Here is a 127,459-nt window from a genome sequence, read left to right as displayed (position 1 = left end):
CGCCTTCATCCTGGATGAAACAACGTAATGCTCATCTCTCCATAAGGGGCCGTCCATAAATGACGTCACGCACCTAGGAGGGTGGGGTCAGACATTTGTGACGATGTGTGACGAGGGGGGGGGGTTGAGAAATATGACGTCACATCAAAATGCGCAACTTTAAATAAATATAGATAACACGTTCTACTTAATTAAATAAACTTTTAATAAATGTTTTCTCCTACAACATCAGAGTGCAGCGACACATTAAATACGCACTACAATGACAATCCTGTAGTTTAAAGCAATTTGAAGCATGTTTTATTTTGGGGGGGGCGGGCGCAGAGCTTTGTGACGTCATATTTGAAGGGGGGGTCTGACGTTTTGTGACGCCGTGTGACGAGCTGGGGGGGGGGGGGTGTAAAAAATCGTCCAAAATCGCGTGACGTCATTTATAAACGGCCCCTAAGAGTTTTTTTATTAGATCTTGTAAATATATAAATGTGCCGTTAAACCCGCCACCACCCGACACAGCCAATAAGTAAAGGTTTGTCACGTAAACAGAACGTGGCAATTCGTTACTAGTTCAGCACACCGGTGTGTTGGAGAATAAAACTACAACGTTTACAATTCAAGTACGACGTTTCGCCAGTAATTGCAACCGACTTCATCAGGCAACAGCCAGCGTTGTGGAGAAATCCTCCTCCTATTCCGTTCTTAAATAGTCGGAGGGGGGGTACATGTGACGTCATCACCTGTGAGCCAATCAGGTGCGAGGGCCAGAGGGGGAGGCGTGGTTAATCAATTAATATAAATCACAATGGGTATACATTACCGGTTGGGTTATTCATAGGGTACATACTCTTAGGTTTTTTCGGTAAAGTCACGTAGGTAAAATAATAATAATAAAATAATAATAATAAATGAAAATAACTCAATTAAATCACGACGTTTCGGAGGCAACACAAGTCTCCCCCTTGATACAGTCAATTTTGGCTGTGACGGTCCCACCTGAAGACGGAGACTTGTGTTGCCTCCGAAACGTCGTGAATTAATTGAGTTATTTTCATTTATTATTATTATTTTATTATTATTATTATTATTTTACCTACGTGACTTTACCGAAAAAAATCTAAGAGTATGAATCCTTCCAGTCACGAAAGCTTCAAATCTCGAAGTATTCATAGGGTAACCAACACGCATTGTGCAAGCAACGTTCTTAAGCCTACGAGTTAAACGGGCACGTGCACGTCTGTCCACAGAACAGACGTGCACGTGCAACCTTCTCTCCCTATGTTCTACGTCGACATCCAACAACGTCGAGCCGTGAACGTCTGCAGGCCGCCGTGAGAGCAGCGTGAGTGGTCGAAACACCTTTGAACGTGTTTTATTTTTAGATAAATAAATAAAACGCACCAAGCGATCGAATGCATTAATAATGCAGCTGTTTCCATCGAGCCCAGATCCGAATGGGTGCGACCACAGTTGGTCGATCGGTAAGGTCACGTGTGTGCCAACTTGCACGCACGTGGCACTGGACACCAAGGCCGTAACCTCCATATATATACGGCAAAGTTGTGAATATGTGTGTCTGTTCAAAATGTTTAGCGTACTTCCCGACATGCAACAAACTTGGAATTTGCCATGTGGGTACTTTCCAGACTGTACACCATACAAACATTTTAAAAATACACTTTTTGGTGGGGGGGGGGCTCAATAATGCATATATTTTTTGCACGGCAAGTGAGCTGTGACGTTAAATATGTCACGTGACCCGCGCATGTGGACGCGTAACGCATTGTAGTGTAGTGGTTAGCGCGTCGCGCTACGAACCCGGCGACCCGAGTTGGATTCCCACTCATGTGCATGAATGACGATGGAAATGTCCTTCGAGCCGCGGGAAGTTTGTAGAGAATTTTAACATTTATAAGAATCACGGCTTTCCAAACGACGACGAACGGGGGGCCGTGAACACTGTGCAAACTCTTTGTTTTTAATAATAAATCACAATTTATTATTTTTGAAGCTTTCGTGACTGCAAGGATTCATACTCTTAGGTTTTGTTCGGTAAAGTCACGTAGGTAAAAACAAATAATAAAAATAATACAAATAATGCTAGAAATAAAATAATAAATCTTAATTTATTACTTATAATAAAAATAAAAATAATAATAGAAATAAAAGAAGAAATCACAATTTTTCTTCTTATTGGTTCTTTCGGTAAAGTCACGTAGAAGGGAAATAATAAAATTATAAAAAAATAAAACATAATAAAAATACAATTCTCACGAAAAACCTAAGAGTATTAAAAAAAATCACAATTTATTATGTTATTTCTATTATTATTTTTATTATTTTTATTTTTTACCTACGCGACTTTACCGAAAAACCTAAGAGTATGAATCCCTGCAGTCACGAAAGCTTTAAATCAAAATTTGTGCCTAACATGTGAATACATTGTCTTGAGTGGCGTATTCATGGATTCATTTCCAACTCGATATTTTATAGTAGGGATTATTTGCACAAGGCACTACGATTTGAGTACAAAGTACACCTATGCATAATCCCAAATCACTGTGCCCTATATTTTTTATACTGCTTTGAACCGGTTTATATATCAAAACAATACGTATAGGTTTCGATTTAAAGTTTTTGTGACTGCAGGGATTCATCTTCTTGGTTCTTTCGGTAAAGTCACGTAGAAGGGACTTGAAAGGGAAATAATAAAATAATAAAAATAAAACATTGTAAAAATAATTATTTTATTAAAATAATAATTAAAGAACCAAGAAGATGAATACGTATAGAGGTCGACTCAACATTTCTGCAGTATTATGAGGACAAAATGAGGCGAAGTGGATGTGACGCACCAAAATAACTCCTGGAACGGCCTCACGGTCTGCCCCAGCTTGAGATGAACTCGCCGGGTGCACGTTAGCACAACTGGAAAGTAACCGCGACGGCGGCTGTCCGAGAAAAACATACAGATTTGGCTAAAGTGAGGACGATCTTGGGCAAAAAACTTGGGCAGGTGTGCGAGGCCACTCGTTTAACGCTGTCGCGACTCCCCAGATGTTATTGGGCAAGCCACGGTGGGCCCTTCAGCAACGTCTCAGCAAATAAAGCCGCGGAATGAAATAGGGCTGATGGACATTTACAAGATGTGAAGATACATTTTGATTCATATGACTGCGGGTCAGCGAGGCGGAAAAGTTTATATAGAATATGCATTAGGCGCACGGGACTAGCATCATTCTTGCAGATATGACATTGTCACGCATTAATAAATCATCCCTTGGTGTATTGCCTCGCCCGTGAGCTGATTTCAAAACCGTGAGAAAGGAGCAGCTTCGGGTTTCCTTGCTGGGTGCAGGGCACGAATTGGGAGACATGCTTGATCAGAATCTGTATTTAGACTGGAGGAATTCGGTGAGCAATGAGGCTCTTTTTCACAGATGTTCCAGATGTCCATGCGGTGGGTTTGGAAAAGAGGTGTGGTGGTGGTGGTGGTGGTGGAAAAAAGGGTTGCCACCTCTTCCTCTGTAGACCGAACCCGGACGTGTTTTTAAGTGGAGTTTAGGTCCATCTAAAACTGTGCAGCGTCCTCCAATATAGTTCAAAAACACACAGTACCGGGAGCAGATCTCGGTACTCGTCAATTCCTGCCACCCTAACACAGATGCCAATTCCTGGACTGGGCAGGTCAAACCTGATTTAGGTTCGTGTGCGATCAGCAGTGAAATACACGCACTCCGATAGTCGTAGTCTTTCATTGCTATTGACAACGGTGGCAGTCTGTGCATAAAACATCGACAGGTGATGGTAACGTCTTTCATGAAAAATACACGTTATGTACCACGTAATGCATGCTAGTGCATATAATATACACTATATATTACACAACGGTATCATAGTGCATTTAATGTAGCCTAAACATGGTGCGCAACTCAAAAAATGCAACTCAATTTGGTAGGAAGTGATCTCGTGTAGTGCAAATTTTTTTTTTCCTCTGTTGCTTGTGCATAACGGTGCATATCGCCTAAATTTAAACACTGCTCAAACCTGAATACAGATTAGGATGACTCAGAAATGACGTTCAACCGTGAAGGTTGCTTAAAGGCTATCTCGGTAGTCTGGTAAAATTGAAATAGCAGCAAAGGAAGGCAGTGTTCTATTTACATTTACTAATCATGTGACTAAATCAGGAATGCATTATACATTTGGTAAAGATGGACAGGAGGGGTGCGTGGGATAATATTATGGAGCTAAAGTGCTGGTGGAAACAAAATTGCAAGAAGACCTCTGAGTTTTAGAAAAAAAAAACTGATTAGCGCTTGAAGAGCTGTGTGGGAGGACGGAAAACTTGAGTGAGAAAGTGAATTGAAAGAGGGAGAGTGTGTGAACGTGGTGATGTGGATTGGTGTGAGAACACTTGGGGAATATCGGGGTCCGACACACCTTGAGACAGTGATTGGAGTCATGAGTTGTACGACATCAGCTCTCCGGCGTGTGTCTCCACAGAAATGATGTCCAATGTTTATGTACACATTTGCAGGGACCTTTTTCAGGAACTCATTTGGACATGGTGCAAAACAAAAATGAATCATTATGCTTACCCAAGAATACGTTGGAGAGCGATTCGGCACAACCGCGAACACATACACAGTAGGGTTGCACAACATTGTTAATGTTAATAAAATAAATGTTCCATTGTTGTGGATATTGTTTTATGGGGTCTGCAAAAACTTGAAGCTCTACACAGCCACAACTTCGCAAAGAAAGAACTAAGCTATCAGGCACGCGCACAAACATGTAATAATTAAAATCACGTATGAAATAAGAAACCCAATACAATTTTAATTAATTTAGTGAACTCACCAAACGTATCATTAAATATATAAATGGATATATCGCACTACTCACAGCCATGCATATTATTTTTACATAATTTAACTCTAGGCTCACCGTTCGAAGTTTGTGGACATTTTGATCATATTATTCCTTATTTGTAATTTTTTGACATTTAGATTTAATTACGGTACGTGGCTGAGGTTTTAGCGCACTTGACATTGAACACGTTTCTATTTGATGCTGGTGGCTGGTACATCACGTCTTCAGCATCACAGTTGGCTTGTGCTCGAGGCTGTGATATCCACCAAAGCCTGGTGCGAATGAACCAGACGCATAGCTGTTGAACACACGAGTTTAAGGAACCATATTTGTCACATAAAGCGGCAACATCGAATCAATGCCCCTTGTCTGTACAGCAATGCAGAAATAAGACAAATTTAACATTGGAATTAGAAATACTGTAAAGGCATTCGAAAGGAAAATCCTCACTGAGTCTCACGCCACTCCACCTCTATGTACCCAAACGTATAAATGGGCTCACCGGTGAGTGGACCGGCAGGATAAGATAATATGTCGGTATCTTCACCTCTTCCAAGACGTCTGGACAGCGTGCAAGAGTAGGCCAAGATATGAACTAAGATGGGCTCTTCAGAGCTCCCTCTGGTGGAGGCTTTTCCGCCAACAATTCCGTGAGCCAGAAATTGCAGGGCGTCACCTTTACCTTTTATCACTTTAGTCATTACATCTGTCAGGGTTTACAGAAGCCAAGAGCTGCCGGTTGATGTGACGGCGCAAGCGACATCTGTGCAGTGCCACACGCGTGCCATTCTCTCACGTGCAGATGCCAAATATAGCACGGCCTGTAAAATAATACTGCAATGTTTTTTTTATAAGTAATGGCTCTTGTGTCACTGAGATGACCAATACCATGACAAAGACACTCGTACTTGTCAGAATCGTGTTTTAAAAAAATATACACTGATCCCACTTTATCACCTGTCCTGTTTTAGTAATCATAGTTGTAAAATAGAACTCCTCTTACCCGCCATTCTTATTATTTGCCAAACCTGTAGGGCCTGCAGAAACTTCAATTGTTTGAGCTCCTACTTCCTATTATCCGCGATCATATGCAGTTTTTTTTCCCATCTCGCATTGCGGAACGGCTTCGCCATAAATATTCTACTTATCCACAAGTATTTTGTGGATTAGTTAAATAAATGTACAGATAACATCACGGATCATAGAATTCATGAGTTTCAACCTTCGACTGAAGTCCTCCATTGTCTGATGGAGTATTTTGGGTTTAGTTCTCCATACTCTTGCCCTTATATTATGTTATATTATGTATGACCTACCGCTGTCCAATGGGTAGCCTCAGATAAGAAACACCGGGATATTTATCCATGAAATGGGATGGAGTTAAATGAGAGTCATTCTCTTGCATGTTTTTGCATGGGCCTGTGAACAATGCTACTTAAATATCTTAATGCTAAATGCATTTTAACACGTAGGCTTTCGCGACCAGTATTATTCATAATAAGATAGGTTTTTGGGTTAGATCGCGTTATTTATAAATGCTGGATGTAATTTACAACGAAAGTCGTACTCAAATTTTAAATGTTGTGGCTCCAATCTTCAACACACTGGTGGGCTAAAGTAGTGAACTAATTTGTCTTTCGTCAACGTGACACATTTTTTACTGATTGGCCGTGTCGGGTGGTGGAGGGTTGCGACACATTTATAAATAACGTTATCTAACCCAAAAACCTTTATTATCTTAAATACATGCTCTTCATTCCAGGCGACTCCATAGTATTAACAACATTGTAATTGCAAAAACACACGTGCATTGCCAACCCATTTAAACCATTAGCATAGTGGAATTGATCTTAGGTCATAATTACTTACACCAAAAAGTAATCACATTTATTTTCATTATTCTTAAACTGCTAATCTGTTTTTTTATTAAATAAAAAAAGTTTCATACTTTACAGGCAACAACTTTAAGTGAAAATCTTCAATGGTTTCCCAATTAATTTGCAATTTAATCTTTCATCTCAGTCAATATAGTTGATATTTATTACGATATGAAGAATATTAAAATAACCAATGAGTAGACACCATGACAAATGCAGGGACATCTATTTAAAAAAAACATACTGGATCATATATGTAGTGACATTGAATGATTCACCGTAGCGCGTGGCGCTGGGAGATTGGTATACAATGGGATTGGGGGTAGCAGCCCGTTCTACCAGTTGGACACGTGGGCGAAACATGGAGCCTTCTGGGGGATCCAGAGGGGTGCGGGCCGAGGGCGGAGCCTGGCCACGCTGGGGAGGATAAAAGGCGAGCTCCGACTCACAGTCGGGGCTGCTGCCATATGGAGTGGAACTCGTCATGCTGCCGTCGTCGTGGTCTTCGCCTCTTCAAGCTGTGGGTCTGGAAGCATGTTGGCTGTCCTGACCCGGTGTGTAGTTATCCCCTATGGTTGTGAAGGCCGGAATAAACAAGAGAGAGTGCCTCCTACCAGTGTCTCTGAATTAGTACACTCCACATATATAGGCAAAGGCCTAGGGCCCCAATAAGCTCAAGGGGTCCTGGATTCATGACAATTATCGGGGTGAACAAAATATCAACTGGAATTTAAACCATAATAAACAAAGAGCTATTGACATGAAACACGAATTAATCTCTCTCATCCCCACCTTGTTTGTATCTCTCCTCTCACTCTATCTTTGTATTTAGTCCGCATCATTTGGATACGTCTCTCATCTGCATCTCTTTTTTCCCCATCTCACTTCATCTCTTTTTTCTGTTCGTATCTTCTGTCGTGTCACTCGGATTTGATTTGACAGCGGAGGCCCAAAAAATAATTTCTGCTTTTCATGCCGAGGGGCGACCGCCACCACTGATTAAATATGTCTGGCATTCGGCTCTTGATAGAGCATGATGCTGTCGATGATTGGACGCAAATTGTATTTTGTTACCATTTCTCATTCATCATCCTAAACACCCCACACATCTATGAGACGCCCGCTTGTCAAGGAACAGCAACAGAATGAACAGATGCATGCAAATATGAAGGCTGCATGAGCAATTTGGATAATAGTCACATGCTGGAGTGTCCACAGATATTTTCAGCCAAGAGCCAGAACTAAATATTCAAATAAGATTACGGTCCAACTGATGGGTTTTGCACTTACCAGGGTCCATTGTCTGAACAGTGAGTCATATTAAAACTGCCAGCAATTGCTGTGCATAATAGAGCAATTTGATTGTGTGCTGTAACTAAAAACAAGGAATAATTTTTAGATGGTATAATTCACTGCTGTCGAGATGTGTACAATGTATCACAGTAAATATTTGTATTAGCTACACGATTATTGGAATTCATTCATCAACTGGCATCAACAAATGTGGTGAAGTATGATCAAACCACCCCCCCACTTCTTGACCGATGTAGCGTGGGAAGGCCTTCACCCAGCAGTGGATGGACAAATTGCTACAAAAATGATTTTATTTCTATAACATTTCGTTGTCGATCATTTGTTATTGAGAGTTGTGCTTGTGTAGTGATTTTCCCACACAATCCCTGGGACAGAGCAATCAAGAATGCTGTGGAGCAAACACTCCACGCTCTGATTGGTTAGGGCACGGGGAGCAAGAGGATAGGCCGTAACGTTGTAAAGGGGAGAGAGCTGGAGGGTTGGGTGAGTGTCAGGTGGGACGGTTAGGCCAAGTGAGGGTAAGAGAGGATGCATAATATAGGTTTTGTTTTGGGTTAGATCGCGTAAATATATAAATGTGCCGTTTAAACCCGCCAACACCAGAAATGGTCAATTAGTCAGGTTTGTCACGGAAACAGAACATGCCAATTCGTCACTAGTACAGCAACACCGGTGTGTTGGAGAGCCAAGCCACAACATTAACAATCGGAGTACGACGTTTTGCCAGTAATTACAACTAGCTTCATCATAATTACAAATGGCTTCATCAAAATTACTGGCGAAACGTCGTACTCAGATTGTAAATATTATGGCTTGGCTCTCTAACACACCGGTGTGATGTGCTAGTAACGAATTGGCATGTTCTGTTTATGTGACGAACCTTACTTACCAATTGGCTGTGTCGGATGGTGGCGGCTTTAACGATGCATGTGTATATATTTACGCGATCTAACCTAAAAAAACACTGTACTATGGACATGGCCGGATTAAGGCACGGGGGCTTTAGGGACTGCAAGCCCATGCGCCTCCGCCAGCTGGATGGCCTCCAGAGATGAAGTGAAAAGTGATTTCATTTGTGAATGCTGAATTTTATGTTTGTTAGCTTTGTAAAAATAAATTATATATTTAACACGTAGGCTTTCGCGACCAATATTATTCATAATATAGGTTTTTGGGTCAGATCGCGTTATTTATAAATGTGTCGTAACCCTCCACCACCCGACACGGCCAAACAGTAAAAAATGTCACGTTTTTCAAAGGACAAAATAATTCACTTCTTTAGCCCACCGGTGTGTTGAAGAGAGAAGCAACAACATTTTAAAATGGAAGCGTATTATTAAATAAATACAATTACAATTCCTTATAAGGGAAACAAATACCAATGAATAACAATTGAATGATTGATTAATTGTTTTTTTACCCTTTTATCTGGCAACAAAACTGACACCTTTTTTACAAGGAGTCATGTTTGCATTGACCACAATACCTGCAGTCGAAATGCAAACAAAAAGCATAACTCTGATAATGTATGCACTGTCCTTGAAATTGATTGGTCCACACCCGAGACAGCTTTCTTTAGAGCCTAGTCTCTCATGGTGTTGGACCAGATGACGCCAAAAGGCGCACAACTCAAGGACAATTGTTGCCAGATAAAAGGGTAAAAAACCAATTATCATATTTTGCTACTGGCAAATGAGTTCCAATGGTGAATTGAATGATTACCAATCTATATAATTACAATACCCTCTCCCCTCTTTGCCTCGAATCACTGCACCAGATTGAATTAAATGATGACGTCACCCTGCTGCTGCTCTATTTAAGACCGGAAGCAACAGGAGAGCTTCACCATTCATGCCCGATGAAGCTGATTGTAATTATCAGCGAAACGTCCTACTCAAATTTTAAAATGCTGTTGATTCTCTCTTCAACACACCGGTGGGCTACAAAAGTGAATTAGTTTGTCCTTTGAAAAACGTGACACATTTTTTACTGTTTGGCCGTGTCTGGTGGTGGAGGGTTACGACACATTTCTAAATAACGCGATCTGACCCAAAAACCTATATTATGAAATTATATATTTTTTTTACTTTCTTTTCCGTTTGAAAATATTTTCTGGGGGACCTCACAGTACCTGTCGCCCAGGGGCCTACAAAATCTTAACCCGGCCCTGACTATGGACGATGATTAGTGGAGACGGAAGAGGTGAAAGAGGGAGCGGTGAGGCTGAGTTTTGGGACCTTGCGGGAGAGAGCGCGGTTGAAAGTGTGGACCCGTGCCGTAAAACAAAGGGCCTTAAACCCTTTGGTGGCGAAGAAAAGGGCCCCCACCCAGAGGAGTCATTTACTCGTAAGCACGCTGGCGAACATCGGCAATGTTGAGCTCTGCAGTCTCTGATGACATCTCGTGGCCTTGTAGGGTACAATCCCAAAACGGAGTTGCTCAACATTAACACCGTCGCCGTGTATGCATCGAGCACCCCAATAAATAACACCACTATATTATTATTGAACATGGTTAAAATTTTCTTGGTTCTTTCGGTAAAGTCACGTAGAAGGGAAATAATAAAATAATAAAAGTATTTTTCATTTTATTATTTCCCTTCTACGTGACTTTACCGAAAGAACCAAGAAGATTAATCCCTGCAGTCACGAAAGCTTTAAATCGCAATTTATGGTTTTAATTTTATATGAAGCATGAATGAACCGCGTGTCGATCATAATCATCCTAAATCACCGGCTGTTAGTATTTACAGAGCAACGTTACTGAGCACGCCTCTGACCAACTCAACTAAAAGTGAAAGCAGGCTTGAACGTGGGACCGGCGCTTTCGTAGCGGGTGACAGCAAATGCCTGGCGGGTCGTGACTAGGCTGCTGCGGTGACGAGCGGTGAGCAGCAGAGGGCAGGGCAGCACGATGCGTCTGTTGTACTGCGCTCTCGTTTCTATGCTGCAACGTCTACGATCCCTGGCGCCACCGACACGCACTGACCAACGTGAAGTACGGTCAATGTCAAATCCCCAACAAACCGCACGGCGTGGAGAGGACATCATCCAACAGCAGATTGACGGAATGGCTGTACGTGTACATCACACCGGTTTACAGGTGTCCCCCGATGTGCGAGCGTTCGGCTTACGACATTTTCGCGTGAACGCAACTGACAAATTGTGGGCACTTTTCGATGAACGAAATCGAATTTTCCGCGTGAGCGAAATTTTCACGAACGGCACGCGCCACGGGATCGTCGAACGAGAAGCTCGTCCAGGGAGACTGCGTCGTCCATCCGCGATGGAGTCGCGGTGTCCCTGCAGTGCTTGCAACAGGAACGCCTCCACACCAACTTGCCCAGTCATTTCAACGTGCAGGTCTTTTGGTGAGCTACCACGAAAAGGTTAATTTTTTTAAATTAATACAAACGTTTTATATTCGTGTTTTTCGTTTTGTTTTATGAAACGTGATTTAGGTGTATATTTGTTGGGAGTAGAGTTTGAATGACTGTCCGAAACACATCCCTAGTTTTTCGTTTTCAATTAATGGGAAAAGCCATTCCGATTTACCAAATTCCGTTTTACGCGTGTGTGTTTTTTAAAGAACGCATCCCTTTCGTAAATCGAGGGATACCCTGTACACCATGCACACTCATGCCTTCCGGTGGATGTCACCGGGCTCTAAGATCTAGCAGAAAGCAATGACCGACCTTACCACTGGTGATGCAATGTTAACGTATATACTTTATTTAAGGGGTACCACGGTGGTTAGATGTTATCTTCCTCGCCTGGTATGCAGGAGGTCTGGGGTTCGATCCCAACCCTGACGTCTGCTGTATATTTTGAGTTTGCACTTTTTGCCCGTGGTCGTGTGGAATTTTCCTCCACATTTAAAAACATGCTTTTGGACTATTTAGATTATTTTGCTGCTATAAATGTCCATGTGATAATCCACCATGTTGAGCGATCATTTGTGGCCAGGTCGCTTTTGAAAAATAACTAAATAACTCAGTGGCCTTTGGTAGGGGGGCTGTTTAGATGTATGTGTATGTGTTTAGGTGATTTCTTTACCTTTCTTGTACTTTGAACTCCTATCATGTTTTTTTATATCCTTTGTTGTTGTTACGTTCTTACCCGCCCCGACTGGACATCCGTGAAAAAGAGGTTTACAGCTCAGAGGATTCTTCCAGTGTAAATAAATATTCAGATTCTGAGTAGACACATAACGTCCTAACGCCATCTATTGGTAGAAGATATATTTCTTTTCCGTGTATGAATTCTTCTCTGGCGGATTGCTATTTACCATCAGCCGCAATGAAAACTGCCATTTTCTTGTTGGGGGTTCTTATTTGTGGATCACGATCCATATGTTGACTACCACCGTTGATCTACATGCCAGTCAACACGTTGACTTTGTTACTTATATTTAAAATACAATATACACTTTTACTTATTCTAAACACAGTAAAATGTATACAGTGCCTAAAGCGGCAACTGATAAGTTAATGTGTTTATAGACCTATACGCTAAGAGAGATACGGCCATTCATTTATTGAGCAAATGACATTAAGCCATTTGCCAACTGGGCGAAGGCCTCCTCTAGCGCATTGATCACGTGTGTTATATTTGGCAATCCTTGACCACGCCGGCCAACGTGGGTTGGTGAAGGTGAGATTGGAGGGGGGGGAGGGCAAGACCGATTCAGATCTCACCTGCCACCAATGTTAGCCGGAGCTTGGAATCGATCGCAGATGGTCGTGTTCACAACGCAGTGTACTAACCACTTCGCCCACCGGCTCCCCACCCGTTATTGATCAAATGCGCTATTATATAGTTATATATTTGGAACCAATCGGTTACAACTTTCCCCTGTAAGGGTAAATGGGGTAAATAATCAAGCCTCTGCCACCACAATCCCACCAGAATTGTTTGTCCAATCTGGATGAAGTGCCCAGCGATTGTGCTGTCCTGACACTTTCTCACATCCGATTGATTTTCCAGGTGAAAAGGTCAAATATCACGGTTGCAGCATTACAAAAAAGACCTGCATGTCACTCCGGGTTCTATTGTGTGTGGCCCTTGTCTTTGAATGCAAGAACACAATGCATGTCACACGGAGCACAAGGCACATACCAAGAACAAAATGTACAGCCACGCTATAGTAAATCAGGATTTTGTTGTGCTATTATTTATGCTCGAGTGCATTATAACAGGATCACAAGTCGACAATTGGTAGGTCGACTGGGACAATTGCCGGCACGTGTGTAATACTATGATACATGATTTATAAATTACGATATATATATATATTTGCAATTTGGTTAAAATGAATGAATGTATATATATCCTCTTGACATTATTGCACAGTAACAATATTGAGCAAACCGATATAACCAGTGTGATGAAGTATGGTAAACAAAAACTCATGACCGATATGGAACGGTGAGGCCTTCATCCATTGATGGATTGAGAATGGCTGGAATTTATTCTATATTTTACAACAGTGAAAACTGCATCATGTAACAAATTCACAATTATTACATCATATGAGCACTACTCTCAGCAATATCCACAGTGAAGTGATATCAATTGCGTGTATTTCACAGTGGACGCCTTTTGAATAGGCTGTTGTGCGTAATGTATTTAGAAAACGAATTAACTGGGAGCGCAAAGTGCACAGCAAAGTCAAAAGCATCCTGTTTCTAGCACTGCCCAACATAGTCCGTGAGGCCCAGACGAGATATTTGACGTCCCGGTACAACCTGGAGTGGCACAACTTTAGCCCTTCCATAGTCTTCTTTACGTGGCCAATAGCAGTGAGTTTCGTGATAACCGGTTGAACGGAGTGGCTTTTCAAATAATTCACTCTCATTAGCCGTGCAAATAAATCGATGCTGCTAAACTGTTGCTACCTTAGTTGGTACCGATTTCTGCCATGGCCCATGGACTATAAAAGCAGCACGTAAATTGAGACAAAATTCTAACGGTGGCACGCAGCACTTAGAGGGAATAGCTCACATTTATATCGTGCCAGTGGCTCACACTGATTACATCTGTTGAGGTTCTGCTGAAATACATCACGGGCAAACTGCTCACGGTGGTTGTATAAAAGTAGAAACATTTTTTTTCCCCACACACACACACAAGAAAAGTCAACTTGAATTAGCATTGAGGTGGTGATCATCTCCAATAACAGCCCTGAGCCAGTGGTGGAAATTCCCCATTCCTATGGTGAGGGCGCGTATATCCATTGGACCACGGTTGGCTGCCCCCCTGCCCACCCCGGAAGTATTGTTGTGTTGATGGGGTTCAACCTTAACCAGGATGTGAAGTTACAACCTTCCGATTGCAAGCCGCTGAGCTACCTGGTTGGACATTTATTTGACATACATTTTTACTTAGGCACATATCTTTTTACACACACGTGTATGAAAAAAATTCACATCTCGTGTGTCCGATCTCATCAGATCTCAGACGCTAAGCAGGCCTGAGCCTGTATAGTGCTAGGATGGATGATCAAAATGCAAAGACCACCATGTGGGTATTACAGACACATAGCGACCAGCATGGTGAAATGAAGTCAGATAACCCTCACACTGCTGTTTTAGAGACCCTCATACATCAATGGATTGACAAACGGGCCGGACATGTGCGGACAGTACAGCACATTATTTATAAACAGCGTGCATTATGCTTCATTGGGCAACTAAATATGCACAGGCAAAGAAGGTCCCCGACTTCAAATGGCAACATTTTGCTTTGTGGTTTGCAATGGCAGCCGCAAGGCACCGGTTTGAACCGGCAAACCTGCGCACGGGAGTGTCTTTCAGCTTGTCCTACAACAAGTCTGGAGAAGAAAAAAGAAATGCAACTCCGCGGTTCATAAATTGGCTGAAAAATAACCGGCGCCAGGACCGTGACCTTTTCCTTTTTAGGTATCGCCAGGCTCAGATTGGTGACGTGCCGAGCCTTTCAAATGGTCAGAGAAAGATCACTTTTTTTCGTCTCTAATGGCCTCAAAGTCTGCGTCCCCCTATTAAAGGCCTCTCTTCCTCGAGAAGGGGGTGGGGGAGGCACTGTCAAGAGAGAGTGTGGCCCAATCACTGGGTTTTTGTTGGTGACGCGAGGGGTGCGGTTGATGCTTCGTTCCCTCGGTTTGGGAGGGTCACGCGCACGTCTTCACCACAATTGCCTCGTCTACACACGAAAATTAAATTAAATAACGGCGGTACTGAGACATTCTTCAAATGTAATCCGCCGAAAAGGATAATGCCGTAACGCAGTGCAAACGTAACTGCGAAGTAGTGTTCGGACGATGTTATTGTATCACTAGCTTGTTTGCCCGTCCTAGGACGCAAGCTGTAATATTTACGAAAAAATTGAGCAGAGTATAATGGTATCTTGTGTAAATTTAATGGCAGTGAATCTTGCACGAAACTATGTCATAAAACACTTCACTTCATGTCACTGTCACGCTGTATATAACTGACCTTCAATTTGTTCAAATTCACTGCTCTGATACTTTATTCTCTTCTGCTTTCGGTCGCTGGGGTTTGAAATAAAATTGAATTCGATACAATATCTGGAAAATCACCGAGAAATGTCTATTTTACCATAATGTAGAAGCATGAATTACATTTACCTTTTTTCTCAAGTGCTGAATAAATAAATAAAGATACCAAATCCACTTTGTTGCTGCGTAGAATTATTTACTAAATTCACTTTCAATAAAGAAACGTCAAACTTAAAGCGAATTTGCGTAAAAAAATATTTCCGCTCGACCTTCTGCGTGAATGTAAAAATCCACCCGCTCATGAAAATGTATTACGGGGGGGGCTTGTAGAGTGACGTCACGTGCGTTACACACAAACATACATTCTTGGCTCATTGTATCATGTGCATGGATTGCATTACTTGTGTTATATATAATACTGTGTATACAAGCATGGTATAACTGTGTCATACACACTCGAGTGTGAAAACACAGCCCTACAATTATTTACAATTATAGGTGCAGTTAATTTTCGACTTCTAATAGTTTTCAATTCCTCATTCGATACAGTTTTTTTTGTATTATATTTGTTCTCATTTCTGTACCTCGTTGCTGTACGTTGTTTTGTTTGGTGCTGATTTTGTCATTGATGTGACCCAGATCACTGTTGCAAATAAGACTCCTCCTAAATCTCTTAGAGTCCTCATCTGGTTTATCGAAATACACTTGAAACATTTGGTTTAGCGTGCTGCGTAAAAAAACATCAGTCGCAAGTGAACCGGTTCTTGATCGCCCCTTCTTTTACTAACCCACACTGACGGGCGTGGTGAAGTAAGGTCAAACAACCCCCATGGCCAATATGGCACGTGAATGCTTTCATCATCCAGCAGTGAAGTAACAAACACATTCCTGCGGAGGGAGCTGGTAGGAACGTTGGGTTGCTCGGTCAATGGCCAGGGTCAACGGCGGCGTGGTGTATTCCGCAAATATGGCTGACTGTGAGGGCGGGCACAAGCTAGCGTGAGTAGGTTAAACGTTGAGTTTTATAAGGGCACCACGGGGTGACCAGCCCCTCCCCACCCAGCCCCACCCCTCCCACTCCCCACCCAGCCCCACCATCTCCACCCAGCCCCTCCCCGCCCACCCCCACCCAGTCCCTCCCCACCCTCCCCACCCAGCCCATCCCCACCCTCCCCTCCCCACCCAGCCCCACCCCTCCCACCCAGCCCCTCTCCACCCTCCCCACCCAGCCCCTCCCCACCCTCCCCTCTCCACCCAGCCCCACCCCACCCATTTTTGGATGCACGACGGACGGACACAATAATCCCCTGTGGGCTGGTAGAACCAGGTGGTTCCTACCAGTATTCGTATTTACTCGAACGGAACAGTTGTTTTTAAACCTTCGCAAATGACACTGCCCAGTCTCACTGGTGCACAACCAGTAAAATACTTTGCGATGGGTAACAGATAGGCGTTGCCTACGAAATAAATTTCCATAATCCCTATATGCCTGGCTAATTAGTAATTAGCAAGCATGCAATCTTATCTCACAGGGTATCACATAAATTACTCTTTATAATTTTGTGATTTTCCTGCCTTTAATTATTTCACCCTGAAGGCTACTACTGTACGAGAAGAGAATTAGGATTTGAGGCATCTTCATTGGGGCCATTTCTGAGAGCACCATTTATATGATACATATCGTTAGTTGCTGCTTTACTGTCTCCTCATACATTAAAAATTAGCACCATTTAGGAAATTCATTACCATAACGCCTAATCAGATACATCCAAAAAATTTTTGATAAATTGTCTGATTTTTAAAATGTTTTATTGCATTTTTTAATTTCACATTTTAGATATTGGATTTTCAGATTTTTAGCCCCAATTTTGCATTTTTTGGTAATTTTGGTCTATTTATAAAATATGTAACTTTCATTGTTTATCCACTGAATTTTATAATTTCCATAGTTTTAAATGTTGACAGAAATTTACATGAATGATACAGTAATTGTTTCGTATATTTTAATAATCTAAGCAAAAGTGATTCCGCGTTTAAAAAAAGACACCAAACAGTACCTTTGGCAGAAAAAAGCACGGACGTGACATTCATTCCTTGATGTCACATCCTTGCAACGATCCCAAAAATTGTTTTGCCCAATTGTTCCGAAATTTCACATATTTAACCATTTTTTATTAATAAAAAAAAACATACGCTACTCACTATAGATAGATCAATCTTCTATTGCAATATTGTTAAGTGATGCATGTGTAACAGGTGGGGGTCTCTTTTCTGCAATGCAATGGGGAGCGGTAGTGTAGCGGTTAGCGCGCTGCGATATGACCCCGATGTCCGAGTTCGATTTCCGCTCACGGTCAACACCAGTGACGATTATCTGAACCGGTCCAGGACCTCCCCTGGGTCGACTCAGCCTCAAATAAGTACCTGTTGCGGTGTGTAACCATCGCCACTAGGTAGACAAAGGCGGTCGGGCGTGGTGCTGGCCACCCACCCCCTCGTGTACCGTTCCGGCCTTCATAGGTGCTCGCTAACAGCACTTGTCCCTACAGTCTGTAGCCTATACGGGGGATCTTTGTCTTTGTTTTCTTTGTCTCCCTTCTGCCGTGCGTTGCTGTAAAATGTCAGGTTTTCTGCAAACCTGACACCTATGGCACTCGTTAAAGAGTGCAATGTTTTAAAGCTTGGTTGCAATTGGGAACGACGGGAGGGCGGGCAGTGGGGTAAGAGAGGGGGGGGGGAAGCAAAGTTAATTCAGTAAATGTGTTAAGGGTCTTTCTCTGCGGGAGAATGCAGAGGCTGCGGGCGCGGCTAAATTGATGGGCTTGGGGTGGAGGTAAAATCCTATCTCGCTCATCAATCGCGACGCATGCCTGACCAGATGCGTATCTCTTGGGGGGCCAACATGACGTGATGCTCAGCGTCAACACGGCGATTACCGAAGCCGGCGGTGTCGGAACACTAATGCGCTTAATGAGCGACGATCGGAGCGACATCAAAGCCTGCAGTCGGAGTGCAATTACAGCCTTGTAATTATGCACATTGTCTGTGTGTGTATATATTGGAGATTTGTTTTGTTTAGGCCAATGCGAATTGCTAGACAATATGTGACTTGATGAGATGCATTAATGTTATATTTATATTGCACGATAACGCAATTGGGGCAGTTTTGAAAATGTTGACGTAAATTGGCTAATGACTTCAAAATGGAATTGTTTTGCCTGCAGGCAAACCGCATTTATTTTAACTATTGCTGGATTAGAGGGTTGTAAATTCTTTGTAATGCCATAGAAGGACTTTCGTAGCGAGAGTTCAAGATTTGTTGTGTAACATTACAACATATATCTACATGCCCACAGGCAACAGGCTTTAACTTACAAAAACCGAGCAAAACACTGACAACTTTTCTTTCACAATGTCTCTTCCATTTTGCAAAAAAAATGCAATTCGTAAATACAAGACGCAGAAATGGGTGGTAATTTTTTTTTATCCATTTTTTTGTCTTGTACATATATATTTGGATGCCAACAACACTTCCTATTGCGAAGGTTAAAACCATACAAATACAAATATGTTATGAAATGGCGTCTTCGAAAATATATTTTTTTAAATGAATATGGCTCTCTGCTGAAATATACTTGGGATAGCATTAACGTCATGATTACAGCTCTGAGCCAATGGTGGACCTTCCACTTGACTTTTGTACAAAGTGGTTACTTATTTGATCAAGCCTGGAAAGGACGAAAAGCGCGAGTTGACCCCCCCCCCCCTCCCCACCATGAGATTTTAATGCTCAAACTTAAATTGGAAGCTACACACTTCCCTACAGTGTCACCCAGGCAAATTACACATAGATAATGAGTTGTTGGTATTTGTTGCTTTAATTAAAGTGGTGAATCCTAAAAGTAAAACTAAAATAACAATATACATGTCATTAAATATTGTGGGCTGCACGCTGGCACAGCGAGTAACACGTGTGCCTCACAGCAAAAATGCCTCGGTTCAATCTTTTCTGTGTGGAGTTTGTTTGTTCTCACCCTGTTCTGCATGGGTTTCCTTCAGGTTCTCTGACCCCCCCCCCCCCCCATCATAGCAAAAAATTACCCAATGTAACAGCTATTGTCCATCTTCCTGGTTATTTCGGTAAAGTCACGTAGAAGAGAAATAATAAAATAATGAAAATAAAACATAATTATTATGATTTCCCTTCTACGTGACTTTACCAAAAGAACCAAGAAGATGAATCCCTGCAGTCACGAAAGCTTTAAATCGAAAGCTATTGGCCACATATCCCTATATATACTAATATAAGCGCACAACTTTATCTGTGATGAACGCTGCACTTTCCGTCGTTTTCATGCAGGGGGCGCTGCAAACCTACGCGCCCCCTGCATGAACGACGGAGGCGCAGGGACAGACGTTCGATTACGTTGGAATCGATCTGCAGACGGCGGTCTTCTCGCACGGCCAGCAGCTCTGTGTTGCCTTATCTCGATCCCGCAATCCCAACCAGGTGAAAGTCCGCATCGAACCAAACACCCAGCAAGGCCATCAACTTAACAACGAGAGAAAATTCACACGAAATGTCCTTTTCAATGAAGTCTTCCAGATGTAAAATGATATAAGCTTTTAATTAAGAAATACAATGATATAATTCAAAACATAATACAATTCAAAGATGTGCCATTTTAAAACTTCAAAACGGAGCATCGGGTGCTTGCGTGAATGCGTCGTTCGTGTGCATCGTTGACACTACACATGTGTATCGTTTACAGTACACATGTGTATAATGCTCTTGCAAGCGATGTTGAGCTGTTTATTAATGATGCAGAATAGTTTTCAGCTGAGGCTTTTTCCCAGTCGGCCTCTTTTTTGGTATGGTGTTTTAAAACCACTCTATTTCTGCTCCCCCATTGTTTAAAAGCTAAACAGACACCTTGTGGATGTAGTAATACGAATTTTGTTTTCCCAATCGCTTGGGCTGCATTATTACCAATGTGACCCAGATGATATAAACAATGATTTGTGGTTGCCTCTTAAAAACAAGCACACTTAAAGATGACTCCACATTCAAATTGTCCTCCTATATATTTTTGTATTACTGTGTATTGGAATAGGCAACCACTCACCCAGGCAAACATTTGTTTCACAAGACTGAGTCTGGTGATGAAACTCAAAGCGTTGATACAAGTCCAGAGTTTATCTGCTGTGACAAATGCCGCTGTAATCCATTGGTCCAGATAACTAACAGGCTGACGGACTACAATATACGTGTAATGACGACTTTACACACTTCTCTTGTGGATGGCACTTTATTGAAGACACGCTCACTTGACATCAGACGGAGACCCCCACTGCAACAGCCCCGAGTCTCCCGCGCATCTCCCCCTTATATACCAACCGAGGCCATGGCCCCCTTCTCGATCCTTCTCGCTGACTCTGGACGCTCGCTCCACCAGCAGACTCCACCGTCCTCTTCCGTCACCTGACCACGCTCCCTTCTCGAACATTTCCGTAGCCACCAGTCCCTTCGCACTCAGAGCTGACTCCTTTGTCATTACCTCCCGTGGCCACCAGTCCCTTCGCACTCACAACTGACTCCCCTGTCATTACCTCTCGTGGCCACCAGTCCCTTCGCACTCACAACTGACTCCCCTGTCATTACCTCCCGTGGCCACCACTCCCTTCACACTCACAACTAACTCCCCTGTCATTACTTCCCGTGGCCACTCATGCACTCGTATTGTCGACTGACTTCCCTGTCATTACCTCCCGTGGCCACCGGTCTCTTCGCACTCACAGCTGACTCCCCTGTTATTACCTCTCGTGGCCACCAGTCCCTTCGCACTCACAACTGACTCCCCTGTAATTACTTCCCGTGGCCACTCGTGCACTCGTATTGTCGGCTGACTCCCCTGTCATTACCTCTCGTGGCCACTCGTCCCCTCACACCGCATGCAGGCTCTACTGTCATTACATATGTAATATAAGGTGGAAGTATTTTTTAATGTTTATTATGTGTGCATGTACATGTGTAGGGCTGTTACGGGAGGGCTGTAAGTGCATACGATCCAATGGGTAACAAACACAGTGGGCGGAGTTACGGGAGTACACGGGGGGGGTGCCCGCAGCGACGTCCGCATCAGGCAGCCTGGGGGGTTGTGATCCTGATGGGGGGTATAAAGGGGGAGGACAAAGAGAGCTCGGGGCTCAGTCTGGGAACGAAGGAGGAAGAGTGAAGATCCTCTAGCTAGAGCCCTGGACTCCCCTCGACGCCGCCCTTGTCAGGGCTGCAGAGGAGCGAGCCAGAGGCGTGGTTCCGTGAACCAGGGTTAGACCCTGGGACTCCGGAGACCGTAGCCCGACTCACCAGTGTCGGGCCAGTTAGCCTCCCCTAGCTCGTTAGAGGAGGACTTGGGGATAGGTGAGGTTAGCTAGGGGGTATCCCCAGTTATCCGGGTGAGGGGGCCGCTACCCCCTCTAGTGTTGTCCTGTACCGATAAGCTGAAATAAATATACGTGTGCCTCAACCTGGGTGTCCAGCGTCTTCACCGGTACTTCATCTGGTGTCAGAAGTACTACGGACATGGAAACACGTCAGACAGCTCGAGCCAGAGTACCGGAGGAGGACACTGCTGAAGTCGTTGAGCCCGAGGCGGCTCACCAAGACATGGCGCAGCCGGGGGCCGACGCGTTCCTACCGGGGCATCGGCATGAAGAGGGGCCGCAGCCAGACGCGCTACGGCTGGCTCACGAGAGACTGGCGGAGCTACTGTACGCCGCTGCCGCCACGCTGGAAAACATCACGCGGCTGGGGGCTGGTGGTCCACCACGGGGCGAGGGGAGTCGTCAACCTGAGCGCCTTCCCGCCATTTCTGAAAACTCAAACTTTGAATTTCCCGCCATCGTCACGGCAGCTGCGGTGGGCGTGGCCGGGCTCAACCTTGGGTCCGACACCGCTCTCGCTGGGACAGCTGCGTCATCTCCAGCGGAGGGAGCGTCATCACATCCGCGACAGGCGATTCCATCTGCCATTCGCGCCGACGCACAGCCGAGTCCCGGGGATAGCAGCCTACAGACGTCCAAGGCGAACGCTGCGCTACAACAACGGCTGCCTCCGCTGAAAGAATTTGTTGGTGCAGAGGGCGACTGGGGCGGCTTCCAGCGACGCTTCATCGCCCACCAAGAAATGGCAAGGTGGTCCGACGATGAAGCCCTCTGCGCGCTGCCGGCGCTCCTCGACGCAGACGCGCTCGCCGCCCTCACATCGGCGCCGAAAGAGAAGCGGTCTACTCTGCCGAAGGCACTACAGCTGCTGGCCGGGGTCTATGGACCTTCAGCGGAATGCAGAGAGCGGTTCTACGAGCGCAAGCGGGGTGAGAAGGAGTCGCCCCTGGCATACAGGACGAGCCTCCTAGCGCTGGCTAAGACGGCTTTTCCCCGTATGGACGACGATGGCGTGGACGCGATGGTCACGGAGAAAATACTCCTCCTGGCAGACGACCTGGACATCGCTGTCGTCGCACAGGAGGACGCCGAGATGACCTCTCTTCAGGCGGCGCGCCTCCTTCACGCCAACCTTCTGTCCCTGCGGCGGAAAGCCAGCAGGGCATCGGCAGGGCGTGCGGTGGCTGCAGCCACCCTTCCGACGGAGGAGCTCTTCGCCGTCGACCATCGACGGCAACAGGCGCAAGAAGTACGGTCGGCCCGGGACGGGTCAAGCCGTTTCAACCGCCCGTCGTCTCCACCGGGGCTCCCGCGGTGTTTCAACTGCGGCGTCCGGGGCCACGTCGCCTCGGGGTGCCGCTCTCCTCGACAGCGCGGGACGACGGCTCGACGGGACGCCGGGCCTCCTCCTCCCAAGCTCCAGCAACATGACCCGGCGAGTCGCGGCACCACACATGTTTGGCCAAAGCACCTACCCGTTGCACGCTCTCGCACCACAACAAACGGGGGGCCGATGTCGCGTTGCGAGGGGCCAACGCGGATCACTGCGGGGACTCAAATCGAGCCCAAACAGTGGTCCGTGTTGGCCCATCGCGTGGTAGCCGCGTCGTCAGGGTCGTCGGCCGTAGTCGGACACATTGACGGGGTAGAAGTACGCATCTTGGTCGATACGGGGGCATCGGCGACAATCATTTCGGAATTAATTTACAATATTCTGCCCGTACAAAGCCGGCCTTTACTGCCGGTTAACGTCCCATTCTATGCCGCTAACGGGGGCTCTCTCGGCATCATGGGACAGATTCGAGCGCAAATTTCTATTGGGGACATCAAATTGTCGGGGCCGATTTTCGTTTCCTCCTCGCTGGCGGTTCCGTGCCTGCTGGGGACGGATTTCTTAGGTAAAATGCCCATTCGTATTTTGATCGACCAAGGATGCATTGAGCTTCCATCGGGGCGGCGCATGGCGTTCCTGCCATCCCCTGCGGCGGCTCGGTCGGCGTTCGCGACGGTACCGGCGTTCGTCGTTGAAACTGTTCGTGTGCCGCCGGGAGCTCAAATGCTAGTGCCTCTGAAACTTCGTAAGCCCTTCGCTAAGGGCATAGGGGATCAGGGTGTTTTGCTGGGACCGTCTAGGGCCGGGGTTAATGGGCCTCATTTGATTCCGGCCCAGACCGTCGTAAGAGGGGACGGGGACCCTTTCATCGCGGTCCTAAATGTGGGATCGCAGACGGTGGTGGTTCCTCAAGGGACGGTGCTCGCTCACGCGACGCCAATGCCCTGCGAGGAACCTGTCGCGAACCACGTTGGCACTGCTTCCCGGATGCTCCCACATTCGGACAGCGATGAAGGGTGGATCGACGCGCTTTGTGCGGGATCGACGGACCTGACAAATTCAGAGCGCCAACAGCTTAGAACGCTACTGAGGGAATTTTCCGACGTTTTCAGTCGTGATAAATATGATTTGGGTTGCACTCACCTGCTGCGTCACCATATTGACACGGGTGACAGCGCGCCAATTCGCCAAAATCCGTTTCGGTTAAGTCCCGCCGAAAAGGACCATGTCAAATCGGCTGTTGATGACATGTTAGCCGCCGACATCATTTCTCCCTCCACCAGCCCGTGGGGAGCGCCGATCGTCCTGGTTAAAAAGCAGGACGGCTCGTTGCGGTTTTGCGTGGATTTTCGGCGCCTTAATAAAATTTCGGTTGCCGACGCATACCCGCTCCCACGGATGGACGAATCGCTGGACGCTTTGGCGGGAGCGCGATTCTTCTCCACACTAGATTTACTTTCGGGATTCTGGCAGCTTCCTCTGGACGATGATTCTAAGCCTAAAACTGCTTTCCGTACACCGCACGGCCTGTTCCAATTCAACCGGTTGCCGATGGGCTTACACTCAGCGCCGGCAACTTTCCAGCGATTGATGGAATTGGTTTTGGCTGGATTGCAATGGGAATCGTGCCTGATTTATTTGGATGACGTTATTGTCTTTGGTAAAACTTTTGATGAACATCTCCAGAGGTTGCGGGCGGTTTTCCTAAAGATGCGGGCTGCTAATTTGAAATTTAAGCCCCAAAAATGCCATTTGTTACGCGAGTCGGTGCGTTATTTGGGGCACATCGTAGGGCGCTCGGGTATTGCTACCGATCCCGCCAAAACGCAGTGTGTCAGCTCCTGGCCGACTCCCACCTCGGTGGGAGAGGTCAGGAGTTTTATTGGCTTCGCATCATATTACCGACGCTTCGTCGCTAATTTTGCAACAATTGCCAAACCCCTACACGCGTTAACATCTAAAGGGGTTCGGTTCCACTGGGGTCAGGATGAGGAAGCTGCTTTCTGCTCCCTTCGGGACGCGCTGGTGAAGGCTCCTCCCTTGATTTACCCAGATTTTTCTAGGCCGTTTTTGCTCGACACCGACGCGAGCAACACGGGTATTGGAGGCGTGCTTTCCCAGGTGGTTGACGGCGTGGAACGGGTGGTCGCGTACGGCAGTCGGGTGTTGTCTCCAACGGAGCAAAGATATTGTGTCACCCGTAGGGAACTGTTGGCAATTGTCTATTTCATCCAACAGTATCGCCCATATCTGTACGGTCGGCATTTCACCGTCCGCACAGATCATGCGGCACTGCAGTACGCCCTGAAGGTTCAACAGCCATCGGGACAATTGTCCCGATGGCTGGAGGTCCTCCAGGATTTCAGTTTTGAAACCACTTATCGTAAGGGCGTTCGCCACACCAACGCTGACGCTCTGTCACGGATGCCAACCGCCTCCGAATGCGCATGTCTCCTGGGGTCGGGGCGTTGCAAGCCAGTGGGGGACGTGATGGTTCCGGTCCTGGCGGCGGCCGCCGACGATGAAACGGTAGTCCCCATTGATATCGCCGAACAGGGGAGAGATTCCCTGCTTGGATTGCCCGTTGATGAATGGGGGCGCCTCCAGTTGGAGGATGCCTCCCTCCTCGCGTTGCGTCGTCGCGCCGGGGAGAGGGGGCGTGTGACGGGTCATGCCGACGCATGGGAAACCCATGCGGGCTTGCTTATGCATTGGGACGGGAAATCCCAGCGTCACCGGCTGGTGGTCCCTTCTGGCCTACGAGGTAAGGTGGTGTGGGCTGCTCATGAGCGCCTCCTCCACCTAGGTACCCAGAAAACACTCGCCTTGCTTCAGCTGAATTTTTTTTGGCCGGGTATGACAAGGGATGTTGCTGATCTGTTGGCGGCATGCCCTCAGTGTGCGCAGCGCAAACCACCGGCACGGGAGTCGAACCCGCCCTTACAATCCATCCAGGTCTCCAGAATAAATGAACTGGTCGCACTGGATATTCTGGGGCCATTCCCCGCCACCTCCAGGGGAAATAAATATTTGCTTACTGGGGTCGAATATTTTACGCGCTGGCCTATGGCCTGGCCCCTGGCGAATCAGTCGGCAGCAGCCATCGTCGACGCCTTTGTCCAAGGTTATGTCATGGACAAAGGTGCCCCGGAGCGGTTGTTGACCGACCAGGGTAGAAATTTTTCGGGGAAACTCCTAAAACAAGTCTGTGATCTCCTGGGAACGAAAAAAATTCGAACCTCCCCCTATCACCCGCAAACGGACGGGATGGTCGAGCGTCTGCATCGCACCATCACGTCTATGTTGTCGCAGCAAGTTTCGGACTCACAGGCTGATTGGGACTTACAAATTCAAGGGGTTCTAGCGGCATACAGATTGGCTCCCCATGCTGCGACGGGGTTTTCACCTTTCTTTCTTATGTATGGCCGCGAACCCGACCCACCTGTTCGGGCACAGTTGCAGATCCACGTGCCGCTGGGCAAATCTAAATTGGACGATCACGTTAAATTTAACCTTGACAAACTGACTGAGGCGCGGGATGCGGCGAGGCTAAATTCTGACAGGCGTCAGAAGGCGAACGAGCGCCTCAGACTGGCTCGCGCGCACGTGCTGCAGTGGAAGCCGGGGGACAGGGCATGGCTGCACTGTCCCCAGGTACCACTCGCGACCTCCTCTAAACTCGTACGCCCGTGGCGGGGCCCCGTCGAGGTTATTGAGGTTTTGAGGCCTCAGTGCGTTCGAATCCAATGGGGGAGGCGCCGGTGGTTTGTACACCCCTCTAGGCTGAAGCCGTTTGTTGCGGTGCGGGGGCCCACGCCACGCACGCGAGGCCAAGCATGTGGGGGGTCGACCGACTCGGAGGGTCCGTCGCTGCTCTCGCCTGATGTGTTGCCGGCTGTCCCACCCACAGGTGTACCGGGAATGACGGGCTCACGCCCTGGAACCCCCACAGGTGATGCCGACAGTCGCGCGACTTCAATCGCGACCTCACCTCGAATGGGACAGCCGCCACCGGATGGTCCGCCGTCCGGGGTTGCCCCGTGTGACGGGCCTGCGGCAAGGACGCGCGCTAAAATGCGCAGACTCTTATAATATACAGCAGGAAGAAAAAGAAAAAAAAAAAACTTTTCTTATTTATTTTCCTTCACATGTCATGGTTACTGTATGCTGCGTCGGTGGTGTGCTCCTTGCACACTGAGTGTGTTGTGTTGTGTGGGCGCGGTGTGTGTGTTGTGGGTGCGTTGTGTGTCGTGGGTGTGCTGTGTGTGATGGGGGAGTTCCTGGCTAGTTGTACATACGTGCTTACGGATTTCGTATTTATGCGGGGGGGGGGGGTGCGTCGGACATTCCCTTCGGGGGTATGGTTGTTGTTCTTGTTGTTGTTCTGCTATTTGCATTTTGTTGAAAAAATGAGGCACACACGGGGTCGAGGGGTAATTGTTCCTTTATTTGGAATTGTTGCAGCCGGGACGGCTGCGAGCTGTAATGGGGGGGGTGATGTAGGGCTGTTACGGGAGGGCTGTAAGTGCATACGATCCAATGGGTAACAAACACAGTGGGCGGAGTTACGGGAGTACACGGGGGGGGTGCCCGCAGCGACGTCCGCATCAGGCAGCCTGGGGGGTTGTGATCCTGATGGGGGGTATAAAGGGGGAGGACAAAGAGAGCTCGGGGCTCAGTCTGGGAACGAAGGAGGAAGAGTGAAGATCCTCTAGCTAGAGCCCTGGACTCCCCTCGACGCCGCCCTTGTCAGGGCTGCAGAGGAGCGAGCCAGAGGCGTGGTTCCGTGAACCAGGGTTAGACCCTGGGACTCCGGAGACCGTAGCCCGACTCACCAGTGTCGGGCCAGTTAGCCTCCCCTAGCTCGTTAGAGGAGGACTTGGGGATAGGTGAGGTTAGCTAGGGGGTATCCCCAGTTATCCGGGTGAGGGGGCCGCTACCCCCTCTAGTGTTGTCCTGTACCGATAAGCTGAAATAAATATACGTGTGCCTCAACCTGGGTGTCCAGCGTCTTCACCGGTACTTCACATGCAACAGCCCTTTAGTCAATTCACTGCTGGATGAGTTCAAAGATAAGCATATGCGTGGCTCAATATGAATCGGTGTAAATTGATATAGATAATAAAAGGAAATTAGATGCATTTTACAAACTGCAAATTGTAACAGTGCACATGTGAAATGATTTTTAAAAAGTCGAATTTCGTTCGGTCAGCTTTTCATCCACGGTTGATGTGGATTCGATTGTAAAGTATTGGAACCAAATCCACATCGTGTCGCTTTGTGGACGGTCAAGTAGGGTTGTGCAGTTCACCACTCCTGTAAGTCAAACAATGATTACAATTGCGAGATGGTAATTTCCATTTGATAAGGCGTTATATTGTTTTACATTACAGTTCAGTGATTGATAGCTCCTCTAGAAGCTGCACGGGTGGTGTTAATTTAAAGAAATCGACAAACGCGGATTCTTACACATGCAATGAGAATGTACGCATTACTGTATAAGCTTAAGATGCAATGTTAATCGATGCACCCATGCATTGTTATATCATCCCTATGGTAGACATACATTCTTGGTACAGCATAACTCCAAACTATAAATGTTTTGTAAGCCTGACATTTTAAAGACATACTTCACCACGAAAAGACTAATCTTCATAAAAGTTTACAGCCGTTTGTCCATCCACTGTTTTTGGATGAAATGTATTTGTATCGATTTAAAAGTGCATAACCCACGCAACCGTTTGCATTTGAATTCCGCTCTTGTTGCTGGGGTGTGATCATTGTCATATTAGAACAGCGTTTCTCATGCGCCTCAGACTCATTATATAATTATAGAGACGTTACGTATATGAATAACCTTATTTTGTCACCATGCCTAAAACCCTAAACAAAAGCCACGTGTTCTGTATGGAAACACTAAACTCTGCAGCGCATGCTTGATGCTGGGCTGTTTGTCTAAAAAATGTCAGCATGTTACCACAGGTAGAATATGTACTGATGCAAGTATTAAACACACGTTCGTTTATACAGCGTCATTTATGCCAACAGCTGTACGTTCATTATATATAAGGACCAAATCCCATATACGCGGTTGGCTCCGCACAGCGCGAAAGAAGCCCAACCACAGACACACGGACATGCTAAGCAAATGAAAATCCTACTACCAAAGCGAAATAAAGATTGAATAAACAAATTAAGAAATGTCTTCTTGGTTTTTTCGGTAAAGTCACGTAGAAGGGAAGTAATAAAATAATAAAAATTAAACATAATAAAACAATTCTCACGACGTTTCGGCCACAACGCAAGCAGCCGTCTTCAGGTAAGAAGACAGCTGCTTGCGTTGTGGCCGAAACGTCGTGAGAATTGTTTTATTATGTTTTATTTTTATTATTTTATTACTTCCCTTCTACGTGACTTTACCGAAAAAACCAAGAAGATGAATTCCTGCAGTCACGAAAGCTTTAAATCGAAAATTAAGAAATGGTTCCTTTTGGACCACAAATGTGGAGGTGTCATGTCAAGTACAAGTTGTTGCTTGATTTGCAACACAAACCAATTTTCTGAAGAAGAAAAAAACGAATACATTTTAACATTTGTCCCACGTGACAACTTCATTTGTTTGGCTGTGTCGGGTGGTGGAGGGTTATAGCTCTAAATTACATCATACCTACGCAATCTAGCCCAAACACAACCAATTTAGAATCAGCCCTGCAATTGCGTATTCATGCCAATGCATGCCAATGCATTGGAATGAATAAGCCCGTCAAGAAGATATGTATAACTATTCCGCACTAGAGGTGTGAGTACCCACACTTTACCCCACCACATCTTAAAACGTGTAACCATAATTTAACTAATTGTAATTCTAAAACAATTCCATTTTTATATGAACATTTTTATAAATAATACCGTATGTGCAAAAATGTATCGTTGACTCTTCCTTGGGTTTTTACATAAACATAAACTTGGCTGAACTGCAGTGAAACGAGGCTCATCATTGGTCTGCACGTACAGCATGCTTATTATTCTCATCCTTGCTATTGGTGTTGAGTGCTGAAAAGGTATTGCCTTACCCATCAAAAATGTGCAATAGCAACTTTACAAATGATCAAAGAATGCACCTCTGACACCAACCAAAGCCTCTGCCCTCCAGACTGCACACTCAGCAAATATTTATTGCTCAGCGTGCAAGCGGAAGAAATCGTCTTTTGAACAAAAAAAAATCATAAAACGTACGAAACTAAGATAAAGGATTCAATTTGTAAAGTACAGTATGCCTGGCATGTGTAATTCCAATGCTGGCAAAAGTCCCATTTCTTTTGTTGTAAAGTGTGTGGCTGATTTATTTAGCAGCGCTAATGCGACTGGCACAATACTATTATTCACCGTAAAACTTGAAATGTTATGATACGTAAAAAGGGCTTTTTATTCAAATGTCCAGTATATAAAGAAATACAAAATTTAAATACACTCTAAGTAATTAACTTTTATGGTAAAAATAAAACTCCATTAGTGTATATGTGGCAATACCACGTACTTTTCTGCGTATTTTTATGACTTTTAAATGTTTATAATAGCTAGAGAGAGCTGAGAGAATGGTGGTGGGAAAATTAGTGTGGGGTTTTACGAATATTTGTTATGTGCAGTGCATAGAAGTATTTAACACTTAAAATCATACTTTTCGTTTGCAGTAAATTTGACTGCTGGGTAAAAATTTGATTAAAAAAGATATAGGGAGCCTATTACAAAATGTTGTATTTCAAGGGAAATTTAAATATAACGTCAGCTGTAATGTCGATTATAACATGAATAAATGTTATGCTTTAACACACCTATTTATAGTTCAGCAAATATATGCATCACACTAACATTTAACAAGAATGCTAAATTAGCTAATTTTGTAACGATTGTTTGATGTTTATTTCTAAATTTGTATTGATTAACCATTTTTATACCTGGGAGTTTTATTCATAGGTTTTAGTTAAGGTGTATTGGTTGGTATTATTATTATTGATATCATTATCGCCTCGTATTTGTGTGATTTTTCCAGGATTGCTGCTTTCCTCCCACAAGATATAATGATTGTTATTTCTTAAAGACGTGGAGATTAACACACAAACGAAGCAGTATAACAGGGCGAATGTTGTATATGTATTTCAATTGCAATGTCATTTATATATATCCACTGCTGGACATATTACCACACCCCACTGTGTTGGCCACACTTGGCTGGCAGTATTAACATTTGAAAGTTTTTGTCAGTTATCAAATGTAAAAATTTGAATCAAATGTTACACTCAATATCCAAGTTTGCAGGCACATTCAATGAAATTGAGATGGAAGATAAATACGTTTTTTATCAGCTGCAGAAACACTCTTCAGCATCGCCACTGGAAAAAATAGTTGCTATATGCAGCTAACATTTTGATTGAATAATTTGTCTGTTGGAAATGGACACTGGAAGAATGTGACCATGAGTTTGAGAGCTCCGCGGTTCTAGGCATTTGCCATTGCTAGTGGTTTCTATAGGAGGTCTGGCTTGCTAGCATTGTTGAAGTGTATGGCAGGTGGCTTCGCATGCACTTAAAAATGCGTAAAGGTGGATGGCCTTATTGATATTGTTCTATTTTTCAAATACATTGTGTGGAATCAAATGGGCCATCTAATGTAAAAGCAGTGCATTAGGGTTATGGCTTTAACACAATTCAATATCAGAACAAAAGTGTGCACTTATAAGTAATATTTCAGAAAACATTGTCTTTTATCGCTGAATAGTTTTTCTCGCGAATGCCTTTCGCTCACGCGCACAAAGTATTGAAATGTCTCACCTTTATAAAGCTGAGCTATGTATCACATTCTATGCAATTTCAAAATGTGTAAGGCATGTTTACGGTTCTGTCATTCAATACATTTTTGACCATGATTGACCACGCATGAGGACAGGCTGCACACGAGTTACAATATCAAATCATAAAATATTATGATGACGGTATACCTTTACACCGCAGGTCTGCTGAAGCCATAACATGAATTTGTGAGCCAATTGCAGTGTCCTCAGCTAAGCTTTAGAATCGTGCCGTGCCCTCGTCATAAAAGCCTGAGGCCACTCTTATTGTATTTAAAAGAGGCTTGATGAGTACACAAGGAAGCAGGTGCAATGGCCATCTTCAAAGTCTTCCCTTTTTACTAACTTACCTGACTTTACGAGAATCCGAACGTGCGGGCTACCGAGTTGTAAGGGTTTGTTTGAAAAGAGGCATGTGGCTTTGATGACTGAGCAGTTTAGTGCTGTTTGTCGCTAGTCGCTCGGCATGTTGTGCCTTTGAGCCTCTCCCTGTGCTTGGAAACCGTGGTAAAAAAAGCAGCCATTTTCACGAGGCACTGAACCCCAATTTAATCAATGACACACCGAGTATTGAATGCATACGCCCGAACGTCAAGCGACTCCATGAACTATTTCCACGTTGGCAGTTGGCTGAGATACTGACCTCTTGACATACGCGCCAGCTCTTGTGAAAGTCCGAGTTGCACGTTGCTAACCATTAGTTTACTTAAAAGTGTTTATCCAGGCATTACCCCGTGAGTTGAATAAAAGCTTCTGATGTGAGGGTCCTGGGGCAATTGTTAATGCACGCACACAACATTGAGACGTGACATCATGTTTGTGCATTCTCCTCATGTGTATCTTCAAAACGGTTCATACTTTTTCGATTTAAAGCTTTCGTGACTGCAGGGATTCATCTTCTTGGTTCTTTCGGTAAAGTCACGTAGAAGGGAAGTAATAAAATAAAAAAAGCATGATAAAATATGTTTTATTTTTATTATTTTATTACTTCCCTTCTACGTGACTTTACCGAAGGAACCAAGAAAACGGTTCATACTATTACACAGTACTGTATTTTAAATAATGATTTTGATGAATATCTAGGTGAACAACCTATATAGTGTATGTTCAGGAGGCACAAGAGACACAATGTTTGGTTCCAGAGGTCATCCAAACATGGCTTGAAACTCAGTGCCATGATATGTCAGAGCCAGTGCGTAAATCATCGTTTCTCAAATACCTGACCAAACGGAGGATGTAAATAAAAGCGAATTAAATGTTTTACAAATAATAAGCCACGATATGAACACATTTCACACATTGTAAGATACAATGTACTATTAATATTTATGAATATTACCATTGGCTATGACAATTTCCTTAAACGTACCGCTCACCGAATTCCACTTGGATGGGTGGTCCACCAGCATTGTCAAAATGTTGCAGGCACAGAGCTGTGAGGTGGCCAAGAGATGGCAGTAGTGAGTGTCACCCCTAGTTATTTGTGCCTATTCTCGTGAGCTATTTAACTTGGACCTCGTGAGATCAAATGCAGGAACCTCGATGAATATATATAATGATGAGACTCGATGACATTTCACTGGTTAAATACGGTCGCTGGCATTTCAAAAATGTTACATGCGACGATTCCAATTGATTGCTTTAAAAGTTCGTGATGACCCAGACGTACACATAGTAAATAGCTACCTTGACCGTGAGACAAATTGTGAATTTTGCAGATCTATAATCATGTCCCTTTGTCTTGTGCTTTGTCTTAGATAGCAACATTCTTTGTTGATTTTTTTGTTCTCTCAACGTGAAGTTGGAGCTGCAAGGTATGTCTGTTGAATACCGTACACGAACATTCACAGCCCTTTGTCAATCCGCTTCTCAATAGGGTCCCTCCCCCCATGAGTTGAGGGTTATTGGACCACAATTCACCATGCTGGTCAGTAGGGGTTGATGATGGTGGAGAGCCCAGACTGGGGGAGAGGGAAGGGTGCAAAGCGGTAAATGATCAGAAATGTTTCGATGTAAAGCTTCCGTGACTGCAGGGATTCATCTTCTTGGTTCTTTCGGTAAAGTCACGTAGAAGGGAAATAATAAAATAATAAAAATAAAACATAATAAAATAAAATTATCCAATGAACACTGGTGTTCACTGGTGTTCATTGGAGCGCTGTCTTCCAGACAGCTCTGTCTTCACCTGAGGACGGCTGCTTGTGTTGTGGCCGAAACGTCGTGAGAATTTTATTTGATTATGTTTTATTATTTCCCTTCTACGTGACTTTACCGAAAGAACCAAGAAGATGATCAGAAATGGTTTGCACTGCCGTCTGCTGTTCACCACGCTGCCTAAGACAACGTGTGGTCACCCATCCAAGGACTAGCCAGGCTGCAACCTGCTTAGCTTCCGTGATCTGCACATTCCAGGTGATTTAGTAGCAAAATCGCTTTCACCCATCAAACATTCTAATATGTACACAAGAGGATGTTCAAATAAAAAAATGCAACAATTTAGAAATGATTACGGCATTGAAAACGGTTCAAGTATTATCTTTGTGTATTGCCACGGTAAATTGACAACTAAATGATCTGCAGTGCTACCACTACATATACCCCGCTTCTTTCTTATGGTCTGTCAACCAGCCCGAACATGAGCGTTTGTGATTTGGTTGCTGCAAGCAATAAACTTCATGTAATTTTGACCTGGCTATGTATTTGGATTTACAGCACCATGTCAATCTACTGCTGAATGAAGGCCTCCCCGTGACTGTGTCGGTCATGCAGATTGTTTTGGCACACTTCTCTACCTTGGCCATTAAGGAATGGGGAAGGTGAGACCCAGAAAACCGGTTCAGCGATCACTCGTCACTGATGAGAGCCGTGGCTGCAGCTGGGTGGTATCAGGTGTGCACGTGGTGCAACTGAGGCAGGCAGGCTGGAGGGGCCAAGTTGCTGGGATTCAAAGAGAGGGAAAATTGGACAGGGTGCCCCATTTTTGCAATAGGGGCCAATGCTAAACGTGATATGCCAGGGTGTCTAGGAATCAAACTCAGGTGACTGGGTTTATAGAGCAGACCGCTCCACCCCAAAGATGTCCTATATACAGTACCGTATTACAGAGGAGGCTAAGCAATAATCTGAGCCATCACACTTTTAATAAAAACAAGTGCACAGGATCAGTGACATATAACCACAAAGGACAATAAGGCGTGACAAAAACAGTGATTGAAAGGCAGTAAAGAGAGGGACAGTGCATGGGGAAAAGCGCCAAAGGGGAGACATGGTGATTAAATCAAGGCACGTGAGAGAGAGATTACAGCTGCACAGCAAGCGCAAATAACCGTAGGCGTGAGCATCAGCAATGGGTAGGGCCATCAAACAGTCGTGGTTAAATTAATAATATCTTTTATTCAAAGCCAGGTGAGAAACCAATTATAATGGAAGCTATGCATCTTTACGAGGCAGATCCGCAACGTAACAAGGTGACAGTGAATGTGAACTTTTCCACCCTAATCGTTGTGAACGCAAGGCATTGTTTTCTGCTCGAATGATGTGTCAACCAGCCCACGGATTTCAGGCTCAATATATTGGAGAGAAGCCGCGTGCAAAGAATGCAATGGTCAGTTTCAGTTTCATTTATTTGGTATAGCCCTGTGAGCCATTCGGCTCTTGAATCGGGTGCAACCGCAACAAACAAAAACATGAACAATAAAACATCTTAAAGTAAATTTCGATTTGAAGCTTTAGTGACTGCAGGGATTCATCTTCTTGGTTCTTTCGGTAAAGTCACGTAGAAACGTTCTACGTGAATACCTTAAAGTAACTATGTGACTTTGTGCAAACAGAAAATCCAAGAAAAGACAGCAAAATATTGCAGAAAAAGCACCGTACACCAACGCTGTGTGCAAAAATCACAGTGGGATGAAATCCCCGTGGGATGAAATCCCAGTGGGTCAACTGTGTGAAGAGATTTCGAGGAATCGTTCAAGACAGCAAAACAGATGCATCCTTGCTTGTTACGGAGGGGCATAAAGCCATGCTGTAAGTTGAGAAAAGTTTTCTGAAATGTAACTACAGTTCTAGTTGCCACATCTAAGGTACAAAAACTGGGACATGAGGGAGGGGAGGGGATCACAAGACCAAAAGAGGGGGTGACTGCACGTACGTCTATTGTCTTGAGTGGCGTATTATTACGCAAAGGACAAAAAACCGGGATGTTTAAGGTCCCTGGAGGGCTTACAGATTTGCCAAGATTGTTGCCTCAAAGGGGGCATTCTGGGAAAAAGTCAGGGCAGGTGATAACCCTGGTGTAGTACAGTATTTCCTCATTGTTTATTTTATTAGTGTCTCCAATATTGTCACTTTACATTTATTTACTTTGATTTATAGCCACAGGACGACACACAACGATGTTTTTTGCAAGGGAGAGCCGAGGTGAAATGTAAGTCAAGCAGAATCACCACAGGGGGGGGGGGGCAAAACAGCAGAGGCAAACGTGGGTTTACAAAACATGTGCAAAGTGCTACTCCAAAGTAGAAAAAAACTATACTGTAAGTTGAAACCATTATATCCCGAATACAATGGTGTGTACTGGATTATCTGGCTCGTGATTTGATGTGTCTATGAATAGCACGCCAAAGTATAAACTGTCTCTCTCATGTTTTGTTGAATAATAATTATACTTATTAAAACATATCCTTCTGACCAAAAAAACACACGACCACTGCTGTCAGGCCACATGTCCCCTTGTTCTCAGCGCCCTGAGTCCGACACTCCCCACGCATGCGCACAGAGAGTTCCCCCCCACCCACCTTGTTTTAGGCTACGCCCACTCCCCTAACTCGGCACCGCCCACAACCCCCACCCGTAGCCCTCACCCACCCACAGCCCCCACCCACAGCCCCCACCGACCTACAGCCCCCACCGACCCACAGCCCCCACCCACCGACCCACAGCTCCCACCGCACCCACCCCTAACCCCCCTACTAGTGGGGTTGTCTTCACAAGGCATGATGGGAGAAACCCACTGGTTTATTTTCCTCTACATGCCCTCTGTTGGGCTGTAAACGCATAGCATTATGACCACTTGTCTTGCAGATGAAACAAGACGGAAAGTTCGTTTAAGCTGTAAAATATATACTTTTAAATGTGACAGTCAAACAATATTTGCAGGATTGTGATATATGGATGGTGACGCTTCGGGAGGCCTTCAGCCAGGAAGTGCGATTTATTGGTGGGGGTGGTGGTTGATGATGATGATGATGGTGAACACATGATTAGGGATCAGCAGCAAAAAAATCTGTAACCCCCACTACATCGCGGCAGTGCTTGGTTAATGGGACTAGATTTTCATACATGCTGCGGGACCTCGAGTAAAAAAAATGGCATAACCTCATGGAAATAAAACAGATTAGGGACAGGCTTGATGATAAGTGGGGAAAGGGATACAATTACTGTAATCCTAAGCTCAGGGGGAACCCCAAAAAATTACCAGATATTTATTAAAACATTTACACGAGAAGAGATGGGAGCCCCTCAAGCAGTATTAAGTACGCGGGCCCCAAATGTCTCTTGCCTGGCCTGATTAAGGGTTTATTCAACAGCAACTTACATCAATCGGGCTAAGGATGGGAGTCTGTTGGGAGGAATGTTCACAATAACATTCCAGATGCAACTTATGACACAGTCGAAAAAAGATGCACGAGTATAATTTCCAAATTGATTTTTCCCTGAATAAAAAACCAAGGCCACAATTGAACATATTTTAATGTCTCCGGAATTAGACTGTGATTCGTATTCAATTGGAGGCAGCATTGGCATAGTGCTGCGCTATGAACCCAAGCCAACTGAGTTCAATTCCCGGGCAAGCTATCATCAGTCGGGAGTGATATCTGAACAGGTCCAGGACCCTTGTTGCAAACCAGCAGTGGCCAGCATGGTGAAACATAAACTAGAAACTACAATGTTTTTTTTATTTTATGATGTAAGACCCGCTGAGCTATACTGTATAGATCTTGTTGAGAAGCGACCTGGCAAACATAATATCTCAACAAAGTGGCTTATCATGAAATAATAAATTAAAATAAAATAACATATTACGACGTTTCGATTGCAACACAATCGAAACGTCGTAATATGTTATTTTATTTTAATTTATTATTTTATTTTTAGACGTGACTTAACCGAAAAGAACCAAAGAATAATTCCTGCAGTCACGAAAGCTCCTAAATTAAGATTGGCTTATCATGGTCAAACTACCCACAGGTCTGACACGGTGTGGTGAGGCCTTCATCCAACAGTGCACTGATTATTTGATATCCTTATAAGGTACATGTTCTGAAACGTATTTGTATATGAAACAGTATAACATACCATTATTTGAATCTCTATTCAAGAAACGTAATCATTATATATTTTTAAGAAAATTGTTTTGGTGGAGCGGTGGTTAGCACACTGCGCTCTAAACCCTGCGATAGAGTTTGATTCCCCGCCATGGCTAAGATCAGTGGCTAGTGATATCTGAACTGGCCCTGAGCATCTCAAGATACACTGACCAGCACGATAAAGTATGGTGAAATAACCCCCTGACTGACAGTGTGGTGAGGCCTTCATGCAGAACCAGACTGACAAAAGGTTGTAAACTTTTTTTTATTTTAGATTTATTGCTATGTAGATTTTTAAATGCAACTTAATAAAACATATACCTTTTGAAATAGTAATTGTAATCAAGTATGATACTACACTATAGGTAAACACGGTATTCAATCAGGCTAAATACGTCGTTAAAATGGGGGTAAAATAAAATCAGATCAAATGGGATATTTCGATGGATCATTCAAGATATATTTAACCAGATGAGAGGATATTGAAATTCACTCCACTTGCAGTGGAGACCAAGCAAATGCAGTATAAGGACAACGACACAGGGTACACAATCGAGAACCAAACAGTAGAATGTAAGCATAACTCAAAATGTGCAAAACAAACAAATAAGGAAACACTTTGGAGCAATTAAACCACACAACAAAACACACAGACGTAAAAAAACAACGATTGCGATTACAGGAGTAATAAAAAAGAACACGTCATCAGCTATAGCCAATCCATTGCTGAATGAAAGCCTTCCTAAGCCACCACCATCTCTCATGATCCATTCCTATAATAATCCACCTAGTAACTGCACATTAGCTGATTTTTCACTCTATCATATTCAAATAAAAATGTATTCCTCTCATTTGGGAAACGTATCTTCCGATACGATGGGTTTTACCTATAACAGCCACTAATGGCAGTGTGATGAAAGTATTGTTTTTCAGTATGTTAATGTCTGTCACTGGATAGAATCCATCCATTCAACAATATAAAACGGTCATATGTTTTATATACAGTACTACTTTTAATCATGTGTGAAAGACATTTCCACTCAAGAATGGAATTGGCCAAACATTCCACTACCCGGACCCTCTAGAAAGATACCGTACAAAAACGCATATTTTTGGTTTTCATGCATTTTGCCCGGGCAAATGTTTTTGTTGTTTTTGTGGTGCATTTCGGACAACAAAAATATACTTCCATTTTCATGTCGAGATAAGAAATACAATAAAAGTATGTTTTTTATGCCTCACCAATAGACTTCCAAACCAATTCGGAAAAAAATTGTTGAAAATTGTTGGCACTGGTTTGGACCGTTGGGTTCTCATCAGCCACAAGTGCATTCAATAGAAAGCGATCCAGACTTTGTCTAAACAAATGCTGCTAGATAATATGGGGTCTACATAGCCCTGCTGGATTGCAATATGTATTATTGGGAAACAAATAGTGGTTTATTTCTTTATTTCATTCAGAGAAAAATTTTGAGACTCTGTGAGGCTTTTCTGGGGAAATAAGGGGAATTGTTATCTTATGTATCAACTTGTATTCATTATGCTTTGCGAAAACATTTTTGTCGAATAACTGTGACTTTGTTGAACGTAAAAACATTTTGTAACCACAAATGTATAAATCAGTCCTGTTATTATTTTCATTGCTAACTTTTGTTGTACGAATGCTCTTTGCTTATCTAGCAAAGCCTGAGTCTCGTGACTTTATCGCAAGAGGTTCCTGCACTGGGACGTTTGCCAAATTCAATAAAATAGTTATTTTGGCAGAGCGGGTGCTAGAGTCCATCGGCCCATTGCACGAAAACGTTTGTATTTATATGTGGAGACTTAGAAACGGAGTTTTTCTCATATTACGGCTGTTAAACGATAACCATTTTCAGAATTGATTACCAGTTTCGCAAGTCAGGAAACGTTAACTGTTTCCAGTCGAATGTGGAAAAACAAATGCATCCATTGGCACAGTGCGTGAATGTACTAAAAAGAAAACTACGTTTGAAAGTTGCGCTCCTTTCTCATTGAATAAGTTAAGATGCACACCTGCAATTGCGTGTTTGTTTATGCCACTGCTGGTGGAAGAGCCTACTAAAGAGAGCTCTGTATTTGGTCTACTCTTTCACGCTGACCAGATGCGTCGGGAAATGGAAGGGATACAGCAACCTCTGGATTGCAAGTACCACTCGTATCATACATTTTGTTTGCAAAGCCACACACTTCATATGTGCGGAAAACCAGCAACCGATTTTTTAATCTGATTACGGGCAATGTAATTAAAACACTTTCAATGACCTGATTACACGTAATACCTCACTACAACGTATACATGTGCGGCAATGAGTTTGTGGACCAGAGGTCATTTGAAGGTATGTCTGGGGTAGGTCTGTGACATACACTTCCGCGGGCCGAACTCAAACAACGTCAGCGGTCTGTGATGAGATCGGAATGACTCACGGTATAAACGCCGACCCCCCCCCCCAACAATCTGGATTAAAAAAATGTGTGGGGAGAATGACAACAACTTTAAAAGAGTTAGACCAGTAAACTACTGTAACTGCAAGCCAGGTATATATATAAAAATAAAACCAGGGCTGGCCAATCAACAACTGACCCTGGCCATGACAAGGCGAGAGAGAGGAGGACACGGTGGGGTGGGGTGGAGGATGTGGAGAGAGAAGGGGGGATGGGTGGGGTGGGTTTGGTTGGGTGGGTGAGTGAGTGGGGTGGGTGGGGTGGGGTGAGTGGGGTGGATGAGTGGGGTGGGTGGATGAGTGAGTGGGGTGAGTGGGGTGGGTGAGTGGGGTGGATGAGTGGGGTGGGGTGAGTGGGGTGGGTGAGTGGGGTGAGTGGGGGGGGGGGTGAGTGGGGTGAGTGGGGTGGGCGGGTGAGATGGGTGAGTGGGGTGGGTGGGTGAGTGGGGTGAGTGGGTGGGTGAGTGGGGTGAGTGGGGTGGGTGGGTGAGTGGGGTGAGTGGGGGGGGGTGAGTGGGGTGAGTGGGGGTGAGTGGGGGGGTGAGTGGGGTGAGTGGGGGGGGGGTGAGTGGGGTGGGTGAGTGGGGTGAGTGGGGGGGGTGAGTGGGGTGAGTGGGGGTGTGAGTGAGGGGGGGTGTGAGTGGGGTGGATGAGTGGGGTGAGTGGGGTGAGTGGGGGGGGTGAGTGGGGTGGGGGGTGAGTGGGATGGGTGGATGGGAGGGAGGGTGTTTCGCAGTCCGGGTCCCGCCTCTCGCCCCTCCTCTGTCTCCGCCCAGGGGCGCTCCGTCTCGCTCTCTCGCTGTCGCGGCGTTCATATCATTCCTTTTCTCATTCCTAGCATTCCTCGCGCCGCTCTATCATTTACAGCAAAAAAAAGAGAGAAAAAGAACCCCCTCGCCATAAAAAAACGATAAAAACAGAAAATTTAAAAGCGGAAGACAATAGCAGCAACCAAATTAACATTTTTTTTTTGCCCTTCCAAACAATTTTTTTTGTTTTAACTTACACATTTTTTACTCCGGTGTTTAAGTTCGGTGCCGGTGTTGTTAGTGGTGCTGGTGGTCGCTTGTTGGGGGGGGTTGTGTTTTTTTTAAATTTGACTTTGACTACACCAAATATTTTTTTTTGCTCAGTTCTTGGTGGCAAGAGAGAGAGAGAGAGCGAGAGAGATAAAAGAGTGTTGTTGGTGGTGGTGTTGGTGGTGGGGGGCACCCCCCCACGTGCAAGCCCCGTGGTTCCAGCGCATTGAAGAGCCAAAAGGTGAGTAAAGTGGAGCCCGTGAGTGGAGCCAAAGCCGCTCACGATGCGAGAGGCGGCGGCGGCGGTGTTGGAGGAGGGATGAGTGAGTGGCGTGGTGGTTGTTGTTGTGGCCTCGTGTTGTTACCGAATGATTCTCTTGCGAGAGTTGAGAAGACTGCTAGCTAGCGAGTGAGTGAGCGTGTGATGTGTGTGTGTGAGAAGAAGTGGAAGATGAAGAGAGATGATAGAGAGATGAGGCTTGTCGATGTGTTCTGGCTGCCGCTTCGCCGCTGCTCTCTCTCATAGAGAGAGAGGCGACATTTTTCGGATTTTTCCAAAGGCGAACTTCCGGATGGTTGTGGAGGGGGGAGAGAAAAAAACAGAGGAGAGAGAAGCGAGAGAAGAGAGAAAAAAGGGGGCACATGAACGATGGAGTTTGGCTCGAACGGCAGCAAAGAACGATTTTGATTAAAACTTCAATTTTTTTCTAAAAATAATAATTCCAGTTGCGCTTTGCTTCTTTGGCCCGATGTTTCTCTCTCGTCTCTGTGTGTCTGTGTGTGTCTCTGTGTGTGTCTCTGTGTCTGTGTGTCTCTGTGTGTATGTGTCTGTGTCTCTGTATGTGTCTGTGTGTGTGTGTCTCTGTGTGTGTGTCTCTGTGTGTGCCTGTCTGTGTGTGTGTCTCTGTGTCTCTGTGTGTGTCTCTGTGTCTCTGTGTGTATGTGTCTGTGTGTGTCTCTGTGTGTCTGTGTGTGTGTCTGTGTGTGTCTCTGTGTGTCTGTGTGTGTCTGTCTCTGTGTGTGTCTGTGTGTCTGTGTGTGTCTTGTGTGTGTCTCTGTGTGTCTTGTGTGTGTCTCTTGTGTGTGTCTGTGTGTGTGTCTCTGTGTCTCTCTGTGTCTGTGTGTCTCTGTGTGTCTGTGTGTGTCTCTGTGTGTCTCTCTGTGTCTGTCTGTGTGTGTGTCTCTCTGTGTGTGTCTATGTCTCTCTGTGTCTGTGTGTGTCTCTCTCTGTGTGTCTCTGTGTGTGTCATCTGTGTGTGTCTCTCGTGCTTAGCGGGAGTTGCCGTTGTGGGTTTCGCGCTGTTGTTGCGGGATGGATGTTCTTCTTTGTGGCTGTTCTTGATGTCGAGCATGTTGCTACTTTGTGTGAGTGTGTTGTGTGTGTGTATTACCTGCTGTTGTACTCCGGTACGAATGTGTTGTGGAGTAGTAAGTACTGTAGTTGGAGGCTCGCTAACAACAAAACTTCACCAGGAGGTGACGAAGCTTAGCTGGTAGAGATATCTCCTTTGTCTTTTCAACGCGCCTTAGTCTATTACGGTACAAGTACATGTGTGTGTGTGCGAACTATTACCGTCTTATTTGCTCAGTAGATACACCATTCGCATGGGTATGAGTTGCTTGTGTATATCATCTCGATACCAGTCCGCATCTACGTGAGCTTTGTGAGCTTTCCCCGTTGTTTAATCGGCTATGTCCGTCTAAAAAGTCGGAGGTGTGTGTGTGTGTTGTACGGTAACTCTCGCAAAGACGTATATGATTAAAATCACTCTAATGTCATTATTTATTATACGTAGCGGTGATCACCGCCCAAACGTGCCCGTTCGCAGGCCACGTGCGTTTGGAGTCACCCCGTGGGGGGCTCACACAGAGACAGCTGCCAATAGGGGTGCCCCCCTCGATGTGTGCGCAAAAGCTCCTGAACACCACCACCACGGGTGCATAAATAGAGCGGCTGTTATAACACAAACACAATCTTATGATTGTCCAACGTGAACCAAGATGTCAGTATATACAGTACTGTATTTACATATCAGTTTTCGTATTTTGTTGAGACTTTGGAAAGCCGGGAAAAATTGAGCGATAGTTTTGCCGGGTGAGCTTCGAGGTATGTAACTTATGCAGTTGTTGTGTGTGTATATGTGTGTGTATGTGTGTGCATGTTGTGTGTATAGAGAGTCGTGGTGGTGCCACGTGTTAAACTCGCTTAGCTTAGCAAGCAGAAGGGGGGTCACGCCTTCGCTGGACTGGGACTAAGGAGAAGGTTTTTTTTGGGGGGGGGGGGTTCTTTCTCTACTGCTAGATTATATCATTGTGCCCCCCCTTCTATTACTACTACTCCACGAGTGCTGGGGCATGGCAGAGCTGCACAACTTTACGCGAGAGCGGAGGGAGATGAGAAGGAGGAGAAGTATGTTGCGGGCCTTCTAGCAGCTTCAACAAAGAAAGGCAGGCGCTGGGCTTTGTGTGTTTGTGTGTGTGGTGTTTATGTTTTTATTGTTATTTGGTTAGTTTCTTAAGAACCTCTCTCTGTCTCTTTCTCTCCTATACCACCACCCCCACCCACCACTACCACCAAACCCCCCCACGTCTTCCCCAAGCCCCCTGGTCTTGTACGAATGCCACTTTGGTGACAATGTCGTGACCAGCAGTCGGAACTACGACGAGGTGTGTGTGTGTTGGTTTCATCGGGGAGTTTGCGCCCTGTGTTCCGATGTGATTGATGGTGAGTTGTTGTTGTTGTGATTGTACGTTTATGGACGGGGATTATTAGACTATTACTACGGCTTGTTAGTTCATTCAAAAGCTTCTTCTACAGCCCCACTTCTGGGCTGATGTGCAGCATCAAGCAGGGAAATCGAGTGTTGTTGTTCCAACTCGTACGGTGTCCGATGATGGTGATGATGGTGGCAAGTTGCGTGTAACGTGGCGTTTCGTTGATCTCTCACCGATTATAAGACGAACTCTGTGTGTTGTTGTTAAAGCAAAGAAGTTGCGAGCGCGTCTTACAATCCCACGTTCGTGTGTTTGTCTTCGTGGTTACAAGTTGGACACGTTTGGTTGGGTACGTCTTTCTTTTCGTCTTATAATCGTGGAGGGTTAGTTGGGGTATGATCATTTGGTTGTTGGTTTCTTTAAAGCCCTGTTCTGCCAGCTTCTCTCCATCTCTCTCCCATCACCAGCGTAGAAGCGGCTTGGTTAACAATGTGCAGCAGAACCCCGGAGATGTTTTTTGTTTCGTTTGTGTGTGGCGTCTTCACGAGTTGTTTGTGTGTGTTGTGTGACTTGTGTGCGAGCCGTATTATTCACAGTAATTCATATTCGGTCGTTAATTAAATCGTCATCAACATCGACTTTCTCGAAAGCGACTTTGGTTAACAAATTGCGCCTTGTGTCAGATGGGATGTGATGGTGGTGGTGGTGTTGACGAGTCGATACATGCAAGTGACAGATTTGGGATGTATCCGTTTTGATTTGAGCTATATGGATGGAATTTGTTATTTTTAGATATCTTTTTTAGTCGTGATAAATACGTTGTGTATTTATAACAACAAAAAATTTAACTGTATAAAGTAGCATTTATCGCAGCCGTAGGATTATATTACAGTAGTCGTATTACCAAGCTCCACGAAAGTGCAATTACACTATTATACAGTACAATCTAGTGGCTTACTATCATCTCCAGACTTTAAAGTCGTTTGTTTATTGGGTCGTGATTAATTACCTAATTTTGTTGACAATTACATTCACTCGTATTTGAAGATTTCGATGGACTTGATAGGTTGTAGCTACGATATTTCATAGTGTGATCAATGGTGATGTGAGTTGAGTGCTTGCAATGCTCGTCTGTGTCTTTGTCCACGTTACAATGATAGGCAGAGAGTCTTTCTATTACCGCCTTGAGTTGGACTTTTAAGGGGTGTTTTGCAATCTCTTTGAAGCCACATTTGCTATATTGCTTCCTTATAAAGTTGGTTAGACCGAGGATGTGGCTAAGCATGGGGAAGTAATCAATTCCCCAACATTTGATTCAAATCACTCGAGCATTACGTTTTCTCAAGTGTTCGGTGATCCGTTTACCGTCATTAATGGGAAAGTAACCTGCAGATGTACACATACATCAAGGGTGTGTGTACTGTGTATATATATGCATTTTAAGCATTTGTAGAAATAGGTCAATTGTGTGTGGTTTTTTTTATTTCTTAACAATATTTGGGCAATGGTGGGTGTCTGTGATTTAAATGAGAGAAAAACAATATGCAACAAGTCCTCTTGTGTATTTAAACATTGTAACAAAAAAACTTTCCGCTCGGAAATTTGACAATTTGTGTAAAAAAAAGGGGGTTGACATCGCCTTTGTTGCAAACCGACTTGATTTTCCTGAGTGTATCAATTTGCGTGTGGATTATAAGGTAAAAGTATACATTTGTTGACAATGAATTGCAACATTGTTGTTTGTGTAGTGTGATTGCATCCAAATGTGTGATCGTTTGTGGCACAGCAAGCATTGGTTTACAATCACCGGCAATTCAGTGTTTTCTTCTAAGCTAAACGCATACATTCTTGGGCCTCTTTGTTAAGTGGATTTCAATGTACACACGTGCTATTTTACGCGACAAACATATTCTCGGCAGTTGCCCGCTCGGATTTTTACAAGGTTTATTTTGTCGAAGCTAAACATGTCAGTATGTGCTGTCTTTTTTTTTAACACAGCATCTGTTTCCCTACGCACAATGGCCACCTGTTGCTGTTTACACTGTTGAGATTAATTTCTGTACAGCCAAGCCATTAACCGGGCCCTGTCTGGCTTTTATGGCTTTTGCCTCTGCGTGGTATATCAGTGGTGGACTTTGGGGGTAAAACGACTTGGTATAGGCATATTGCACATTAGAGGTAGTACGGCCAAATGTCTTTGTGATGGCATACACAACAAGTGGCAATTATGTTGGCAGGTCATTATGTCCAATAGGAAAGGGTTTGATATAAGGCTGCGTGGAATATTTCCTGGTAGTCCAAATTTGCCTTCGTATGGCATGGGCTTGCTGGAGATTTGTCATTGAAATTTTGCCCAAATCTACTGTACACAGTATATGTGGCTGTGTTTCTACATTTTACAGGTCAGAATAGGGCCCAAGGCTTTATTGGATGACAGTTCTTATCGTATTTTTTTACTCCTTTTAATGGACTGCAAGTGAAGCTGCATACTTTCATGGGCACTTTGTAAGTTTCATGCAACGTTATATCAAATGTCACTTGAGATAAGTGCAGCCTTATATGTGGGTCATTTTGTTTTAAGGTAGCTTAGCATATTCTATGAAACATTTCATTGGGGAACCAGCGCGTGTGTTGACATAATGGCGCAGAAATGTTAGGAAAAATGTATCGCGTAAAAATTAATGACCTTTGCAAGATTCAACAAAACGATGACAACATGACACTTTGACAGGCACAATTTCACGTTATGAAATGAACATAACATAACGCAGGGGACACTTGAATACATTTCGTCCGGTTTTTAACGTCTGTAGTGATGCTTTTCTCTCCTACCAAATTGATTTGTTTTGGCGTAGAGAATGATTATACACAGATTGTATCGTTACTGCTTCTTTCACTTCCCCGCTTTGGAAAGTCGAGCCAACTCATTGTCATGTTATCAGGAAAGGCAGGCAGTTTAGCCACCACCCTTATCCTTCCACCCTCTTGCCTTCTTCTCTTTGGAACAAGTTATTTATTTTCACCTCCCCCCCTCCCATTTCTGTGCTCCGAACCTCCTGTTGGCTCTTGTCAGCCGGGGGCTCCAGCTGCTCCCAATCTGAGCCGCCTGTGTACGAGACTTTTCCCTCCTAATCCGTTCAGAGAGCGGCTCGTTCCTCCCATTAGACAAACAGCTGCATAGGGCCAAACCAACGCTGCCTTTCACATAATGCTTTAAGCAAAAAAATGTTTTAAAGAAGAAATCAAGAACACACACACCAAACAGGGCTACAAACAAGTTTGGAAAAGGTTCGGTGTCTTTTTTAAATGGCAAAGTTTGTACGTGTATCTGAAACTCACCCACAATCACGTGTGCAGTCAATACATCTAGCTAATAAGTTGGTGTGCTCGGTTTGCAAAAGGCTCAGCAACGGCTCGATCAGTTTTGGCGACATTCCCAAACTACGGTGGATATTAATGACTAATTATGCCAAACTAATGTTTTAATCATTTATGATCTATCAACCTTTTTGGAAGAGAACCTCCCCAAGCCTTCGCCATCTCTCGCGATGCAGCAATCCATTTGGCTCCTACACACGAGTTGATTTCACCGCTCCATATTCACAGCGGACGTCCTCATATAAATTACGAAAAGGCTCTTTAAACACAAAAGCATCCCAGATGTGTCTTAAAGAGTTTTTTTCCCTTCCCTTCCCAAGTCACCTTGCTCTGAATGAAAGAAAATGAATGTGTGTTCCTATATCCCCCCCCCACCACCACCTTGTGCCGAAGTTTATATTATTCTCATACTGCAAGGAAGGGTGGACGTGACGTTAATGGATTTCGCTGTTGAATGGCTATACACACCACTCCAGCGTTGGCTTCTTCATGTGTTGTGTGAATAACGTTTCTGAATGACCCCGGAAGCCACGTGATAGGGTTATACCCCCCCCACACACACACCATGCCTTATCGCCATTGCGTCAAGTTCTGTAAAGCCTGTCATTTTCTCAAGGAGACACTGCATTTTTTCGTTATGGGTGATGAAAGTAAAAATTCAAGCCCGTCACGAATTTTTGTTGTTGCCGGTCACATTGCGGACAAATTAAACTTTGCTCTTTTTTTTTTTGGAAACAACTTTGCAAACTACTCTTCCCAATTTGGCCGGTTTGTATTTCATTTAAATTGTCGTTGTTGAGCAAGCAAAAGGGTAATTGTTTGCCGAGCACAGTTATACCAGAGCCAGTAATAATTTGGTTTGATAGCGCAAATTATTGTACGAATTATCCTGCAACTAACCTTGAATGTATGAAACTTGTTGCCATTAAAAGTGTATTAACAATTTAAACACAAAGATCACCATGTTCTTTCATATGTTTTAGCTGTTCCTTGATTAAAGATTAATACACTCACAATTAGTGTTTCATATGCTTCAACGCCCTGCTGCTTAGATTCCACGTGAAGTTGCGTTATTAATACCCCTTAGGCTTTTTCGTTGCATGCAGACTGCACGCTTTATTTTACGTCGGTACTAATATTAGACGTGCTTTAAATAAGCATTTCCCACCGCACTTGCTTTACTTTGTGTGTTGAATATGTGAAGAGGTATTGCACAAAGTGCACCTTTAAACATTAACTCACCTGCTTTTTTTAAATGGGTACAGTGTGCCCTATGCAGCTCATGGACATGGTGGACAGCATTTCCCTTGGCCATGTAACAAACAATTCACCCACTTCCCTCGTCATTTGAGAATGGTCACAATTATTGGTCTCAATTCTGTTTGAAACAATTACAACATTTTCAACATTGTCAACTTACCTATTATCATTTTGGTTTTCATATCTCTTTGTTTGCATTGCTCCGTTAGCCTAAAATGTAACATATATTTGGGTGTGGAATTTAAATATATCCTAACATTGATTTGGACGCATATTTTTATTTGGTACATATATTGAGGGAAGTGAAAGCCAAATGTTACTGATGAATCTCATGGATGCTCACCAGTAGGCCAGTTTGCAAGAAGTTGATTCTTCGAGTACAGCACCTATCAGGTAACAATGCAGGTAATCATCACAGTGTTGCAGTGTGCTGTAGATAGTGGGATTTAAAGATAGCCGTGCCGTTATCAAGAGCCAAGCTATTGTGTGCAGGTGCCATTAGCCAAAAAGCTAAATTGTAAATTATCTCAACTGGTATCAGAATAATACCACTTGCATTTCGCCATGTCCTCTTAACAAGATACATTATGCCTAAATGGGATCTCAACTTGGTTCTAAATAAAAGTTGAATGTGTGACATGGTGTTTATTTGCAAGGACTATTATTTTCTGTGGGCTTTTTTGTCTCTTGAACATGATGAGGTGTGGTAAGGCACATGCAGGACTTGTATAAATTTTTTTTACAAGGCCGAAAGTCTGCTAAAAAAAAATCTGTGCAGCCAATGGTAATGCAGAAAGAAAGGTCTTCTCTCCGGCCTGACCATATTTGGCCAAAAGTGTGTGGGGTTGTATTACCCGGCCTTCTTGCTGTTGGGGTTATTTCCACTGGCTGAGCCTCGGGGGCCCCACGAAGTTGTCTGACGGGCTTTTCTCGTTTCCGTGATGAATCGTTTTTGAAACAACATGGCCAATGCACAGATTTTGTTTCTGTGGGGTGGGGAAGGGGGGGTCAGTTTTTAGACAGTCGCATGGACAGCCTTCGCTGGTGAAAAATGCACAATCGTCACCTGCTATAGTTAGTTGCACATGACCTTTTTTTTCCATGGCATTGCACCAACTTGTTAGGGTGCCTTCTTCCCCCCACCCTTACCAAGGATACAGTGCTGTCGTTTTCTTTGTAGAGCAATCTAAGAGTTGATGTTAGGAAGAAGGCCTGCTTTGCAAATTTCCTGTTTTCTTACCATTGTTCATTTCGCTTACAGTATGGCTTTGAAGTGTGGGTTTTTTCTCTCTTAAAGGTAAAGCTATTTTGCCTGTGTTTTCACGGTTGTGGCTGTGTGTATAGCTGTCTCCCAAGTGTTCTCGGGATGGTAAATCTCGTGGCTGTACAGGATTCTGTCTGACGGTTTCATTTCGCTTACTGAGAGCTTCTTCAGGAACTGAAACTAAACGCAATGTCACCTGAAAAAAACACATCGGAGAGCCATAAAGCTATTGGCCATGGTATTGGCCTCGATTTTGCGGCAAGCTTTAACGTTGTCCAATGATTCACCGGCCGCTATTAATAAACGAACCCCTTTTTTTGCTCGTGTGTCCATTCTTCACCGCTCCTGCCCTCGTTGCAAGCGAGAATCTCATTCCAAAACAATGTTTCATTTATCTTCTTGGTTCTTTCGGTAAAGTTCAGACGCTGTCGCCTCGACAGACCTGGTTTTCACCTGATGACGGTTACTTGCGTTGTGGCCGAAACGTCGTGAGAATAATTTTATTATGTTTTATTTTTATTCTTTTATTACTTCCCTTCTACGTGACTTTACCGAAAGAACCAAGAAGATGAATCCCTGCAGTCACGAAAGCTTTAAATCGAAAAAATGTTTAATTTGTTTCGAAATTTGTCAAAATTCCCGCAAACCCCCCCCCCCCCCCATTTACGAACGAACGGCGGCGTGAACGAAGTCACACTTGCACAATTCTCAACTTGAAATGTGGGTGTTGTGATCATCAAGCGGGGTGGCGGGGGGGTGCTAAGGGGAGGGGGGGCAAAGTTATCCGGTTACTACCGCCAACCTCCATCCCCTCCCCTTCCTTGCCCTGCAAAAAAAAAGTCTTTTGTCAGAAATATAAAAAAACTCCCGGCTCGCGCAGCAGAGCGAGCAGCTGTTTCCCCCCCCCTCGTGCCGCGCTCGCTCGCAGTCAATAGCCCATTGTGTGTGTGGGTCGCGCGTAGACAGAACGAACACGCAGTCACTGCACGTGGAGACCCCCCCCCCACCTTTTACTCCCCCCCCCCTTCTTTTACTCCCCCCCCCCCCTTTTTACTCCCCCCCCCCCCTTATTTTACTCCCCCCCCCCTTCTTTTACTTCCCCCCCTTTTACTCCCCCCCTTTTACTCCCCCCCCCCTTTTTTACTCCCCCCCCCCCCCCACTTCTTTTACTCCCCCCCATTTTTTTACTCCCCCCCCCCCACTTCTTTTACTCCCCCCCCTTTTTTTACTCCCCCCCCCCCTTTACTCCCCCCCCTTCTTTTACTCCCCCCCTTTACTCCCCCCCCTTCTTTTACTCCCCCCCCCCTTTAACTCTCCCCCCCCCCCTTTTACTCCCCCCCCCTTTTACTCCCCCCCCCTTTTTTTACTCCCCTCCCCCTTTTTTACTCCCCCCCCCTATTACTCCCCCCCTTCTTTTACACCCCTTTTTACTCCCCCCCCCCTTATTTTACTCCCCCCCCCCTTCTTTTACTCCCCCCCCCCTTTTACTCCCCCCCCCTTTTTTTACTCCCCTCCCCCTTTTTTACTCCCCCCCCCTATTACTCCCCCCCTTCTTTTACACCCCTTTTTACTCCCCCCCCCCTTATTTTACTCCCCCCCCCCTTCTTTTACTCCCCCCCCCCCTTTTACTCTCCCTTTATTTTACCCCACCCCCTTCTTTTACCCCCATTTTACCCCCCCCTCCTTCTTCAGCTGTGTGTGTGTGTGCCCTCAATGTGCGAGTCCGTGTACAGTACTGGATTTCCTCGGCGCAGTTTATAACTCTGGAGATTAACCCACGGGGATAATAAATTCTGACTCAGTTTGAAATCCTAAAATGGGTGCAATTTTAGTTTAGGAGTGGGGGTGGAGGCGTAGGAAGGGGGGTATTCCCCCCCCTACCCCCCCATATGTAGCTCTATATTTGTTGGCTATAGAGCCCTGTTAACGTAATTAACTTGTGATAAATTGGCCTTGTGGAAGGAGCAAGTGCTTTGCAGTGAGCGCCGTAATAAATATTGATGTTGCTTGTTTAATAATTGTTCTTTATAGAGTTAAGTATACATCGGAGACCACTGGTTGATTATAAACATAAACTAATTGTCTCTTTACCGGGTGGCAACTTTTAGGCAGGGCAGCAGTTGAACTCGCATGTGACATGAAGGTAGAAAGTTAAAAACCAGATTTTAAGGTCAGAAAATATCGTGAGAAATGTAGTTTTGTTATTTTTTAAAAATAATATTAACAATACATAATTTAGAAGCTTTTATCATAATTAGTTTTTATATGTTTTCTCCGTTCCTTAGCATATATTTAATCCAGTGTACACCAGTATTATTTTAAAAGTGCCTTATTCTGAAGTATTTCACAGTTTATTAAAATGCTGTATATGTTAAGCTTCGGATTAATGCGTCTTAACCGAGCAAAACAATGTTTTATTGTTAACGAAAAATATTGAATTTTACGAGTTTTTTTAATATTTGATTTTAGTTAATATTCCATCAATACGTGAGTTCGACAATTCGTTATAATTATCCACAGTACTGCTTGTCCTAATGCACACACAACCTATATCTTACAATATATTGAAATGGGTCGCATTCACAAGTCTGATTCGTGTTGCCGGCACTTTACAACAAATGTGTGTACACACAGCATCGTATTTTAAAGGAATAGCAAAACGTGTGCATGCTGCATCTGGTGTGTGATGCCGGATATATTTTTTTAAAGGTTAAACATCCACACGGACATTTAGCACACTCCTGAAGATTATTCAAGTCAAATTGCCTAACAGCCCTAATAAAACTACACGCTACTTGTGTGGTGCTTTCTGTAGTGAAATTGAACGGTGAAATGGCTTTCCAATTATGAATGTAAAATAATGATAAGAATTGCATTTTCCGTGCCTGAGTTGATGAGCAAATTGATGTGAGAAAATATGGGACAGACTTTGGTTAGTTTCTGTGTCGGCATGGGTGGGGGTCCATACAAAGTATATTTAACAATAGGAATCAATTGTTCAACAAGTTGATTTATTCCAACACCATCTGGAATAGATTTCACACAAACGCTCATGTTTAGACCAATAGGCCTTGCTCACGTCTTGCCGTGAGCCAGATTGTTGACTTACTAATGGGCTCCTAATAAGAGTTCATCATTGATGATGAAGGGCTTTTGACCTTGGCATGTCTTTTCCGATGTGAGTGCGTGTGGTCGTAAATCGTATACGCATTTTTTTTGTTATTTAATAGCAACTATCATCATTGAACGAGCTAAAAAAAATGGCATTATTTTCAGGGTAGGTATTTTTCAAAAAATGTTTATATCTATATGTATATGTATGTATATAATGTGGGGAGCACATTGTATACGTTAGCGCGCTGCGCTACGAACCCGGCGGCCAGAGTTCGATTCCCGCTCACGGCCTAAATTAGTGACGATTATTTAAATCGGTCCTGGGCCCTCCCCTAGGTCGACTCGGCCTCAAATGAGTACCTGCTGCGATGTGAAATCATCACCACTGGGGAGACAAAGGAGGCCGAGCATGGTGCTAGCCACTCACCCCCTCGTGTGCCAGGCTGGCATTCATAGGTACTCGGGTAGCAGCACTTGCTCCTACTGTCTGTTGAAGCTATACGGGGGAATTTTGTCTTTGTATATAATGTGTACACACGCGCACGGAGTTGAACACGGCACAAACCCAAGCCCCCCCACTTTCACGAGAACCCACACCCCATCACAGGGCCCCTCTCAAGCCATGGGACCTTGTGCCCTACAACTGGTGACCTGTGACCTGACTGGTTGCCACGTGACCAGCAAGCCACGATTGTCTCATGTTCATGTCACTTTATCGCCTTCCCTGCCGCACATGCTCGCATAAACAGCACTCGCATGCCTTGCATGTCACTGCACGTTACTGTATTGACCAGAGCTCGCCACTGCCATCTAGATATCGAGTGTTCAGTAAATATGGTACAGTGCAAGCAGCAGTTTGGCCGATATTAAACTTGGAATTTTCACTGTAAGCATGCTTGAACTCTCCGTTAAGTAAATAATTATCTTGAGTCCGTACCAATTCGCCATTCACCACCCCGCACCCCAGTGACTCGTGTATTTCCACCGTTCAAGATCACTATTTGACTCGAGAACTACATGTTTTAAATGTTGCGAACTTAGCGCCTTCCAGTGGCTGCAGCGGTGGCATGAGGCCGTCACATGCGATAGGTGTGAATTTAAAATCGATTATGGCTCACGCGCCAATGTTCAACTTCTTTCGCACCGTACTTAGCCACCCATGCTAATCGGAGGTGCGGGACACCGCTGCTCACTGGGCCAGGCGCGGTGTTGGAAAATTATCTGTTTCTATATCAGTGGTTCTTAACCTTTACTGCAGCTTTGCACCCATTTGGTTCTCAATGTATTTTTTTATAATGTTAATGAATACAAATGTTTGAAACTTGGTTTGGCGCTTTCGTGACTGCAGGAATTACTCTTTGGTTCTTTCGGTAAAGTCACGTACAAAGAGAAAATAACAAGTTAAATAATAGCATACGACGTTTCGATTGCAACACAAGCAATCATCAGGTACAAATGAAAGAGAAAACAAAACCTAGTAAACTTAGAAATATAATGTAATACAACACAGATAGTCGGCTATCATAACAGTCAACACCCTACCTGGTTGATTACGTTCTTCCAAGATTGCTAAATTTAAGAGAGAGATTAAACACAGAACAGGAGACACATAGACAGACACGTAAGCAGAGAGAGATAACACAGAGACACACAATGATTTACCTTCTAAAAAAATCTGGCATATTTTGCACCCCCAGAAAGGGCATCTTGCACCCCCAGGGGGGGTGTGTGCACCCCAGGTTAAGAACCACTGTTCTATATGAATTTTTTTTAGAAGTATTTGTTGATTTTCGCATTCTGCTGAACGTAACAGAGTCAAAATAGGTGGTTTGCTTACTTTTTCGGATTGTCCTTGAGAGTCTGGGTTTTAAGAAGCGGTGCGCCCTGAACAAAGGATATAATTTTATGTGCTTAAAAACATAATAGTCTAATTGTTTCATGGATGTTCTCCACATCCTGTGTTCATGTTGCGTTGCATGTAAGCAAATGTGCACTTAGGATATCAACTGGAAATCTCACTTGGCCACATGTTTGCTTCTCACGTATTTCCGTAGTTCCCCCTCTTTATCTTTGGGGGTGGTGGGTGGGGTGGTTGGTGAACCTTGCTTGCTGTGAAATCATCGTCCAGAGCCGAATGTTGAAGAGTGCAAGTCTGTCCGTTACAATGAAGAGTGTCGGTGCAACTGCCACACAGTGACAAACATTACTCTGCCACGAGCGTTGTAATGGAATACTACTGCGTCAGGTTTTTTTTGCGGTTTGTGCTCGACAGCTCTTTCTCCCCATGTGTTTTCGGGTTGGACCCCGATGTATTGTTCGGCACGATGTCCGATGTTTCACTCGACGTGCCGGAAGCTTCTTCTGGAACTGAATACACAGTATTGAGTTCCTGAAGGACATGGTGATGTCAGAAACCATGCTGAAGAACACACAGGTACATCCTGAAAACACATCGGATAGTTGTAATGGATTGTTCAGATGTTTCTCTTGTGAGCACATTAACAGCCTGAGCCACTGGACACACTCCACCTTTCAGGAGGAAGAATTACAATAGGGAACAGCGGTGTGGTCAGGAACGATGGAGTAGGCATGTGAAGTTACTTATAACAAGGGGTGTAATGATAATCCCCTCCTTCGCGATGGAATGAAATGTCAGAAGTCCTGGATTTTTCTGTTTGCGCATAGTCACTTTAAGATGTTTTCTTGTTCATGTTTTTGTTTGTTGCAGTTGCACCCCATTCAAGAGCCGAATGGCTCACAGGGCTATACCAAATACATGAAACTGAAAACTGAAAAAGTCAGGATCGTGTCTCAAGATTTGATTCTTATTTTGAGCATTGTGATTGTGGTGACTCGTAGTCGGTGTAGGGGTCACATCGTGAACCTATTACATGCAACATATACAACATATACAAATGTAAAGGAAAAACACTGACAATTACACAATTCAAGCCATTGTTCTGAGCATAAGGATGCATGTTAATAAATGCATTCACACCGATCACCAGCTGGTTTCAGGAACTTGAACAAACACATCCCTAACTCCACAACTCCTCCATCCGACCAGTTGAAGGGCACAGTTGCTGGCAGCACGGCATCCGTGATCTGTTAATTAGATCCGAAACGCGACGAGGAGGTGGGGAAGTGGGCGCCTTTTTAGCAACTCGTGTGTGGATGTCGTGGGGGGCCCAGCCCTTTCCTTGTTTGTTGTGATAGTTGTCCAGTACAGCGAGGAGAGAACAATGGCCAATTTATTTCCAGCGGAAATGAAACACAAAAAAAAGCTTTTTGGCCGCCGAAATGGTATGACGTCGCCTTTGCGCGGCGAGACGTTGCTCCCGTTCTCACACTGCGCCGGCTTTGGCGTGCCGCTGCGCAGGCTGCCAGGTGATCGGGCCGCGCAGGTGTCGCCGGCGCTGCCAGCATGTCGGACTCGGTGGACAAGCCGATGGATAACGACGCCGAGGGGGTGTGGAGCCCCGACATCGAGCAGAGCTTCCAGGAGGCACTGGCCATCTACCCTCCCTGCGGACGACGGAAAATCATCCTGTCCGACGAGGGCAAGATGTATGGTGAGTGCCGAGCTGCGCGCGCACGCGCTACCGCTTTTCAGGTGCCTTGCCAAGAGTTAGCAGGGGACGGGGGAGGGGGGTGTGGGACGGACACTGGATCCCGGTGTCAACGGTGGGCACGCTCGACTTGCAATCCAGAGGTCCGCCGGTTGAGTTTGGCGCGGCAGTTGTGAAAAAGTGAAATCCTCTTGTCTCTGTCCACCCACAGTTACAGAGTAACCGAGTGTTCCAAAGTTCGTCGATTGGCAGGTCGCGTGCGGTAGGGTGCAGTGTGGGTACTCTGACCTCTCCTGAAAGGTCTGGCTAGTGTGGGAAAGTTTGCCCCCATGATATATCCTCCTTGGGGGCTCTGGAGAGCTCTCTTCTGGCGAGGCTCTTCCGTCGGCAGTTGAGCAAGCAATTGTAGGGCTGCGCCTTTAACTTTTTGCCAAGACTAGGCCAGAGCTGGAAGCAATCTTGCTCAGAAAGCTCTTGGCGATGTGAAATTTTCGGGTAACAGCACCAAAATGGCGCCTTCTGGGATAGCATTTGCTGCTCTATCAAGGCCGTTGATATAAAGGTCAAGTCGAGAGTACTTGTTTTCTGTTCAATGGGAGTGAGCTGTATTGCCATGTCGATTCCAAAAAATTGCGTGCAGGTTTAAAACAAACTACGCTTGCACAGATATATTCTGCATAATCTATGTACACACACTTAGAAACGGAGCCGTATGAAAAGGGACATTTTCGATAGACGTCCAGTAGTTTTGCTTTTACATTTGCTCTTGGTTGGCAATTTCAAGCTTTGTGTGGGTAGATACTCTACCGATAGCAGAATGCGTCATAAGCATTTTAATACATCATTACATCGTGTTTTATGTACGGCGTATATTAAAACACCTATACTTTCTAGGCCAGATTAATAATTTGACAGTTTGATGATAGGTATTGCTTTGCTGCTCATAACGAATATGACATTTTCACCATGACACACGCTTGCCATTTATGTTCTGATGTTGAAGATGATATATGTAGCCCATTGTTAATCCACCGCTGGATTAAAGCCTCCCCGACGCTGTGTAGGTCATGGCGACCTGAGTTTGATTCCTGGCCAGGGACTTTCAGCAGCCCCATGCCATGTCCGTCATTGGAGGGAGTGGTATGGGGGGCAGTGGAAGGGGGGGTTTGACCATACTTAACCACCCTGGTCAGTTCGAATTGGTATAGGATGCCCCAGGACGATTTTAGATATCAATTTGGCACTGATATTAGCCGTTGCTTGGAATAACATCGTCAGGTTCATTGCGCAGGGCACTACCCACTGTTCTGTCCCCCCCGCCATCCCCTCCGTTCCCCCCTATCTCGTGTCTCTTGTCATAAACGCAATTGATGTTTGTAATATGTGTAGGCATTGCGGACATTTGTATGTTTTTTACTGTGTGGCAGATTTCGGTCCACAGGAATCCATCTCAGCCGAGTTAGGGTCATCTAGTTCCAGCAAAGCATGCGGGAGATGACAGACTGATAATTTAGTGAGTGCAGGTGATTTTTTTTCAGATCTGCCAATGACACCACTACACAATGCCCCCCCCCTCACTCTTGTGAACTGTGCTTTTGGATCTTTTATTTTCTTACAAAACACAAATTGGTATGTGGAACATTAATCGGCGCTCTCTCCGCGGCACATATTATCACGGCGCAAGGCTTTATTTATAGCCAAAAAATAACCTTGGAAATGGGTCAATGGGCTGACCGCCATGCCAACTGTATTAGTCTGGTGACATCGCTGGTTATGTGCACACGCATTAAGAAGACCTTTGTGTTTGTGTGTGTGTTATATATAGATGAGTGTTGCCTTTACAGGTTTCCACCACTTCTTAAGTGAGGGTCCAGTCAAAGTGCCCACACGTGGCTTTGCATTTAAACGGACGTGTCTGCACGCTTAATTTACGTGTATGTGTTCAGTTTGACATGCCCTCCCCCTCTTTATCACATGGAAGTCATGCAGGTTTCAATGAGAGAACTAGCCCATAGTTGTGGTGTGTAGGTGTAAATCACTCGTGGCTTAATCTAGTTGATACTTCCAAAATGTATTATTAATGAGCAGCTAAAAGTGTTTTTTAAATATTCCCTATTCAACGACTGATTACAAACATATCCCATTATTTTATGATTAGTACTGCACGCACGATGATCAAAGTTATTGAATATTCCGCGTATTATGGGCTCTGTTAGATTCATGCTATGCTCGGGTAATGTGAAGTGCCGTTATGCACGTGGGCTCACAAAAGCAACGGGGGTTTTAATGCAATACTTTCAGAGCATTACGATGTATTGAACAGTCAGGTGCTTTAATTGATTTGCACATACATGTCGACCCTTAACATCAAACACGACTGCAGCTTGGCGTCGCTTTAGATCAAATTAATAATCTGTAATGTGCCACGTGATTTCATTTCCAGCCCTGCAAATATTCAGAAATGTTCATGTGTTGGTATAATGCATGTTCTAGTATTATTGTGTTTGTGTATATTTGCACGTGTGAGTTAGTCGGTAGTGATTGTGCGCATGCACTACAGTATGTGATATGCAAAGAGTTGATGTCCTACACAGCCATCACCATGCTAGCTTTGTAGAGACCCGAGTTAATTTGCAATTAATGCATAGCCATGATTCTTCTGGGTTGATTTGGCCTGAAAGAAATAATACCCGTACACGTTACGAGCGATGTTGTGCGGAGTATATAACAATTAGTACACTGGACTTCATGGGTCGCTGGTTAAATCCATAAGGTCGCTGGTTAAATTCAATGTCCTACTGCAGCAGTTGAAACAATGGTGTACATTTAATTAAATACCCTTCTCCACCTATGGCCTAAACTAACTAAACTAAACTTTTCATTTCACCAGGTAAGGCCCACTCAGCCATAGATCTCTCTTTCAGAAGCGACCTTTGTCACAAATGATAGCTGAACAAAGTTGGCTTATGTGGAAATTTATAGCAGCCAAATCCTGAAAACCCATGTTTCTAAATGTGGAGGGAAAAATCAGAGAACCCAGAGAAAAATCCACGCGAGCACGGGGAGAACATTCAAACTCCAAATAATACAAGCGTCAGGGTTGGGATCGTAAACCCATGATCTCCTCCATACCAGGCGAGGTAGTTAACATCTCGCCACCGCAGCACCTTATAAATGGGTTCACCAGATCTTCTTGGTTCTTTCGGTAAAGTCACGTAGAAGGGAAATAATAAAACAGTCAGTCTATTGGCATGTTTAAGATCTTTGGCCGTTGTGAGAAGATTAGGCTAAAATACCCTCAAGAAGGGCATCCTAGAGCTGTCTAGTGCAGACCCTTTGGCCAGCAGTTGCCTGAGCAAGCAATTGCAGTGCTGCACCTTTAGCTTGCCTCTTTTATAGTTAACCAGTGTAAACAATAGGAGGACATCACATTTGTGGTGGCTGGTCATAGTAGTAGGTGCACATAAGCAAAATAAATTTCGATTTAAAGCTTTCGTGACTGCAGGGATTCATCTTATTGGTTCTTTCGGTAAAGTCACGTAGAATGGAAATAATAAAATAAAACATAATAAAATAATTCTCACGACGTTTCGGCCACAACGCAAGCAGCCATCCTCAGGTGAAGACCAGGTCTGTCGGGGAGACAGCGTCTGACCTGGTCTTCACCTGAGGATGGCTGCTTGCGTTGTGGCCGAAACGTCGTGAGAATTATTTTATTATGTTTTATTTTATTATTTTATTATTTCCATTCTACGTGACTTTACCGAAAGAACCAAGAAGATAAGCAAAATATCCAAAAACAGTTTATCCATGGATCAGTAGCGAGAGATTGTTTGCGCATATATATAATCCGTATAACCTCATTTGAAATTTAGAATTTAGTTTACTGTGAAGTAATTCACAAGTCGTGATGGGCAATGTCCAGTTCATGTTTAGTGTTAACTATAAGGCAAAAGCAGGTAATGTTATAGTGTGAATTATATGGTAAATGTAATGTGTAAAAGACCTTAAAAAATATATAAAAAGGGCATGTTTCAGAAACTATCAATGCCAAATAAGACCTTGCAAATAATAAAGCCATGGCACTGATAAAATAATTAAATTCCTTTCAGCCTTTGTTGAAAATGTGAAAGTCCTTGTGCTTTCTAGGCAAATGAAGAATGCTGGCACAAAAAAGTCTAATCTTCCGTGATGTCATCCCTGCTCCAACACCCCTCCCCATTTTTGCCACCTCACCTCTCCGTTCCGTTTGCCAGGAGCCGCAGTGCAACCCACAATTTTAATTATGGCTTCGATATTCTTGAGTGGCTCAAATCCTGGATCCACACAGTTAAAAATCCCATCCGAATCTGTGTGAGAGACCATTTGTTTCGGGTATCTTGCATTCTATCTTGTGCTTTCTGCCAGGATACCCCTCATCAAATGAACGTGTGTATGTACGTTGACCTTCTTTCGCACCGTACGTAACCAACCGTGCTAATCGGAGGTGCGGGGGAAGGACAACAAACGAAACACAGAAAGCAGTTCTAAAGAAATAAGTTTTCAATCTAGATTTAAGTAAAACATTTTTAGAGGCATCGTCAATTTCATTCGAAATGTGTTGCTTATGCATAGCTATAGGGTTAACTTTGTCTCCTCCGATGAGCATGGTTGGCTAGGTACGGTGCGAAAGAAGTTCAACATACATCGGGTAATGAGCTGAAAAACTAAAGTATATTTTAACGTGTAATTGTAGATTGAAGTAAAACATTTTTAGAGGCATCGTCAATTTCATTCGAAATGTGTTGCTTATGCATAGCTATAGGGTTAACTTTGTCTCCTCCGATGAGCATGGTTGGCTACGTACGGTGCGAAAGAAGTTCAACATACATCGGGTAATGAGCTGAAAAACTAAATTATATTTTAACGGCGTGTAATTGTTGCTCAAACGTTCATACTTGGCAAAATTAACGTTTCAGTTAACTTAAACTGAAGGGTTTCTGAGCGAATACAATGATCCGTGTTTGTTTTTTGGTGGGGCCAAATGTTGGACTTATTCCAAAATCTTGTCATTAACGCCCCAAGATTGTCACGTTTACAAATATATTATTTATATGTGCCAATGAAGCTCGCCGGTGGCTTAAGATTTTCATGACTGAATTTCAGTGATTTTCATGAAGCCCTTGAAAAATGTATAAACTCTTTGCTTTAGGAGGTGTAGAATGGATTTATTTAGATGTCATATTGATTCATGGCCTTGGATAACTCGAGACCTATGGCAGTAAAGACCAAAAAAATTAAACCTGGCAGCAACAACAACAACAAAACATTTGCCCCTGAGAATTTTTATATTTAATTTCGCTTGCGAGCAAGATGCAGCCTTTGGGCTGCGGCACGAAATGTGCGGAGGCCTGCCTCAAAGATGGTGTACATGTGGCCTGACCGACCGGCCTACTGTGCGTGTGAAAAACAGATGGCAAAGGAAGTGGGACTTGAGGCAGAGGAGGCGGCGAAGGTGGGGGGAGCGTGAGTTGGATAAGGGAACTGGGGGGGAGGGCAAGCGGCTGAGTCATCTCAAAGATTTACAAAGAATGGATTGGTGTGCGGAGACCCAATGAAAACGCGTTGACACAGACAGATGTAGGCGTTCCTTAGACGTAAGTTTTGTTAGTTTGTTAAAAAAATGGTTACTCAACTTTTATCCCCCCCGCCCGCCCTTCAAACCCAGAAAGGAGGGTTGCAAGTTAAGTCATGCATTCCGAGAAACAGAAATGCTATCGCAGGGAAAGTAAAATGTTTAACTTGAGCTTGGCCATTTGTGTCCGGAGCGGTGGAGTGCCATGAGATGTGAGTAGTTGATGACGTTAGGTTAAAGGAATGTGTGATAAGTATACGTACGACATGCCACTGTCTCACCCACAGAGGAGTCTTGCTTCTGGCATTTTTATGATCTAATACCTTTACTGACTGACTATAGTAGTGCCACTGTATTTTGGTTGTCTAATTCGTTTTACGGTTTACCTTTGTCCCCCCCAATTTTTGTAATGCCGAATGGTTTATCGTGCCTTTTTCATATTTGAAATGGACCACAGCCACCCTTTTTTCACGTAGATCGTTGGTATCATTACACAGTGCCTACATCGCCCATTAAATGTGCTGCGATCTTATCAGATCGCGTAAGCCAAGCAAGGGGTGAGCCTGATGAATAGTGCTTGGATGAGGGAACCACCATGCTCGACAGGGTTGGCTGTAGTCTGCGGGGCAACGTGCACGGTTCTCGTATCCCTATCTATACTTCCACGTTTATGCTCGCTGCTTTAATTGACCCGCACTGACCAGAGTGGTGAAGCGTGATCGTGTAACCCTCACAACCCGCATGGCAAGAGGCTTAACAAAAGGGCTGCACCGGTACATATTGTTAGTTTGTGGAAGAGACGACCCAATATAAATGCCGTAGCAGGGCGAATGAAGTTAGTGGGAATGATGAATCGCCTTCAATTTCGCGGGGAGGCTTTGACATTTATCCGCTACAATCTTCATGGGGAATTTCAAGGAACAAAAATAATAGCCGCTTCACGTTTGGCATGGAGTAAAAAAAAATAGGACACAAAAGAGCACGGTCCCACTAAATATGTGCTCGTGAGAATAAGATGAATTACAGCCGTGTATGGCCCGAGGCGATGGGGCCCCCAGTGTCTGGCCGGCTCTCCTGCAGACATGGCAAAAGTGAGTGATAAATGTTAGTTTTAATCTTGGCCACCTCGACAGCGTGGATATATTAAAGGGCAAAAGGAAGCATCGCAAAGATCGGATGTCCTACACAGTGGGTCATGAGGGGCCGACTATTGAATGACTTTGTGCAGTCTGGCGTCCTTGCTTGTTTGTTAGTAATGAACAAAGATATAGACAGTTTTTGTTTGGTCTTTGTAGTCCAATTTGGTCGGCATTTTGGAGAATTTAACGTAATCTGGACGAAACATAGATCTCTCATATTTTAATTATCGGACATATTCAACAAGTTTTCCTTTTCGCCAACTATCACATTTAATACATTTGAAATTGATGTCGAAAGCACTTAAATAATGATTGCCAATCATCGTTAAATGTAAATGTTGTTAGTCATTAGCATTACTCTCATATTATCATCTGATTACTTTTTTTATACCACTGTACTACCAATAACCATAATAATTTACAGCTTTGTGTTTTTTTTCAATGAACTCCACGAGGAAAGCCTTCCCATGTGGTGTGAGTAAGTGAGGTCGGTTGACCATAACTGCAGGTTAGTGAATGGGACTGCCCCAGGACCCATTCAGATATCACTCACCACTGGCATTGGCCATGGTCAGGAATCAAAACTCGAGTCACTGAGTTGTGTAACGCAGTGAGCTTACAACCCCACCTTCCCACCCGTCCAGACCTCCAGATGTTTGTTCGGGGCCAGTAAAGATTGGTGCATAGCCATGCTGATCGAAACTGCCAGGTAATAATGGTTCGCATTGTGTAAAGTAAGCGGTCTTATTAAACGTGTGCCGGAGTTTGCACGTCTTTCTATTAAGTGCCCTTAACAGACGTATATGGAATTTGAATTCAAATGCTGCATACTGTTGACCTCTAACATGTGTGACTAATGGCTGAAAATAATTGCAACTTGTCTAAGGACAAAGGAGTCCCTGCTGGCACTTGGGTTTTCAACGATAATAAAAATGTCTTCATCTGTGGTTAAACTTGCCATCATCGGAACCACCTCTCTCATGCGTATGTAATTGATTCTAAACACGTGTTATGTGTCATGGCCCCTTTCAATAATGCCTCACTCGCTTCAAAAGGCACTAAGTTGGCAGACTTCGTTCACTCTGTTATTTGTGCTTTTCGGGAGATTAAACAGATTCTAGGCGAAAGAGGAAGCAGCCGTGTTCTTGGCAGAGCAGCAAATCAAACGTGTGTTTTTTCATCCGCTTAAAGTATACTTTTATCGTCGTGTTCGATTGACGGTTCAATAAACCATCAGTATGTTTTAGCTTGCTGTTGTACGTGGATTGGTACGAAAATCGCAGCATTTTATAGGTAAAAATCTTGAACTCCCATTGTGTTTTTTTTTAATTCAGAAGTTTGTGTTTTGATATTTTCACCAGAATGTTATACTGTATGTTTTAATCCTCCCTCGATAATGGCATCCTTAGAATGTGTGTCATTTACCATTTCTAAGAAGCACGGTGTTTCTTAGAGATGCCATGCCCACCTTAATGTATGCCCCCCTCCCTCCCCGCAGCAACTCCATAGCCGCCACCCAGATGGCACCTCGCTCCGACCCTCCCATTGTGTTACATATTCAACTTTGTCTCGGTGCATATTTACGCATATTTACGCATATATATATCCCGTCTTACGCATTTCCACCGCTATGGCCAGAGACGTTAGTAGAAGGACACAAAAAGCGAAGTAGGGGATTGTGACCCTGGCTTGCCATCTGCAAGGCTTTGTTGCCACAGGAGGGCATATGGACTGTTAACAGCTTGCGGTTTTGAGGTTGCCTTGAGCATCGCTGAATGGAAACAAGAGGCGAGAAGCGGAGCCACGGCTTTTGTTTCTGCCACAGTTGGGGTGGCGTCTGCTAATGAACACCGAGGAAGTGTTAGCCAGTCCACCTTCCGTCGGAAAGGGGAGAAAAAAAACACAGAAAGGAAGCGAGAGAGAGAAAAAAAGGCACGCCGATAAATAAATAAGTAAATTATAACCCAGGCAACTGAGCCCCGCTGTAGCTATAGTGATTGTACGTGCGTGCGAGCCTTTGTATTGTGCATTCCGCTGGTCCACGTGATATCTTTTGAGCCTGTTGAGTCGCTCTCTTTGGATGTTGGGGAGCGGAGGCGGTGGTGGTGGTGGGGGGAGCAAGAGATGAGGAGCCGGGGCCTCCCGGTTCGTAGGGTGGGACCCAGAAGAGAGGAGTGGTGGTGGGTGGGGGGAGAGAGTCCAGGAAAAAAAGGAAAACCCTCCCTCGCAGCAGCCCACGACAGAAGGCGAATGCACGCCAGGTATGAGAGGCATCTCGGGCAGCATTGAGGCTGCGAGCAGTGGTGGTGGCTTGTGAATAGCCACCCATGGCAGCTGGAGGCGTCTGTTGTGAAGGGGGGGGGGTGTTGGGTTGTGGGATGGGAGGGATGGGAGGGAGGGACCCCCCCCCTTCCTCATTCATTGACTCAAAGGGAAGGAAGCGATGGGCTGGCTGGCAGGGGGGGGGGGCTTTGGGGATGGGAGGGAGGGGGGCAGTGAGGGAAGAAGGGGTGGGTGGAGCTCGGTTGGGAGAGGCTGTTGAGTTGTGGATTTTGTGGAAGGTGGTTGTGGGGTTCGGGGAGTTGAGAGGGGAGGGAGAGAGGCAGGAGTGAGTGCAACACAGCAGATTAATGGGCGTTACCAGGGGGATCCGTCTGAGGTCGAACAATGCCCGCTTCAGGCCTCATTTATTTCTGTCTGGCTCCTTCCATTTGCCAGGGCTCCCACCCCACCACCACCCCCCCTCCCGACTCTGCCGTCCCTACCATCCCCCACACCCCCTGTTCCTCACCACCACCACCAGCAAGCACCCTCCCTCGTCCACCCCAAGCACTGCTGCTGCACCTTGTGTGCTGACGCTCGGTGTTGTGTTGCCTGGGAAACAGGGCGTTTGGGAGATAACAAAGGCAGGCTGAGAGCGTTGGGAGCGCCAAGGGTCAGTGCACCCTAAAGGGGATTTTGGTTTTGCTTTAAAGCCGCGAGACCACGCCCCCCCCATGGCTCTGTTTTTTGCACCCCCCCCTCCCACATCTTTTGTGGCTGCTTTTCCTCCTAAACAAAAAAAATCGTCCCCTTCTTAAGTTGCTGCCAGTGTTGTCTATAAATTAAGAAACTTGTTTACATAACACCTGTGTGTGCAAGCTTTTTTTTCTTCTCCCTTTTATATTTGTTTTTTGTTTTCTCGTCCACCGTACAACACCACCAACTGGCTTTAACAACCAGAAACTTTTAGTTGTGGAGGCTGCAGCAGGGGTGTGGGATCGTGTGCGGGTTAAACGTCGCCTTGCTCCACTTCCACACAGATCTCGTTACTCGCACACGTTTTTGGATGGAACTTATTAAGTTAAACTTGATTTTTCCCCTCCCCCCACACCGCCTTCCAGCAAATAAGGATGCATAGTGTCAGCCGCCGACTGTGTCACAATGTCCCTGGGTCCTTACAAATAACTACGTACCCTGCGTTACTTCACTTCGGGTGCAATTACGTAGTCAACATTGTCTCCGCCGGATAACCGTCGGGTGTCGAGTTCGTCACCGAGCCTCCTCTGCAATGGAAATTTTAATTCTCAGGATAATGCCGGTGACGCTGCGTGACATCACTGCCCAGGAGCCCCACTACATATAAAGCATCTGGTTTCGGCCGGAGCCATCCGAGGCGGAGTTGGCCAGGCCTGGAAAAACAAAACTCATTGTGGTGATTATTATGGGCCGGAATGCACCTGGGTACGACAGCCGGGGAAGAATCTGGAGCGTGCTTTTTTTTGAGGCCCTGTTTCCAGTGGCCTCCCGCTTAAGGCCGTCACTGTCACATATTTGAATTGTTCCATTGATTATAGAATCTTTTGTTGTGTTTGGGTCAATTGAAACATGTTTGTGCGTATGTGTGGCTTGTGTCCTTCAACACGGAAGACCTGGCTTTGTGCTCATTGTACTTAAGCGCATGGCTTCGTGATCCGCACGCAGTGGATTGATTGAATTATACTAAATTAATGTGCACTGCGTTCTCATGGACTGTTTGCGTTCTCCGCAACTAACTACATTTTTAGGGGAGAATATTAATGAAGCTGCGTTGTAAACAAAAAAAAATGCGTTTATAACACGTGATTTTTGTGGGATATTTTTTTTAAAAGAAACAATTCCTTTACTTTTATAAATTACATTTCGATTTAAAACTTTCGTGACTGCAGGAATCAAGTTTCTTGGTTATTTCGGTAAATTCACCTAGCTATAAAATTCAATTTTAATAAAAAAAAAGCATTTTATTAGAAAAGCAAATAAACATTTCTTTTTTTTATTTTAGTTTCATTTTCTATCTACATGACTTTACCGAAAGAACCAAGAATATTTTAAATATATTATATGCATGTGTCTGGATTTTTAAGTTCAGGACAGATTTTTTTGATGGGGGCTTGCCCCCCCCCCACCTCATGAACATTTTATAATTTAGCTTCTTGGCCACAATTGTATAACTTGTTGAAATAAAGAAATAATTGCATTCAAAGATGACAATAAACGAGCGTACAAATACATTTCGCCGTCTATGAAAACGTCCTTGGACTGCCTCGCCGTCTGCCAGCTCACAAATGAATGGAGGAAGGTAACAATGTAATAAATTAGTTTTGTCTGTCAACTTGGTGAATCATACGATGGAAAGAAAGAGCCAGGAGGAGGGTAGAGGATGATGGGGTATGGGAGAGAGAGGGGGGCTTGCGGGGTAGTGGTTTAAAAAAAAAATCTTGCTGTAAAAATACAGCCATCCATCTTGCACGCGGTTTGGGCAGTGCCGGTAGCTAAAAGCAGCTGGAAGCACTCTATTGGAAGCGGGCAGCGTTGGGTTACACCCGCCTTCTGTAAGAGGATAGGGCCCAGATTAGCTAAAACAGTCGCACGCAGCTGTCCCCACGGTCCGTGGGCTGTGCCTGCGATGATGGGGGCACGCTGTTGCGTAAACTTGGCGTGCTTCTACACCTGTCGAATGGCTAGCGGCGCTTGAGCGTGGCCTCCTTTTTTTTCTCTTAGCCACGCTCCGTGATGCCGCCACGTCGAACGCGTTGAGACGACCCCCCCCCCCCTCTGCAGGTGCGGGCGATTTTTTTTTCTTCCCCGCAATCCGCGAAAAGTTTTTGGCGGACCTTACCGTCATCGTCAGCCTTGATCAATCTACTGCGCGGATGAAGGTTTTTCCAAGCCCGTCGCCGTCTGTCATGTTCATGGGATACACCGGTGCGCCGAGCGCCTGCTTACGCATGTGCCGATTTCATCGTTCCGTCTTCTTGGTTAGAGGCATTGTTGGATGTTGTTCCATTCCTCGCCTTCTCTTGGTCACTATTCTTGGAGCAACGCTATTATGGCTGCTATTAATCCCGATTAAACAATGTACAGTTCAATTTGAACTCCAGAAATGATCTGAGTGTAAGAAAAAAGTGCTAAATCTCGTGTGTTTTGTATTCAAATATGAAGCCAATTTGAGACTGGAGCAATTTGAAATACAGCAATGGCAAAGTTCCATCGGATAGAAAAATGCACAAATCCACGTTAATTATTTATAAGCATATATATAATCATATGCATATACATGTGTGCTTGTGCAAAGTTAAACCTGTCCAGTCTGCCAAGACCGTATTGTTTGGAGACTCTTTGCCAAAATATGCCCAAAATTTTGATTTTAAACTTTCACATACGAAAACCAGTGTTTGTACTCTCGCGTAGGTTTTTCTTTCTTTTCGGCGATGCTGTTACAGCTCTCCAATGTGTTTTCGGGTCATATCACGCGCCGTTAAACACCGTGCCCAACGTTTCATATCCTGGAGAAGCTCCTGGCACGCAGAGTGAAATGTCGGACGTGATGCCGAAACAACGCATGATGGTCCAACCCAAAAACGCAACGGAGAGCTAAACCAGTGGTTTTTTTTGACTGTGCGAAACATAAATGCCAAATCACCACTTTTATCGGACCCATTGGTAGGAACAAAAAAAAACGCGTGCTTTTGTTCTTTTCTCAGCATGTTTTTTTTCTCCAATGCTCGTGGAGTATTGTACAATTTTTGTTGGTTCATGAATGTGGCATGGGAGGAGTGTGCATGCCTTAAAGGCATGCTGTACAAAACAAACAAACGAAAGTGACTCCATGTCATTTTCAGCAGGGGAGTTCTTTTCCATTAAAGTTTGCCGTTCTATGTGACTAATGTACGGTCGACTTCTCACGGTGAATTATATGACACGCGTGCTTTTGCAAGGTCTCTCACCTGTTCCCTTTCACTGCTTCACAATGCTTCCTGTACATTGCCTTCGTGTTGAATGCGTCCCTGATTTATTGACTGTGTGCACAAGAGGAGACCCAAATCCTCGTTTTTGGTTCCAACACAACCCAAATGTGGGAAGGATGTCTTGAAACAAACCAGCTCGGTTTTACCGGGCACGCCTTGATGACGTTCAGTGCTAAGGGCCCTTGCGTGGAAATACAGTAGATGTCCCATGGGAAATTAATTTGGCACATGAAAAAAAATGGAACAAAAACTGAAAAGTGCACAGACGAAGCATGGAGAGATGCATGCTTGGAATTGTATTGAGTGACAGAGGCATCACATGGGTGAGAGAAAGTAAGCAGGTTAATGATATTATTAAAACTATGAAAATAAAAGTAAAGTGGGCTTGGGCAGGACACGTCGCCTGGAAAGTATGGTGACCGATGGTCAAGAATAATGAGGGAGTGGCAGCCAAGGCACAGGAGCACATCTAAATGGTGGTTCACCAAGGAGGTTGAGCGATTAAACCAGCTTACGTGCAGAGCTGGGTGGATTTCTCCATCGCAGGATTGCGAAGGATGTTGGGGGGGGTAGACCTTGATCCAGCAGTGGATTGACCGAGGCCAAAGGTGATGGATGATGAATGGCATAATCTTTCTAAATCCGTGGAGCGATCTCGCTGCCCACAGGTGGACGTGACGGCAGCGGCTAGCGCCCAGGCAACAGAAAATGCGTGCCACATGCCGCTACGCTGACCACATGACACGGTGGAGGGGGGCTAGGGTTACGGTAGTTGGCTTCAGATTTATGATGTACAATGCATTCATATTAGCACTCTTGGTGTCTTTGCACCTATTCGGCATTCATATTAAGGAACCTTGAGCCTCTTCGTTGTTGCAATTATCATGATTTACAGCTTTATGTCAATGCACTGCTGGATATAAAGCCTCTCCATGGCCTATCGGTCTTGGGGGTTGTTTGACCATACTTCATCATGCTGTTTGAAGAAGGCCAGAACTGGTTCCGATGTTGCCCGTGGCTGAGAATGGAAACTCTCGTCCGCCGCTGTGCCGCCACTTCTTGACTAACGTTAAAACATTTGTAGCAGTAGGGCTTTTGTTGTTTTTGACTTTATCTGTATAAGTAATACATTTTTATTGAAAATAAAGATTGAACATTCACGGAATAGTTTTTGCAAGAATTTCAAGAATGTTGTCCGCACTTTACATTTCCAAGTAGTGATGTGTTTTTATTTCCATATTCAGTATTTAAAATTAATTTACATTCCAATTGCTTTGTGCTATTGCAAAGTATGTAATATCGAAGTGGCTTTTAGAGCATGGTGTTTGCAGTTACTCTGAATCAAAACGTATTTTAAAAGCATGTGTGCTTACAATAATCAAAATGCCATATTTTCATAAGTACTATGTTTATAAATGACAAGGTCACCGGAGTGCTTTTAATGGAAGTGCAGGTGTAGATCGTGTTTACCCCCCCACGTTCCCCCACTACCCATCCCCTCTCCACCATCATTTTTCCCTCGTCCCCCCCCCCTCCCGCTCCCCCATCCCCTTTCATTTCAATTTGTTTTAACTCCCGCATCTGGGGATTGAACGCGTCTGCTTTGCATGGCTCTGCTTTTGAGCGGAGTATACAACCAGATTAGTGCAGATCACTTGGGCTGATTTTAGAACCGCCAGGAGCCAATGCTTTGCAGGCACCAGGGGCAGATCTGAGAGGAGGAAGAGAGCGGGCGGGCGGGTGGAGGGCGGCTTGGTAAAGCCTGGATGGCTGGTAATACCAGCCCTAGAGGCAGTAACCAGATCTGGGCGAGAACTCTGGCCAGAGAAACGGGGTTAAGCACTAAAGGAGCCATTCAATGTCTCGCAGATCTTCAGACTCATATTTTTGCGCACACTCCCTGAACGCACGCGCGCACGCGCCCGTGCCGTTTTCTCACGCGTTTTCTTCCGACGTGGGATCGCCTTTGAAAATAACCGCGGCTTTTGATTTTTGCCAACTAAGCGCGTGGGTGGCTAACGTGTGCGGCAGTGGCGTCGGGTGTCAGGCCGCCAGCCACGGATGCGAGCGCTGTGCACAATATCATCGCGCTCTTTGTCGCCGGGCTGCTGCCACGTGTGCGACGTGGCGGTTGTGTTCCGTGTGCCGCGCGCGTTATGAATCGACGTCCGAACAAATCGCCCGGCAGCTCGCCCGAGTTCGTCGGGTCTCGGGAAGCTAAGCGAGCTTTGGGCCTGTTGCGGTGTTTGGAATGTGCGACCAACGCGCATTTAAGCAGGTCGTTATAGGCTGCTGATGAGTGGGGCAATGCAGCGAAATTCGCTGGATTGACGGTGCTGGCTGCATGCCATGAATCAGACATTGATCGCCCTCTGTTTTTCCGACATTGTCTCGGGATGTGGTCACATTTAGACGCTGCATCAACCCAGAATTGTTTTGTGTTTTATCGCCATTGCCTATGCTCTGTGGCACTTTGCGGAGTCTGCGTCTGTCGATACATGTCACGGCATGTTGGGTCCTGTTCCAGAACTGTTGTTGCCAGATGTTTTCAATTTTGCGTTGATTTCGAATGGTTTAGTCTGTTTTTTTGCTGTATGTGTTATTTTGAAAATCTGCCAAGACTAAAAGACGAGTGATAAATTACAAAGCTGACCACTTGCAACAGATGGTGAATGTGCGATTGGAACAATGCCTGTCCACTCCATATTAATACTATTTCTTGCAAAATAGGGCGAACATACTTTATTAGTACCGTATTTTGTAAGACCTGCCACACTTTTTTGCCGGTGGTCACGTAACCTAAAAATGTCTATATTCTATTTGATATGGTGTAACATATTACTTGATATGATCTCAAATGTTAAGGTCTGGCTAGACGTTCATCTCCTGAATTCTGCCTGATAAAAAATAATTACGTGGATTTAAAGTTAGTGCTGTCGATAAAACTGCTATTCTTATTATAGTATTTCTTTTGAAGTAATATAGGAATGCACTTTTAGGTTTGTACATTTTACACAGTGACTAGGTAGCTTTAAGTAAGGAATACTGGATTGAGAATATGTTTTCCCCTTTTTTCTGGTAACAAAACAGGTGTTAAGATTTTTATTTAAAGCTGTCGTGACTGCAGGGATTCATATTCTTGGTTCTTTCTGTAAAGTCACGTAGAAGGGAAACAATAAAAGAATAAAAATATAAAACAATAAAATATCACACCTGATGACGATTGCTTGTGTTGCAGTCATCATCAGGTGTGATGATGATTGCTTCTGTTGCAGTCGAAACGTCGTGAGAATTTTATTGTTTTATATTTTTATTATTTTATTGTTTCCCTTCTACGTGACTTTACCGAAAGAACCAAGAATAGGTGTTAAGATGTTAAAACACCAAACTGAAACCTTTTACAAGGAATCATGTCTGCATTAACCACAATACTTGTGGTCAGAATGCAAACAAAAACATACTCTGATAGCATATCCATTGTCTTTGAAACTGATTGGTCCACACCAGAGACAGCTTTCTTTGGAGCCCTAGTCTCAAACGGTGTTAGACCAGAGGATGCCAAAAGGCGTACTATATTATTTTATTATCTTCATAATAATTATTCTCAGCCTCTGGCAATGACTCTGTGGTTGGTTGACCATACTTTGCTATGCTGGTGAGTGCAGGTTGGTGAACGGGGGAATGGATTCGTCCGTATCTCTCTCGCCACTAATTGTATCTCTTGCTGAGAATCAAACTGGTCTCCAGGCTTGTAGCGCAGTGCACTAATAACTGCGCCACCACTCCATCCCATTTTACTCTCTTGCACTATATTCCCCATATCTCCGATTAGCACGGTTGGCTATGTACTGTGCGAAAGCAGTTCTACATACATAGTTTCACAGTACAGTTGCTTTTTCCCTCCCACCCATTGTGATATGTCGTGAGGCAGACTCCATTTCGAACTCGCAGAGTAGTGCTACCCTTCCATGGAAGTAGATTTCACAGAATTACCACAGAAAGACCCCCTTCAACTGATCTCTGGTCTGGCAGTAGGGGGGGGGGGGGCAGCGCTTTCCCATAATTTTCGTAGCTTTACAGGCAAACCAAATACTTATAATTGCCTTTGCTGGATTATTCGCCAAATAAAGTGCAGAAGCAATTTAAAAATGAGCACCCGTTGCGTTTGATCGTTTTCAGGCGTGGTATTCCTGTGTTGTCTGATCGTTTCCAGTGTCCTCTGTTCGCGTTCTGATTCCGCCTTCGATTCCGTCACCCAATTCCCCGCGTTGCGCCCATTTACACGTTTCCTGTGCTCGTGCGCAATGTGTCTCTTCGCAGGTTGTGCCGCAACACGCATGACATCTTTGCAAAGGGCAGGTGCTTTCCACGCCCCCCCCCTCCCACCTCCTTCCCCGTTAATATCTGTGCTGTGGCACGAGCTGTGGCATTAGCGGCAAAGCACTCTTACTTCCTCCCCCTTCACAAATTCCCCAGTCCCATAGGAACACTAACACACATGTACACAACACACACACACGTGGGCACCCGGGTTTAAGGAGTAAGCACACCACCGGCATAGGTTAAACTTTTCAAGGTGCATCTAAAATGGGTTTTAACATTTAGTTTTTTTGTTGGTATTTTTTTTATTTTGCTGACCGCAAGCACAAGTGATAATTAGTGTCAGTAGTGTCTGAAACATTCAAAGCTTGCGTGTCCTTAATCTTGTTGGCCTTTGGTCTGGTTTAAGTTTCTGATTGTGCACTTGTTTTACATGTTTAGTTAAGTTGTAAAGATATAGCTTGGAATCAAGGTCACGACTGACATGTATTGGCATAGGCGACATGAATGAACAATGGTGATGAGAAATGATGTGCTGTGTGTACATTTGGCTGCAGTTATTATATAAATAGTGCTTATGAAACGTGGTGGATGCCAAGATGTAAGTAATGTTTGCAGTGTGGTGAAGATGGTGGCACACTGCAGATAAGGTTATGAAAGATGACAAATTATATTTCAGTCTGAACACAACCGACTTTAATGTTTAAACAGTCCAAACAAAAGCTGCCAAAGTCGTTTTAAGAGGAGAACTTGGGACATTACCAGTTTCAGCCGCTGTTGCATTTCAAAGGCCTTTGCACTGCAAGTTTAAACATCGAAAAAATCACGAAAGCATTTTTTTAAAGCAGCGGAAATTAAATAATGGCCAATATTTACAGCGATTCAACATTTCATTTATTTTTGTCCCAAGTCTGGGAAATCTGAGCCGTTTCTGGACAACCAATTTTTCTTTAAAAAAATAATTTTGCTCACTTTTTTCTGGGCTACTTGCCCAAGCATTAAAAAAAATTTAACCCGTAAAAACAAAGTTTTTCACTCTAAATCCTTTATATGCGTGGCAGCTCGAGTCCTCTCGTCCTCTGGCTTGAGATGGCTGCCACCTATGGGTCAGATGATTGTCTGCCAGCATTAAGCAACTGGTAATTAAATATTGAAAACATTTTCCCTAAACAGTGTAAAATTTTGGAAAAATTTTTTCACAAAAAGTAATTGTCACGCACAACGAGTCTGTGGAAAATGTCAGCTCGATTGGATCACGGGAAGTGGGTTAAAAAACGACTGAAAGATTTGCACGGTCCTAAGCAAGCAAGCAAGCACGCAAACTTAATATAAAGGATTTAAAAAGTACATTCATGATGCATTACATTTAAAAGGCATAACATAGACAATAGCGCTTTGGAGAGGCCGGAGAGTAGGAAAGGCGGGGAGGGATGGATGCAGTGCATAAGACGCGCAGAGCCATATTTTTAGTTAAATTGTAAACAAGAAAAAAGTTTGCTCGCCACAAGAGACCTACATGGTGTAATTGAAGCGACAGTAAATTTCACCCCCCCCCTTCTCGGTTTGTCGAGAATATATTTTTTTCTATTGAGGCGTGCAGCGTGTCCCCTGGCCTTGGACTAAATCAATGAATGCACATGAAGGCAGTGATTAGCTGTCTCTGCATGTAGACGCATTGGGTGCTCCAGGTTTGTGAATCTTAATTGGTCTCAGGTGCGGCAGCTCGGTGACTCCCTACGGACGCGTTTATCACATCAATGCCAGGTGATTATTGTCCTGCATCGACTTGCTATTGATCGTCGGCAACCCATGCCAGCAGCGTTACGAGAGAGACGGAGGATTTTTTTCTTGTGTGTGGAGTTGTTTTTTTCTTAGGCCGTCCGCCCGCCCTCCCGCCCGCCCTTGTGCAGAGGGAAGAAATCAAATAAAATAGAAAAAATATTAGGGCCGGGGATATTATTTTTCCCTTCAAAAGAAACTTTCCTTTCAACAAGTCGTTTAGCGACTCTACATCATTTAACATCGCCTTACAGATGTATCTTCGGAAGTGGGCGGGCGGGCGGGGTGGGGTGAGAAAGAGAAAAATAAATTAACGGCAAATTTCGACTTGGCTATTCATATGTGAAATACATTGTCAAAGGCAATTTGCAAGTGATGGATACGCCTTTGGCTGCTTAATAGGCGCACAAGAAGTCATGTTCATGAAAGGCAGAGCCTTCACAGCCACCGCGTGCTCTATTTTGCATGACTGCGGCGTGCAGGCTGCTAACAGACCGGGTGGGATTGCTATAGAAACCTCTGCAGGTAGCATTACAGCACAAAAGCGGGTCCGTACCCATGCGCGCTTTTTTCCATTGCCCAGAAAAAACAAACAGAAAAAGATTGTGCAGCTTAATTCATTGTGCAAAGATGGAATATTGCACTGAGAGTAAAAAGTAAATTAGTAGCCCATTGTGGAGCGTTAAAAGCCTCACTGACTGCCGCAACAATAGCTATGCTGCGCTTAAAGCTGTTGGTTTTATCTTTTGAAAATGTCGCTCTTAAAAAAAAATTTGCACACCAACCGGTAGTGCACTTTGCTCTGCTTGCAACCAATGCAATGCACCTTTCCAATAAGGCATGCTGGGATATATTTTATTGTTGTCGTAATCTTCATGGAAAAGAACGCGAATGCAAACCACGGGGCTTGAGTCCTCCAATTAAACTTTCTATTGCGGCGTTGCCGAGGCTGGTTACAGGTTTACCTGAAAAGCATAATCATGTGCGGGCATGAGTCCCTCCGTGTGCCAGAATGCGCCAGGTATGCAGATGCTAGCAGTCGCGCGCCTTGATTGCTCCTAAAGCACTGAGCTGGCATAACTTCGTCGTCTGTCGACGTATATTGCACATCTGTCGGCATTTCGAGACACGCAGAAAGCGCGCGTCGATATGATCGTTTAATAGATCATCAGCATTGGCGTTGAGTTGCTCAAACATGTACTCAATACCACTGCGAGTGCTGCTAGGGCGGCGAAGACATTCCTTGTTCGGTACGAGATGATGAAAATGCACTCCTCCAAATCATATAACACATTTATGTCAGCGTGCGAATATTGGCCATTTTTTTTTATCACCGATCAACTTTTCTGGCCAGGCAGTGTGTCATCTCTGTGTGGCTTTAGCTTTCTCAGAAGTTCTATCGGATTCCTCTGTTTTGTTCCGTCTGAATGGCTGGCCGTGCTTGAATCCTATCACTCGGCAAGACTTGTTAAAAGAGCTTCGTCTGCCCAGTGTTTGCCGCACTTGGTCCATCACTTTAAGACTCTCTACCAGCATCTGGCAACCTATTGCAGGGGGCTGTGGAGGGATTATTTGATGTCGTGAAGCAAATGAATGAATAAGCCAACCATCATAAAACCTTGGGTGCTCTTTCATACTTCCCTCGAAAGCTGTTGCTGCGCCATTACTCGCATTGAGGTTTTGTTTCACAAGCAGTACACTAAAATAATATATGTGGAACGGTGGGTTTACGGTGGTTAGCCGACCACGCGATAAACCCAGCGACGCGAGTTTGATTTCCGACCACGGCTAACATCAGTGCCACGTGATGTCTGTACCACTCCTGGTCCCCCACCTCTCCCCCTCCCCGCTTCCTCATCAACCCGCTGCACTGGCCACCATGGTGAAGTATGGGGGAGGACAACCCCCCCCCCCCCCCGTGGCTCCCCATACACACAGCATAGGGGCAGGCCTTCATCCAGCAGTAGATTGACTGGAGTCTGTAAATGATGTGTATTATTATTTTTATTATTTAATCTTCACAGCACGGGTATATACGTGTTTGCTGTGGGGTATACATTCCTAACATTTTTTTGGCCATGGTGAACCAAGCACGTGTGTGTGTGTTATTGTGTATGTCCGAGCATCAATTCCGCCGCACACATTTTTAACAAATACATTTTTTTTGTTGAAAACAAAACGCAAACGCCCCTCGCAGTGACCTGTCCATCTTGAATGGAATCTGTTGTGCCGTGGCTTTTCATGTTGAGTGGACGCATCCTGAGCTGGACGGCCAATCGATGCGTTCCTTTTGAAGCTCAATTCTGTGTTCTAAGCATTGGGAAAATGCACACTGGATTATGCAGCATTTGATGTTGTGCATGTTTTGTTCTACGTATTAAATTGCTTCCACTAGGTCTTGTTTTCAAGTACCTCATTAGATTTCGGGGATTGAGTGGTAATTGTTGCATAGTGATGTTCTAAGCAACTCAAACGTGTTGATGGATTCTGTTTAATATTGGTATTATACAACCCCCAGGCATTATCAAACCAAATATGCCATTGGGATTACCGGTATAATATATAAAGGATCGTGATCCGATTACTTTGCACTTTAAAATGGGGTAGATTTGAAGAGCCATTTTTATGTAACGGCAGAAAAGCATTATAAGTGGCTTAAAGTCTCTGATTTTAAAGCAGCTCGTTGCCTTCCGTGTTCTGGCAGGTTTGCTTTGTTGCTGTGGATACAAATGATGAAAGCAAGGCTGCGTATTTTTTTCAGCAGCAGCAGCAGGCGAGATAAAAGTGAAGGAACATTTGCGCCTATTCACTTGCGTAATTAAACAACATGTGTTTCTTTGAAAAGGTGCTTTGCAGCGCTGCCCTCCGTTATTGTTTTTCATTTGGTCCCTACGGGGGCACCCGATTACAAATGGGCGCACACGACACGCATTCGGAATGTCTCCACCGAAATAATTACATGTGTGGCGGGGACAATGTTATCAAGGAATTTTCAGCGGGCGTGCTTATGTCAGTCACCATAACAAAATAACAATTTGAATTGGTGATTTTCATTTGCTGTCACATTCCCATTCTACATCGTCGGCAAGTCGAGGCGGCAGGAGGATCGGTGATTACCCTCGAACAAAAATGCTTTTTTGAGAACTTCCCGAATTTTCTGCACGCGGTCTCGTACGAAAGTTACTGCAATGCCCGGGCCACATTTGTAGCCGTGTCTTTAACTTTTTTAAATCCTTTATATTAAGTTCACTTGCTTGCTTGCTTGCGCGCTTACGACCGTGCAAATCTTTCGGTCGTTTTTTAACCCACTTCCCGTGATCTAATCGAGCTGACATTTTGCACACAGACTCGTTGTGCGTGACAATTTATTCTCGTGAAAATTTTTTCCCAAAATTTTCCATTTTTAGGAAAAAAAAAAATTCATATTTAATTTAAAATACCAATGTGATAAAAATGAAACTCTTACTCAAGAAAAATAGAAATGAACAATAAAATAAAACCGATGCCACGCATATAAAGGATTTATAGTGAAAAACTTTGTTTTTATGGGTTAATTTTTTGCAATTATTGTGTTAATATGTGAAGAATACGATGTGTTAGGCTGCACGACTCGTGTGTAATTTGGACGTAGGTCCCCTATACACGACCGGCGAGAGTTAGCCAAATAAATTACCGTACAGCGAACAGTGCAATGTAGCAGTGTGTCAATCTCTTGAAATCACCAAAGCTTGCTGCCCCGTGGATTATTGTCACACGGCGCACAAAAATGACCTCTCGGCATGTGACACTTTGGGTAAGCAACTTTTTTTTTAAATGTTGACTTTGAATGCCGTCCATTTTTTAAATTCCATGTGGGTGACGGGTTTAGCCAGCTTTGCACTGTAAAGCGCAGAGAGAGAGAGGCTTGCAACACAACCCACCAAGTTTGCATTGTGGCAAAACAAAAAATAACAGAAACATAGTGCGGGCACTTAGCAAACCGCTTGCGCATGCAATGCGGATAGTCGTGGACCTGCGCACCGCGTTTCCTGCGACGGGAAGGAGAAACAGGCGCTGGATTTTGCCCCGGTGGAGGCTACTACCTCGCCCTTCTCTTCATGGCTTGGCAGAGACTCCGCCAGTCAAAGCGTTGTTTGTTCAGACCAGGTCACATGATTCCCAGCCACAGTTGTTTCCTTGTGTCGTTGCTAGGCTCAGATAGCCCCCCCGCATAAGGAATAAACGGCAGGCCTCAATTTTAACACGCGGGCCAATTAGCAGATGGCCGCCTGCAATCTGACGCTTATTTGTAGCTGACGCGCGGGTTATTGTGGTATGAAATTGAGTGTTGTTCCTTATTGAAATTTTCGGATTTTGTGAAAATAATTTATAGCACATCATGCGGGACAGTGCTTCATGTTATCACGATACTGTATGCGTACAGCATCTATAATGGAGAATTTACTGGCTGGTATGCTAAACGGAACCAGGTGGCTCGGCAGTAGAGCGAGCGGCGAGCAAGTGGAAGGTTACGAGTTCTAATCCCAGTTGAAAGGTTGACTCATCCCATCATTTCTCCTGGGCCGCTAAAGTGAATACCACTCTGCGGGGAAGGCAGCAGTGGTTGTCGCCCCGTGGAGAGGCCTCGCCCAGGCCACAGAAGTGGGGAATTTCCACCGTCGGACGGGAGTTTGTAGCAAACCACTTCAGTGCTCGTGTGACAAGAAAACCACTTCGATTCTCGTATGTAACGTGGGTGAAATCTAAGCTTGCTGGCCAAAAACCCGAAACGTCGAGAAACAAAGACCCCAAAAAAAAATGCGCCTTTTTTTTTACGGTCAAGTTGGGTTACAGTTCCGCTCCGTAATGAAAAGCAATCCCGAGTGGGCTGAAGAAAAACACATGACAATTCGGCAAACGCTCTATTTCCGCGCGGGGACATTTGCCAACATTTTCGACTTTAATCATCCTTTGATTGTAATTTCTTATTATTTTAATATCAGCAAGTTCCCTTTGTGGTGGTGGTTGTTGTTGTTGTTGCTGCTGTTACAGCACTTAATCAAGAGCAACTTGATGAAGGGCTGTAACAAGTAATTTATTTGTTTTCGCCCACGCTGCCAACACCCAAAATCGCGCCACTCTCCACCACCCTGCCCGCCCGGCCCCAACTCGCCACCTCCCGCACCCAACACAAGCCCTCCCCGTGGCCAAAGTGTCGGGGGGGGAGCACACACAAGGAAGTGATGAAATCACGTGGGTGTTTCTGCCAGGTCCGTCCGTCGGCTGATCTGTGTGACAGCTGGCTGGCTGGCTGTCTTAGCCAGCAGGGTTAATGTTTAACGTGCTGGCAAATTCTGATCCTGCCAAATAACCAAGGGTTTGGGAAGGGGTTGGGCAGTGGGGGGGGTGTAGCTCAGGGCTGCTGTATCTGTGGGGCCAGAATTGGGAGGGTGGGGTGGTGGTGGTGGGGAGGAGGATAAGAGTTGGGAGTTTGGTGGTTTTGCTTGCAAGGGAGGGGGGAAAGAGGGGAGAGAAAAACAAGTTTAAGCCAGGTGGTAAGCAGGGGGAAGGCCTTTGTTCATTCAACAAGCAGCTTGCCGCAGCAGCGTTTATTGCACAACTGTTCCGCCCCGAGATTTTTTGCGTTGCGCGTGGCGTGGATGGGAACGGGGTTGCTTTACATAATCTTCGAGTAACACATTGAATGTTAATTGTTATTTTTTATTACAGCATTGCTGGCAATTTCCTTGTAATGTCATGCACGTGCGTTCGTATGTGTGTACACGTCGGTAACGCCATGGTAACGTCTGAGCATTAGACATAACAGATTTGGCAAGTGATGGGCACAAACCAGTTTGATTTCTTCTTCAAATCGTTGCCTGTGGTAATCTGATAGCATTTATGTAATGCTTTAAATGTTAAACTGCATCAGTGCGATGTGATCACGGGCGCGTAGTTTTTAACGCTGCTACAGTATTTAGTTACCAAGAAATTGTTCAAATAAACACCGCTGCACTGTATCTTCGTCCATTGCATGTAAACCACACGGATTGCTGCGGAGGTGCGCCAAGGTTTTTTGCATCGGGCCCATATCTACCCGATACATATTTAGTATTTTAGACTTCTATCCGCACGCACAGAAGCGGCTTTAAGCGAGAGGACACCAACACAAAAACATGTTTAGCTCCTGCCCCAGCGTGTATCCCTGTCTGCCCGGCCGCCTTTCCCCGCGCTCCCCCCTCTTCCAAAAGGGGAGCAGGCGCACGTGGGTGTGTGGTAATGGCCTGAATCGGGGGATGACCCAAGCGGTTGTTGCTGCTGCTGCCGCTGCCTGTGCCGCTGCCGCATCCCGTTTGGGCGTGGAATGCGCGGCACTCCGATCCTGCAGCGTGCACGCCAGCCGGGTCCGTGCTCTCGTATTTTAGACGCGCGGATCATCGGCCAGGAATGGCACGCCGGCGCATGCCAAGAGCTTGCGCTGGACACGCCATCCATCCATCGCTAGCCTGCCCGCCCGCCCTCCAACCCAGTGTCGTCCCTACACAAGGAGGGTTTTTTTTTAATAACTAGCAGGCGCTGTATTAATAGCCAGCGCGCTTGTCGGTCGCGTGGGGATGCTGCCGTGGGTGGAAGGGTTAGTGCGTCGGACTCACAATCCGGAGGGCAACCAGTTCGTTTTGGTTCGATCTTGTGATGCAGGAGGTTAAAGCAATGACGCACATTTCTTAGGCTCTCCCCTTGCTCCTCTGTCCAACACGGCAGTTTGAACGGGTGCAACCCACAGCTTGTAGCAGATCGGCGGGGTCACTTGTGGTGAGCCACGGTTGCGAGTTGTTAACAAACCTCGCCTGGTATACAGGAGGACGTGGGTTTGATCCCCACCCTGATGCCTGCTGCTGTATATTTGGAGTTTGCATGTTCAACCCGTGGTTGTGTGGATTTTTCTCCGGGCCCTCCGGTTTTTCCCTCCACATTTTAGAAACATTTCGGCTGCTATAAATTTCCACATGATCAGCCACTTTGTGGATATTATCATTTGTGGCCAGGTCGCTCCTGAAAAAAGACCTATACAGCTCAATTGGGCCTTACCCTGGTAAAAAAAAAATTGTAAATAGTGGCGGAGTGAAGTTACCGTAGCTCGCACTTCTTCCAATGGTGTGTGGCCAGCGTGGAGGGGTCGGCCAAAATATTATCTTCGAAGAGCTCACTGCCACCGTCCAATCGGAGGCCCTTCTCTTCTGTCAGCATTGGCGTGAGCACGGATTTGCAGAACTGTCCGTTTTCACTTGGTCTCAGAATCTGAATATTTTTTTTCGTTGGCAAATGTGCATGAATGGGCCAATACCTGAACATAAACACAAGTAGAACCATCCGTTGGGATTGCAAGACCTCAAGTCAAATTGTGATATGTATTTTTTTGGTCCTGTTCCTGATTACATTTCCGGCCCGCGTATTGGCATCCGCGTCGGGAGACAACAAATACATTCGGGAATATCATGGAGCAGCGCGGACCCCCACGTGTCGGAGATTGGCTACCCAAGAGACTTTCACAGAGCTACTTCTGAAAATCACAGTCCCGGCGGGGATGCACTTTCCTACACACTGCTACCAGACTGTATTTTCAGAATCAGAATGTTTATTTATACTGGAGGAATCCGATGCGCTATAATGCTCTTTTTTCACAAATGTCCAGTCAGGGCTGATAAGAACTTTACAACAACAAACAATACAAAAACACGATCGGCGTGCAGAGTACAAGATAGATAAACAAATCGTCCAAACACATACAAATAAAACTAAACCATCCCCATCTGACCAGTCATCGATGGTGTGCAGCGGCAGTCGGACACAAATCGGCCTTTAATGATTTAATCGGCCTTGGGTCAATCCAATGCTGGATTAAAGCCCTCACCATGCCGTGGGTGATAATCGGGGTTGTTTGTCCATACATCACCGCGCTGGGCAATGCAGGTCGGGGTATGTGTACGACGTTAGCCGTGGCCAGGAAACAAATTGGGGTTAGCGGATTCTTAGCTAACCACTGGGCTAATGCTGCCCCCCAGTTTAATGGAACGCCATGCCCTGAAATTTAAAAGTACGCGTGCGTTTATTAAAGCGCAATGTCATTTTTAGCTACGTGATTTTATATCCATTCTTTTTTTTTGTATATTTGGTCACCCACCCCTCTTACAACTATCCAGTCCGACTTGAGAGTTATGGATGTCCTTCATAGCTTTTTTTTACTAGTACAGCAGGATTCCCTTCATTTTTCCCCGTTACGCTTCTTTTGTCTGAAAGGGCTCATTATTGTCTCCCTTTCCCCTCCCATCTGTCTCGTTGGCCAAGCCAAGCGATAGACGACATCCCGAGACCATGGGAAGGGAATTGCGATATCGATCGCCGAGGGTTAGCTTCAGAGAAATGTAATAAACTCGTGGTGGCAGAGTGATGATTGATGCGGGCTGTAGCAAAGCGCCTCTAAGTGACCGAGATCCTTGCCTTTCACACATCTAATTGTAGTCCACAGGAAACTTGTAGCCATGGCGACTTTTTGCACCTGTATCATGGCAGGCACGTGTGTGTGTGCCGAAGGAATCATTTTCAGCTTCAAAGTGGTCCGTGTTGTTTGCTCGCGCTCACTGAAAGCGCCCTTTCTCTGTAAGTTCTATAAGTTATGCCTCAAGGTTACCTGCTGAAACTCTATGCCGTTGCAAGGCAAATACAACACGCTCGCATGTTTAGAATGCGAATTGATGAAGCATTCGGGTAGCTGGTTAGCTTTCCGAACCATGAACCCAGCTAGCCGAGTTCAAATCCTGGCCATGGCTTACACTGGTGGCGATTTGATATCTCAACCGGTCCTGGCCCCCCTGCATTTACCAACCCGCACTGACCAGCAGAGTGAAGTATGGTTACACAAGCCACGTGGCCGATTCGACAGTGGATTGGCTCAGTAAAATGATAGGCTGTATTTTACTCCTAATATTTACAATGTAAAATGTATAGTTTCATACTTCAGGCACCAAATATCAAACCGGGACCGAAATCTATAGTACTGTGCGAGTGACAGAAGTTCATTGTGTAGCGGTGGTGTGTGCCTTTGTTTAAATAATCTATTAAAATATGGCAGGTGCCAGATGTCCCGGGGACAAAACGTATAGCACGGTAAGTGTGCCAACTTTAATTTTCTCACTGGGTTCAATGGATACGTCTGCTGTGCACACACACCAACACTGTGTACAGCTTACTTTAACCCAGCTGAGTGAGTTCCTTGTATGGGTGTCCTCAGCGAGGCAACCGGCACAATTGTGGAATTAAATCGGCCGCGCGCTTTCTTAATGTTGATCGAGTTGGGCTTTTCTTTTTGCCGTTGTTGCTTTTTATATATTTAATAACGGTCTGATTGCTTCCAGAACAATTTTTTTTAGCACAAGGGTTGCCATGGCTGTCTCTTGCTTGAGCTTTCAGATAAGGGCCGGCAAATTGCTGCTCTGGGATTTGTCAGGATAAAAAAGGCACGATAATTCCAATAAAAACTGCCCACCTGTCAAGATAGAGAGTGCCATTTGATGCAAGCTCCCGTGTGTTTTTTTTTTTACAAGTAACTTACTTTGAAATGACAGAAGACTGGAGCAATTTTGAGGATCCGCATTCACGTCCGTACCGTTTTGGAAATGTTTACGGAGAGTCGAAAATATTTATCGTCAAATGCAAACGTGTTCCTTGGTTTTGGGATATAATACGGTCAAAAGGTAAAGGTGCAGCCCTGAAATTGCTTGCTCACTCCACTGCTGGCGAAAGGGCCTCCACTAGAGGGAGCTCTAGAGAGGCCCCCCCCCAATCGGGGGTCATTGGTCTACTCTTCCACGCTATCCAAATGCATCGGAAGGGATGGGAGTACCCACACCATACCCCCCACCACACACGATCTGCCGATTGACTAACTCTGATGTAGCCATGTCTGCTGCTGGGTGGGCAGAGGTGGTGTTGTGGTGGGGGGGGTACAGGTAGTCTCAGAGTTACGATGGTCTGACTTACGATATTTCGATCTTACGATGGCGATAGCGATACGACAAAATTGTTAAATATTTTAAATTTCGCGCGGCAGGCAAACGCAGCAGCGTACGAATCTCGGTGAGTACATCACAATATGATACGTTACGATACGCTCAATGCATGTATGATACGTAGCTTTAGCGATTTCATTTTAGGGTTACCACGATACGATAAGTTCAATGCATGTTAAAAGTTTTTATAGCAGATAGGATTGTTTCCTGAAAAAACTTTCTATTAAATTGCAGTTCATATAGGTAGGCTAAGAATTGACCTTATTTTTTTTACTTTACATTTTACTGTGCAATACAGTATTGTAATTAATAAATACATACAGTATATCGTTTATACAGTACGGTACTGTAAATTGCTCTGTTTTGCTAAATTATCACCATTCTTTAAGACTCCTGGGTAGGCTAGGCCATCTTGGACTTACGATATTTTTGACTTACGATGCGGTCGTCGTAACGCATCTCCATCGTAAGTAGAGGACTGCCTGTATTTAATAAACTGCCACCATTGTTTTAACTTGCTGCGCTCAGAGATCGATCGAACTGGGAAAACTCTGGACTGCAAATCCAGCGTGCAAACCGCTACACCATGGCAGCATTCGGCTATAATAAGCGTCATTAAATATAACTGACTTGCAAAATGCTGACAGAACACCGTTATGAAATAAAGCATTAGCCCCGTTCTTTTTTGTGAATAGGGTATGTAAAGCATTAATTTGAGAGGTTTTATATTTCCAGCGCATTACTGTGTCGTAGACCTGCATATATTATTCATTGTCATATCAAGGTCGCTCTGAAATTGAAATATAGCATTTGATCAAACGTATGACCAACATTGTGGAGGTGTTTTCTTTTTCATTGTCGTAATTTTAAAAAGGGTTCATGGCAATGTCCACGTTGCTTAGCTTCGTGCAATAGTTGTGTAGTGGTTAACTTGCTGTTGTGTCATTACGAGTGGTGCATATGTACGGTCTTAACGTAGAATCTAATTCACAGTAACTGAGCTGTCGAATGTATCCTGAGACCCATGATTAATCATGGCATTATTATACGTGCTTGCATGTATTTGGCACGTTATTGACACACACGACTGTGTAGGCTTTCGCGGATGTGCTGTGTAGCTTCCAATGTGTTTTTGAGCTGGTACCGTGCGTCCTTTGGCACGATGTCTTGACGTTTCGCTCCGTGCCCTGGGAGATTCTTCAGGTATCTGAATGTCTTCGGATGTTACTGTGGGACCACACGCGGTATAACCCGAGTGACGTTACCAATATGGTACCCTTGGCAAAGAGATGAATTCCAAATTTACAGCAAAACCTTGCCACACCTGCCATGATAAAACACAATATTTGTTGTAGTCGCCACTGGATCCAGGAACTGATTCTTAATCAAGTATTTCAGTCTCCCGCAGAAAACCAAAAGACAAAAGTTGAAAAGAAAGGCGCAGCAGCCCTGTTATCGCTTGGTCACGCTACTACTGACAGAAAGGCCTCCACTGGAGACAGCTTTAGAGAGGCCCCTCTGGAGGGGAGGGTTGTTTGGTTCGACTCTTCCACGCTGACCCAGAGGTCTTGGAAAAAGGGGTTATGGGACCATTGACACTTTATACCACCACCACCACACGCGATCCTACGATCGACTAATTACAGAGTGCTCATTCATTCTGCCGGGTGAACGAGGACAGAGGCAGAGGGGGGCGGTTTCTGTTTTTAAATCGAAATGTTACAGAAATGGAGCAACTTGTTCTCTCGTGATTATGGTGGCTCACGCATTTGTCGTCGTTTTTTTTTGTCTTGCAGGGCGGAATGAATTGATTGCACGCTACATTAAGTTGCGCACGGGAAAGACTCGTACCAGGAAACAGGTATGTTGGGTTAGGGACCAGCAGCTTTTTGGCGCAAAGTTGGAAATGAGCCATTGTGCCTTGATCCAGTGTCAGGTTTGGCCACCGTGACAATATGTGAAAGCTGCATGCCAAATAGCCACGAGTGATTGGGATATCACCGAATGTATACAGATACCATTAGAGCCCACTTTCAGCCCACCGCCAGTTAAAGGCATCCCCTCAACGTGCACATTTGGGGAGTGTTTATTTGACCATATGTCACCACCCTGGTCAGTGTGGGTTGGTGAAAGTGGGGCACATAGAGATATAGTGCAACAATGGGTTTTGCTGCACCGCCCTGCGCTAGCCCTGAAGTGGCCCGGATAAACATGTTTTTTTATGAAGAGTGTTCACCCATCCAAGCACTATCCAGGCTCAACCCTGCTGAGACCGGTGCGTTCTGGGTGAGGTGATCACTCTTATGCAAAGTGATATACAACCCTACATCAGTCGACTGCTGGATAATGACTTCCCCACGCTGTGTGGGTTGTTCGACCGTATTTCGCCACGCTGGTCAGTGCAGGTTGGTTGGAATCTTACATGCCAGTGGTTTTAGCTGTGGCTGGAAGTCGAAGTCAGTTGTCGGGTTGATATCACGGCGAGCGCACTAACCACTCCACTCCTCCACGCTGCCTTTATATATGAGAATTGTTGTACCCTGACATGCCACTTTTTCAATTTTTTGCTTCGATGTGAAGGCTTCCCTTTATTTGTGCCTTTGTTTTCAGTTCATTAAAGCCTCGTTGAATTGCAGTTTAATCGGTGGGATAGTGAACAACATAACACATTAAATCTTGACTTAAAGCTTTCGTGACTGCAGGAATTCATATTCTTTGGGTCTTTCAGTAAAGCCACGTAGATGACGATTGCTTGTGTTGCGAGCGAAACGTCGTGATATTTTTATTGTTTTTTATTCACTTTATTTTCATTTTTATTATTTTATTGTTATTATTTTTTCTATCTATGTGACTTTATCGAAAAACCCAAAGAATATAAACACAACACCTTATTAGACTTTTCAAGTATGATGAAAAACAAACTCTGTAATGAATGCTTTTGCTAGAAATGTCATGCTTTTTGTTTTGTAGAATTCCATAGGACACAACAGTTGACTGAAAGGGCCATTTTACCTTCAAACGATCGATCCTGCAAATTAAAAGTTCCAAATCGAGAATGTAATTTGGTAGCATTGTTCTTTCTACAGATAAATGAAATGATAAATGGCTGAATTCCAAATTGATGGTGTTGCATTGCATTTTTTTATCATATATATTTTTTTAAGCTTGAGCACACTCAAAGCATATGTCATTTCTTCCCACGACTTAAGGACGTGGCTGAGAGCGACTGTATCATGACGTGCCATTTTGCTTACTTTATGTTTTGGATAAATGCCCCTAACTCAGGGGTCGGCAACCTACGGCTCCGGAGCCGCATGCGGCTCTTTACGGGCTGCTTCTTGACAATATGTACGTATGTACAGTATGTACTCAGATGCATTGCGGCTCTTGAAATACTGAATTTTGTACCGAATTGGAAAGAAATGGCTCTTCTTGTTATTTTGGTTGCCGACCCCTGCCCTAACTCAACCGTGGTGCTTAATAAATCTGACGTGCCATAAAGATCTAGTTTTATATTTGCCCGTGAATAACAATGTTTGTGTTTTTCTTAATTAATTAATTAATTAATATATCTGTGCACTTGTTTTTAAAGTTCAATAACCTCGCCCTTTGGCAGGCCTGAAATGTAGCCCTGCGCGAGCATGTGTGTGTGACAGAAAATGCTGGATGTTTCTTTGTTTTTCACCATGTTACCACTGCAGGTATCTAGTCACATACAAGTGTTAGCCAGGAAGAAAATGCGCGAGTTTCAGACTTCCATCAAGGTACGTGCGTTCGGTCTTTTCGGCACTAAGCAATTCCAGGGTTGCACTCACCTCCAGGGTCCTGTCTCTTTCCTGCTCTCCCTCCATCTCTCCGGCAGGTGTCTAGTCACATACAGGTTCTGGCCCGGCGGAAATCTCGCGAGTTTCAGGCCAAGCTGAAGGTATGCGCTGCTGGTGGCTGCTCGGGATTTCCCTCTACCCTCCTCCGCCACTTCCTTGCCCCCCTACCCTTGCCCCGTCCCCGACCTCTCCCTGGAACTGCGCCTGGCTTCACCTGCTCGCTGCATGGCGCAGGGCTTCTGCTCAGGGGTTGCAAGTTTCTTATGGCCTGGCTCGCGAGATTGGACACCTTGCAGGACAACCTGCACCCGGGAGGGCAACCTGTAAACAAAACAACTGGAACAAAAACACATGGTGCATTCCTTTCCCAAGCAGGGGGGGAGGGGCGAGGCGCGTTGTGTGTGTCTGTTCCTACCACGAGACTGATTTTCTGTTTCCTTAACGTCAGCGCTATTAGCTGATGCCCACGGACGTTTGGTTAATGTAAAGCCCCGTGTGTGTTGGTAATATCTGTACGCGTGGGCTGTTATATTGTTCTCTGATGGCAGCGGCGTGCAAACGGCGTCTAATTCACCGACATTGGTGAAGGTCCTCACGCAATCCGTTTTGTTCTGTGGCTCATAAAGCAAGTTTATTGTATGCATGTATATGAAAAAGCATATGGCAATAATAACTTTTATTTTAGCGATTTGCTTTAAACGTGTTCTTCTAAATTCCAAGTGTTCACTGGACATTTTTTCACGATACAAAGACTTTTTGCTAGACACGAGGTTCATCTCTGCTTCTGTTTCTTTGGCATGAATTTGCTTTGCATGTTCAGGCTACAGACTAAACAACGCAGACTTGGCCGCTTGTTTGATTAACCCTGTAGAGGCGAAATAGATAGAGAGGGAGGGAGAGAGAGCAGCAAACTCGTCAGATCCTTCCACGCAGAGAGATGGTTTACCTCGTGAAACGAGGGCATTCCCACACAACTTTTTTTGGAGTCTTGCATTTCTTTCCCGAAACAAAAGGGGGTGGGAGGGGGAGGAAATGACACTGGTTTGTCGATCACTTACAAAACATTTCTTGAACGTAATAATATTGAAAACAAATATTATTTGGTTGATTGTAAGTACGAGACGAAAACCATCCCACGGAGATGCAATACTATTCAAAGCGGATAAGTGATAACTTTGGTAATGAGTCAAGACGGTGATTGTTGCAGCTCTAGGTAATGTTTTGTTTATTAAATTCAATCAGTTGCTGGTCGCTATGGCATGCATTGGGTGATTGGCTGATTAGCTGCTAGTATGTGCAGCAGGCTTTTAAAATCTTCCTTTGGCTGTTTCATTAACCAACAGCTTCAATTGACCTATTTACCGCTCACTCTTAGCTCACTCTTACCGTGACACCATCCTCATTCCTTTCAATTTCTAAACTCTAAAAACACATTTTTTTGTCAATCTTGTACAGTTATAAAGTAAAAAAAAAAATCGTCTTTTTTGCCTCCTAAAACATTTCAAACGTACACATATAACTTTTATCGTATAATAATTGCTGTTTGTCTTATGATCTTTTTTTATGTTTCTTTTCAAATGTTATGCATGCTTACCGATAATCAAGTCGTGATATATTTAATTAGGGGAAAATAATCCCACGAAGCTGAGATCTCCAGTCTTGTGAACACAATGCTGTATTTAAAACAAGAGCAGCCATTTCAGTTTTCTTAAATGTACAATGTTGTTGAGACAAAAGCCTACTGCATGCCTGCAATTGAGCAATGATTACGCATATTCTAAGCTAATTTATTCCTCTTGGTTATCACAACAATGGGTATTTTGCATCTTCTCATTATTAGTATTAATTGTGAATTGCAGTCGCTAAATGTTTGCCTGTAGCAGGAAATTGTTTTGTAAGTGAAGGGATGGAAATAAAAAGGCTTTATCCTCCTCTTTTTTTTCACTTCTTCTGGATGGATACATTAACACGTCTTCTGTTGTTGTGCCCAGGGAATGAACATGGTAAGTTTATGTATCGCCATGCCCAACATCTCGCTAATGCCATTGTGCAATAATGCATTGTGGTGGAACCCTCGTGAAATGTTGTGCCAGCTTTGACGATTAAAAAAAAACTCCAACCCACACACGTACAGCCAAGCGCGTCACTTGGATGGCATTTCAACCCAAATTCTTGAACGGTGACGTGGCAATAGCAAAGTAAATAAACTGCCCTCGCGCGGGTTTTGTGCTGCACGCACACGTATGCCGCCAAAATACACGCGAGTGAAAATGAGATTACAGGAAGGCAGAGAATGCCGGTTTGTATTCCAGTAGCCTTGCTTTGGGTCGTGAAAACCTGTTAACAAGCTGACCACGTGGTGACGGTGAGATTTGGGTTATACTCGGCAAATCACTCATTATTAAATTATTTAACACAGCGATCCAGCTTGACCACATGTAGAAAATTACCATATTGCCCCCCCCCCCCTCTTGAATTCCTGAATGCCTCGTGGCTGAACCTCCCCGTGCCGAGCCGGGAGGTCTCCCAGTGGGCCAAACTATTCCAAGACAACACTTCACAACGTATAATTACGAATACGGCAATATTAACGTGGGTTCTATTGCATTTTGCCTGTTGCACTTTCAGCCCGTCATGTTTTAATATTCCTTGCCGTTGCCGATTGTTGTTACGATGCAGATGTTTTACGCGAAGTAGTTCAAGATGAAGTGCGTACGCTTGTGCCCCGTTAGCGCTACCAAAGTTGGAGGCGGCAGTGCAAACGGGCACGCTGACCTTTGCCTACTGATTAAAGCCGCTTAATGTCATGTGACTGCCCCCCAGTGACCTCCCGTGGGTGGGGGGGGGTTACACAAACCGCCCTGTCCGTGCCTCTTAGCGTCAGGCTGTAAGGAGGGCCGCTCCTCCTACCCCCCCCTCACTTCGCCTGGCACACACACGCACTATATTAGCTGCTTAGTGGCAGTTCGCACCAAACTGCGAGAAATCGGTGGCTTCCATCATTTTGTGGCCGCCCGTGAATGCTGATTTTGTGCCCCGTGGAACCTCTGAAACGGAGGTTTGTTAAGGGCCCCGGGACAGTGCCGCCCGTTAAAGTTCAGAAGGCGCTCCTCCGAGCACACAGGCACTTTGTGGCACAACTTGTTTTGTGTTAAACAATTAAGGCCGTGCCTTATGTCTCCCAGTTTTTTTTTTCTTGATCAAAATTGTTGGACTGTAAAATGTAATAATGTTTAACGTAATTCCTGCTAATGCCCGGGGCAAGCCTTCAGATTTACAGAAGCATTTAATCCTATTGGCATTATCTGGCTTTCTGGTCCACTGAATCTGTTTAACCTAATGAGGGAATGGCCAAATTGGCACTTAGTGTGAACCGGTGACCCTGTTTTGAGCCCAAATGTACAGTGTGAGAATGACCCTGACTGCAGGTGAATGCAGACGAGCCAGTTTGTGATTGTGGTGGAAGTTGTTGTCGTTGCGTAATCCATGCTTTGTGCTGTTATTTTTTTCTTATTATCTGATATGACTTTTCAAATGTTTTGATTCATTTTTTTGATTCATTTTTTTGTTTGCCATGACAACTGATAAGTGATGCGTTTAATAATTTTGGATGTCAGAGTTATGATTGGTCAATATGTTTCTCACGTGTGGTGTGTGGTTTTTTTCTTGAATGCACCGTTTGTTAACGTAACCAAAAATGTTCAATGAAAATGTGTTATCTTTGTCCATTGCCTCGTTTAACTTCATGATATAAGAACTGTTTATTCACTAAATAAATGCATCCTAACGAGTACTGTACATGTGTGCATAAAAGTCCACGTAAGATGTGGACAAAAGGTTTAGTGTTTATAAAATGTTTACACAAGCGACAGGATCTTAAGTGTCACTTTATCACTTGAAAAGATCGTCACCAAATCTTTGAGAGTTTGACTGCTATAACATTTCCACGTGAGCCACTTTGTTGAGCTATCATTTGTGATAGCCAGGTCGCATCTGAAAGAGTGCTACATAGCTCAGTGGGCTTTACCTGGTAAACAAAAAAACGTGTAGTTGAAATCCTGATGTCGTTTGAATTTCAGATATACATTTTCTGAATATGAAAACACAATCTCAGAAATGTTGCCCCTATTGCTCTGCCTTTCCCTCAATAGTCTTTTCGTCCTTGTGCCTCCTCTGAAGTGTAAACATATCAACAGTTCCGTGCTCATACAGTGGAGGCCTCGTTAAAGCAGCGGGCCTACAAACCTAAAATGTCACGACTCTGGAGCTTTACAGCACATCGGGACTTCACCCCGCTAAATAAATAAATAACAACATTTGTTCCACATTCACGATATATAATGGATTTTACTGTCTGCAGTGGAATGGGAGAATTTTGCATGATACGAGGAAATGCAGGGAATTTGAATATCTCTTGATTTATGTATTACATGTTTTTTTATTAATAGTGGGGAAATGGATTACAACATTGTACAATGGCCTGACAATCGGCTGTGTGACAAGCCCGGGCTTGTCTGTGTGTGATCCACTGCCATCGGCGTCCCACTGCTGTGAACGCTCACAGACATTGGTGCTGACACAAGTGACCCTATCAACAAGTGGGCCCTAGCACGTGCCTCGGGTCCAAGGTGTCGTGCCCAAGTCTTAGACATCGCCAATTTAAACCTGCGCTTTTTGTAGATGGCAAAGAGACTGCAAAAAGTTGCACCCAAACAAAGCAACCAGTTTTTTGCCGTAATGAGACTAGGCTATAACTGACCGTCAGCCAGCCAGCCAGCCAAATGCATTGCACCTGTGTCAGGCTTAATTTATCCGGCGGTAGGCGCTGAAGGTGGCACGGTGGAGTGACGCCTGCGTTTGTGACATTCCCAGGATCAGACGACGAAGGAAAAAGCGATGCAGAGCATTGCCAACATGTCATCGGCACAGATCGTGTCAGCCACCGCAATCCACAACAAGGTGATGGGGCTCACGGCTCTGCCGCAGCCTTCCTACCCGACAGCAACCGGGGTGAGAAACACTCGGCACACGTACATTCGTTATCCACGAGCCGAAAATTACCTTGTGCCCGCAGAGGAATAATTGCATATGAGCTTCGCCGCTCCTTAAGCCACCCAGCGCCGTCGACACAGAACTCCGCTCGCCTCATAATTTTCTGAATTCTCAATTAAGGGTCGTCCCCCCCCCCCTACTCGTCTCTAGAGTAAAGTTGACGTGGCTGTCCTTTAAGTTAAAACCCATGCCCTGCAGGTCATTCCTGATGGCGACCACGCCACAACGGCCCCTAAACCACGCCCCGCATGATAGAAAGACAGCTTTGTAAATTCAAATTGTATTGTAGTAAAGTTTACGAAGCTTTTGTGAGATCCGAGTTGTGTAATGATTCTCCCACCCCTGCTGTGATTCAATGGATTGTTATTCAGGGTAGCAGCTTGATTAGGGAATTGATGGAGCTGCCTCTTAGTGCTGTCACAAACCCATTTCATATAACGTTTACTAATAAGAGAAACGCACATTCTTAGACGATTTGATGCATGTATTGGGAGGTTAGCAATGTAAATTAATGCAACACTACCTCTCATATGTAGTTAAAATTTGAAATATTGTTCAAATCTTAATCATATATACACGAAAAAGCATTAAGCTACATGTCTAAACATAAATATTGCATCCAAATGTATTCATATTTCACATTCTGGTGAGGGCTAAAGCTGAATCTGATAGGTGAGATGTGCCGTATTTATGGAGGTTTTAGACATACACTTTAGTAGATATGCACCGATACAAATTCTGATAAAAACAAATAACGTGGTCCGCACATAAAAAATTGAAATGTAAGTAATTTTAAAGCCAATCACTTAATAGTTACAACAAATATTTTGTCGGGCTTTGTTACATTCACGTTTTTCAGTGACCAACGTTGCGTTACTGCGCGGTGTCAAAAGCAAGATTGCGTTACATTTGTACGCGGGTTGCCATACGCAAGTTAATACCCACTCATGATCATGTAATCCACAAGGGATATTTATTTCAAGTACTCAAAATAAACTCGTTATAAGCAATGAAAGACGCTCCTCATCAGTTGAACGTGATACTTTAATTGTCAGTGTTGCTGGAGTTTATTTTGTTGTTGAGAAAAACAAACATTGATTACTTGAAATAAAAATATTGTTTTTAAATGACAAAGATAAACTGTACTTTGCTGGTACAGTTTACAGTAAGTGCTGGTGGCAAGATGTTCATTCCCTTTCCTGGTATACAGGAAGTCGTGGGTTCAACCCCCGACCCTCTATTTGGAGTTTGCATGTTCTCCCCGTGGTCGCTTGGATTTTTCTCCGGGTCCTCTGGTTTTTCCCTCCGAATTTAGGAACGTGCTTTTAGAGTATTTGGCTGCTATCAATTTCCACGCGATAAGCCACTTTGTTGAGCTATCATTTGTGGCCAGATCTCTTCTGAGAAAGAGCTATATAGCTCAGTGGGCCTTACCTGGTAAAGTAAAAATTGATTATAGTTTACTATTTTTGTTGGCCCTGGCCTTGATATATGGAATTTATTTTTTCAGTTTGGTTGGTAGAGATGGAATGTGAGCCATGCCATTCTCCGAGAGATGTGCTCCTGATGATTGGGTTAATCTAGGAAAATCTGAAAATTATGGGAAGATATTTCTTATGAACGGGCTGATTTTTTTGTAATTGGAAATGACATCGCAAACTGTCACTCCCTGTTTGTCCCGCCAAAAGTGGTGTCACGTGGCATTGGGTGATGTGGAGAGGCGTTAAATTATTCCATTCATGTAAACTATCTAGAAAATCCAGAAATCTGACGAGATCTCCGAATAGCACGACTGGCTACGTACGGTGCAAAAGAAGTTATACGTACGTCTGAAATTGTGCTAAACTCCAAAAATACTTGTATTTTTACATCTGAAACTCATCTCTCCAAAATACAACGAGGGTCGACCAGAAACAAACATCATGGAGATCTCCTGAAAGTTGCTGCAACGTACAGAATAGTAGAAACAACCACCACCACACCAATGACGCTTCACTAAGGCATATGACGTATTTCGAAACGATAAATAATGGAAATTACTGATGCAGTTGCTCTTGTTATTCTAAAAGCCTGATTGGTTGGTTGGACGGGGCTGGGGGGGGTGTTTGTATTCCCATTAAAAATATCAAACCTGTTCGCCAATGCACCTGTGAAGAGGCAAGTTGAGCGTTTGCGTTATGAGAAAGGTATGCACGCCCCAAACGTCCCTTGCGTTTGGTGTACATACCGCTTGTTGTGTGTGTTTTTTGTTTTGCCGATGTTGGTGTTATTAACGTAAGCCTCTGAAACCCCCCCCTCCTCCTCCTCTCTCTTCTTGTAGTTCTGGCCAGGTGCTCTGCCAGGGCAGCCGGGCTCCTCACAAGAGTAAGTAATAATCCTCACTTCTGAATGCCGAAAAGCCAGATTTTCTGGTCACTTGATACTTATCAGGGGTGCCCGAGGCTTGTTACAACTCGCTCCACCTGTTTAAATTATAAATAACAATAAAAAAGACAGTTAAAAAAAATCTGCTCGGGCTGACATTTTCAAAAATGTCAGAAGTATATAAATGTCATTCTTTGATTTGTTTGCCATTTAAAATGTTGAGGGGGTGGGTGGGTGGGGAGTGTAGATGCGAGTTTAAGAGGCTAAACTTTTATCAAAATTGTATAATATCGTAGGACTTGTGTGTGTCGCCCCAACATCTGTTGACAAGTCTTGAGTTGATGACGTGCACAATTCCGACTGCTTGCAGTACCATTCGAGGCTGGCTCTTTTGTCATTGGTTAGCATCAGAGCAAGATTCCATTCAAACAAAGAAAAACCAAAAGAGCATAAGGTCATGCAGCTTTCAGCACATGGCTAAGATGCATTCAAGCATGCCGTTATATACACATACACCTTTTACAAAGTCTGTGTATACTGTATGCGAGTGTGTGTATGTATATATATGGGGAGCGGTAGTCTAGCGGTTAGCGCGCTGCACTACGTGGGGGCGCCTGGTGCTGGCCACCCACCCCCTCAAGTGCCGTGCCGGCTTTCATAGGTGCTCGCTAACAGCACTTGCCCCAACAGTCTTTAAAGGCTATACGGGGGATAATTGTCTTTTTTTTAGATATAGCATGGAGCGATGACGAAATGGTTCATGTTTCGCGCTACAAAACCAACAGCCCAAGTTAAGTTCCTGGCAACAGCTAACAGCAGTGGCGAGTGAGATACATGAACCGATTATGGCCTTGAAACGAGCACTCGATGCTGCTGTGTGTGAACATCAACACTGGGGAGACAAAGGTGGCTGGGCGTGGTGTCGGACACACCCCACTCCCCTAATGTGCCAATCCAGGCCTTAATAGCTACTCACCAGCAGCACTTGCCCCGAAGGTACATTATGCAATTCGGGGATTTTCAGTGTGTATATATTTATATATATAAATATCCTTTTGCCCTTTTCGATGTGTGGAAATACTGAAGCACTGTTGTAAACAATTGTGCACTGCAGGGATTCATCTTCTTGGTTCTTTCGGTAAAGTCACGTAGAAGGGAAGTAATAAAATAATAAAAATAAAACATCATATGTTTTATTAAAATAATAAAAATAAAACATAATATGTTTTATTTTTATTATTTTATTACTTCCCTTCTACGTGACTTTACCGAAAGAACCAAAAAGATGAATTGTGCACTTTTATCGCCTTTTGCAGCATCAAGCCCTTCGTGCAGCAGCCGTATCCTCTGCAGGCAGTCGCCGCCATTCCAGGTGTGTTACACATGCGCCGTGTTTGTCATGGGGGAGCTGAAATCCGGGCTGGGTAGACTCAGTTGGTGTCATACAGGCAACAGCCAAAGTTACTTCCTGCTCAAATGAGCATTGATGCGCTGGTCATCTCCTGTTTTTACAGCTTTGAGACAGTGTCAGAAATTCCACATTCCTATGGCGGGGGAAAATCTATACAAGGGACAACCACCGTTGATTTCACCACAAAGTGGTATTCATTTTATCGACCGCAGAGGGGGAGGGATGATGGCCCAAGTCAATCCCCGTCTAGGATTTGAACTCACAACTTTCCTTTTGCGTCTCGTTCACTGGGCCACGTGGCTCGGTAATCGTTTTTTTTTCTCGGCATAAGTGTTGCACTTGACATCACAATGTGGCTTTGGTTCAAGCGCATTTTGGGAACAAAAATGGCATTCAATTACTTCTTTGAATTTCTGGAATACAATGCTTAAAAACATACACATTGGACAATTTTAATAATTCTGGAATACTGTTTCTTGTACCTCTGTCTCTGTGGCATTAAAACTTCTCCCCCCCCCCCACACAAGAGGTTTGGATTGTTACAATTGTTTTGAGTGGCTGCCAGGGAATGTGCACCTTGAGAAAAAAGAGACGTTTGATTCTTTGCATCTGATGGACTATAAAGAGAATAAAAGGCACCGACTTGAAACATACACGAGTCTTTCGACAGAACATGTCTACGCTTTTATTGGTTTTATTTCTATACATAGTACCCATATGGTCGAATGTTTCATAAGGGCTAGCTTTAAATGGGACCGTTGTCTAGTTTTTTTTTATATGTCTGATAAATGTTTCAGTTTAGTAAAGAAATATTGATGTATTCGAGTTTGTCATGTTTTGGTGTATGAGATGGGTTTTTTTTTGCATGTTGTTGCACTTAGTCATAGCGTTTTGGCAGGTTATTGGCTTTTTTGTGTGCACAGCTTCAGAGGTTGCGTGACTGCACGAGTTGGGTTGGTATTTTGAAAGTGCCTTCAGGCTTAGTGCGAGTCTTACCTTGAGCAGACGAATGTAAACCTTCTCTCAGCGCTCAACTGTCCAGCAGGGCTTACAGAGAAATCGACAGAGCCGGTTACTTCCTTTTAACAAACTTGTTTAAAAAAAACATTTATTTACAAAGGCTGCCTTGCCAAGCTTGGGGTTCAGTTCCAACCCGTGTTCATGTCAAAAACAACTGTACGCTTTCCTGTATGTCCACCACTGCATACCTATTGGTTATGTTCAATCAGTACGGTGTATCACTGTGAAAGAAAACAAAAAACCCATAATACTCAAATGGATTCTGATAATTCAGGATATCATGTTTCTATCATATTCCATTTAATTTTTTTTTTACAATGGAGACCTCGCTACAATACAACCCCGCCCGTGTAGTTATGTGCATCTGTGGAACCACAAATGTCCATTTCATCTCAGGCATTAGCAATCAATTATTTAATCAGTCTAAGCTACCAATCGCACTGAAAGGCTCCCCTGAGCAGTTGAGCTTTAGAGTGTGTACCGAAGTGGCACTATTTGGGGAGAGAAGATGCCTCTGCAGTGTGACGAGAAACAGAGTGTGAAAGTCAGACGCTATCTCAAATGCCCCTTTTGTCCTGCTTAACGTCAACAATGACTCCAAACACAAGCTGAAACTAAACTTGTCGCTGTCATTAACGTACATGGTCTTATCATGGAAAACATGACCACGTTGACAATTCTGGAACGTATTCTTGGTTCTTTCGGTAAAGTCACGTAGAAGGGAAATAATAAAATAATAATAAGAAAAATAATAAAATAATATTTTTTTCTTCTCATTTTCTTATTTCCCTTCTACGTGACTTTACCGAAAGAACCAAGAAGATGAATCCCTGCAGTCACGAAAGCTTTAAATCGAAATTCTGGAACGGTCCCTTCTTTTTCTCTCACGAACGTTGGATATATTCTTCAGTCAAGAGGCTTTGCTTATGAATGAGTTACGGTGGTAAATACATATTTTCAACCTGCGCTTCCACACTCCTTCGGTTGCAAGCATTCTTGAGGTGTACTTGAATTACTCAAAACACTTGCCCAGTTCATTTCCACATGATTACATTGATGAGTTGATCCTGGCTGATTCCAGTTATATAGAAAAAAAATCTAATCGTTTTTAAGAAAACAAGACGACTTACTTTAGACTAGTCACTGCGACATTAAAATCCCCAGCCTTCTTGCTTTTATATAGTATAATACATAACCTGATGTTCCAAAAATACAACTGGAGCCTTTACTATAGATGGGTATTATTCCATTGCATGGGCTCCTGTTTCGTTTCCAAAATCAGATTGTCACGTGGCATGCCACTTTGCATGACATTGAAACATTGCAGAATTGAGTCTACCCCTCCAGCCTCGCCATGTGCCGTGAAGGAAGGGCTGTTTCCAGAAACGTTCACCTATTCACTTTCTTCTCTTTCTTATCTTTTTAAGGCCACCGACGGTGTTGTTGAGTTAATTTTTTTGACTGTGCTTGAGCACCACTGCCGATGCAGTATCACCAAATAATTTGTTTCGTTTAGCATTGAGGTGTAGCTCTTTGAGCGACCATTGGGCTTATGTGCTTTTCATAGATATTTGCGCTGGGTTTACAGCAAAGTGGGACAAACTCCATCGACTACTTATAAATCGAAGATAATGCTGTTATGTTGTTGTTGTCAATGTATTTGTTTTAAAAAAAACCTCTATAGTCCACCAAGTACAGTAATTGGCATTGTAATAATAGGGTTTTTCCCATTTTTTTTGGCAGAAAAACTGAAACCTTTTTACGAGGAATCATGTCTGCATTAACCACAATTACTTGCAGTCAAAATGTCAACAAAAAAATACACTGATAATATATGCATTGTCCTTGAAACTCATTGGTCCACACCAGGGACAGCTTTCTTTTGAGCCTCGACTCAATTGGTGCTCGACCAGAGGACGCCAAAAGGCGTACAGCTCAAAGACAATGCACTATCAAAGTAATGAGGGCTCGGGGTGAGCATCTACATCATTAGACCTCCTTTGCCATTACCAAAATATAATAATAGGATAATGAAATTGGCATTGTGTTTACATAAGTCTGCTAAGCCCTGATTCACATCATGAGGCAGACTACAAACACCCATCCGCAATCGTTGGAATAAAGCCAGTGTTTAAACAACACCTTTTGCTGGTTGTCAGTGCCATCATTGTGGGATTTAAAAAACAAGAATCATGTATTTGTTCTCTCTCCCTGTGTTTGTATAAATAATAAGCAGCAAGGGGTCGTGCATTAATGATGTAGGTGTGCCGTTGATTATTTGGAACTTGTTTGAGCATTCTCTACTGTGCTGGTTAGAGCGGTGTAGTGAATGAGCACATTTTGTCTCGCCTGTTGCCGAGCGACGGTGATGATCTGGGGATGCCTTCATCTGGCAGTGGATTGCTCACGGCAAATGATGGTGATAATGGTGACGTTAATCCGTGGTGATCGGTGTTAATTCGATGCATCGTTGACCTCCTGAGGTTGTGGGTGTGTGTATGTAATGAAGCAACCAAACATGGTTGGTGTGTAATGAAAAGATTGCTTGTGTGATGCCCATAGGCATATGCAGCCAGATGCTTGTAGGAGGCAGTACTGAGGGTAGGTTACTTAGGCTATCTTGTCCATCTTCGTCTTGCGCGTGTGGGTTTTCTCTACACGTAGCAGTTTATTTTGCGTACGTAAGAAATGCTGAAATTTAAAAAACAATGTCGAATATTAGTTTATTGGGCAACTGCTGAAAAGAGATTTCATTGATTAATAATCAAAGATGAACATGTGTTAATAATTCCAGATTTGAAGCTTTCGTGACTGCAAGGATTCATACTCTTAGTTCTTTCGGTAAAGTCACGTAGGTAAAATTCAGATTCCAGAAAACGGAAGCTTGTGTTGCCTCCGAAACGTCGTGATTTTTATTGTTTTATTTTTATTAATTTTACCTACGTGACTTTACCGAAAGAACTAAGAGTATGAATATGTTAATAACCAAAGACTAACACATCGTGTATTAATCGTGGATGATGATGATGCTAATATGCTGACATTTGAAATCGTTAACTTGTAACAGGCATATATGAATTTGACTGAGTCGACAATGTAAAATCAAATACTTTTATAGTTAGGCTAGAATGGTGGAAAATAGCACAATTGATCATCAAACTTTTAAAATTAAGTTCTTCAATCATTTCCTGTAGTTAATTACCACATTCCCATTGGTTTTTATTATAAATGTCATCAGCAATTCTGAGAGGGTTAATATTGTCACCATTTATCTCCAATCCTTTATTTCGGAAATATTTTCTCGTGTGGCTGCGAAATAACCTTGGGGATAGTGCTGTCCTTGCTTCAACCTCTTTGCTGATGTGTATATGACATACTTAATGTCATCTCAATACAGCTGTTTGTTCCAAAAGCTCAAATTATTTTGATATTTTTTTAAACATTGTTATGAAAGCCTAATATGTGAGAGCTCTTATGAGTGCATTAGTTTCCCAACGCACTCATAGCTTGCAAAAGCCAGGCACAATGGTATTGGATATTCATTTGTCTTTTCTGTAATCTGATTGATGGAATTTGGTAAATGGTAGAACCATCCTATCCATAATCGGTGGTTTGGTGGTCTCTACATTGACCACTATTCAGTTGTATGTGATCTTAATGAATAGTTTTGCATGTGATCTGTAATTTTTCTGGTCAGTTTTGACTGATTTCTTTGCTTAGTAAAGATTAGTAAGCTGTCGATATATACACAGAAGTATAACTCTTGTTATTTGTCTCCATATATACATTTAAAGAAGCATTTATATTTGTAGTTCAGCCTATTGGTCCTCTTTAAGGATGAGATTTCTGGGTTGTAGTTCAGCTGGGATGTCAAATGTTATTGTAAAGAGCACTCCATCTAAACGATGGGGCCCTTTTCAACGCAAAAAGCAATGATGTATACAAACTCTTACATTGTTTGAAACATTTTGGGTGAAAACATACATATGCAGAACTCCATTCTGTGTCTCCACATCACAAAAAACGATGTCCTGGACCTCCCCTATGTCAACTCAGCCTTGATATGAGTATCCGGTATAACGTGTGAACATCATCACTGGGGAGACAAAGGCAACTGGCTGGCTGTGGTGCTAACTCCACCACCTCCTTGTGGGCTGTGCCAGCCTTACTGCAGATGCAGAACACATGTCCAAAGGCCAATAATGGCAAATGGCCAGAAAAAAACAGCACATTGATGGTACAATAGAAAAGAGTTTATAATTGTATTTGTTTTGTCTTGAGCAAGATTATAACAACGTGAGAAAAGAGATGACGCGAGGCAATCCAAAGTCGAGCGGCGTTACCGTTGTGTCCCCAACAGTCTGTTCAAGACCACGCACACACACGGTGGATCTCTGTCTTTGTCAGGATACGAGAGCGCGGCCGGTCTTAACCCTCCTCCTGGTGCGGGCCCCGCGTGGCAAGGCCGTGCCATCGGGACGTCAAAACTCCGCCTCGTGGAATTCTCCGCCTTCCTGGAGCAGGCGCGAGACCCAGACACGGTGAGTGACCTCCCTCCCACCCATCACCACCACCGCACACTCTCAGATGCGATGGCTGGCCATCGAACAAAGACGGTCACCGCATTGCGCGCTTTCAGATGCGCTTCCGCGGCCGTCTGGAACGCTCTTCCTTCCGATATTATGAAGCCACTGGAGCTTTGCACGTTTAAATAATCCAGATTGACAAACTCATTTCTTTAGCTCTGGCTTTTGCGTTTAGTTTCTTGTCCTTCCACCCCCACACCTCCGATTAGCACGGTTGGGTACCTTTTGTGCGAAAGAAGTTCAACATGCGTACCCCCCCCCCTAATTCCCAGTCCCCAAATCCTCACAATGGTGCAGGATGTTCCGTGATAGAGGAGCGACGCTGGTCCACTTGGGATGGGTTGCGCCATGGCCTTTCCATGCACCAGCATGTAAGCTGTGGTTACCTCTATCATATGGGTCACACACAGTTAAGGCTAAATACTACGATGCATAGGTTAAATTATGTCCTTTATTTAACCATGTACATGTGCAGCCCTTTCTGTCAATCCACTGCTGGATGAGGGCCTCCCCATGTATCGTGGGTTGCGGGGGTCATTTGACCATGCTTTTCCACGATGGTCATTGTGGGCGACGAAGGAGAGGAGCATAAGTGTACAGTCCAACAAGTACTGTTTTGTGCTGCACTCTTGACTACATTGTAGACCTGCAATTGCTTTATTATGCATGGTGGTCATTCATCTAGACATATCCAGGCTCATCCTTGCTTAGCTTGTGAGGTTTGATGAAATTTGCTGAATTTTGGTATACTGACTTATATGACATTGTTTTTGTGGTTGTGAGAGAGGCCAGGATGACCATAGCTACATACATAAGGTTTGCTTTTTTTGTTAGAATTTAGGTGTGAATTTTCCAATGTGGGATTTTGCCTGAATGGAGAAAAGTGCCCATCTCTTGCAAATTATTATAATACAGGGTCAAATGATATTGCCCATGATTACAGTCACCCTGAATGTGCCCGGCCTCATCAGAGCTCGATAGCTAAGCAGGGTTGAGTCATGTTAGCAATTGGATGGGGATACTACCGGCTGGCATTACCAGGAATTAATGTAGGCTTTGGCTGCGAGTTGCCCAGCAAGGTAGCATTACGGCAAAATCTCTGTGTGGAGAATTTCAGTGTTGTGCTCTTGTGAGCATGTGTTTTCTATGGGTGTTCTAGTTTACTCCCACAAGCCACGCATTAAAGGAATTGCTCAAACAACCCCAAAGCAAATCCCTCGTGAAACTGAGTCTTAAGACTCAGGGGGGGAGTCTTTGATGGATGTATAAAGGGCATTATTTGATGGATTCTAATACTTGATAACATATGTGTATATGCTGTGTATATTTACACATGTATGCGTGCACATTCATTCCTCCTTTGACAGTTTCCAATGCAATGCAAGCAGCTTTAGAAATCACAGCTGCTCCAGTCATGTGCTTGGCACAGGCCAGCATGTACCGTGTGTATTAAGTGGCCTTCACAAAGCTGCGAGATCTGTAACTTTAGCCAGATGCCCTGTAGGAAAAGGTGACAAATCAATTCATCTGAGCAGGTGGCCGCTGCCTAATACACTGCTAAACATAACCGTGTTTATTTAGGATGCTCGGTCTTTAAAGTTGAATCCTCCAGAGTTAGGTCTGGGCACATTAAACAAACAACCTTAAAGTTATTTCCATTTTGTAGACAGTGAATCAATAAAGTTGGAACTCTGCGTAACAGCCTCTCTCTTAGCCGAGTAGCTCGACACAAAATGAGCATCCTTGTTCACAAAGTAATAAAACTTTCGGCTGTTATTAGGTGGCATTCAATATACACTGTCTCATCACCTAACTTTAGAACCTGACAAGAGAATGCCACGGGCTTCATTACAGCAGTCACGTAAGCTTGAAATAACGGGAAAGTTGGCAGCTTGTTGCTACAGGTCACCCAAAGTTCATGTTTTCTCGCTGGAATGTATGCAGCTCACTCAGCCTTTTGTGAATTCTGTATTAAAAATCGCAAAGACTGAAAGCCTATATCCTGCAATGAATACTTTGCAAGAGTTAATTGATGTTGTATTGTTACTCTGCTTTAATGTGTTTCATTTTATCTTTTCACCTCCCGTAAAGAATATTCCTGGAATATACAGTCACCACTTTGCTTTGTAGAATTTAAGTGCAAAATACACTTGAAAAAAAATATTTTTTGTTATTTTTTGTTGATGGTCAAAATAAAAATATTCTACTTGTGGGTTTTAATCTAAATCGCGTGTGTATTTAGAAAAAAATAAGTTTTTTTTACAGACATGAGTAGTTCATTGCATAATTTTTTTTCTAAGCAACTTTAACCCCTGCCTACCTACCCGGAATTCACTTCTCTGCAAATGGGCCGGACTGCTGTGCAAGCTTTGACCATTGAGTGGTTTTGATTTTAAATAGTTTAATCTAAGATTATTGAATTATTACGTTGCACCGGTTACTTGTCTTGAGCCGCCTTTATTCTTGGTGGCCAAACCAATTCCAAAATAGCACGGCATTGCACGTGTGTAGTTGTTGGTGCCGGTGTTGGCTGCCTTTCTGCCTATCCGTGTTTTCCCACGCCTCTGCATCATCTCTCTCTCTTGATGGTGAACGGAAAGTGTATGTGTTAAAAATGTACATTAATATTATTCAGAATCAGAATCTTTATTTTCACTGCAGGAATATTATTGTTTACAGTGCTGTATATTGCTTGATGTTTAATCCCAGGTCTCCCTTGAATGAATGTGAGCTCTCACCTGTCTATTCACTATCAGTGGAATAATATACGACTATAGCAATGTAACAGTGAGGACGACACTAAACGGTTGATTCCTTATCGCTCCCCTCCGCCCCCTCCCCCCCCGCCCGTGCAGTTCAACAAGCACCTGTTTGTCCACATTGGCCAGTCAAACCCAGCGTACAGTGACCCACTGCTGGAGGCAGTGGACATTCGCCAGATCTACGACAAGTTCCCCGAGAAGAAGGGTGGCCTCAAAGAGCTGTACGACAAGGGCCCACAGGAGGCGTTCTTCCTCGTAAAGTTCTGGGTGAGCCGCGCACACATGCACGAGCGTAAGCAACCAGAGCCGCCGTTCGCCAATTAGGGTGACGTGGCGTCCACCGCAGGGCCTCGTGCCAGACTAGGTGCACGTTGAAGCCACGTGTATTATGGAAGGTCCTCGCTGGCAGGTCACTAGATGGACTCAGGTGCCAGGCCAGGTGCACTTTCAGGCCACGTGAGTTGTCGAAGGTCTCCGGTGGCAGAAAGTTGCCAGAGGTCACTGGACAAAAGCAGATGCTAAGCTAGAGGCCCATTGAAGCCACTTGAAGTATCAAAGGTGTCCCTGGCAGGAGGTCGTGCGGGACATAGATCACGGGGCAGACTCCGGTGCCAAGCTAGGTGCATGTTGAGACCACGCGGATTGCCAAATGGAAACGGCCTGGCGGTCACGGGATAGACCCAGGTGTTAATGGTTTCACTGCTTGATAAGAGATGACTGGCATATGAACCACCTGTGCTGCCTACTGTGCCAGCTTGCTATGTTTAAGCCGCCTGGCTCTCCGCTCATTATTGACGCTCGCACACAACAAAGGCAGAGATCCCTCGTGTAGCTTTTAACAGAAGCTTTGGACAAGTGCTTTTACCGAACACCTTTGAAGGCTGGCACGGCACATGAGGGGGTGGTGTGGCTAGCACCACACATGGCCAACCTTAACACCTCAGTGCTGATGTTTACACACTGCATCATATACTAATTTAATGCTGAGTCCATGACCGAATCACATATACGCCACTGATGCTGTCCGCGAGTGGGAATCGAAATTAGGTCGCCAGGTTCGTAGCAGAGTGCGCTAACAATTACCCACGGGCACAATCACTCGCACGATAGGACACCAACTCAAAATTCACGGGCCAGTTAAGACCATGCGGCTAACGACATGTCGATCCATCGTTTCATTCTTTTCGATGATGATGATGCATGCGTAGTCTTGCCTGCAAGGATTGATATTTTTTTGTGATTTGTGTATGTTCTACGTGATAGGCTCACGTGAACGGTAAACCCAACCAACCGCGATAATTTCCACACGTTGTATTGGCCGCATCTCACTGCGGGCTCTTATTTGTTTCCACAAGCTCATCGCAAACAGGTTATTTCGTTCCCACAAAGACACCATTGGCTAAACCACATCCCCGTGGTGGGTAAAGTCTCTTGTTGATGCACACAAGTTGCTTGAAACCTTGTTTGGCCAAGACCGAAATTTCAAACCGCAATCTTTGAAATCGATTGTTACGCTCGCAATACACAATTTGAATTTTGTGTGTGCGAGAATGAATGACATATAATGTACACATTATATGCAAGTAATACGCTATTTCGTTTATACTGATTGAGTGAACACAACTGTACAGGACATACAGAAAAACAAGTAACAAATACAAAGGAAGCGTTACCAAGAGCAAATAAATATATTTCTTTTTTAAATTAAATCGCGACCCTGGATTGTGATCATTTGTTAACCCCGTGGTGGACTGAATCAGTTGCATGCCCAGTTGAAACGCTTTTGGAGAAATATCGATAACGCACCTCTGATTAGCACGGTTGGCTACATACGGTGCAAAAGAAGTTCAACGTAGAGGCATAACGAACCCAACGGGCGTTCGCTCAGAGCATTCGTTGACGTGAGGTGGTTGTGACTGCACTTTGGCAGCGTCGCCTACCGTGAGCTACGGTGCCCCACGGATGCATTGTCTCGTTACAACATTTGTGGACTGTCTCGACTCGGCTCTAAGAGGGTATGGGGAGAAAAAGTAAACCTCAAACCGCTATCATCACGAACGCTGCCCTATTCAGCACTAGAGAAGTACGGAATATAATCGCCTAATGTTTCGGGCAGCCGCTGGCCTTCACAGCAGAAAGGGCAACAAAAAACAATCTTATTAAATCGAGATTTATTTTTTATTTTTTCGAAGATTTTATTTTTATTGTGCGGATATATAATGTCCTGCAAAATTGTTACTTGGAGAGATACGTGTAAGGGATTTTGTATCGAGCACAGAAAGCCCCAACTGGGTTTTGGCCGGGGTTAGTTGAGCAATCGCGTTTTAGCTGGCTTGCAAATGTTAGTTTAATCTCAGCATTTCCTTTGTAAAATCCTTTGCAAACACAGCACCACCTCTGCTCTACTTTAAGATGACTTTCATGATAATAAGAATGCCTTATGCCTCATTTAACCTGTCCTTATACCACCTCATAATGCATGCAAGCCTACTGCATTACCCATTGCATACTTACACAGCCACACGTTTTCAGCTGCAGCACTGCAATTGCTTGCTCACAGCACTGCTGTGCCTCCACGAGAGGGAACTCTAGAGATCGCGCCTTAGGGTTTTTTTTGTCCTCTTCCATGCCGGCCAGACCTCTTGGCGTAAAGAAGTGGGAGTACCCACACTTTACCCCACCGTGCACGATCTGCTGATCAACTAACTGATCTACAAATACTGCTGGTGTGGACAGAGGTGGTGGTGGTGGTGGTGGGGGAGATTTTTAAGATGCACGCCCCATTACTTCAACCGCCGTGCCCTGAGATAAAGTTGAACCGGCGACCTCTGGATTAGGAATCCAGTGTGCTAACCATTACAGCGCGGCAGCTTCGTGGTCTGCCTTCTGAACCCTGAATAATTAACGGGGGTCACCACTCTCCCTCTCCACTGCTGTACCTTGCTCTTTGTCCCGGCTTGAGTCAATATTGAGCGAGTCTGGTTGACAGCTGCCTCGAGCCGATAGGAAGGCCCTCTCAGCTCCTCATGCCCCCCTCTCTTTCTCTCTCCTGCGTCACCCCCCCCCCTCTCTCAGAAACCAACAATAAACAATAAACACATTCCCAGTGCAAAGGAAATGGATAATAGTGCAGATTAGCAGCACCCACAAAGCATTGCTTCAGACTGTTTGTCTCACCCGTTGCTATGAAACACAGGAAATCGTATAATTTAGAAATCTATTCATTAACTGTTTGTTTCCTTTGCTGCACCACCTGTGTGTTACTCTGTTCTCTTCTGGTAGTTGTTGTGTACGATGTGAATGGTGAGTGTTAATGTGTATCTTGCAAGGTATTTTTCTCCCCATACAGGGCTGACAGCCAGTTTGTGTTTTTTTTTTCTGAGAGGTTAATACTTTACACTCCGTGCTTATAGGGAAGCGCATGTGCTCTAACCAGTGATCTGCCCTATTGGCCTTCCAGTATTATGTTAACTAGCAGTATGAATTTAAAACACTCAAACTCCGGACTGGTGTTTTTCCCATGTTGTAGCAGGCAACATGGGAAGTATTTTCATAGTAAGTCTTGGCTGCTGATGAGTCCCAAACGGGAAAACTCAGGATTTTCACGTTTAAACAAATGCTGCCGTTTAAAAATACATCTGAAAAGGCATACGACTGATAGAATAGAATACATTTTTTTGTGAAAGTATGGAATGGAAGCTGATTAAATGATTCCAAAATGCTTGGCCTTAGTATCATCACAACTACTACCACACGTTGGGAAATACCTCACAGACTGGTTTCTACTGTGAAGAAAAGTGTCAAGAACACAAAGGAGGACCTCCTTGTCTGTCCATCAGCCCGGCCTTAACATGAATCTGCGTGCGGTGGCTATCTCGCTGTGCTGGAAACCCAGCGTCGATCTGTGTCCCTGGGTTTCCTGGCCATGGCTGACATTGGTGGCAAGCGATATTCTTAGGTCGACTCAGCCTTAAATGAGTACCTGGTGCCGTGTGTAAACGCCAGCATTCGGAAAAGCCAAGACCGATCACAGATCCTGCTCATGTGCCATGCCTAATAGGTGCTCGCTTATAGCACTCCCCTCAACAGCTTTTATGGCTATGCGAAAGATATTTGTCCTTGTGTGTATATGTTTAGGGTAGTCAAGGATGTGGATATGTTGTTCGAAATGTTCCAAGTCAATTGGTTCATATATGACGCGGAAAGTTTTGAATTGTCAAAAAATTGCGAAAAATATAAATGTAACATTTTCACATTCAGGGCTAACAAACAACGTGTGTGTGTGGGGAGCCGTCGTGTAGCAGTCAGCGCGCTGCGCTACGAACCCGGCGGCTCGAGTTCGATTCATGCTCACGGCCAACATCGGTGACAATTATCTGAACCTGTCCTGGGCCTCCCCTAGGTCGACTCGGCCTCAAATGAGTATCTAGTGCCGTGTGTAAACATCGTCACTGGGGAGACAAAGGCGGCCGGGCGTGGTGTTGGCCACCCAACCCCCTCGTGTGCATTCGCGGCTTTAATAGGTGCTCGCTAACAGCACTTGCCCCAACAGTTTACTCGGCCTATATGGGACAGTTTATTCGGGCTATATGGGGGATCTTTGTTTTTGCAGTTTGTATGAAGATTGCCTTCCGTGGCAAGAAACTGACAGTGCCAGCTGGCGTCGCTATGAAATGTTCAATAGGAGTATGATGGACAGTCCTTCCTGCCTTTGCAATGGGCAGGCTTGCATGGTCTACATTCACATCGAATGTCGCCATCTGCTGGTAGACAAAAAGTTTAAACGTTTTGTATGCACGGAATGAAGTCTGCGTTAACCTCACGCACGTACTTGTGGTCTGCATGCATGCTTGATTCCATGCAAAAGATATCTATTTGGTGTTTGAACATCTTAACACATGTTTTATTGCCATAAAGGGTGAAACCTAATCTTATTTTTCATATTTTGATACTGGTAAAAAAACATCCCATGATATTTTGTATGCAGTTTCATGTTGGCTTCTTTTCCACAATATGATGCATGTCAGGGACACTGGATTCCACTCCCAGAGGTGTGTTGCGTTATCACAATTGAGGGATGTGATCCGATTAAATAATAATCAAGCGTGTCATTTTAAGTGTAAACAACACAATCGTATAATTGTTTGGATAAAGATAAATATGTCATCGTAACCAGAGCCTGTAATGGCGCCAGATCTTGCCAATGCTTTCTACCTTCTGCCATATCATTAGCACATAATTGATTATAAATTAAGAAGCTTCGATTCTTTCCCGTGTAACTCTGCACATCTATCATGAACCTTAAGAATCTACATTAATTAGTATAAATTGATCGTTACACCTCTGCTGTATGTGTGGTGTTAACCAGCATTGTGATTTTGTCATTTTCTTTTTGTATAATAGATTGTATTATTTTCTCGAACCATGTTATATTCATTTCCCAAAAATATTTCAGGTACAGCATGCATTTTGCACGGTGAAGCTACAGTACTCATAATTTGCCGTACAATTTGATATTTTTTTACCTCTGTGAATGTGTACGTATTGCCCATATTTGTAAAAGTGATAGTCTAGGAGAAGCATTGCGGTTGTTAAGAGCCTATGTTATGCTTATGTAGTATATTTAAACATCTGTTTAAATTGTTGAACAGGCTTGTTTTAAACGGAATGGCGTTTGAGAGCTGTTGGCCTAAGAAATGTAAAACCGACATTTAATACATACATCTCCATCCTCCCGTTTGATGTTTATCTCTAAAGTCAATAAAGAAAAGTCATGGGGAAGGGCTTTTTTTTGCATCAGCCTTTTGAAAGTAGATGTGGTGTATGCTTTCACGCTGGTGTTTAAGTTATGTGGCTGGACATCTTCAAAGAATTAAGTAAACTTGCTTGAATGACCGGGCTCACGAGTGGGCCTCAAAATGGTAAAAGCGCAAGACTAGCCTGGCGAAAAGGCCGAGACACTTGAGCGCACATCAACGTATTGGCCATACGAGGAGCAAACGCAGCGCAACTGTGCTTGTGATAGAACGCACAGCCCTTAAGCTACTTGTCAGTGAAGGGAATTCTGCTGTGCTGTAATGTTTAGCGCACTGGATTTGTGTTCGCCGCTTCAATCTCTCGACAACGTGGCGGTTAAAATAAGGCGCAAGTTTATTAAATCCCCCCCCCCAACCCAACCCCTACCTCTCTCTTGCCCAGGAATATAAAAGGGGTCCACTACAGTTAGTAGAGCAGCAGATTGTGTGTGAAGGTGGAGTGAAGTGTGGGCTGTCCCCACCTCTTCTCCATGATGTCTGGACAACGTGGAAGAGAGAGATAAAAAAAACCTGTAAAAGGAACAATCTCGAGCTGATTGAACAACTGTGGTGAACCCATTTATACCGCTCGGTGCACAGAGGAGAGGAATGGATTTCAGGAACATTGCCCATTGTTTCAACTGCTGTGCCGGGAGATCGAATCGAATCGATGACCTCTAGGTTGCAAGTCCAGTCTCTCAGCCATTACCCTACAACGGCATCCCGAGCCCTTCTCTAATAGTCTAGCCGGCATGGGCGAGTAGGCCAATATACCCCCTAGATGGGCTCTCTGGATTCCCCTCTAGCCGAAGGCTCGTCTGGCAGCAGTGGCACGAGCTTGTAGTTCGGGGGCTGCACCTTTATCTAAACTAGACCCAGTGTATGATGCAGCGACACCAGAGCCTGCTGGCGGAGCCACGGCAGTCGTGCCATCTGCTTTAAGCCCCGTTTTGGAAAGCCTCGTGCGTGACGTTTGACCTAAGTGGGTGACATTGGGCCGCGTTTCAGAGGCAAAGTTGGCTCATCCTGAGGGAGCTTTCCACCGTGAAATTGTCAAAGGAAACATGAGAGACTGTTTTAAAGGCTTCTTGAGGATTAAGAAGGGTAATCGAAAGGGTGCACAGATAAATGCTCGCTACATGAAATGGTTTGCAAATGTCACTTCAGTGATGTTCGGGCCACAGAGGTATCGGTTGTTTTTTTGTCAATGAGATGACTCGGCTTTAAAAGTAAGCTGTGGCTTTTCAAAAATAAATCTTACATGTTTAGAGGAAAGATTGGGGGGATGAAATAGCCTGTTGACAGATACTGTATTGCAGTTGTCTTAATTGTTGATCTAGGTTTCAGGTTCTGATACATTTTTCACGACAAATGTTTGCTGTGTTGTATTTCAACTACGGTAGGTAAAATGGGGTTATGGAGCCCGCAATTAAATTGAGTAGCGCGCCGCCGTGAGCTTTTGTTGTTTAGGTTTTGTGCTTTAATGGGCGACATGGTAGCACTTGTGCCTCATAACAAGAAGGCCCCGATATACCGACTGAAGTGCATTTTTGCATTACGTCTGTATGTTCTCTTCCCCCCCTGTACTGTGTGGTTTTCCTCTGGGTTGTCTGGTTTCCTCGCAGAGCTCATTAAAACACACGTGTTGGTGTAGGCCAGGGGTTGGCAGCATGCTACTCCGGAGCCTCGTGCGGCTCTTTAAGCACTGCTTCGTGACGTTCTTTATTAAGTACCACAGTCTCGTTTTCACCACATGCATTGCGGCTCTTGAAATTTTGAGTTTTTTTATATTACCGAATTCGAAAAAAATGGCTCTTGTCATTTTGGTTGCCAACCCCTGGTATACGCCAAACATCCCAATAGTGAAACATTAACTGCTAATTACTAAATTGGGATTACACACAGCACCATCAACCCCCTACTGTGAAAACTTTGTCAGGACCTTCCTGAACTATAGATGAGGGGAGGCTTTCCTAGGTAAGCAAACATAGTCGTCATAGTAATAGTCCTGTTGGAGGTTTTGGTTTGTGTGTTAATATTTAACCTGTCAAGAGTTTCCATGGACTGGCTTGTCACAAAATAAGGGAATAGCACCACATCTTATCCCAAATCCACGTTCTCCCGATGTAAAGTCACACGATCTTGGGAAGAAATTGGATATTCGTCTGCAAGAAAACATGAACCACTTTTATTTTTTAGTTTTCCTTCAAATTAAATATCCTGCTAAGACCTTGATGTGAATGGAGAATCCCGAGTGAAAGCTGATACGGGCATTCACATTCCTAATTGCTCCCAAATTTCTCTCTTGAAGTCAATGTGTCACGCTCAATTGCACTGATGATGTGTATACGCGCGCAAATGTTTCTTTCTTGAATTCACACGTCAAAGATTAACTCACGTCGGTTCCCTTGGTGTGTACATTGCCGTAAGTTGTCAGTTAGGATGTAAGAAACTGTAAAAAAAAATCTACATATTTTTGTTTACTTTGTTTTTTACTTTACTGTTTAGCGCTTTATGGTATGAAACATAGGGCTTTTTAACCAGACTTTAATATATCCATACATGTCAGTAGTGCGTGCCAGAATGTTCATTTGGACAAATGCAAATCATCGGGTGTGCAGCGATGCATCGATTCTTCGATCGTTCTCTTTTGACACTTGCCGCAAATGCATCGAATCGCGCGCGAGAGTCCGTTACCTTCGGTTTGTACAAAGAGAATATTTTAAGTGATTTATTTTATTCACGCGTCGGCTGGAGCCGAAATGGTCAGTAAAAATCATCGATTCAACGCCGCCTCACTTTGGCCGCTGGGCCTTGCGCGTTTGGCCCGTGCGTGTATTTTTTTTGCGGTCGCGCAGGCGGACTTGAACACGAACATCCAAGAAGAAGCCGGGGCGTTCTACGGTGTGACGAGCCAGTACGAGAGTGCGGAAAACATGACCATCACGTGTTCCACAAAAGTGTGCTCGTTTGGAAAGCAAGTCGTGGAGAAAGTGGAGGTGAGATGTTTTTTTTTAAATCCTTTATATTAAGTTCACTTGCTTGCTTGCTTGCGCGCTTACGACCGTGCAAATCTTTCGGTCGTTTTTTAACCCACTTCCCGTGATCCAATCGAGCTGACATTTTGCACACAGACTCGTTGTGCGTGACAATTTATTTTCATGAAAATTTTTTTCCAAAATTTTCCACTTTTTAGGAAAAAAAAAATGTCATATTTAATTTAAAATACCAATGTGATAAAAATGAAATTCTTACTCAAGAAAAACAGAAATGAATAATAAAATAAAACCGATGCCACGCATATGAAGGATTTATAGTGAAAAACTTTGTTTTTAGGGGTTAATTTTTTTTCTTCTTTTATCTTAGGAACACGATGTTGGGTTCGAATCCTACACCACTTTCTGTAATGACGAGAACAGCTCGGGTTGTCACGATGTGGCGATGCTGCGATGATTTGTACATCGTACGATACGATATGCACGATAATCGTGTCGTACATTTTCTAAATATCGTTCTATCCAACTTGTCGTTGCTCATTTTCCTTCGGTGAATATTTTAATTCCGGACACGATATTTATGACGTAATTTACTGAGTAGATAAAGTTGTAATACTTTGCTTGATTGGTGCTTAGCAAGATGTTTGTTGGAGCAATTTAGTCGTTTGTTATTATTTTTTCACAACTGGCAGCATGTGGGTTATGAGCATTGCAGATTGTAAAGTTCGTTTTGTTAGAATACTCATGGTAGGATTATGTTGTGTGAACCGCAGTTAAAGAACTTGAGAATGGTCTTTATAATTTTAGAAGTACAGCAAATCACAATAAAAACAATAGATATTTAAATTCATTTACTAACATGTGAGAAACTGATATTGCTATCTTGTTAATATAGTGAAATTACATTTTGTGTAAAAAAAATCACAGCAACTCTCGTAGTATCAGCCTATTTTTGTGTTGTTATTATGACAGTGTTGTTCAGCCTGCTTGTACTTTGCTAATTGGGGATCAGATGTGTGACTCAGGGACACACTTGGACCTGATGTCGTGGTGCCATAAATGTCTGATATACAGTAGGCCACTGCGCTTTGGTAACGCCCTGAAGAAATACGCGGGTTGTCTTATGGTGACAAATGAACCACGATCTCTCTATAGAGTGCCAACTTGAAACCATGCCCACCACTGGGCAGTCCCAAACAGATATATATATTTGAAATCTTGACATTAAACACTCTAGATTTGAAGCTTTCGTGACTGCAAGGATTCATATTTTTAGGTTTTTTTGGTAAAGTCACGTAGGTAAAAAATTAAAATTAATAAAAGTAAAAAAATCACGACGTTTCGGAGGCAACAAAAGCTTCCGTCTTCAGGTGGAACCATCACAGCACGATAGCTGTATCAAGTGAGAGAAATTGCAAGAAACAGTATTTGTATATATACTGGTTGAGGGTGGGAGGAGCCAAGGTAGGCTCTGAATATTATTTTTGTGAGGTTTTTTTTGTTACTTTTATTAATTTTTTAGCTACGTGACTTTACCGAAAAAACCTAAGAATATTAAACACTCTGTCCGCAGCTGCACAGTCGCTCAAAGAAGGCTGTGCATCAGTGACAATGCTTGCTGCTCTGAATTGTGCCTCTAAAATATTTGATTGTCTTTGGCTATAGGCGGGTCATGAGTGGGTCACGTACCATGGATTGAGAGTCAATAAACCAGGAGGGGGGGTGGTGTTGAGCATCAGTCCCATCACTGTTCCGTGCAGAGCAGCCCTGGCACGCGTCGTTTACAGACGCGTCACTCATTCACATTTAAAAGCACCGTCCTTTTATGTCCAGGCCTCGCACTGTCGTTCGGATATTTTCTTACGGCTTCAGGGTGTGTATCGCCAGCTTTTTGATCCGTGATCATATTTCTTTGTCATAATCAATAATTGTCATCGTCAAAAGGTCAGCCGTATTAAATAATTGGAGAATGTATTTGAAAGGGTGTGACATTGCCAATCTCGGAAAAGCTGAAAATCAGATAGCTTAATGTAAAAAATGTGACCTCTGTCCAGTAACGGTTCATCATACTGTCTTATCCCACGAGTTATCTGACCCACTTTAGTTAATTGTGGGATTTTTATACCTCCTTGGCACCGATGTTAGCCATGGCCAGGAATCAAACTCGGTATCAATTTCATCGCGCAGCATGCTAACCACTGTGCCACCCCTCCACTCATATGAGATGTACCGTTATATTGTTGATTGTAAATGCCTGGTTTTATTTTTGTAGATTGCTTCATATAGTACACCTGTAGAAAAAACCTCCATTGTGAAAATTTCGTTCAGTCGATTTAAATGTATTGTTAATGTTACCAATGTGGATGAGCCCATAACAACAATGAAATGAAGGCTAAAATCCTACCATGGGTCACGTGACGCCTCGCCTCACGAAAGCGCTATGCTCCACCCCCCCCCCCCCCCCACAGACGGAGTACGCGAGGTTTGAGAACGGCCGCTTCGTCTACCGCATCCACCGTTCCCCGATGTGCGAGTACATGATCAACTTCATCCACAAGCTCAAGCAGCTGCCCGAGAAGTACATGATGAACAGCGTGCTGGAGAACTTCACCATCCTGCAGGTGCGCTTCCTGACGGCCATACCGATTCTCTTACCACTCGCCTTCTTCTTTCGTGTGGCTGATGTAGATGCAGAGCAACGACTGCAATTTCACATTCAGGTGGTGAGGCCAGACAACCGTGTCGGGAACAGCGGAGTGTTTCGCTCTAATGTCTACCTTCGTATTTGTGGATCGGGGTATTGCGTCGTTATTATGTTGTACGGTCTGTCCTGGATGACCGCAGTCGCACACCACTAGACAGTTTAAAATATTTCGTTTGTGCATCAGGTAAATCCGCATCTGCCATGGTTTGTGTAGTGGATGCGGTTTAGGGTGTACCATGCGCTTGGTGGAAGATCAAACTCGGGTATCTTCAGCGTTGAGTCTTTCACTAGCCCCGACACTAGCCCTGCTCTGTGTATGCGCCACCTCTTGGTGGCACGCTCCAGGTTCAGCAGTAGTCCAACTCCTGCTCAAAATGAGCATCAATTACCAGATCATCACCGTACATCACGTGGTTAAAAACATGTGCATTGTAATGAAGAATTATTTGTCTCATGCAGGCACAAAAATTATTGATAAGTAATATTCCATACATCTTATCGCTTAGATCAGTGGTTCTTAACTTTTACTGCAGCCTTTACACCCCTTTGGTTCTCAATCGTAATTTTTTTATAATGTTAATTAATACAAAGGTTTGCTGAAACAAAGTAGTGGTACTTGCGTGCCTGTGCTTAATTTGTGTTTTGATGATTTACCTTCTAAAACAATCTGGCCATGTCTCGCACCGCCAGAGAGGGCATCTTGCACCCCCAGTGGGTGTGTGCTCCCCAGGTTAAGAACCCCACTGGGTTAGGTGAAGGTCCGGTCAAAGCCAGTGCTTCAGGTTAGAGCCAAAAACCCATGCCCATCGTTCCACACGGTTTTAAAAAGTCCCTTTTATCGTCAGCTTGGACGAAAAGGAATAAAACATTTGTGCTGGTCACCGGCGCTTGATTCCACACACACTCTCACAGACATCGCTTTGAAGTGATGCCTTAAGAGTTACGAGCCGCGGGAGTACACAGAGTCTTGGCAGTTGTGCTTCTCCACTCCTTGAATCGATTATTTACAACTCAGTTTATGCTTTAATGTGGCTCCAAATTAGACTAATTTTATGTAGTGCTCTTGGTAATCCTTTGCAAGAAAAAAGAAGTATTGTTTCGAGCTGTGGGGTACTGAGAAGAGGTGGACGAAATTAATTCACCTACACCAGGGGTCGGCAACCTACGGCTCCGGAGCCGCATGCGGCTCTTTGCGGGCTGCTTCTTGACGATATGTACGTATGTACAGTATGTGCTCAGATGCATTGCGGCTCTTGAAATACTGAATTTTGTACCGAATTGGAAAGAAATGGCTCTTCTTGTTATTTTGGTTGCCGACCCCTGACCTACACGAATGAAAAGACATTTCTCTGCATTCTATGTTCATTTATTAAAAACATATGGACATTTTAACGTGTGTTGGTTTGTGAGCAGTACATTTGCTAAAGAGTATGTATTTTTCTATTCACTCTGTTGACTCTCCAAAAGCTTTTACACGAGTAATTCCGTCTATTTGTGCCAAAAAAGCTAATTTCAAACCAAGCTTTTTTTGGCTTACTAATTGTTTTTAAATATATTATACATTTAATTGAAATGCGAATTTTGTTCGTAATAAATAATCCATGCCCCCAAAACTTGCCAACTGCGCGGGCTTCTTTGTTTCAACATGAGGCTCTATTATTTTATTTTACCAATCCTGGCTTAGCTAACTTTTCATTCAAACTCATTGCCACGTAGTTTATGATCAGCAAATTATGTTTATAATACGTTTGGTCAGCGAGCACATGCTGTGATGCTGCAATTGCATCACCGGGCCTGCAATCTCGCGGTTGCCGGTTGAATTCGATCTCTGAACGCCTATGCCTCTCTAAATAATTTTATAAAAATTATTTTACTTAGAGAGGCATAGGGTCATTGTTTTTAAAGACATTATACTCATCGCAAAGAACTGTAGCGACACGACCAGCGCTCCATGATAGCTGGCGGAAAACTTCCGCAAGCTCACCGACGCGTGCGTCCTTTGTGGGATCCTCGGTACTAATAAAGTTATTGACACTGTTTATAGAAAGAAAAACGTACACGTACGTCATCTTCTTGGTTCTTTCGGTAAAGTCACGTAGAAGGGAAGTAATAAAATATTACTTCCCTTCTACGTGACTTTAATAAAATATTACTTCCCTTCTACGTGACTTTACAAGAAGATGAATCCCTGCAGTCACGAAAGCTTTAAATCGAAATTTGTACACGTACGTCATCGCAATGGGAAGATGGTTTTGTGTTTTGACCAGATGCTCTAACTCTGCGTGTGTTTTTTTTTCTTCTTCTCCTCGTCTCTGACCGCACTGCAGGTTGTAACCAACCGAGATACGCAGGAGACGCTGCTGTGTGTGGCGTACGTGTTTGAGGTGTCCACAAGTGAGCACGGTGCACAGCATCACATCTACAAGCTGGTTAAAGACTAAGCCCCATGCCAACCTGTACAATCGATTAACAAACTTCAAAACAAAAATCACTTGTAAAGTACCAGTGCCTCAGACCCTGTTTGGGATATCGTCTAAAAACATGTTTGAGCCTTGTGACAACAACACTCTAGTAACAGGTTAGAGGATTACTAAGGTATGTTTGGTACTGCTTAAGTAAGGGTGGCTTAAGGGATGGGTGATTTAGTCGTAAAAAAATACAGAACAATTGTAGATGTTGAAGCATCTTGTATTTTATTATACTGCAAAAGAGTGGCTATTGGGGTACACCTTAGATTTATTTCTATAAACAGTGTATATTTTTTGGAAAGTATTTTGTAGAAGAGACTGGATATTTTTGCTGTCGTAGGAAACCAATCGGTACTTGTCGTCGTTTCATTTTAATTTAACAACCCCCTTCCTCCCCTCATATGCCCGCACCCCTACGATGCTTTATTCACATTTCCGGCTTATTTAGAAAGTTCATTTTTTTTTCCCCTCGTTCAGTCAACCATCGCGTCATATCTGCACATAGTCTAGTTGCACATTTTTTTTGTCTTTGTGAAAGAAATCACTTTGTGTCGCTCATCGTGAAAGTGAAGGCATTTGGAATTTAATCGGTCTGAACAACATTAACGAAACTATTTCTGCCCTCAATTCCCCCTCCCATTTATCTATACGTTTTAGATATCCCGTTTGTCATAACTGAACCTCACACGCTTGTGCTTAAAGATTTTATTCACGGTACAAGGAACGAGTTCCGTTTGGATGCGCTGATGTAAAAGAGGGTGGTTATTTGTTTAAAAAAAGAAGTCACCTTTGCATTTTACTAGACGTTGCAATTGATGCAATAACATTGCAAAGATTCCCAGGGGCCTTGGATTAACTTTGACTGTGTATTGATACTGTGTCCTGCCTTCTTTTTGGAAATTAATATTGGGTGCCTATGCTGTAGTCCGTACAAAATATCAAGTGGTTTGTAACTCAAAAACAAGGGTATTCCTAGGAGAAAACAGAAACAAAAAATGGGAAAATAATACTGAAAGATTATATATATAAAAAAAACACAGAGCATTTAAATATCCATCCAAAGGCTGCATTTATGTGTGTTTACGACAGTTCACCGGGAAATGCCTTTTAGTCATTTTACAAGTGCAGTTCAGCAGCCAGCAAAGTGTTTCTATAATCAAGACTGTTGTGTCGGTCTGTGGAATGTGATTCTGTAAAGGGGAAAGAAAGCACTCTGTGCCGTCTTACGCGTTACTGTGATTTGAAATTAACAGGTACATTTATTTACACGGACGGTACTAAAAGTGTCATGTGGTTTAAAGTTTTGGTCAGTTTAAGTCCGTCGGCTCCGCGTGACTTGCTTCGTTGGTGGTGGGTTCTGAGCTACTGTATAGTGATCTTAAAATAACACGTCGGTTAAAAAAACTGAGCTTACACTTAGTGACGTGGGAGAATTTTTTTTTTTTAAGAATAGCGAGTAAAAAAAAATATATGAAAGAAAAAAAAAGGCTTAAAATTTGGAGGTGGCTAAAAATCATACATCACGTGCCTCAATGGAAATTTATACAAAGGTTTCTGGCTTTCTAAAAGTGTTCTTTTTGTATGTTTAGAGTGTACACTTCAGTATCATATAAAATATGAGTAAGGAACATTACCTCATTCTTATGCAGGTTTGTGTACATACATTTTTTTTCGTGTTGAATTACAGTGCTTGAGACAAAACAATAATTGTGCGTGACGGTTGTCCCAGCGCTGCGCTTTCCCCCACCATAAGGCCCACCCTTTGGCTGCCTAGACTTGCTTTAACTTAACAGACTCGAAATTTGTGTTTTTGTTGTTTTTTTGTTTCACGATCAACACACTGCATTGTCACTGCAATGGTAAATAGTCATTATTTACACTCTGTAGATTCCTCTGAGCCCAATTATTATGTCGGGGTTCTTGTAGAAGACGGTGGAATGACAACGTAAAATATTCAAACCCTCGCAGGGCATGTGTGATTGTCTATCTGTATATTCACACACGTCGTATGCAATGTTCATCTCGACATGACTTGTTTTTTGCCCTTGAATTTTTCTTTGAGAGAAAAAAATTAACCCGTAAAAACAAAGTGTTTCACTATAAATCCTTTATATGCGTGGCATCGGTTTTATTTTATTATTCATTTCTGTTTTTCTTGAGTAAGAGTTTCATTTTTATCACATTGGTATTTGAAGTTAAATATGAAAAAAAAATTCCTAAAAAGTGGAAATTTTTGGAAAATTTTTTTCACGAAAATTAATTGTCACGCACAACGAGTCTGTGTAGAAAATATCAGCTCGATTGGATCACGGGAAGTGTGTTAAAAAACGACCGAAAGATGTGCACGGTCGTAAGCAAGCAAGCAAGCACGCAAGCAAGGAAGCGAACTTAATATAAAGGATTTAAAAAGGCTTCACACGATGTGTAACCCAAACCCTTACTTGTCAGTATGTACATGTTTGTACACTTGTGGATAGAATGGGTTTTAGGGACCCCCCCTCCCCCACCCCTCAAGGTATTTTGTAGTTGGGTCTTTGTTGTGGTTCACATTAAATCAGGTCCTCGCGATCCATTCAAGTAAATGAATTGGTAGAACACTGAAACTCGCTCACGTTTATTAATGTATAATAAACACAAGACGTTTTCTTTTTTAACTGGCACTTTTCGGGCTGCATAACAAATTGGTACGCTCCAATTTGGTCGTAACATTCACTTCGTTCATCTGGCCGCGCCCCCTCCACTAAACCCTCGTGTGCCAATTTGTTTTGTGTGCTGGCATCTGGCTTTTATTTTGGTAATTGAACTTGAAAAAAAGGGATACACTATGATCTTTGTGACACTTGGAAACATTGTTTTAATACCCCCCCGCCACACACACACAACAACCCGTGATGAAATGAATGGTTGCAATTGGCCCGCGTCCCACACACGGGTTCTGCCAGTGGATGGGGGGGGGGCACGTTCTCTCTCTCTATATAAGCGATGGCCCCTTTTTGTGGCAACTTTCACGAAAGTTAGCGGTGCCCTTTCCAAATCCTGGGAGCGACTAGCCACGCACGCCACCTGTTGCTGTCAGTGACGCGTTTTGTATTGAACACACGACGCATTGTATGTGTGTGTGTACTGTCTCTCATACTCGTGTGTTGTGAATCAAAGTTGTACCCAAAAGTGTAGCAAACAGTACATATTAGGGATGAGTTTAGGATTAAAATATATATATACTATTCTTGGGGGAGATTTGTGAGGATAATTTCAGATGTTCTGATTTTCAGAGCATTTACACGATCGGGTTATTGAACAAAAGTGACGTTACCACACTTGAAGCCACTTGAAAAATTGCAGAAGTGGCATTGTGACGTTTCCCACAAAGTTATACTTTTGCATAAATCCGATTTTTTTTTTATTATTCCCACGGATCAGCCAAATTTTGTATCTCGGCCTGATTTTCTGATTCTCTGATTCTTTTTTTTTTACGGTTTATTTAAAAGTTGGGAGCAACATCCCTCCTACATATATCACGAACACATACACACGCCCCTATGGCCAGGGAATTATTTTCCCAACTTCTATGTCGGGTTCAACCTTTCTCGTTGAATGTTTATGCCGTGCTGAATTCCTTTGGGTTTGGAGGCTTGCAAAATATGATTAATATGAAAGAAAGCCTTGCATTGTTAATGAGTCCTAGTGCAGTACCCTGTATGATACAACTGCTCAGCAGGGGGCAGTATTCACTACCATTATTATATACTCTGAAAACAATGCAGTGATGACACGTTTGGCAATGAATGAGTTTCATGTATGTGCGTTTTATGAAAGGTAGATGACAAGTTTTTACTCCTGGTTGATGATATAAATATGTAATATAAATTATTTGGTTTATAACTGAAACTTGCAGAAATTTTCTTTTTTTTTTTAATGTTTTGATCATTTAAAAAGTTTATCACAAGGGTAACCAAAAATTATATATATGTATCCATACCTAATTTGGTAACTTGTTTAAACTATTCTGTTGTCCATAATGGTGTGGGAAAGGGTTGTCTGTATTGCTGTTTGGTGTTGGTTTTTTCAAAAGTATGCTCCATGTATGGTATCTTGTTACATATGGTGGCGTGGTATATAGCCAGTAATGCTGGAGACTAAAACACACACACACACGAAAAACCTTTCAAAAAAAAAAACACAAAAAAATGTACCCTAACAGTGCTGTTACTCTAATTGAATTCTCTCTTGCGAGATCCAGTTAATCGTGTACATCCATGACAGACCAGTGCAATTGATTGGTCCTATTATCAAGGCCAAAAGCTTGTCTCAACATTAACATGTCTTTCTTACGCTGTCCTTACCCACTGCCTTCTCAAACTGAATATATACAAATGCCGTATTTGTTGTGTTCATATTATTTGTGCCATTATGTTTGTACGTGAAATAAATTTCGTTATACATGACCGATGCGTTGACTTGTCGTGTTTGCGTTTTTTCGCCTGCGTGGAGAGAGTTGGGTGCCCCGGTGCAATTGGTATTCGAACGCAGGTTGAAGTCAAGTTACCTGATGACGGTTGCTTGTGTTGCAATCGAAACGTCGTATTCTATTATTTAATTTATTTTCTTTCTATGTGACTTTACCGAAAGAACTAAAGATGAGTTCATGCTGTTTAGGAAAGGAAGTGGGTTTGTTCGGGACATGTCCCCTCGAAGGGATCACTGCAGATGGTGAGGAATAATGATGGGATTGGCAACCAAGGAATGGAATGCATCAATAAAAGAATACTTGTACCGAGGAGATAGAGTGATTATATGAGCTCGTTATATAGATGTGCAAAAAACGTCTCTAATCGTTGACGTCGATGTTTCGGTTCTGATATATCGATGTTTTGACGTGCACGTTGATCCCTCTCTGACAACATTGGAACATGTGTTTTCCTTTTGATGTTTTGTTTTTCATGCCGAAAATAAAAAAATAATGAAAACACATTCCTGTGGAGGGAGCTGGTAGAAACTTTGGGTTGCTCAGTCAATGGCCAGGGTCAACGGCGGCGTGGTGTATTCCGCAAATATGCCCGACTGAGGGCGGGCACAAGCTGGCGTGAGTAGGTTAAACGTTGAGTTTTATAAGGGCACCACGGGGTGACCAGCCCCTCCCCACCCAGCCCCACCCCTCCCACCCCCCACCCAGCCTCTCTCCACCCAGCCCCACCCTCCCTGCACGACGGACGGACGGACACAATAATCCCCTGTGGGCTGGTGTAACCAGGAGGTTCCTACCAGTAAAAGAAAACTCACTGGTCCCAAACGTAGGTGACCGGTGCATACAGTGTGGCCCAAATGTCAGCTAACTTATATTTAAATTTACAAATGACACAAAGGGTGATTTCATTTATTTTAACAAGTGTTGAAACTAAACTTCCATTTACATTAATGCATGCATGAATTATCTTTTGAAATTAATTTAGGACATTTTTTGTAAAGCTTCCGGCTTGCCTTTTTTAGCATAGAAAAAAAATTAACTCGTTTGTTTGTTGGCAGTTCTATTTCCATTGTTAATTTTAATCTGAAAAGGAATAAGAAAAAAGTTTTATGATAATAGATACAATTTTGACTTAAAGAGTAAACAATGAAAGTGTTTAATGCCAGTGTTGAAATAAAGGAAATATCCATTTGTGTCCAGACTTTTCGGACCACCCTGTATAAAGGAGATAGGTTGAAAGTGAATATTCTGGAAAGTAGACATCAGTGCTGTTGGCAGACTGCTGACCGTTCAACGACAGCCTTAAGGCATTGTCTTCTATCTAATTCATCATTCTTATTTACAATACATCTGGAAAGAAACCTAAGTTTACTTTGAGCATGAGCCTTACAACGACAGCCTTCAGCAGTTTTATTATTCTTTTGCTATTTAATTTGATAATAGAAGTTCAGATTTATATTTACAATGCTCTTGCCTGGAAGAAGAAAACGTAAACAAAAATCTAATTTTTGAAATATTGG

The 127,459-nt window shown here is 44.0% G+C and overlaps 1 protein-coding gene across 13 annotated transcripts; it reads left to right on the top strand.

Annotated features, from left to right (window-relative positions):
• The first annotated feature begins 41,821 nt into the window (after positions 1-41,821).
• LOC144936512 (transcriptional enhancer factor TEF-1-like) lies at positions 41,822-124,349 on the top strand. Of its 13 annotated transcripts, none has more exons than XM_078863640.1 (14): positions 41,822-42,269; positions 57,139-57,331; positions 88,289-88,353; positions 90,194-90,256; positions 90,355-90,417; positions 92,308-92,319; positions 95,189-95,326; positions 97,689-97,732; positions 99,049-99,104; positions 104,571-104,704; positions 107,605-107,778; positions 116,165-116,305; positions 118,771-118,923; positions 121,334-124,349. In XM_078863640.1, the coding sequence occupies exons 2-14, from the start codon at positions 57,184-57,186 to the stop codon at positions 121,445-121,447; spliced, it is 1,305 nt and encodes a 434-aa protein (XP_078719766.1). In that variant the 5' UTR covers positions 41,822-42,269; positions 57,139-57,183; the 3' UTR covers positions 121,448-124,349. The 13 variants fall into 13 exon arrangements, with proteins under 13 accessions (XP_078719766.1, XP_078719773.1, XP_078719774.1 ...); XM_078863643.1 differs by lacking the exon at positions 41,822-42,269 and adding an exon at positions 42,309-42,351; XM_078863644.1 differs by lacking the exon at positions 41,822-42,269 and adding an exon at positions 44,234-44,476.
• Positions 124,350-127,459: the final 3,110 nt, after the last annotated feature.

Source organism: Lampetra fluviatilis, chromosome 16 (assembly GCF_964198595.1).
Source record: "Lampetra fluviatilis chromosome 16, kcLamFluv1.1, whole genome shotgun sequence".
Lineage (NCBI taxonomy): Eukaryota > Metazoa > Chordata > Hyperoartia > Petromyzontiformes > Petromyzontidae > Lampetra > Lampetra fluviatilis.
The sequence above is the reverse complement of the archived record's forward strand: the minus strand, read 5'-3'. Positions and strand labels throughout refer to the sequence as shown.

What these genes read in the sequence shown, in the direction of transcription:
- LOC144936512 (XM_078863640.1), top strand. Translation starts at nt 57,184, where the DNA reads ATGTCGGACTCGGTGGACAAGCCGATGGATAACGACGCCGAGGGGGTG. An exon ending in CAGCCGGGCTCCTCACAAGA is followed by an intron (nt 97,733 to 99,048) that starts GTAAGTAATAAT and finishes CGCCTTTTGCAG; the next exon opens with CATCAAGCCCTTCGTGCAGC. An exon ending in AGAACTTCACCATCCTGCAG is followed by an intron (nt 118,924 to 121,333) that starts GTGCGCTTCCTG and finishes ACCGCACTGCAG; the next exon opens with GTTGTAACCAACCGAGATAC.